Genomic DNA, 144,179 nt, shown 5'->3' with positions numbered 1-144,179 from the left:
AGTCTAATTTACGAAGAACGTATCAGGATGACATTTTATCCTCTCTGGCCTGGATGCCTGCTCTTATTTGGTTGGGAAGAGACAACGTGGCCCTCAACTTTTGCGACTGGTTCTTGATATGCTGGACACTGGCGCTGGTTAGAGTCGACGTCCGAGCTGGACTCACACATGTTCTATCGCAGACATGCATGCACATCTTACTGGCCATGTGAATACCTCAACATCACACATACAGTTCATAGAGACACGTGTCCTGTGTGGACGAGCACTTACCTGTTTAAAAATGGCTCACGATACTGTCGCCTGAGAGGTAATACATGAGAACCGATGATGTGGGTGACGTAACGTTGTGCCTTCAGAATTCTATCAATCACCGCAAGCTCTGATCTCAAGTTATGGCCCCTGGCTCCCTGCACAATGACGTCAGGAGTAACACCGCTACATGTCTCCAAAAGGTTAGAAAAATTGACCTCTCCCCAGGTCGCCGCCAAATTCGCCGACGATGGCCTTCCAAGGTAGTGCTGGACTGCGATTCATCGCTGAACACAATGCGACACAATTTATCGGCAGTTCATGCTTCCCAGTGTGTCACCATCTCAGCCACAGCCGTCTATGTTGTGTTAATGGAATCCTGCTCGTGGGACAGTAATTTATCTTCTGCTACTGCTAGTCTCCGACCAATATTTAGGGGTGACGCAGACTGTTGGAGGGCGTTATCACCTGTTCTGGTACGGCAGGTGTAGATGTGAAGGGTTACGATGTGGTTGGTACACAGTGCGACGATTCTTCTGTGGAGGTGAGACGGCCGAACCACAAGTTTGACCACGCATATGCCTGTCCCCAGATTCCAATGTCGTCCAACATCGGACCATTGTCATGTATGAATGACCCATACATCTGGACACTGCACAATTTGACCTGCCGGCCTAATGAAGTCCCCCAGTTAGGCTTCCTACATTGTCAGCTGATGATAACACTGTGATTATTGACCTATTAACAGCACAAAATAAGAGCAACACTAATGACCTCCGACGGCTGTTCTACTTGTCACAGATAATCACAACTCCAATCATTTACCTATTCCTCCCCCCCACCCCCCCACCCGCCCACCACTCACGATGGAGCAGCGTACGTCTACGAGATTACACGGTATCCTATAATGTATGTTGGGTGCTCACCTTTTTTTATCAGGCACTGTAATTTGTAACTGACAATATAATAAATTATGTGCAAGCCTGACACAGTTATTAAATACGACTATTCTGTTGTTTCATAGACGCATCCCATCTACCAAGGATAGTAAACAATGGGTTCTAGAAACTATTCAAACTACAACGGATATATGAACGAGCAATAAAAAGGGCATAGAACACTATTCAGGTTTTATATACATTGTGTTTCATATAAGATGGATTAGACTATAGCCTACAAAATAATAAGTGAAAGGAATATTTATTTAGATGTAAACGTAAATGCTGTGTGGCCAGGGCCTCTCGTCGGGTAGACCGTTCGCCTGGAGCTAGTCTTTCGATTTGATGCCGCTTTGGGAACTTGCGAGTCGATGGGGATGAAATGATGATGATAAAGACAACACAACACCTAGCCCCTGAGCGGAGAAAATCTCCGACCCTGCCGGGGATCGAATCCGGGCCGTCAGGTATGACATTCCGTCGCGCTGACCACTTTTTTTTAACATATACAAATGATTGTTAGTTAAACAAAAATATTAGAATAACATTAAATACAACAAAGTATAAAATATTCTGTCTTCCTCTTTTTTATTTTTTTGTGCAATAACGTTTATTGAATAAACTAACAGTATATATATAATGTAACAGTTCTTCAAGGTGCCATTTAAACATATACAAATGATTGTTAGTTAAACAAAAATATTAGAATGCCGGCCGGTGTGGCCGTGCGGTTATGGCGCTTCAGTCTGGAACCGCGTGACCACTACAGTCGCAGGTTCGAATCCTGCCTCGGGCATGGATGTGTGTGATGTCCTTAGGTTAGTTAGGTTTAAGTAGTTCTAAGTTCTAGGGGACTGATCACCACAGATGTTAAGTCCCATAGTGCTCAGAGCCATTTGAACCATTTTTTTGAATATTAGAATAACATGAAATGCAACAAAATATAACATATTCTGTCTTTTTTGTTGAGGTCGATGTATGAGAACGAGGATAAGGGTGTTGCATCATGTGATGGGTAGGCGTGGCACACCCAAACTTTGAGGGGGGTCAAGGAAGACGCTGCGGAGATAACCGGCAAAAGTTTGTCGGTAAGATGGTTTTCGGGTGAGGGTGCTATGCGCGGTCACAACTTTGTACCAGAAGTCAAGGACTGTATGCGGACCACTCTGAAAGAGGTATTCTAAAGCCTGTCCTCGAAACCAGATTAGTTATGGTGCTTAGAAAGGGGGTAGTGAAATGTCTGGGAAACAACAAGAAATCTGGGGTTACCGTCGTAGGTGGGGCACGGAGGTAAAAGCCCACGATTCGTTGGATGAGGAGCCATACGTTTCGTTTGAGGGGGCACGTAAGACGGTGCTAGTCGATGTCTTCGAGCTGACAGTTGGGCAGAGTGAGGAGGTGGCCAGTCCTATGCGATAAACTCGACTATTAGTCGGGAACTTACCATAGACTAAAATATACCAGAGTGCACACACCCCCAAACCGCTCGCCAGTTAATGTCAGGGTGCTGCAGCACTATGGGGTCGCAAGGGTTAGACAGCATAGACAAACGATAATCTTTTGTACAGGGAGGATGGGTGAATGGAAGATCGGCCCGAACGTAGCTGAGTTCTATGAAACAATTGCCGATGTGGTACAACAACGGCGAAATAGGTGCCACATTGATCGGTGGATCGAGAGAAGGTGGTCGGAGGATATCTAAGAGACTGCGTGTTAAGGACGGGACCGGCCCCCGCCAGTGCCGCTACATAGTATGGACAAAGAGTGCAAAAGATCGTGCACGCACGTTGACGAGTCCGAGGCCACCTTTTGCAGGAGGAAATGTTAGAGTGTTGTAGCAGACTTTGAAAAGTGCCCCTGTTGACACGAAATATCCAAAGGCTGGTTGGATGCGGTGGCCAAGGAGTGACGGCATTGGGAGGATCTGGGCGACGTGTACCAGTTTAGGGGTGACATACATGTTGACATAGGACACACGTTGGAGTTGGTTGAAGTTACGGTGCACTTGACCGCGGACGTGGTGCCGAATCGACTGCAAAAGCCGCCGGTAAACGAGGGCCACTGTACGGTGTGTGGAGCTCGTAAATTCGATACCCAAGTAACGAAGGGCGGTACTGACTGGGAGTGGGGTCGGCACCATAGGCGGGAGGCTGCGCCCAATGTGCATCATAGCCGATTTACGGACATTAAGAACGCTACCAGAAAGACGTCCATACTGGTGGATCCATTGGATGTCGTCATTGAGTTCCGTGGAGGAGCAGGTGAGAAAGAGCGGGTGGTCCGCATAAGCTCTACAGTGAAAGGTGCAGTGACGTAAAGTGAGACCCTGCAGTCTAGAGGCAAGACCAGTGTCAAGGGGCTCAAGTGCAATGGCATATAGTAAAGCAGACATAGGGCATCCTTGAGGCACAGAGCGGCGCATAGGAATCGGTCCTACAAGCCTCCCATTGCCTTGTATCATCGAGACCGCATGAAGTAGTAACCGGCGAATGGCATTGACAAAGAGTAATGGGAACCCCATACGTGTCGCCATCATGAGGAGGAATGGGTGTCGAACGCGATCAAAGGCACTCGATAAATCGATGGATACCAGTGCTGCCCGAGGGCGACAAACTGCCGCTAGCGCGTTGAGGTCACGGCATTCTCCTAGGGCTGTTTATAAGGTGGCCCCACAACCACGTGCAGTCTGCTCAGGTGAAAGGACCGTAGGTAAGACGGTGCGTATGCGCGCTGCTAAGAGGCGTGCATAGATTTTATGGTCTGCATTCAGCAATGTAAGGGGGCGATATGCAGAGACGTGAGACCCTCCCTTCGGCTTAGGCACAGGTAGAAGAATGCCAGTGACGAATTTAGGTGGAATTTGGAAGGACGGAGTAAAGAGTTCCTGAATCTTTTCCGTTCAACGAGGAAGCATTAACGTGGTGAACGCCCGATGAAACTCCACGGGGAGACCATCTGGTCCTGGTGATTTGTTCTTGGCCCCTTTGTTGATCGCATCTACCACCTCTTCTGCAGTGATTGCGGACATCATGGACGTTGACTTCGCTACGGTGACGGTCCGATCAGGGGAAGGATGGAGATAATCAGTAATTGGCGTTGCCATCGGTTCATCGTCATAAAATTGGCGATAATGTTCAGCGATGGCAGACACCACTGCCGCCTGTGTTGTGTGGTGAACACTGTCGGAGGTCGTGATGTTGGTGTGGTGTCACTGCCAGACACCACACTTGCTAGGTGGTAGCTTAAATCGGCCGCGGTCCATTAGTACATGTCGGACCCGCGTGTCGCCACTGTGTGATCGCAAACCGAGCGCCACCACACGGCAGGTCTCGAGAGACGTACGAGAACTCGCCCCAGTTGTACGGCGACGTTGCTAGCGACTATACTGACGAAGCCTTTGCTCTCATTTGCCGAGAGACAGTTAGAATAGCCTTCAGCTAAGTTAATGGCTACGACTTAGCAAGGCGCCAATTGTCACAGTGCATGTATCTTACGAGTCTCATTTGTATAGTCAAGAGAGATGTATCACAAGGATTGATTAAAAGTTAAGTATATTCCAAAGATACGTATTTTCTTTATAGTATTCAATACGTATCCTGTTCCAGACTTGACGCCAGTCGGCGTGTGTGTACGCGTGCCTTTCGGCTTCCTCCTCAGTGTGGCGTGACTAGCTTGTTACGCCACAACAGTTGGGGACGAAAAGTTGACGTCGACGACGATGGTCGGATGCGGCATGGATTGTGGATGGTGTTTCGTCGTGGAGGAGGTCCTGTCGTCGGGAACGCACCGCGACACCGTACAGTCGTACACATTGGAGAGATAGGAGTTTTAATACGCTGTCGTTCCCTATGGGTTTCAGGTGATGGAGGGAGTGCATTGAGCTCACGGAGGACGGCGTAGTAAAAATTTGTGGTGTCTCGATGCCATGCTGCTGCCTCCTTGACACATTGCATGAAAACCTTTCTGAGAGCAGGTTTGGCACATTTGAGCCACCAATGGAACGTGGATGTGTACTGTGGGAGGTGTCTTTCGCAAGACGCCCATTTAGTGGCAATACATAGTCGGTAGTGTGGATCATTAAGAAGGGAGGTATTAAGCTTCCAGTAACCTCTGCTGCGCTATACTGACTGAGGTGGCAAAGCCAGGGAGCAAATGACGGCGCAATGGTCCGAAAATGCAAGGGCCATCGTTCAGCTTCGGCGACTTCGTTGCCAAGGTGGGCAGAGACATAAAACCGGTCCAGTCTGCTCGCAGAATGTGCTGTAAAATGGGTAAAACCGGGAGTATTGCCATGAATTTTCTCCCAAACGTCCACTAGATGAAAATCTTCGATTAAGGTGAGCAACACAGGGCACGTCGAATAACCAGGCATTTGGTCCTGCGGATGGAGGACGCAGTTGAAATCGCCTCCCATGATAAGGCGATCATAGCGCCCAGCAAACAGGGGCGCCACGTCATGTCCGAAGAAAGTGGACCGCTGCCGACAGTTCGTTGAGCCAGACGGAGCGTAGATATTGATGACGCGCATGCCGAAGATGGTGACAGCCATGCCCCTTCCAGAGGGAAGGATTGTCGTGTCCTTGAGTGGGATTGCTTTGCGTATGTAGAAAGCCACTCCACGCTCTGATTGATCACATGTGGACGTGTATGAGTCATAGCCGTAGACCGATGGTAGTGAGGCAACGCGTACTTCCTGAAGAAGGACGACGTCGACGTCAGAGGCCCGAAGCATGTCACATAGGAGCTGCAACTTGGGTGCGGTGCCGATCATGTTGATATTCAGTGTGGCGAACCGGTACGTTTGTTTCAGTGGTGGTGGACGCGCATCTACCATCACCAAGGGAAGTATGAGGATGGCACCGACAGGTAGTCCCGTCCCATCTGCTGCAGTGCCTCACTTTTGATGTTAACAGGCAGCCTCGTCGTGCAGGGACATTTCATCCGGAGGAAGGGGTGTACCTTCCTCAACGTCGTCGACCCATGCTCCTGTGCCGTGGGTCTGTCCAATGTCCATGGGAATTGCGTCGTGGTGAGAGAGATCTGGAGCTGTCGGCGGGGAGACAGGCGTCTCAACCTGCGCACCGATCGTGACATTCTGCGTGGCGACCTCCATGGTGGTCCCGTCCTGCGAAACGTCTTCTTCATCGTGAAAGCTGTCCACCGACCTCTGCGTGGAAATGTCGGTTGGTTGAGTGTCGTCTTCGTCGTCGTGGGTGGCGACGCTTTGAGAGCCCGTGGGTGAACGGCGGCGGCGTTTGCGCCTACGTGGTGAGCGTTGTTTGCGCACGTGTTCCTCAGTGTCGGGCGACGGCAAGGAGGAGCGTCGACCTGGTTCGAAGGCGTCGGTGGGTACAATGAAATTGTTAAACAGGTACGGGATCCTGTTCGGTGGCAAGGTTGTCAGGTGAGACGTCTGCACCGTCCGTAGGTGACTGGGATGGTGGGACGTGCCGATCGGAAGGACCGGGCGACGGACTGGACGAAACTGTAGACGTGGCAAGAGCCGCCGCGTAAGTAGGGCGGTCATCGTGGGTGTGACGGACGCTTCCGACAATGGGAGCTGTCTGACTCGTCGTTGAATGCATTCAGGCCGTAGATGACTTTCTTTCCCGCAACCGGAACGGGCCCGAAGTTGGCCGTCGTACATTATAATGGCACGGCAGCCTCCGATACGTAGATAGGAAGGCACGTGTTTCTGCAACTCGCTGCGGACCTGTCTAATACCGTTTAAAACGGGATAAGTTTGAAATTGTACCCATCGTTCGGCAACATGTTCCAGAACGTTGCCATAGGGACGGAGCGCCTCGATGACGACGTCTGCAGTTCGGCAGTTCGAAGATCCTTATCGTCCGTGTGCCGAGACCTGCGTGATCGAGGCAACGGGTCCGACGTTGCCGTCGGAATGACAGAAGCGCAGTCAACGTTTTGCCTCTTGAAGTACCTTGTCGCACGCCGCATCGTTGATCATTTTGACGTAGACGGTACTACTAACTATGGACAAGTGGATACCAATTAGCTCCGTTGGTGGTATTTTAACTTCATCGTGAATTAATCGTTCTACCTCCAGGGTCTTGGGTCGGGCGAAGTCGGAACAAAAGTTGAAACGTAATGTCTTCTTTCGATAGTTGTGCGCCATGGTGGTCTAGAAGGAAAACGGCACTTACAGCGCCAGAAGTAAACACAAACACACGCTGCGCGCCTCGCCCGCAGCGCTCTAACACGTGACCGCCTCGCAGCACTGCCGGCGGCAGACTAAACCATCAGCTACCAGGGACGGACATTTATTTGGATACGTAAACGTAAGAAACGGCGTTCTTTCTGTAGAACTATAAACATAGTTGTGTGCAGCTATCTTCTAGAGGATTTCAGGGACAAGTTAAATTTTTAATAAAGAACATTAATTTTTCTACCATGCAGCTGAAGTATTTAGACCAATTGTGTACAAATCACTTTAAATCAAATATTTATCAGTGTTTGTTAGGTAGATAGAAAAGTTCAGTGTTTGATGGGTGGATACAAGATTATATACATAAAGTTCCTGATATCTCGGAGCGACAAGTTTCCCCATGCGCTTTTTCAACTCATCTGAGATTGTGTAAACACTTTTTTTTATTTTTTTCTATATACCCACAGAAAGAAATCTACTGGTATTAAATCATGCACCCGTGAGGACCAATCCTGTAGACCACGGCGTCATATCCACCTTCCAGGAAATCTGTTGTTCGTTTGCTGCAGAACCTCAGGTGCATAATGCTGCCTCTGATGTCTAGTCAGACATTTTCAAGGAGAGCATCTTATTCGTCGACTATAAAAACTCGATGCATCTCACCTGTGGGAATACAAACGAAGTAGTATGGCTCCATGATTTCATTCCAACAATTTTACATCATATATTAATGGACCAACTCCTTTGACGATCGACATGACATACCCACCCACGATTTTCTCTGGTCCAGTAAAACATGTTGTTATGGTTCACTCCACAATAAAAATTAACATAGGTTCTTTAGAGAACGTAACACTTGGTAAGGATTTCGGAGTCAAATTATTCACGACTCATTCGCAGAAAGTAACTCCGTGACTGTTATCGTTCCAATGCAGCTTCTGTGTCAGTGACAGGTGCTACATGTGAAACTTGTGACTATGCAGTATTCACTGCACAGCTATAAGACTGACACCAGTGACTGCATGAACTCAGTGTAAGGTGCACTGGAATCGCGGTGTATTGGAGCTAACACGAATACTTTCATATCGCTCTTCCTGCTGGTCTTCATCTCTTACCGCCACGCCTTCTTGAACTACCTGGTGTTTATAATTAAAGTTCAGCTACTCACGGCTGTAATTATCGTACACAGCGAAACTCGGTAGGTATGGTAATGACTTAATGCAGAACGGATTTACGCAGGGAAATATTAGTTCAAATTTTGGCCACAAGATGCCAATGTTACTTTTTACATCTCTTCGAGGTCTCCGGTGCTCCTATTCAACAGATTCTGTAAACGGTGAAACGTGTAGGTTTGAAATATGATTGAAATTACGTAACCGACAGTAGTCTGAAACACAACTGTTGGGAATTGCATGTGAACGTGTGTTCTATCTCGTCGCTTACGCGCATTACTCTGTACTGAACTTTTCTGACTGCGAGAATGTAAATTTAACTTAGTTACGAGAATTAAACTATCAAATACTTTAAACCAAACCAAACCTGCATGAATTTACGTAACACAAAAACTGAACCTGATGCCACATTATTGATTTGTAATTGGCCCTGATAATAAAACAAAACTTGATCAATTTGAAAAGAATGGTCCGTGTGCTTAATGAATGCTATCCCTGAAATAATGAAATTTCTTACCTTTATCTGCGCAAATGTAACGCTCTTCGCATTGCTCTCTTTTAGTATTTTAAATTGTATTGCTAGCAAACAGACAATGTGCAAGGCTGTTGCTTAGCATATATTTTAATTAAATCCACTATGAGACAATAAATTCTTGAGAAAAAAGTTAATCAAAAATAACATGTATCTGGGGACTGGTATTGACTTGGGGTAAGTAACAATGTGGCACTAACTTTAAAACATGTATTTTAACTCTTTGAAAATTAATAATGCTCACAATTATCACATTCAATAAACTGATTATACATTAACAATTAGCTTTACAAAATCATTGGACGTGAGTGCTATACATTGTCTCGATCATCACTTATTAATACGCGCATTGCATTAGTTTAAAAATAATTATTTCCAACGTCTGTGGAGGTTCCTTTTACAGGTAGCAAACATCATAGTATCTTGCAAATAAAAAAACCATTACCGCCTGTAGCGAGTAAGTATATATCCAGCACACATCAAATATAACACGTCTTTTCACTTGAGAGTCTTGGGTACACCTCACGATTTAAAGTTACTCTAAAACATTAGCCTTAACACCTTGAATCAGCGATCACTATTGAGCAGAGACACTACAACACAATCGATAGTACATTTGATCATATCTGGTTCAAAATAATATTTTCTTACAAAACTTGAATTAATTTACACTTTGTGTATATCTTTCAACGACGGTTAATAATAAAATCAACATTATACCTTTCTCAGATGCTTGACTTTGTCTGCCCAAGTCTCGTTCCTAATCCATTACTTATGGAAACGTTTCTACATGCGTTTCTTGCATTCATAGTGCCAGAATGCACCTAGTGACCAAAACTGGAATTAATTTTGTCAGCGTAGATCGGTTCCGTATTAATACATTAGACTATCTACCAAGTTTCGCTACCACACGATAATTACAGTCCACAGTGGACTTCTGTGAGTAGCTGCACTTTAATTGCAACCACCATGTACTTTTTTTCTCGAAGTCGTTGTTCAGCTCGTAAGTACGTAATGGCTACTGGAGCTCTTCGACCGCGATATCTCACGGCATTAACCATGGCTGCTTCATTTGGATGTGTGTGCCATGTTCATTCCACATCAGTTTCTTTGGCCGGTCGAATCTCGTTGGTTAGTGCTTCCTGGCCTGCCTTGTATACGTCAGTGCAAGGATACTTTCTACAATCTAACCAAACATGACTTTCAACAGCGTAACGAGGAAGCTTGTCGCTCTGTGACATCAACTTTATATACAGGGATAATGCATACATATCTAAATCTTCGAACGTTTGTAGAGCCCAAAATTGATAGAATTTAGATTTACATTGATCTGTACACAGTTGATTCAAATTCAAAGCTACACGTCAGAAAAAATAATGTTCTGCTTAAAAATTTTAACTCTTTTTCTGTAGATTTATGTAAAGTAACTAAATACTTTATGTTCGTAACTGCGCAGAAACAGTAATATTTCGTACATTTACATATCCAAAAGACTATTCCTTTCACTTATTATTTTGTATGTTATAGGCAGAAAAGACCATATGTGTATAGAATCTTGCACACTGCAAATAAGATCTGTGTATACATGCGAATGTCTGCGCAACAAATCTGACGACTACATTTATAAGCCTACAGAATTTTGCATCGGTACACGTGTTTAGTTTTCGAACGTAGTCCTAAAAAGTATTGAAATAAGATGAAGAAGCTGTTCTAATCAAACAACAAATTCTGTCGTTACATTGTACGTTTACAGCATCTGCTACATATTTACCAATCATTATCCAGTACTTTGGACTTAGCATTGTATTGGTTAGCATGCATTTTGGTTTAAATAAGATGAAGTTCCACATTTTACCTGTTTATGATCACTCATAGGATATTCCAAAATGTCTGTGAAACAGAGCGCAATTTTTGTGCTAAGTTACTCCAGATGTGAGTGCTCAATTTCAAACCAAAACCTCAGTTTAACGTACGCTAGGCCGTTCCAGGCCACAAGGGAAGAATATTTCTATCTTCTACCGCTCATTTACGGGAAGCTCTCCGATCTAACGCAACGAAGCCCCTTCTAGGCTCTTTTGCATTAGGGCCGCGCGGAGAATTTCAAATGTTAATTTACGCCAGATTCTTTATTGGTGTCTGGTACCAGTTTTCGTGTGTGTGAGAATTCCTAAGGGACCAAAGTGCTGAGATCATCGGTCCCTAGACTTACACACTACTTAAACTAACTTACGCTAAGAACAACACACACACTATGCCCGAGGGAGTACTCGAACCTCCGGCGGGAGGGTCCGCGCAATCCAATTTCCGCTTTCTCACAGTGTGAAACTAGTTTACACATATAAATAAATATACGCGTAAGTGGGACTAGTTGCATATAAATTTCAATAACGTTCATGTATCAGTGTAACTACGAGCGAAAGACTGTGAACGGAGGATACATTGTGGTGACAAAAGTCATAGGTTACGTCCTAATATGGTGTCGGACCTTCTTTTGCCCTGTGTGGGCATCTAGACGTGACATGGGCTCAACAAGTCGTCGGACGTCCCGTGCAGAAATATTGAGCCATGCTGCTTCTGTATATGTCCATAGTTTCGAAAGTGTTGCCGGTGAGGGTTTTATGCGTAAACTGATCTCTCCACTATGTCTCGTAAATGTTAGATGAGATGCATTTCTGACGATCAGGATGATCAAATCATTCGCTCGAATTATCCAGAAAGTTCTTCAATCCAATCGCGAACGATTGTGGCCCGGTGATACGGCGTGCTGTCATCTACAAGAATTCCAACGTTGATTGGGAACATGACGTCTATGAATAACCATTGCAGTCAATGATTCTTTCACTAGGGCCGGAGGACCCAGTCCACTCCATGTAAATACAACCACCAGCCACCAGTTTCCACAGTGCCCTGTTGACAACGTGCTGCACCGATTTATAGAGTCTAAGTCACACGCGAACCTTACCATCAGGTCTTGCCAAATGAAATTGGGACCCATCTGACCAGACCACTGTTTCACAGTTTCGGGGCCATCGGATATGGTCATGAACCCAGGAGACGCGCTACAGGCGATGTTGCGCAGTTAGCAAAGGCACTCGCGTCAATCGTCTCCTACCATAGTCTATTAACGCCAAATTTCGCGTCACTGTTCTAAAGGATACGGTCGTCTTGTGTCCAAGATTGATTTATGTGGTTATTTGACTCAGTGTTGCTTGTCTGTTAAAACTGACTACACTATGCAAACGCCGTTGCTCTCTATCGTAAAGTGAAGAACAATGGGCACTGCGTTGTCCGTGGTGAGAGCTAATCCCAGAAATCTGGTACTGTCGGTCCACTTTTGACACTGTAGATCTAGGAATATTGAATTTACTAAAGATTTCCGGAATGGAATTCTCCATGCGTATTACTCTAACTACCATTCCGCGTTGAGCTTGTTAATGCCTGTCTTGCAATCATAATTACGTCCGAAACCTTTCTACACAAATCAGCTGAGTATAAACAGCTTCGCCAATGCACTGCCCTTTTATGCATTGTGCACGTGGTACTACTACTATCTGTATACGCGTATGTCGCTATTTCATGACACTGGTGCAAGACACTCGACGTTATAACCGCGAGAATTATAGCTGTCACTAACAGTGTATACTATGTATGGCTTACATTCGCGCCCGAACTGCGTCCTTCGTAACTGTCGGCGTCATAAGGATCTGTTACCGGGTGACCATACTGATGACCAGGTCACTCAACAAAGGATCAGGTGAATTTAATTACAGGTGTCATGCAATGGACAACTTAATGAACTGAATTAAGCAAACAAGCGTGGCTCAAACATATATGAAACACGGGCCCTGTAACTCACAAAGATCATGAAAGTAGAGAGATCATCAGACTACTGAATGAAACAAGAAGTCAGTATACGACCCTAATTATTACAAGTCCCTTTGAACTTTAACTTAAACATCAAGGGCACAAATGGCAGAGAGCGAGTACGCTAATGAAATATCAACATTTTACCAGCTATTTTAGTATTTGTTCTTCTTGTTTCCAGTTTCTTAATTTAGAAAGTTTCTGAATCGCACACTGATGTCCTGAAGAAACACTAATCTATGTGAGTTTAGAAGTAATGATGTTCTGAAATTGTTTAAAGGTATATTCTGAATAAAATGAAGTTTTAAAAATTACAATAACTACATTACAACTGAATTAAAGAACCAGCGTCTTGGTTTAAAATGGTTCAAATGGCTCTGAGCACTATGGGACTTAACATCTATGGTCATCAGTCCCCTAGAACTTAGAACTACTTAAACCTAACTAACCTAAGGACAGCACACAACACCCAGCCATCACGAGGCAGAGAAAATCCCTGACCCCGCCGGGAATCGAACCCGGGAACCCGGGTGTGGGAAGCGAGAACGCTACCGCACGACCACGAGATGCGGACCCCAGCGTCTTGGCAAAGGCCGAATAATGGGTCTGAAATGAGAAGTTAGAACCAGCGGAACATGTGGGGAAACAAGTTGGCAGAAGCTTCAAACTGATTGCCCCTTTTTAATCAAGAATGAAGGAAAAAACAAGAAGAAGAATCAATCGTGCACCTGCATGTTGAACCTGTTATAGCTAATAATCGTACTTCAAATTTAAAAGTGAAAGTCCTAAAACGATCTAAAGTCTCAGCATGCCTCCTACAACTCAGTCTGCAAACGCTGATGTTGCTCACCATGTACAGAGTTGCAGGCTGCAGCGAGTAGTTGCTGTGACTGCTGAAAAATCCTGCATCGAAGGCTGGTGTCCCTCGGAGCTGCCCTGGGGTCAAGATGTTCACTACTGAAGCCACCAGCAAGAACTGTTCTTTCGCTCTTTCTTTGTGAAATTGTGTCGTGTGCATGATTTTGATTGCCAATGACAGTAGTTCTTCCGAGTGCAGACCAATCATATACATTCTAATAAGCAGCAGTCTCCCTTCGGCACTCAGTATTAACATAGATAATGGACAGTGGGGAACTTGAGTACTGGGATTCAGAAAGAAGCAGTGTCTAACTAAGAATATCTGTAGAATTTAGTGCTCTATCCAATCGGGCCTCCTCCATGTACGCACAGGAGAGCTCCGTTCTCCCACTCCAGAATGTATTTATACACTGATGGGAAAAAAATCGCAGCAGCAAGGAGAAGTTGTGCGACATAAACGAATGTGGACAGGCGATTTTCTACATCTGTAAGATGATGTATATTCAGATTTCGCGCCAGTCGCATAAGAGTGGTGTTAGTCCTACCACTATGAAGATGAAAATCAGGGTCGCTTCGAATGCGCACTGTGACGCTGGTGAGCGTTAGTTACCTCTGAGATTGGACGTGGTAAGCAGATGTTACTCAAGAATGACGTAGACAATTATCGACACATCACTGAGTTTGAACGAGGTCGTGTAATAGGGCCACGAGAACCCGGATGTTACTTCCGCGATGTTACCCAGAGAATAGGCAGAAATGTAGCCACTGTACGTGACTGCTGGCAGCGGCTGTCACGAGAATGTACGGTCGCAAGAAGACCGGGCTCCAGATGGCTACGTGACACTTCCGAGAGGGAAGACCATGGTTTGCGGCGTGTGGCTTTGGCCCATAGTACTGCGTTTGCAGCTGCAGTTCGAGAAGCAGTTCGCACCACAGTGACACAACGAACTGTTACAAATCGGTTACAGCTTCGAACCAGACACCCTGTGGCGTGTATTCCACTGACCCCAAACCACCATCGTTTACGACTTCAGTGGTGTCGAGGGAGAGCTCACTGGAGGACAGGGAGGAGGTCTGTTGTGTTTTATGATGAAAGCTTTCTGCCTCGTTGCCAGTGATGGCCGTGTGTTGGTTAGGAGGGGGTCAGTTGAGGGCCTGGAACCACCTGTTCGCGTGCTTGACACACTGGACCTACACCTGAAGTTATTTTCTAAGATGCGATTTCGTATGATAGGAGCACTCTCGTTGCTATCCCACGCACCCCGACTGAATATTTGTAAGTCAGTCTGGTGATTCGAACTGTTGTTTTCCAACAAGACAACGCTTGCCTGCATACCGCTGTTGCAACCCAACATGTTCCACAAAGCGTCGACATGTTGCTTTGGCTTGCTCGGAGATCGAACACATATGGCACATCATAGGACGACAACTCCAATGTAATCCACAAACAGCAGTAATCATCCGTGTACTGATCGATCAAGTACAGCAGGCGTGGAACTAACCTGACAAACTGACGTCTGGCACCTGTACAATACAATGCGTTCACGTTTGCATGCTTGTATGCAATATTCCGGCGGTTACACCGGTTGTTGATGTACCAACATTTCACATCTGCAATGACTTACCTCGAAATTACATTACCCTGTGCTCTTGTGATGTTAATCACTTAAATATGGCACCTAGACAAATGCATTCCCAAAATTTCAATACTCTAACTTAATTATTTTTTGGTGTTGCAATTTTTTCCATCATTGTATTTGCCAGAGGTAGCATGAGTCAGTAACCTCAGTTTCAGGATGACCCCTACTTGTTCCACCTCCTGGATCTTATCTCTGAGCTGCCCCTTTACTATTATTTTCCAGAATACAGGACTACCGCTGTTAGCTTGCGGAGAAAAGTCGCACTGCACAGCTGGTGCCGGTAGGTATGCCATATTAAAAACAATGTTTTAATACTCAGTGGGCTTCCGTCGCTCGGGACTCAAACGCTCTTGCCGTCCGAGAAAACATGGACGACAACTGTCCCTGTCTGGCGGGCCCTACTCACACGGAGTACGCTGGGCTTGGCAGTTTCCTACCTGCCCTCTCGCAGCCCTCAGCGGTGGCAGCATATGCGCTTTGAGAAAGACCCGCGGCCTCTCGGAAGCAATGGAGCTGGTCTGGTCCTCCTATCACTGGTCCTTTAGGCTTCGTTCAACATCGATACAATAAGACACCAACTAATTATTAAGCATTTGACCAGCAGAAGAAATTGACATGGCTCTGAACACTATGGGACTTAACTTATGAGGTCATCAGTCCCCTAGAACTTAGAACTACTTAAACCTAACTAACCTAAGGACATCACACACATTCATGCCCGAGGCAGGATTCGAAACTGCGACCGTAACAGCAGCGCGATTCCGGACTGAAACACCTAGAACCACTCGGCCACAGCGGCCGGCCAAGAAATTAACAAGAAATTGAGGTACTTAGATACTAAATAACTTGCGTTAATTTCGTGAATACTCGTGCTTTCATTTCTCGACCGAAATCGGTTTAGATTAGATGAGTTCGTCAATTTAACGGAGTATGATTGTGATGCGAGACAGTTTTGATAAAAATGGTCATGTATCAATGCAAAGTTAGATGAGTTAGTGTTTCACATAAGCGAAAGATATAAAATAGTGTGATCTTAAAGGTAACAGGTTTATCGTTTTCGCAGAAGATATCAAACATACCCTCATTATCAGAGCTTCGCATATACTGGGTGAACTGAGACTTCAAAAAAACTTTGCAGATACAGTACTGGCCAAAAAAATTGCTACACCACGAAGATAACGTGCTACAGACGCGAAATTTAGCCGACAGGAAGAAGATGCTGTGATATGCAAATGATTATCTTTTCAGAGCATTCACACAAGGTAGACGCCGGTGGCGACCCCTACAACGTAATCACTTGAGGAAACTTTCCAACCGATTTCTCATACACAAACAGCAGTTGATCGGCGTTGACTGGTGAAACGTTGTTGTGATGTCTCGTGTAAGGAGGAGAATGTGGTGTCACCACAAGACACCACACTTGCTAGGTGGTAGCCTTTAAATCGGCCGCGGTCCGTTAGTATACGTCGGACCCGCGTGTCGCCACTATCAGTGATTGCAGACCGAGCGCCGCCACACGGCAGGTCTAGAGAGTCTTCCTAGCACTCGCCCCAGTTGTACAACCGACTTTGCTAGCGATGGTTCACTGACAAAATACGCTCTCATTTGCCGAGACGATAGTTAGCATAGCCTTCAGCTACGTCATTTGCTACGACCTAGCAAGGCGCCATTATCAGTTGCTATTGATCTTGTAATCATGTACCGTCAGACCGATGTTCACCTTTAATGGATTAAAGTTAAATATTCCACCAGCTACGTCCGTTTTTCTATAGTCTAATTTCCCTTTCCTGTTTCAGACCTCACGCCAGCCTGCGTGAGCTGAGACGCGTGCCTTTCGGCTTCCTCTAAACTTCCTGGGTTGGCTCTCCTGCCAATCCACAACATTTGGCGACGAGGCCCCCGCGTTCTTATTGATATTGCCCTGATTTCATTGCGTAATGGCTTCGCCACAATCTCCAGATGTACTGTCCGAATTTTATCGCTTACAGAATCAGCAGACGCAGGCCTTACTGGATGCCCTTGGACAGCTTGTCCAGGGCCAACGTGCAATGAAAAACGATGCAGCGGCCGCCGCTCCACCGCTAACGCAGCCACAACACGCTGTTGCACCACCTTTTCGACCTATTGATGCTGCACTGGAAAGCTGGACGGAGTGGTCACGCCAATTTGGATTCCATTTCGCCGCCTACAGAATTCAAGGTAACGTGCGGCAGCCTTTTTTATTGTCCTCCGTTGGGGTGACCATGTACCATGTGATAGTCAAATTATTTCCCTGATGCGACGTAGCAACTCTGTCCTACGACGAAATTTTGTCTGCATTAGATGCATATTTCAAAGAATCAGTCAATGTAGTTGCAAAAAGGTATACCTTCTTTCGTACAAAACGTACGGCAGCTCAGACTAATCAGGAGTGGGTTGCAACTTTGCAAGGCCTTACTAGGGAAACCGAGCGAGGTGGCGCAGTGGTTAGACACTGGACTCGCATTCGGGAGGACGACGGTTCACTCCCGCGTCCGGCCATCCTGATTTAGGTTTTCCGTGATTTCCCTAAATCGCTTCAGGCAAATGCCGGGATGGTTCCTTTCAAAGGGCACGGCCAACTTCCTTCCCTGTCCTTCCCTAATCCGATGTGACCGATGACCTCGCTGTCTGGTCTCCTTCCCCAAAACAACCAACCAAGCAACCTTACTAGGGATTGTGCTTTTGAGTGTCAATGTGGACTCCCTTATTCAGATACTATGGTACGTGATGCAATTGCACAGAACGTTTCTGATGTTCGTATAAGGGAACAGATTTTCAAACTAGTCAATCCCTCCCTTCAACAAGTGATGGATATATTGGATCGGCAGGACACACTTGACTTTGCTCAGGAATCATTTGAAACTTCGCCACCCGTGTGTCAGGTTAACTGGCCCGCCGGGCGAGCTGCACGGAACAGTAAACAGTCCTCGCGCCCGGCCGTGCAACTGCCGCCAGGCTCTCAGCCATGTGTGCCGCGCTGGCAAGCAAATGCAGTGCTACAATCATGCCCGCAGTGTGCTACTAGACATTTGCGTGAGAATTGCCCGTCACGCCAAGCTATTTGCTTTTTCTGCAACAAAAAAAGCCATGTTCAGAGTGTTTGCCAGAAAAAGCTCAGATCGGACACTCACAACCATTGTAGGCCCTTTGCTTCACGCCGAATTCGAACCAATGATACTCAGGCTCGTGAAGCTTCGCCCATGGAATTTCATGTCGTTCATTTCACTCCGCTCAGTGCCACTCTCTCTAACAGTGACTGTGTTCGTCCCACCACTAGTGTGCGTCGACACCGCCGGAAATCCTGTCAAGTCGCAAGTGATAATGTACCAGTGTCAGTTCACGTTGCACGAGACAGTCGCTCTTGTCGTCAGCAGGACAATAAACTTTTTGTAGATTTGGACATTAACGGCAAAGTAATACCGTTCCAGCTCGATAGCGGAGCTGCAGTTTCACTGATCAATCATGACACGTACGAACAGCTGGGCACACCTCCGCTGCGTGCCGCAAATGTTAAGTTAAGTCATTATTCAGGACAAGCGATCCCTGTGTTAGGACAGTGCAGCCTTCTTGCAACATACAAAGAACAAACAAAACTTGTGTCAGTTTACGTCCTTCATTCTTCTTCTGCAGTGAATTTGTTTGGTTTCGATTTATTTCAGTTGTTTAACTTGTCTATAGTCAATCAGGTCCTATCAGACAGTGTTTCTCGTCTATATGAAGAATTTGCAGACATTTTTGCACCGGCACTTGGTTGCGCTACGAACTATAAAGTCAACGCGCAACCGAAATTTTTCATAGCGCGCAATGTTCCCCACGCATTGCGTGATGAGGTCGCAAAAACATTACACGATTTGGAATCACAAGGTGTAATTGAACGTGTGCAGGCTTCTCTCTGGGCATCACCCTTAGTAATTTTGCCAAAACCTTCGGGAAAATTGAGACTTTGTGTGGACTTCAAGGCAACAGTGAATCCGCAACTAGTGATTGCAACTTTTCCTGTACCCCGCCGGAAGATCTTTTTGACAAACTACGCCCGGGTAAATATTTTTTGAAGTTGGGCCTAGCAGATGCGTACTTGCAACTACCGGTCGACGAAGAATCCCAGGGCGTTCTGGTGGTTAACACGCATCTTGGTTTGTATCGATTCAAACGACTGCCATTTGGGTGTGCATCCGCCCCTGCATTGTTTCAGCAGTAGCTACAAACTGTTTGTGCGTCGGTCCCTACTGCAGCAAACTATCTGGACGATATTGTGATCTCCGGAAAGACGGAAGAAGAACATTTGGCCAATCTCAGAACATTATTTCAGGTCTTGCGACAAAATGATCTTCGTTTGCGGAAGGACAAATGTGTGTTTTTTGCTCGGGACTTGCCCTACCTGGGACATGTACTCAATGCCCAAGGCATACATCCCAGTCCCGAGCATCTCCGTGCCATACAAGACTTGCCTTCGCCGCAGAATTTGAAGCAGCTACAGAGTGTGCTGGGAAAAATCAACTATTACCATAAATATGTGCGCCACGCCTCTTCCATTTCAGCTCCGCTTCATCGCTTATGCCGTAAAGGTGTTCCGTTCGTCTGGACGACGGAATGCGAACGCGCATTTCGCCAGTTGAAATCGGCGTTCCTTTCCAATACTTGCCTTACGCCGCCTTTGCGTCCAAATTGCTCTCGTCTGCGCAAAGAAATTATTCACAGATCGAGAAAGAAGCATTGGCTCTCGTATTTGGTGTTACAAAGTTTCATGATTTCTTGTATGGTCGTCACTTTACCATCATCACCGACCACAAACCTTTGACATCGCTTTTTCATCCGAACAAGCCTGTACCTCCACGCACTGCGCAGAAATTCATTCGCTGGTCTATTTTCCTCTCGCAGTACCGCTACGATATCTTGTATCGGTCCACTGCTAAGCACGAAAACGCCGATCCGTTGTCCCATTTGCCGGTTGCTGAGGATAGGGCATTCGATTCCTCCGAACTTGCTTGCATGTTCATTGATGCGGAAACCGATGACGTGGTCGAATAGTTTGCGATTGATTTTCGTCGTGTAGCTACAGCCACAGCTGCCGACCCCGTCCTTGCTACCGTTCTGCGTTTTGTTGCTACGCAATGGCCCTTGTCAAAGTCAGGGTTCGGGGACCCGTTGGTTCGCCAATTTTTTGCACACAAGGAGAGACTTTTTGTTCGACGTGGTGTTTTGCTGTTGTGTTCTGATAATGATCAGTCCAGGGTCGTGGTCCCACGTTCGTTACAGTCCTCTGTCTTACAGCTTCTCCAAGAAGGACAATGGGGTATAGTCAGAACGAAACAACCTGTTCGTGTGCACTGTACTTGGTTCGGAATCGATGCCGCGATTACGATTATGTGCTCTTCTTGCATGGTGTTTGCCGAACAACAATCAGCACCGCCGCGGAAATTCTTTGCATGGCCAAAAGCCACTTCCCCTTGGCAACGCTTACACATCGATTTTGTTGATCCATTCTGGAATGCTCGATGGTTGGTTGTGGTAGATTCATTCAGTAATTTTCCTTTTGTTGTCCGGATGTCTTCCACGACGTCATCTGCCACCATCCAAGCGTTATCTGCTATTTTTTGCATTGAAGGTCCTCCACAGACTATTGTTTCCGACAATGGTCCACAATTCATGTCCGCAGAATTTCAGTCATTCTGCAAGGCCAATGGTATTTAACATCTGACGTCCGCGCCGTTTTCACCACAGTCAAACGGTGCCACTGAACGATTGGTCAGGACTTTCAAGTCACAGATGTTGAAGTTAAAAGAGTCGCATTCTCAGGAGGACGCGTTATTGCTCTTTTTGTCCTCGTATCGCTCTCAGCACCGAGATGGTCGTTCGCCGGCTGAGTTGCTCCACGGTCGTCATCATTGAACCTTTATGTCTTTGCTACATCCGCCGCATCAGGTTCCTGTGCAGCGGCGAACACCTGCTTTTGCTCCAGGCGACGTTGTCTACTATCGCCACTATCGAGGTTCACGGCGTTGGCTCGCAGGGCGCATTCTTCGCTGCCTCGGACGCGCTATGTATCTGGTTTTGGGGGCCTCTGGTGAGGTGCGCCGGCATCTCAACCAGCTGCGCCTCTGTCGTCGCGTGGGATCTGCCGCTCGCCGTCTGCTTTCAGCGACGGTGCCGTCCAGTCAGCGCCCTGGGGACCCATCTAGTGGCTCGCCTCAGCCCCAGGTGTTACCGACGCTGCCTTCCATTTTGCCCCATGGCGACACGCCGCCACCGCCGCCGCCGCCTGTTCTCCCGCTGGCGACGCCCGCAGTGGACGCGTCGCTGCAACTGCCGGGCGCCTCCCTGGGTCAAGCGCCGACGATCGCTTTCCGTGACCAGTTGTCCTCCGACATGGAACTCTTGCCCGATCCGGACCCTATGTCGTCTTCGCCCGTCGGGTGCCCCGGCCCGATGGAGGTCGACCCTTCGGCCCCTCCTGTCTCTCTGCGGGCGCATACACCACATGTTGGCGTGCACCCTGGAACAGGTTTTCGGGCGTTTCCTAGCTCTCCTCGGACCGAATGGCAGGGTGCGGGTGGCACAGCCTCGCCTGTTGTTAGGCTCCCCACCTCGTCGCATATGCCAACATGGGGTCCTCCCCACGGCGGGCTTACGCCTTATAGCACAACCGTACGCCGATTTGCGGGGGAGGAGTGTGGTGTCACCGCCAGACACCACACTTGCTAGGTGGTAGCCTTTAAATCGGCCGCGGTCCGTTAGTATACGTCGGACCCGCGTGTCGCCACTATCAGTGATTGCAGACCGAGCGCCAGCACACGGCAGGTCTAGAGAGACTTCCTAGCACTCGTCCCAGTTGTACAACCGACTTTGCTAGCGATGGTTCACTGACAAAATACGCTCTCATTTGCCGAGACGATAGTTAGCATAGCCTTCAGCTACGTCATTTGCTACGACCTAGCAAGGCGCCATTATCAGTTGCCATTGATCTTGTAATCATGTACCGTCAGACCGACGTTCACCTTTAACGGATTAAAGTTAAGTATTCCACCAGCTACGTCCGTTTTTCTATAGTCTAATTTCCATTTCCTGTTCCAGATCTCACGCCAGCCTGCGTGAACTAAGACGCGTGCCTTTTCGGCTTCCTCTAAACTTCCTGGGTTGGCTCTCCTGCCAATCCACAACAGAGAAATGGGTACCATCACGTTTCCGACTTTGATAAAGGTGGGATTGTAGCCTATCGCGATTGCGGTTTATCGTATCGCGACATTCCTGCTCGCGTTGGTCGAGATCCAATGACTGTTAGCAGAATACGGAGTCAGTGGGTTCTGGAGGGTAATACGCAACGCCGTGCTCGATGCCAACGACCTCATATCACTAGCTGTCGAGATGACAGGCATGTTATCCGCATGGATGTAACGGATCGTGGAGCCACGTCCCGATCCCTGAGTCAACAGATGGGGACATTTGCAAGACAACAACCATCTGCACGGACGACGTTTGCAGCAGCATGGACTATCAGCTCTGAGATCATGGCTGCGGTTACCCTTGACGCTGCATCACAGACAGGAGCGCCTGCGATGGTGTACTCAACGACGAACCTGGGTACACGAATGGCAAAACGCCATATTTTAGGATTAATCCAGGTTCTGTTTACAGCGTCATGATGGTCGCATCCGTGTTTGGCGACATCGCGGTGAACACACATTGGAAGCGTGTATTCGTCATCGTCATACTGGCGTATCACCCGGCGTGATGGTATGGGGTGCCATTGGTTACACGTCTCGGTCACCTCTTGTTCGCATTGACGGCAGTTTGAACAGTGGACGTTACATTTCAGATGTGTGACGACCCGCGGCTCTGCCTTTCATTCGATCCCTGTGAAACCCTACATTTGAGCAAGATAATGCAGGACCGCATGTTGCAGATCCTGCACGGGCCTTTCTGGATACAGAAAACGTCCGACTGCTGCCCTGGCCAGTTCATTCTCCAGATCTCTCACCAATTGAAGACGTCTGGTAAATGGTGGCAGAGCAACTGGCTCTTCACAATACGCCAGTCACTACTCTTGATGAACTGTGGTATGGTGTTGAAGCTGCATGGACAGTTGTACCTGTACACGCCATCCAAGCTCTGTTTGACTCAATGCCCAGGCGTATCTAGGCCGTTATTACGGCCAGAGGTGGTTGTTCTGGGCACTGATTTCTCAGGATCTATGCACCCAAATTGCGTGAAAATGTAATCACATGTCAGTTCTAGTATAATATATTTGTCCAATAATACCCGTTTATCAAATGCATTTCTTCTTGATGTAGCAATTTTAATGGCCAGTAGTGTAGTTCATGGATGTTTTCCTAGTATTTTGGTACACGGGACCCTAGTTCTTCTGCATGCCATTACAGAAATAAAGTAATTATGGTCTACTTGGTTTTTTACCACAGTTGCCGTTATTATTATATAAATATTTCTACAACATTGCAAAAGCCTGTAACGTGCTATCACTAAAGCGCACACGACAAAAGGCAGAGTAATGCACAGTCCTTAGACGATGCAAAACTTCTGTGATGTGGCTACTGCCGCAGTGGAAGCCGCTCTGCATAACGTAGCTAAGTCACTCTTGCAGTGAATTCAGTGAAGTCATATCAGACCAAGTTTCACACCGAATATCTCTTCAGCAGTAAAAATTTCAATATTACTGTTTATCAGTGTTAATGTACAACTAATATTGCCGCATTAACAAATGCGAGGCGGAATCGATCAGCACAGAATGGAAGCTTGAGAGTGAAGAGTAAAGTCAACCTACAGCAAATACTGTGAGTAAATGGAACAAATTTGTTTCCCAATAAGGTGCATAGCACATACGGCCGAAATTTACACTCCTGTAGAGATATTTTCTCTGTAATAGATGTACAAAGATGAAAAGTGAATGAAGTTATATGAAGTGTAATTACGTGTCAATGAGCCGTTGGTGACCACAGGTTCCTTCCACGTAAACACCCAGAAAACATCCCTAAAAATCTCCGAAATGTTGGCACTGCATTTCGAGTTCACCCAGTATTCTGAATTTCGAACTTTACCAACTATGCCACGATATGTAGAAATTAAAATAGGACTCCCAACTGAGCTATGTCATTGATACTGAGTCTTTGAGTAATTAAATTTCACTGTGTTAACTGTGAATGAGATAATGATTTCCACCAAAACATTATTTGCTTGATGCATGTATCGTAATTATGGTTCTATCATTCGCTAATAACAGTGGTCCATGTATGGAACCCTGAGGAACACTATAAATTACAGAGGCCCAGTCAGATGAATTCAATTTCTCATAGATATGACTTTCTCCCTTTAGCAGGGGAGCAGCCGCTGTGGCGCTCTGCTGGTGGACAGGTGGTCTGGTGGCAGGAAACGGCCTTCGGGGCGTCTGCTGATGCTGACGCGTGGTGGACAACTGCTGGAGGCTCGCGGACCCATTGAGACGTCCTGGGCACCTGTGGCGGCGCTGTCGCCGGTGGGCCACCTGTCGCCGCTGCCCAGACCTCCGGACGATCTGCAGGCTGTGTCCATAGTTGCCGTCACTAAGACGGTGCGTTCAGCTAGCATAGAACGTTACCAGCATAATGAGTACCGCTCTGATGTCACACCAGCCACTCATGAAAGTAAGAACAGAAATGCCTCGGCTATGACGCTGTGATACAAAAAATGGTGAACCAAACGTGCGCCGAAATGACTTTCAATGGTTGATACCGGATGATATTTTCTGAACAAATACCACGTTCAGGGAAATTCTGAATCTGCTGAAGTTCTATAAGCTATAGAATGAGAGGGTAAACTTAATAATATATTTAGCTCATGGTGCACGTATAACACTACTGTGTTCCAACAATTTAGTGATGCCTTTTCTATCAGAAAAAGATTCCTTCGAATTTAAGCTTTCCCCGCAAATCAGCGCCATTTATACATCACCTCTTGCACTTTATCATTAAATTAAAACGTCTTCACATCTAGGGCTTTCACAAAGTGACGAAATGCACAGTTATAACTTAGTACAGAACGTAATAGACGTTGAATGTGGATACTTCATTGCAGTGCGTGTGCCCTAGCATTATCATATTGTAACATCATTACGATTCTCAAAAAATCACGAAATTTTCATATCACAACAGGACTAAAACAATTTATGAGCAATTCATAATATGGCTAGGTCTTTTGTAGATCTTCTTCACATAAATACCTTTAAAACCACAAAACGGTTTAAGTATTAGTCCTTTCGACAGGGTGATGTACTGATTACGCTCCTACCTAAAAGAAATGTTCCTCGCACGACGTCCAGAAACATTAGTAATGCTCAATTCTACAACGATTTTATCGAGTGTTACCTGCCGATTTTTCCATTTCGCTTGATCTGTTGAAACAACTATGTCAGTTGTACTTCCACACACAGTGTGGCAACTCTGATTTTCAACTTCCTGTGCGATCTGTGCGCGTGCAACAGCGATACATACTCGTTCATCCTCCTATGAATTTCTCGTGATTTCTCATTCTCACAACAAAAATCCTTTCCTAGCACGTGGCCAAAGTTCCAAATATCCCTAGTAGGAGGCCAAAGTAATTATCAAATCGTAACACACAATTTTTGTACTATGCAACGATAATTGTCCTCAGTAAAGATTTTTCTGTTTGCTGTATATTTGACATTCCTGTGGTCTTTATTTTTTTCTGTTCAACGAATCGTCATGTACTTTGACACCATCACAAGTTTGATTGTTTCATCTCTTTCTCGTTTTTAGTTAATGAAGGAAATAGGTAGGTTTATTTGTACCGTAGTTCCTGTAAATTTTAAACATCAGTTTTTCCTCCCAGTATGTTTTTAAGTCAGTTCAGAACGTCATAGGTTCAAAACTCAAATCATCATAAAATTACATACTGTTTCTTCATCACGTTAGTACATGGTTCGGGAACTCCGAACTTAAGGAACTGGAAATAGGAAGAAGAAAGTAAGTGAAAATAATTGGTGACGTTTTCTGTTGTTAGTAATCACCACGATAACGAAAATACCTGCACACAATGATAGACAGTTGTGGCATGCCAGTAGTAAATCGCACAGTATATAAATCTGTAGGTAATGTTTCACTGAATAATAACTAGAAGTCAGTGAGGATCAGTGATCTCGGTTATAAACTGTAGAGTAATAATAGCGTAGCGAAACAGAAACGGTGAAATACGACTACAATTATGCTTATCTCTCGCGAAGCCAGAGGCACACCCTAACTAATGGGAACGCTGCCTGCGAGCCATATTTTATTAGGGCAGCTCCTGTCACTGGCAGTCTGATAAACAGACTACCAGTTTTGTCTGCGGTGCCATGTCAGTTTTCAGTGGTGTCACCAAAACTGTGGGTCACATAGCACCTTCCATTATCTCACGCATGTATGAGCTACATTTCTGAGAGTGATTTGAAAAATCAGATAAATTCATGCCAAATAGCAGTATGACGGCGGCTAAGCGTGATTGTTGTAACTGATTTATTCAACCTCCAAACGCACGCTAAGCGAGGTTGTTTGTTGATAGCTATCTCAAACGCACGCTAAGCGAGGTTGTTGATAGCTATCTCAAGTGATCAGTGTAACATGCTTAGCTAAAACGGAGATAACACGAGTTTCAAAAAGTGCTAAAACACTTTTACTGAATAATATGGGCTATGGCTAAGGTATATGCTGACTAAGAGAACACGTCAAGTGCCATAACCAGATTTCTCAGCCACTTCACTCAGCGGAAGAGAAGTCAATAAGCGAACACGTGTTTCGACTTATCTGTAGACACTCGATCGTTTCAGAGAAAACAAAGGTTAATATTTTCAAATTATTTCATATGCCTTTTAACGAGTAAACAGCTCCACCGAAGTAGTGGCACAGTGTGGTTTCACAGTTGTACCCGTTGAGTTCGACAACTGATTATTATTTTTAGTTTTGTTTTTCCTTTATCTTCCCATGTCCATAGAAGAGGCTCTGAGCACAATGGGACTCAACTTTTGAGGTCATTAGTCCCCTAGAACTTAGAACTAGTTAAACCTAACCAACCTAAGGACATCACACACATCCATGCCCGAGGCAGGATTCGAACATGCGACCGTAGCGGTCTCGCGGTTCCAGACTGCAGCGCCTAGAACCGCACGGCCACTTCGGCCGGCTCCATAGAAGACTATTACACGAATGTATTCCAATTAATACTGACATAACGTTGTCCTTATTAGTCTACTACTTGTATGCCTGGTGAATGAACTAAAAAAAAAAGCAATAAATGAATGATAAAATTATTTGAAATTGTTTTCGGTAAAATTCCTTTAGTGTATCTTGATTCACTGTTCATTGAAAGCGCCAGGTACTGCATCAAATCGTAGTGATGAGTAATGAATAATGAATATATGAACTGATGTACGAATGAAATATAAGACTGTGAGAATATAAAAAGACTGTAACCTCTGAAAATACAATGCACACATGTAGCATATGAGAAATGTATGATACTGTGAAACACATTTGTAATTTTACAATTACTATAACGCTCTTGTATCAGGTATGTTGATAAGGAACATTCGTTTAGTAACCTTCTACGGAATGAGTAGTTAAATCAAAAGATAAAAAGTAACATAAATAAAAACGGTAATGGGTTTAGAACACGGGGTGCAATAGTGAGGGGCTGCGACGCTAGCCACTGTGCCATCATTTTGGTTGACATAATCTCCCATTAAAAGGCACCTAATGTACGTCGAAAACTTTGACCATCGGTTTCTCAGAAACGGCCGAGTATCTACGGGTAAGCCCAGACACGTGATCGCTTATTTCGACTCCTCTTCCATCGAGCGAAGTTTCTATGAAATCGTGTTACAGCGTGTGGCTTGTTCTCTTCGTGAGTAGAAAAAAGGGACTCCTGAGTAACAGTGAATATCATTTAGTACTGACAATTTGTGTGTCATAGTCTGATAGTTTAGGAACAAAAAAAATGTAATTCTTGTATACAGCCATTTATTTGCTTACAGCTCTAATCTGACAGAAATGGGGCAGGTAGTCGGCGGTGACCTTAAATCCGGAATCACTCCAGCATTTGCCTGAAATAATGTTGGGGAAACCACGGGCAACTTAAATCAAGATAGCCAGATTGATAACGGAGTCACCATCACTTCAAATACAATTCCAGTCTGTTTAAAAGAGACAGACCTCATTCGACTTATCCTTAATGTAGATTACTGTTTTGTAGATAAGATATTTAAACATGTAAAAAGCTAATGCTGTACTGTTAAGCTCTTCTCAACATGAACCGCTGCACACACTACAGTCTGTGTACTCACAGTATTTCAAGTCACTGCACACAGTAGCAGCATACATGAGGACCAAGGTGATGGCGTCTGGCTTTCATTTTGTGAACCGCAACGTTCTACTTGGTTGCCTGAAAATCTGAGTCAGCATCTTTCCATAAGACTCTGTAAGGCTTTACAGAGATGAAGGGATAATCATTATTAGTGTTCGGATCGATATGAGCTTAAAACCCACAAAATATGAGCCAAAACTCCTCGAAATATGCAGTTAAAGTATGCACTTTCTGCCAGTATATGGCTTTAAATAAGCAGCTAAAATTCTTTAATTATTCACTTCTCTTAGATAAATTCTTTAAGATATGCATCTTACTTGCGAAAATTAATGAATGCCATCAAATATTTTCAATAATGGCTATAATTCAATGAATAAAATGAAGTATAACATAGGTACTTACAAGATAAGTTTGGTAAATTAGAAAAATTAGAGTTTGTTTGAACTACCAACATTTTTTCCATATTGTCTACATGAAAATTTTTCCTGTGGTCAGATAATAACATTCTCAATGTTGAAAATGATCGTTCAACATCACATGACACTACAGGAGAAAATTTAAGAGCAGCGACATCAGAGTACATGAACTCATCTAGGTTCTCGGAGCGTTTCTATGAAGAATTGCATCCAGTGTTCTCCTAAGTCTCTCACTGATCGGACCTGGCCAAATCTTGCTCTGTGTCCTGAGTCCTTCGACGAGAGCCACTGTCTTCGTAGCTTCCATGTTACGAGTCTCAAGTTTCTCAATTAGGTCTGGAAGGTCAACCAAGTGCGCTCGGATGAGTGTAACACGCTGGAATTCTTCAAGGCTTCCTTGGCTTTTGGTATGGATAAATTTTCGCTATCTTCAAAGCACTTTAGGACCTGGAACATGAAAGCAGTAATCTAGTGAATGTCGGTTTCAAGCTGAAAACTGCTGTACAGAGAAATAAGCTTAATACTGGAATTCTATGTTGTGTTCGTTTTCTTTGCTTAGTCAGTTTATCCAGAACTACATACGCATCCATACCTCTTCAACTTCTCTGTGGTTGCCTGCATAATAGTTTGCAGCTGAAATCCACGCTCTGCACCTCTTCAAGACTTGTTCAGGTGGCAGAGGATAGTGAGGGTCAGCAACCCTGAAAGCTGGTTCTGCAAGGTTCGCAGGAGAGCTTCTGTAAAGTTTGGAAGGTAGGAGACGAGATACTGGCAGAAGTAAAGCTGTGAGGACCGGGCGTGAGTCGTGCTTCGGTAGCTCAGATGGTAGAGCACTTGCCCGCGAAAGGCAAAAGGTCCCGAGTTCGAGTCTCGGTGGGGCACACAGTTTTAATCTGCCAGGAAGTTTCAACCTTGAAAGCTTTCACTCGACTTGGTGCCTTGACGAAAACCTTCTTTGCCGAAGATATAAGGCTGTAGACCTCTGACAATGTGGCTCTGACCTCTCCAGCGACTCCATGGATGCCATGAGTCAGACAAGTGAGGTGAATAATTTTAGGGTAAAACACCCGGAGACACTCTGCGGGCTCCAGCGTATATGCGGCACTATCTGTCACAATGGCCAAAATCTTGTTCTCCCCACGTTTCTCATCTTCACTCTTCACTTCTCCATAGCATGCCTGAAAGAAAATCAAAGGATTTTACAAATTTTACAACTTTCGTTTTATTATTCTCTCGGAACCTGATGTGAAAAACTAATTATTGGCTCGGGATATGATGTAAAACACTGTACTCTTATATAAACTATAATTTATTTTACACTATTCAATATTGGCGAAACTGCACTGCTTCCTGCACTGTGCATGCAATCGTGGCGTGTGTCGTTCGTTCCACTTCCTTACACAGTATGAGGTATCCTCGAAATGGCTCTGAGCACTATGGGACTTAACTTCTGAGGTCATCAGTCCACTAGAACTTAGAACTACTTAAACCTAACTAACTTAAGGACATCACACACATCCATGCCCGGGGCAGGATTCGAACCTGCGACCGTAGCGGTCGCGCGGTTCTAGACTGTAGCGCCTAGAATCGCTCGGCCACTCCGGCCGGCTGAGGTGTCCTCGTCCAGCCTCGCCAGCAGAGAGTTTTCCAACTATGACGAGCACCATATACCGACCACAAGAATCAGTGGTTTCCTCAACGGATAGCCAGACTGGAGAATCGCCAATGTCTTTCCTAATATTCTCCGAACCCTGTAATAGAGAAACTAAATTAAAAAGTACACATAAACATGTGGACACTACGTAGGAGACATACACACGAAAACAAACTATATCCGTTTTAGTACCTACTTATATTTTGAATATTTTCTTATGTATATACATAGTCCTTTAATTCGCACAAAAAATATATTCTTTTAAAATAAATTTATTTTCTCTTTTGCAGTGAATGTTTCGAGACAGACCGTCTCCTTCTCAAGTCCTTTCTCCATTTGTCTTTTCCTTTCTTGAAAAACTTCACTCACTTTAAATTTAGTTTTTTTTACGTTCAAGTAACAAATTTCATTTTACAAAAATAAACGTTTAAATATAATTTAAATTTATTTTTCGAGCTTTTTCTTCAAATTAGACGACCATTATTTTGGCCCATGTGTATACCAAATTATAACCATTGACTTTCACATACCTACGTTCATAAAAATTACGGAAAAACCTTACCTTTTCATACAATGGGTCCACATAGCACCTTCTGAGCATTGACTCGTGATGAAAACCTTTTCCTTTGTATTTTTCAAGAAGGTCCTTAATCCTTCATTCTCCTGTTTATTCAGGGGGATGTTTGCTTTTATCAAAGCTTCGCAAAGTTCTTCATTGAACTCATTTTTTTCTTCCATATGCTTCGAAAATAAGGAGATCAATGGTTGCTGTGATGTTTTTAGCCGTGTCTTGGTTACAATGTTCTGGTGCTGAGATGTCATTTTATGCTGATCCAATTGAAATTTCTTCCCAAATCTGACCTAAAACGTTGCAGATAAATATCAATAAGTACGTACGATTGTACAAAAATGTATGAGAACAGTGTGTACCCGTGAGATGGTCACTCAAAAAAGAGAATTAAGACTACAAATAAGTTTCTAAAAATTGGAATTTCGATCCCCTCACAACATTTAACACTTCTTTTTTAATTTGCAAGAACGCAGAAGGTAATCCCTAAAGTTTTTTTTGTTCCTTCCCATTCGTACACAGGAAACGCCCGCAAATGTACAAATGAACTTAATAATTATTTTAATTTCTTGAAAATAATTGAAGAAAAAGTAAAAAACAAAATCAAACTTACCCCTTTTTTTACATAGTTGGCGGAATATTATTTCTTCCAGACAATCGCTCCCGATCCATTTCCGTAGATTATTGGTTTTTGGCCAGGAAGAAGGTAGCAAAGTCGTGAACAGCACGGATACACACGCACGAATGTTTCATATTCCAATGTGCTAACAATAACTAGTAGGAGATTGTTGGCGCCCTGCAGAGATCAGGTGAACTGCCTGAACACGCATTAACTGCGGGCAACAAATCCATCTTGCAACAAAGAGCCATTACAAGTCTTTAGCACCCTTATCTGAGGGACTACCTAAGTGGAAAAACAAGACTGTGTCCCTCCATAACCTACCCACGTTTACCTGAATGGCTTTTATTCCGATGGCTCGTCCCGTATCATCTCATTTTGGAAATTTATTGGCCTAATATTCTGGGAGGTTCTTGGGTTTTCAGGGAACAAAATGAACCTCAATATGACCTCTTAATGTCAAAAATGAGCATCTTTACGGCAGTTTATTCTAAATATGACAATAATATGCTCAAACACCAAAACTATGCAAAGATATGCATTTTAAATTTGAATTTAAAGTAGCCTAGTACCTCCAAAACATCATAATTCGCAAAGATACAATACGAGGCACCGTAAAAAAGTGATATGCAAAATATGCAAAATCCGGACTCTAATTGCTATAGTGCAGAAGTCTGGTGTGAAACGTCACAGATATTTTATTTTTGTTGTTGCTGGTTAGCTGAGACAGAATTATTTACCAGACTTATACCTGTGTTATGGAAGTAATATTCTTTCACTATATAGAATGTATTGGTTCACAGGTAATTTTAAAGGCATTTTTAAATAATCTCGTAATCTGTTTAACCTCGTCAGGCAGCTTGTTACAAAACATTATTCCTTATAAAACATAATTTCTTTGTTATTTCTTGGTCAACGAAAGTTCAAATTATCTCTTATTCCATGGCCATGGAGAGAGCTGTGTTGCACAATAATTATCTAGGGTATTTTTACGTGCATAATTGATTTCTAAATGATGAGCCCGATTGATAATTACAGTTACCATTCCTGTAGCTCTTTTATTTAGTTTAAAAACTGTGTTCATACTTTGTGCATTTGTTCCACAGAAAAAAATTCTGTATCTAGGAACTAAATGAACTGTGCTCGTATGATTACACGATTGCAGAACGTTACAGGTTCATTTAATGGGCACAAAAGCGTCATGGAGATGTTCATCCAACTCCAGCGGCATACGCTGCAAGAGAGGCGTTCTGCATCACAGTGTGGTTTATCGTTTCCGAGAGCGTAAGTTCCTCTAAGAGTTAACAAATTCAGTAAATTGCTTCCTGCCACGTACATGTCGCGAAAAGACAATGACTATAAAATTATGGAGAACCCAGCTCACGCGGAGACTTATCGGCAATCGTTCTTCCCGCGAACCAATTGCCACTGGAACAGGAAAGGCCGGGAGAGCCAGTGGTATAAAAAGTATGCTCTGCTACACAGCCGGCCGCGGTGGTCTAGCGGTTCTGGCGCTGCAGTCCGGAACCGCGGGACTGCTACGGTCGCAGGTTCGAATCCTGCCTCGGGCATGGGTGTGTGTGATGTCCTTAGGTTAGTTAGGTTTAAGTAGTTCTAAGTTCTAGGGGACTTATGACCTAAGATGTTGAGTCCCATAGTGCTCAGAGCCATTTGACCCATCTGCTACACATCGCAAGGTGGCTTGGGTAGTCTAGATGTAAATGTAGATGTAAATATGAATAGTATGTAACGAAAAGATACTGACGGTTACACACTGATGACAGGACACTAAGAAGGTAACATGATGATGATATATTGTTTGCAAGTTCCTTCATGCGTTCATATCACTTCAAACAGGAATCATTAATTCCTAGACATTTCGTGTTTGCTACTCAGTCTATGGAGGTAACACATTCATTTAATTTTCCCCCCTTTAACTTAATTTCATGAGATTTGTTTTCTGTATGTCCAAAATAAATTTATTGCATATTTACTAATTTTAATCTTCCTTGAGGAACTCTTATGTTAATGTAATTTAGTACTTTGTGATTGGCATGAAGAATTTTATAATGGTTTTGAGACAACAGTGCCTGTAGAGAAAGGGGTTTACGTGATTCATCAAAGATTATGCTATCCTAGAAACGTATTTCATTCTGAAGCGTAAAACTCATACTTAATTTATCTTCTGAATCTTTCCACAAGCTGTAAAAATGAAGTTTTGTTCTGAAGACATACACCGTTAACTACATTGATTTTAAATATGACAAAACTGTCTCTCTAAGAAGAACTTGTTCTTCTATATCTACTGATGATAGTTAAAAACCTTGAAAGGTAATTTTGATCAAAATACACATTCTTTACTTAAGGAACGCTTTAAATTACATCATGCTTTTTTACTGTCATTTATTAAAAATTCAATTTAATGAAATTGTCATGTCGCTAAAGTATCTCACTAAGGACCTTTCAAACTGATGTTTTGAGGTTACATAATAGCATGTGCGTACTGAATTATTTTTTCGTTTCAGCATGAACCTTTCACATTGCGGGATGTCGAAGATCAGAAGATACACTATTCTGGATTCCTTTTCGAAGTTATCGGTATATTACAAAACAAAATGAATTTCACGTAAGTAAAAAAGGAAAATTAGGGTTTAATGACATGTTTACTGTGACGTTATTACCGACAAAGCATAAGCTCAGATTGAACAGCGAGGGAGAAGGTAATCTGTCATGTCGTACACAAAGAAATCAACCCGTTATTCGTCTCAACCTCGGAAAACCCAATTCTTGGTGGCCGAATAGGGCTTCGAATCATGGCCGTCCCGAGTTCTAGTCTGTTATCTTAACAAATGTTATATTTATCAAAGTAGCGCAGTAATACAAGTGATTTAGTAATTGTAGAATATTGACCTGACAATCAAATATTATGTGTTTTATTAAACTTAAAGTCAGTACAGTTATCAGTATGAATTGCAGTGTGGGTTGACGTGTAATAGTCGTTATACATATTAGGGAATGTCCTGGTCCTAACGTCGTGATTTGTGATGAGAGAAAGAATGCAGAAAGATTAGGAATTACTGGCATGTCCATACCGAGGCCGTTAAAGACGGATAGCCTGAAGCGATTAATGAAAACCATGGATAAAGAAATTTGGCTTGATTCGTTGAGGATTTGGAGATTTTAAATCCCCGACTCTCTACACTTGGCATCACGCTTGAGGCGGTTCTTGAAACACAGAGAGAATATTGGAGTGGTTTGTTCAAGGAGATCACAGGCAACCATTTTTTCCAAGTTTTCCAACCAACTGGTCGCTCTGTTAGACGTAGGTGCATCTCTAAACATATGCTGTGAAATCTAAAACATTCCTGGCGTGTAGATGGTTCTTTGAAATTTCTGGCGAACTGCTGCAATTAAATAATTCACTGTCACATTATTTCCGCGCCAAGTTTTCAGGCCCTCTTCAGGTGTGTACTGGCGATAACATATATTTATATACCACAAGCGTTGTTGGTCTGACGAGACTGGTCTCTGGTTTTTGCTTGATTAGGTTCGCTTTATGACGCACTTTTCAGGTACGGCGTTTGGAACTTTGAGCCCCTTACCAGAATTCGAGGAGGATAATTTAGTCCCTGGTTGACTACTAGTTTTTCCGCCGGAGTAAACATGTAGAGTGCCATCACTATTTCTTAATTCTGTTTGTCTTCAGAGCCTTCCAGTTCGATTAGTGCTACGGAGATCCTGTGACAGCCATGGTATCTAACCCTTGTGATGTTTTGTAGTCTGTTTATGGTGTCTCGCATAAGTCAGTTTTCGGACACTGTCCTGAGCTTTTCTCTTGACTGTGGTATATTGTAGCGGCGGGTTGAGTTCTTTGTTTTTTCAGTGTTTGCTGCTGTCGAGATCGTGAAGTTAAAAGTTTTTGCTGTGTTTTCCGTTATGCTGAAATCCTGAAGTTCAGCGGTTCGGTCGATGATGAAGCCAAACCATTTTGCTCGGGTAGCTCCCTCTGCCGCTAGTGACACCGTGATTTTTCTAAGTAAAACAAACTCTAGTACCTTGGACACGGTGCTCAGCAGACTAACAGGACGGCGGTTTCTGGAATTTGTGGTATCTTTCGAAGTATTGGATATGGTTATCATGTTAGCTTTTTTCATTGTGGTGGGAGGAAGCAGTTTTAGTAGGCATTGATTTAAAATTCTGGTGGATAAAACAAGTGGATGTGAGGAAGAAGTGCTAGGTTACCGTTTGAAATACCATCCAAGCCCTGAGCTGATTATCATTTTATTCCACTGTTTGTTTTTATTATTTTGAGCTTTTTGTCATTACAGAGGCTCAACATAATAATTTACTCGGAAATTACAATACAAAGAATAAACGTTCTTAAACTATATTTTCAAAATATTCCTCCAGGTGTTTCGATCTTGTGTGTCCTCTTCCTCTGCGCCCATTCTCTTCATTGTGCGCTGTACATTTTGGATCCAGGTGGTCATAGGTCGGCCTCATCTTCTTCTCCCCTCAAGTTCCCACTCCAATACCAATTTTGGTATTCTGGTTTTCTCCATTCGTCGTACATGCCTGTACGACTGTAATTTCTTCCTATCCATTACGTCGAAATAATTATTCCATTGTATAAGATGTAAAATGTCAGTGACAGTGTTTAGTTGAGGCTACTAAGATGGGTAACCCGTTTCTGAAATTTTCAGGTGCCATGGTATTTCATCCTGTAGTTAGTGTGGTGTGAGATACAGTATGAAGAGTGCGTTTTGACTTCAGAAGTGTCATCCAACGCTTCATCTGTCTTAGGGATTGGTAAGTCTTGTTATAGTTATGTTCTTCTTTTTATTGTCTATTTTTTGTTTTGTTTTGGAACGTGTATACAATGCTTCATTGCTATTTACTTGGGGTAAAAAGTTTTCCATTTTGTCGCCCCGTTGTTTCATTTTCCATTTTGTGAGACGTCGTTGCTATTCTCGTTGTAGGTTGCGCATTTTTCGTTTGTTCAGGATGATACAGGGTGAGGCAAATAAAGTGACCCGGACGAGTGAATACGATTCGACGTCAATTTGCGGCGACGGTAAAGGAAAAGGAAAAGGCCTACAGTTACTTCCAACAGGATGGAGCAACTGACCATACAGCCGGCCGTACCTAGATACACATAATACACAGTCTTCACGCCTGACAGAGCTATTAGCAGAGGGCAGTCTGGTCGTGGCCCTAACTGGCCACCCAGGTCACTTGATTTGCGAGTGAGAGATTTCTCCTTGTGGGGAGCCCTCATATCTAAGATGTTCCGCAAAAACCTTCATAATCTTCAAGAACTGCAGCAGAACATTTCGGATGAGACTGCAGCAGATCAGCTTCGAACCGCCTTCAGCAACTTTCTAACCAGGGCCCAAAATTGCCATGAGATGAATGGTGGTCACTTGCAACACCTTCTATAGTCAGGTTAGTGCTGTATTTCCTTTCCCCTGCCGTGTTTGTTTAAGCCATGTACTCTGTTCTACGGGCCACTTTTATTTGTCCCACCGCGTGTAACTGCCATTTTTTGCGACTGTGAATCTGTTGATGTTTAAGGTCTCGTGACATCTGTGAAGGTTTATCTAGCGCTGGAAAATATTGTTCTATTCTGGTGTTGGTGTTCCTTGCTGCTGATTGTATTTTGTGTGCACCATAGACTATTTCAAAAAAATGGTTCAAATGGCTCTGAGCACTGTGGGACTTAAAATCTGAGGTCATCAGTCACCTAGAACTTAGAACTACTTAAACCTAACTAACCTAAGGACATCACACAAATCCATGACCGCGGGAGGATCCGAACCTGCGACCCTAGCAGCAGCGCGGTTCCCGGACTGAAGCGCCTAGAACCACTCGGCCACCGCGGCCGGCAGACTACTTCACTGATGAGTATCTCTGGTGTGGTGAGGTCAAGGTTGGGCCTTGCCGTATTATCTAAAGCTCTTTCATATTCGTCGCATTCAATGTGGTACGACATGTAGCTGTTTTGTCCGGAGGTGCTCCGTCGTTTAATTTCAGGAGGACTGCGTTGTGGTCAGAAGAAAAGTTACGTAGGGTTAATAGTAATGTTTCTACTGCAATGTTTATGAAAATGGCTATATGTAGCCGATCTGAGTTGTGCCGTTTACGGCTCGATGATTTAGGATGACACTAGCCGATCTAGCATGTCCAGGCTGCCCTGACCATATAGGTGAAACTCCTCTGAGGAGGAACAGCGGTGGGTTTGAGGAGAGAAGACAGACACGCGAAGACCGGAGGTCTTACACTCCTGGAAATGGAAAAAAGAACACATTGACACCGGTGTGTCAGACCCACCATACTTGCTCCGGACACTGCGAGAGGGCTGTACAAGCAATGATCACACGCACGGCACAGCGGACACACCAGGAACCGCGGTGTTGGCTGTCGAATGGCGCTAGCTGCGCAGCATTTGTGCACCGCCGCCGTCAGTGTCAGCCAGTTTGCCGTGGCATACGGAGCTCCATCGCAGTCTTTAACACTGGTAGCATGCCGCGACAGCGTGGACGTGAACCGTATGTGCAGTTGACGGACTTTGAGCGAGGGCGTATAGTGGGCATGCGGGAGGCCGGGTGGACGTACCGCCGAATTGCTCAACACGTGGGGCGTGAGGTCTCCACAGTACATCGATGTTGTCGCCAGTGGTCGGCGGAAGGTGCACGTGCCCGTCGACCTGGGACCGGACCGCAGCGACGCACGGATGCACGCCAAGACCGTAGGATCCTACGCAGTGCCGTAGGGGACCGCACCGCCACTTCCCAGCAAATTAGGGACACTGTTGCTCCTGGGGTATCGGCGAGGACCATTCGCAACCGTCTCCATGAAGCTGGGCTACGGTCCCGCACACCGTTAGGCCGTCTTCCGCTCACGCCCCAACATCGTGCAGCCCGCCTCCAGTGGTGTCGCGACAGGCGTGAATGGAGGGACGAATGGAGACGTGTCGTCTTCAGCGCTGAGAGTCGCTTCTGCCTTGGTGCCAATGATGGTCGTATGCGTGTTTGGCGCCGTGCAGGTGAGCGCCACAATCAGGACTGCATACGACCGAGGCACACAGGGCCAACACCCGGCATCATGGTGTGGGGAGCGATCTCCTACACTGGCCGTACACCACTGGTGATCGTCGAGGGGACACTGAATAGTGCACGGTACATCCAAACCGTCATCGAACCCATCGTTCTACCATTCCTAGACCGGCAAGGGAACTTGCTGTTCCAACAGGACAATGCACGTCCGCATGTATCCCGTGCCACCCAACGTGCTCTAGAAGGTGTAAGTCAACTACCCTGGCCAGCAAGATCTTCGGATCTGTCCCCCATTGAGCATGTTTGGGATTGGATGAAGCGTCGTCTCACGCGGTCTGCACGTCCAGCACGAACGCTGGTCCAACTGAGGCGCCAGGTGGAAATGGCATGGCAAGCCGTTCCACAGGACTACATCCAGCATCTCTACGATCGTCTCCATGGGAGAATAGCAGCCTGCATTGCTGCGAAAGGTGGATATACACTGTACTAGTGCCGACATTGTGCATGCTCTGTTGCCTGTGTCTATGTGCCTGTGGTTCTGTCAGTGTGATCATGTGATGTATCTGACCCCAGGAATGTGTCAATAAAGTTTCCCCTTCCTGGGCCAATGAATTCACGGTGTTCTTATTTCAATTTCCAGGAGTGTATTTGTGTGGAAAGTGCTACGCCAGGCGAGTGCGCCGGTGTTCGCTCGATGGAAGCTACGCTGGCAAGGGCAGCTGACTTCGTGTACGGAGGAAGTAAGAGGCACGGTGACTCAGAGCATACTGCGGTACATGTAACGCGTTTCAAATGGTCAGATACGTTGAGTGTTATTGCAGACGCTGTGTTAATAGAGAGGTCGCTAAAGATACTCTCGTTCTTCAATACCATAAGGTCGTCATCTTGGTCGAGCATTAACGTATGGTGGTCGGTACCACATTGCTCATCTTTGTGCCAAAAGCCTAGTTTTCTGTGGATTACGCAGCCTTCGACTTATTGGCGAAATGGCTGCTTGATTGTTTAGTGCACAAGACATTCATGAAGTGGGGTTTGTCACTAAAATTACGGAATTAGTTGTTTGCGCCTGGTTGTTTATTAATCACGTTGGTAAAGGCCGCTCACTGGAACTGTGGTCTCAAGTGGCTACAGTCGAAGCTATTTGCCGTATAAAACATTATTGTTATTTCTGATGCTAAACTGCTTCGGTTGTCAAAGGTGATATTGTCTTGTATTTATGTGGACTTAGGTAGACGGGTGGAGCATATAGTTGAAGAAGGTGTGCAACGGAGCAGCGCTTGTGACTCAACCAGACGTAACGAAAAGGGAAGCAATATCCCATATCTAATTATATCAAAACCAATGTTACCGAATATTAAGATCATTAGGTTACCATTGAGTCTTCTTCAGATCCTAAACAAAATTTATATTTATGGAAGTGTGTTCCGTCTATGCAACGTAATGAAAGGCAGTTTGTTTTTTGCCTCAGGCGTTTCGCTTGTTTTATTTGTGAGGCATCTTCAGTGGCCTGTAATACATGCTTCTTTTTATACATATAATAAATGTATTATATAGTAGTTACAATATGTTAATATGTTACATTTTGTCATGTTCTTGTCTTGCTTTTCAGATTAGACACCTCTTTTGTAATACAAATATCGTGTTGTTAAATTATCATTTGGTGTTATTTACGATTTCCAGTATTGTTAGCCAACATTAGTCCACATATGTGGTCCTAGAAATTTGTTCATTCGGTCCATATGCTCCAGCTGCCGATTCCGGCGTTTTCTCACACACATTTATTACAACATATCACTTCTACTTTTCGTTTTGTGATCTGTATATGTGTTTTTATACAGTGTAGTGTTGCCAACTGTCGCCGTGTGTGTTCTTTTATTTGTGTTGTGTGTGTGGTTTGATATTTTTTGTTTTTGATCTGTGTGTGTGTAGTTTGTTATGTGTCGTTCCTCGTAGGAGCTTTTTTTATATGGATATAAGTGGATATTTATGTGTGTGTGTGTGTGTGTGTGTGTGTGTGTGTGTATGTGTGTGTGCTCATACTGATTCGGTCATTAATTACTTTCTTTTTCATTGCAAGGGCTCTTTGTAAGTGAAAGTTTCTTGTAATGGCAGGAGCTTTTCGCTGTGATTCTTAGCTCTAATATTTTTCATCTCTTGTTCAAAGTTGGATGGTTCATGTCCATATTTATCAGGTGTTTAGCAAAGGTAAAATGTTTTTTTTTCATAATTCCAGCTTCTTATATTTTTTTAAGGAACGACAGAATATAAAAAATGAGGAAAATTTATATTTTCACTTGTATATTCTCGTAAGTTCAAATATTTGGTAGTTGATTTGGTTATCCTTATTTTGCCTTGTTAGTAAGTGTGGAAAGGATACAATTGTTTATTGGTTAGAGTAAGGTGACTGTAATTTCTGAGGAAAAACAATAATTCAGAGACTTTCATAAAAGGTCCAGCTGTAAGATGTTAAATTCTCGATTGTACGATTAGTATCTGTATGGTTGTAGTACATTTTTTAAATACTGATTTTTAAAAGGAAGTAATTTCAGTATAAGTATATACGCTGTATTGGATGTATTGAATATCGCTGTCGTCTTATCAGTGAGCAAGGCTGGTATGACTTTGTAATTTTAAAATAAAGGTTTAAAGTGTTAAGGTGGCCCCTACTGAATAAATCGCCCTGCCCTTTTCCATTGTTGCCAAGCTACCTGAAATGGGTGGAAATATGGCTTTTCTCGTATGTTCTTAGATATTTGAGGTTCATGAATTGACAAGACTAATGTATCTTCCAGGTCGAATAATTTTGTGTCTTTAGGTATTTGTTAGTCGAGACTCCCAAAGCTGTATTTTGTGCATTTTAGTCGTCTTCGGCAGTAATTTCTCCGAATGATTGCAGTGAGGTAGCGTGTTGACTGTAACAGATGTCGATAGGATGTGTTCGGTTGGTTGGATTCCTTCCTGACTGTGGTTAAATGATTTCTGAATGAAGACAGTTGCCGGCCGCTGTGGCCGCCCGGTTCTAGGAGCTTCCATCTGGGACCACGTGACCGCTACGGTCGCAGGTTCGAATCCTGCCTCGGGAATGGATGTGTGTGATGTCCTTAGATTAGTTAGGTTTAAGTAGTTCTAAGTTCTAGGGGACTGATGACCACAGATGTTAAGTTCCATAGTGCTCAGGGCCATCTGAACCATTTTTGAAGACAGCTCTGCTCCCATCTTTTCCTTGTTGTATGTCGGTCCATAATCCAAATGTAGGTTGACGAAATACATTACGAATTGAGCACCTGTTACAATATTATTGAACACATCATGATATAAACTAATTTATAATCTTGAGTCCTAGCAATTCCAACTGTTCTGGTATGTCTTTCGCCCTCAGTGGGGATGCGATAGTTTGCTTCCGTCTAACAGTAAGCAAATTTTACGCTCAGTGACTGATGACTAACAAATATTTTGGTACTCACGTACTCGTCTATTATCGCTATGGGACTCAAATGCGGACCATAGGCGAAAGTAAACTGAATTCTCCCATTTGTGACCCCGCTGGCGGCGCATGTGTTGCTTCGCCGCATGAGCTTCCACTATGATCGAACTCGGTCGTGAAAACTGGCCTCAGCGACATAAGATAGTTGATGTTCGCGGGTTAAAATCACAGACCGACGCCATCTATGTAGAGCATAATAGTTCTAATTTGCTTATTCGACTACCTAAATAACGCTGAGATACCACTGAAGTACGCCTGAATGCTGTTCTTTCACTAATACAGGTATGAAGAAATGATGATGGATTCCCAACTGTCACTGTCAATGACCAACACCTGCAATACTACCTACCCACTCGCCACTGTTTCCTCATAGTAAATCAGAACTTTCTAAATTGAAATAGTACGTGGTTATTTTGGACTACTATACGGCCAAGTCTCACGTCTATACTTACAAATAAACGGTTAACTTAATTCCACACACACTCAACCACTTGTACACCTATACATCTAAGATTAGTCGGCATTTACACATATTAGATGTTTGAGACTTGCAAAGGTCTCTGGAGCTATAAAGATTCGTGTGATTGCAGTACGTATGTCTGAGTTTCAGGCAGGATCCCCCGCTTCAGTCTATGCTGAGGTGCTATTCCAATACCATTGGAATGCCTCTGCAATGCTGTTTGAGTGTAGGGAGAATACCAAGTGGGCTAGGCGTTTGGAGTGAGGAAGGAGACGTGCCAGAGTAGTCTGTCCTGTGAACCAAACCCACTGTGCCTGCGTGTCGCAGTTATTAGCGCATCTGCCTAGGGAGCAGGAGACCTGGATTCGAATCCCGGCACTGCTACAAATTTTCATTCGCCGCTTCAGACTATGTATATACACTACTGGCCATTAAAATTGCTACACTAAGAAGAAATGCAGATGATAAACGGGTATTGATTGGACAAATATATTATACTAGAAATGAGATGTAATTACAGTTTCACGCAATTTGGGTGCATAGATCCTGAGAAATCACTAACCAGAACAACCACCTCTGGCCGTAATAACGGCCTAGATACGCCTGGGCATTGAGTCAAACAGAGCTTGGATGGCGTGTACAGGTACAGCTGCCCATGCAGCTTCAACACGATACCACAGTTCATCAAGAGTAGTGACTGGCGTATTGTGACGAGCCAGTTGCTGGGCCACCATTGACCAGACGTTTTCAGTTGGGGAGAGATCTGGAGAATGTGCTGGCCAGGGCAGCAGTAAAACATTTTCTGTATCCAGAAAGGCCCGTACAGGACCTGCGACATGCGGTCGTGCATTATCCTACTGAAATGTAGGGATTCGCAGGGATCGAATGAAGGGTAGAAGCCGGCCGGAGTGGCCGAGCGGTTCTAGGCGCTTCAGTCTGGAACCGCGCAACCGCTTCGGTCGCAGGTTCGAATCCTTTCTCGGGCATGGATGTGTGTGATGTCCTTAGGTTAGTTATGTTTTAGTAGTTCTAAGTTCTAGGGGACTTATGACCTCGGCAGTTGAGTCCCATATTGCTCAGAGCCATTTGAACCATTTTTGAAGGGTAGAGCCACGGGTCGTAACACATCTGAAATGTAGCGTCCACTGTTCAAAGTGCTGTCAATGCAGTGACCGAGACGTGTAACCAATGGCACCCCATACCAACACGGCGGGTGATACACCAGTATGGCGATGACGAATACACGCTTCCAATGTGCGTTCACCGCGATGTCGCCAAACACGGATGCGACCATCATGACGCTGTAAACAGAACCTGGATTAATCCTAAAATATGACGTTTTGCCATTCGTGTACCCAGGTTCGTCGTTGAGTACACCATCGCAGGCGCTCCTGTCTGTGATGCAGCGTCAAGGGTAACTGCAGCCATGGTCTCCTAACTGATAGTCCATGCTGCTGCACACGTCGTCGAACTGTTCGTGCAGATGGTAGTTGTCTTGCAAACGACCCCATCTGTTGACTCAGGGATCGAGACGTGGCTGCACGATCCGTTACAGCCAAGCGGATAAGATGCCTGTCATCTCGACTGCTAGTATTACGAGGCCGTTGGGATCCAGCACGGCGTTCCGTATTACCCTCCTGAACCCACCGATTCCATATTCCGCTAACAGTCATTGGATCTCGACCAACGCGAGCAGCAATATCGCGTTACGATAAACCGAATCGCGATAGGCTACAATCCGACCTTTATCAAATTCGGAAACGTGATGGTACGCATTTCTCCTCCTTACAAGAGGCATCACAACAATGTTTCACCAGGCAACGCCGGTCAACTGCTGTTTGTGTATGAGAAATCGGTTGGAAACTTTCCTCATGTCAGCACGTCGTAGGTGTCGCAACCGGCGCCAACCTTGTGTGAGTGCTCTGAAAAGCTAATCATTTGCATATCACAGCATCTTCTTCCTGTCGGATAAATTTCGCGTCTGTTGCACGTCATCTTCGTGGTGTAGCAATTTTAATTGCCAGTAGTGTATATATGATAGATGTCTGACACTTGGAAAGGTCTGTACAACAATATAATTTCATTTGAATATTACAACTGTGTAGGTAGGCAAGATACATCTCGGTTTAGTCGGAGTTGCTGTGTATTAATGTTGCTGATGAGAATGTTCTTATCTAAAATTGTGAATGCTTAAACTGTCATGAGTTTACTGAACCTACTGAACAATCTACAGATAAACAGCAATAACTGGACAAAAACTGTAATATGAAATTGCTGTTGCAAGATTATTACTGTTCTGTTGTAGTTCATATCTGTAAAGTTTTACACTGAGATGACAAAAGTCTTGGGATACCTCGTAATATATTTTTAGACCTGCTTTTGCCGGGTGTAGTGCAGCAGCTCGACGTGGCATGGATTCAACAAGTCTTCGGGAGTCCCCTGCAGACATATTAAGCCATACTGCCGTCCACAATTTCCAAAGTGTTGCCGTTGCGAGATTTTGTGCTCGATTATGACTCATAAATGGTCGATGGGCTAGATGTCGGGTGATCTGGGTGGCCAAACCATTCTTCAACCCAATCGCGGACTACTGTGGCATGCTGACATGGCGTATCCGTCCATAAAAATTCCATCCTTGAATTGCTGAAAGTGGTTGTCAAGCAGCTGAACATAACCATTTCCAGTCAGCGATCGGTTTAGTTGGATCAGGGAACCCAGTCCTTTCCATGCAATCACTTTATGCAGCCACCACCAGCTCGCACAGTCCTTGTTGACAACGTGGGTCCATGACTTTGTGGACTCTTCGCTACCCTGAACCCTACCATCAGCTCTTACCAACTGTAAATGGTGCTGATCTGAGCAAGCCATGGTTTTCCAATCGTCTAGGGTGAAACAGATGTGGTCACAAGCGCAGCAGAGGCACTGCAGGCGATGTCGTTGAGACACTCGCGTTGGTCTACTGCTACCATAGCCCGTTAATGCCAAATTCTGCCGCACTGTGCTAACGGATACATTCGTCGTAGGTTCCACATTCATTTCTGCTGTTGTTTCCCGTTTGTCTGTTACCACTCCCAACTTTATGCAAACACCGCTACTCTTTGTCGTTGAGTGGAGGCTGTTGGCCACTGCGTTATCCTTGGTGAGAAGTAACGCCTGAAATCTAGTATTGTTGGCACTCTTGACATTGTGGATGCCACGTGCGTCTCTCTCCTAGTATCATTCCGCGTTCAAAACCTCTGAATTCCCGTCATGTGGCCATAATCAGCATGAAACCTTGTAACACGAATCACCTGGGTACAAATGACAGCTTCAGCAATGTGCTGCCCTTTTATACCTTGTGTACGTCATACTACCGTCGTCTGTATATGTGCATGTCGCTATTCCATGACTTTTATTATCTCAGTATATTTTGCGTATATTTACAAAACGTCGTGATTGCATTAATCAGCAAAATAAAGATGAATTACAAAGTCACTATAGACACATATACTGACCCAGTAGCATTTCATTTGCAGCTTTCTTTCAAGTAACCAGGGTCATTCTATTCGGGCGAAACGTTAATGGAAAATTTCTGAGCGCGACAGTCTTTGTATCACTGTGAGATAGAGTATATTTGGTTTTATTGTTGTTTTAGGAATAACTGTCTATCCAAAAGTTATTTGTTGTTCTGTGTTTAAATGCAGTCTGTACGGTATTGTTCAACGTCAGTGTAAACACTAGTTGGTGCAATATGAAAATGGGTGCCGAAAATAGTATGAACGCTTTTGTCACCTGAGATATCACTGTGGTAGATGACAGGCGCTCCATCTGTAACGTGGCAAATGTCCCGCCGTTGACAGGAAGCTGCTAACATGGAAAACATTGAAAGTGGTAAGAAAATTATTTTCCTTTCAGGTAGCTGTTCCAAAAATGAATATGAGGGCATAAAAGCGTAGAACGCTTGAGATCAGACATGGAGACGGGATTTCTCTTCGTTATATTGCAAACACACTATTTTTTGATTCAACAACGGTCACAAACTTAAGCATTTATTAGAGCGATGTAGTATAACTTTAAACAAACTTTCACTTTTGAATAATGCGTACTTTGGTCGTCACAACAAATGATTTAACAATAGATGCTTCATTTACAGCACATTTTCTCAAACACGAAAAATTGATAAACAGTTACATTTGTAACAGATCCCAGAACTGAGTTGTACTTCAGTCTTTCTCTTTTCTTAGTCAAAAAGCACCTTCATCTTCTTGTACACAGGCTCTGTTAATGCACCATATACGGTACTCTCGTTTTGTGGTTGAAGCCCGCAATTCTCCTCTTTGCGACATCTTGTAATCTTCGATCTCCTGTTGTCTTCTGCATAGATCGTCTGGTTAAAATCTTCGGTTCTTGCAACATCTTTCTCACTATTTCTTTCTCTAGATTCTCTTCTCCCTCGAGAATCTTAAATCTCGCACTGTGTTCATAAAATCTGGCAATTCAAGGAACAATGCCGTCATTGTTATCTTCTGGCAACTTCTTAATTCTAGTCGTCTCTGTACCCCAAAAAACTCATTTCACTTTTTCAGTACTTCAGCTCTGCTTTCCATATTACACTATCCAACAATCATCACAAAGAAAATGTACCTCTCTTTCCTCCACTAATGATCTTCCGTGTCTTCCCAGTCCGTTTCTGCATCTCAGCCATCTGGCTTCATCAGTTCACAGATCGATATTTCGATTCTTCTCTCCAAATTTCACTGTCCGTCCCCTACTACCAAGAAGACACCATCTTTTCGCAACATACAACTTATTTTTCTGCTACTAAACCGACATGTCTCTTCCGTCCACCACTATTAAACGGACATGTCCCTTCCATCCATATTTACACTTCAGCATCCAATCTCAACTAGCTGTCTTCGACTGTCCCTTGCATCTTACTAAAACGTACAAAGGTTAAGTTTCACTTGTCGGACCAAAGCACTTACAATTAAGTAGGAATTACTCAGAAATCAGGTAAAATATTACAAATATACATCTGAATTCCATTTTCTTTGCATATGTGTCGACTATACGTAAATACACTTCTGGAAATTGAAATAAGAACACCGTGAATTCATTGTCCCAGGAAGGGGAAACTTTATTGACACATTCCTGGGGTCAGATACATCACATGATCACACTGACAGAACCACAGGCACATAGACACAGGCAACAGAGCATGCACAATGTCGGCACTAGTACAGTGTATATCCACCTTTCGCAGCAATGCAGGCTGCTATTCTCCCATGGAGACGATCGTAGAGATGCTGGATGTAGTCCTGTGGAACGGCTTGCCATGCCATTTCCACCTGGCGCCTCAGTTGGACCAGCGTTCGTGCTGGACGTGCAGACCGCGTGAGACGACGCTTCATCCAGTCCCAAACATGCTCAATGGGGGACAGATCCGGAGATCTTGCTGGCCAGGGTAGTTGACTTACACCTTCTAGAGCACGTTGGGTGGCACGGGATACATGCGGACGTGCATTGTCCTGTTGGAACAGCAAGTTCCCTTGCCGGTCTAGGAATGGTAGAACGATGGGTTCGATGACGGTTTGGATGTACCGTGCACTATTCAGTGTCCCCTCGACGATCACCAGTGGTGTACGGCCAGTGTAGGAGATCGCTCCCCACACCATGATGCCGGGTGTTGGCCCTGTGTGCCTCGGTCGTATGCAGTCCTGATTGTGGCGCTCACCTGCACGGCGCCAAACACGCATACGACCATCATTGGCACCAAGGCAGAAGAGACTCTCATCGCTGAAGACGACACGTCTCCATTCGTCCCTCCATTCACGCCTGTCGCGACACCACTGGAGGCGGGCTGCACGATGTTGGGGCGTGAGCGGAAGACGGCCTAACGGTGTGCGGGACCGTAGCCCAGCTTCATGGAGACGGTTGCGAATGGTCCTCGCCGATACCCCAGGAGCAACAGTGTCCCTAATTTGCTGGGAAGTAGCGGTGCGGTCCCCTACGGCACTGCGTAGGATCCTACGGTCTTGGCGTGCATCCGTGCGTCGCTGCGGTCCGGTCCCAGGTCGACGGGCACGTGCACCTTCCGCCGACCACTGGCGACAACATCGATGTACTGTGGAGACCTCACGCCCCACGTGTTGAGCAATTCGGCGGTACGTCCACCCGGCCTCCCGCATGCCCACTATACGCCCTCGCTCAAAGTCCGTCAACTGCACATACGGTTCACGTCCACGCTGTCGCGGCATGCTACCAGTGTTAAAGACTGCGATGGAGCTCCGTATGCCACGGCAAAGTGGCTGACACTGACGGCGGCGGTGCACAAATGCTGCGCAGCTAGCGCCATTCGACGGCCAACACCGCGGTTCCTGGTGTGTCCGCTGTGCCGTACGTGTGATCATTGCTTGTACAGCCCTCTCGCAGTGTCCGGAGCAAGTATGGTGGGTCTGACACACCGGTGTCAATGTGTTCTTTTTTCCATTTCCAGGAGTGTATATACAAAAATTAATGAGATACAGATAACATGAAATCAACGTTACATACATCGCCTATCACTAAAAATACGCTGTGCTCGTTAACATTGGAGAAAATCTTTACCACGTCTGCCTCCAGAATATCTAGGACCGTACAATCATTCTTGTTTGAATTTTCAACAGTTACATGAATTTATTAAAATCAGATTTACATGTGTGGAAGAATTAACAAACTGAATCAAGTCGCATTCACACACACGGTTATACTCCCCCACACTCATATTGTTGTGTGGAGCTCTAAGTAATCATTGTCTTGCCGCTTTACGTTAACCTTGAAATCCTGGTACTAGCTCTAATGTCACTAGATTGATCTCGCTTCCACCATGTAACCATTGCTACACCGTATCATTCCAGAATAAGTAGAGCAAACTAAGAACACAACATGTCTTGCCTGTGAATATTTTATACTGCTTGTATTCGTCCTAACTCTTTCAGACTGATTCAGCAAAGAATTCTGGTGCTTGCCAATGATACTCTTTTCTTTATAATATTGAAGCTCAGTTTTCAAACAACAATTTGTCCAGGGTGCTGCAGTTCTTGACTCTTGCAATGTAATTACTTGTTGATCGACTATAACATCTTTTGCTTCACACTGCCTCCTCCCTCCCCCTACGCCTACTGCATTTATACACTAATCGCTTGACTATTGTTTCTCCTGCTTCACTCTGCCCCCGCTGTTCCATCTCGTCTTTGTTTGTTGTCTTCTCTTCATCATCCTTGTGTCTTCTTCAGTAAATATTTGTCTCCACCTTTGGATGCTGTATTTTACGCCAACTCCAATTTTTGTGATGGCTTTTTCTAACTCTTTAGGACCGGTATCTATTATGACTTCTCTTTCGTTCTCTCCTGCATCCATGGTACCTGGTGGTGTATTGTAACCTATTGTTTGTTCATACGTTAGCTTACTGTAGCTTGTCCTTGTTTCATTTGATAACCACATCTGCTCTTAAATTTGTTATTATCCCTTTCGCCAGTTTCTGAAAGTATTATTGCTACTCACCCCTTCTGTTATTCTTGTTTCTTTACAGAGAGTACTCTGGGCCATTAGCCCACTACTCAACCTGCATTTCTCGCGAATCTCTCGCCCAGCGAAGAGTCCCAAGCACTGGAGAAAAAACCGCAGGTGATGCCAGTGTATAAGTCAGGTAAAAGAACTGATCCCCATAATTTCCAACCAACAGCCTTACTAACGGTTTGCTTCAGAATTCGTGAATACATTCTGAGTTCGGATATGAAAAATTTTTTTGAGACAAAAAAACTTTCGTCCACAAATCACCACGAATTTGGAAAGCATCGCTCGTGCAAAACTCAGCTTGCACTTTTCTCACAAGGTATCCTACAAACCATGGATAGGGAACAACGCTCAGATTCCAAATTGCTGGATTTCCGGAAAGCTTTTGACACGGTGCCCCACTGCAGACTGTTGACAAAGATCCTTGCATACGGTTTAGGTTTCCTGATATTTGAGTAACTTGAAGACTTTTTAAGTAACAAACCCCTGTACGTGGTCCTCGACGGCGAGTGTTCTTCAGAGAATTGTGATAGGACGGATTTTATTCTCTATACACAGCTTAGTGACCGCATTATTGTGGCCAAGATAGATACGAAGCCTACACCTACTACAGTAGTACAAGTTTATATGCCAACTAGCTCTGCAGATGACGAAGAAATTGAAGAAATGTATGATGAAATAAAAGAAATTATTCAGATAGTGAAGGGAGATGAAAATTTAATAGTCGTGGGTGACTGGAATTCGAGTGTAGGAAAAGGGAGAGAAGGAAACGTAGTAGGTGAATATGGATTGGGGCTAAGAAATGAAAGAGGAAGCCGCCTGGTAGAATTTTGCACAGAGCACAACTTAATCATAGCTAACACTTGGTTTAAGAATCATGATAGAAGGTTGTATACATGGAAGAACCCTGGAGATACTAAAAGGTATCAGATAGATTATATAATGGTAAGACAGAGATTTAGGAACCAGGTTTTAAATTGTAAGACATTTCCAGGGGCAGATGTGGACTCTGACCACAATCTATTGGTTATGACCTGTAGATTAAAACTGAAGAAACTGCAAAAAGGTGGGAATTTAAGGAGATGGGACCTGGATAAACTGAAAGAACCAGAGGTTGTACAGAGTTTCAGGGAGAGCATAAGGGAGCAATTGACAGGAATGGGGGAAAGAACTACAGTAGAAGAAGAAAGGGTAAATTTGAGGGATGAAGTAGTGAAGGCAGCAGAGGATCAAGTAGGTAAAAAGACGAGGGCTAGTAGAAATCCTTGGGTAACAGAAGAAATATTGAATTTAATTGATGAAAGGAGAAAATATAAAAATGCAGTAAATGAAGCAGGCAAAAAGGAATACAAACGTCTCAAAAATGAGATCGACAGGAAGTGCAAAATGGCTAAGCACGGATGGCTAGAGGACAAATGTAAGGATGTAGAGGTTTATCTCACTAGGGGTAAGATAGATACTGCCTACAGGAAAATTAAAGAGCCCTTTGGAGATAAGAGAACGACTTGTATGAATATCAAGAGCTCAGATGGAAACCCAGTTCTAAGCAAAGAAGGGAAGGCAGAAAGGTGGAAGGAGTATATAGAGGGTCTATACAAGGGCGATGTACTTGAGGACAATATTATGGAAATGGAAGAGGATGTAGATGAAGATGAAGTGGTAGATACGATACTGCGTGAAGTGTTTGAAAGACCTGAATCGAAACAAGGCCCCCGGAGTAGACAACATTCCATTAGAACTACTGACGGCCTTGGGAGAGCCACTCCTGACAAAACTCTACCATCTGGTGAGCAAGATGTATGAGACAGGAGAAATACCCACAGACTTCAAGAAGAATATAATAATTACAATCCCAAAGACAGCATTTTACAGCTCTTTGCTGACGACACTGTGGTGCACGGGAAGAAGTCGTAGCTGAGTAACTGTAGGAGTATGCAAGATAACTTATACGAAATTTCTAGTTGGTGTGATGAATGTCAGCTTGCTCTGCATGTAGAAAAATGTAAGTTAATGCAGTTAAATAGGAGAAACAATCATGTAACCTTCGAATACAGCATTAGTGGAGTACAGCTTGACACAGTCGCATCCATTAATTATCTAGGATTGAAATGTCAAAGCGATATGAAATAGAATGAACATTTCAGGTTGTTAGTAGGGAAGGATAATGCTCGATTTCGTTTTATTGGGAGGATTATGGGATGGTGTAACCCATCCACAAAGGAGCCGGCGTATAGAAGGGTAGTGCGACCCATTCTTGAGTACTGCTCAAATGTTTGCGATCCCAACCAAGTCGGAGTGAAGGGAAATATAGAACAAAATCAGGGCGTACCGCTAGTTTTGAAACCGGTAGGTTCGATCAGCACGCATGTATTACGGAGATACTTCGTGAACTCAAATGGGAATCCGTGGATGGAAGACGACGCTCTTTTCGCAAGACACTGTGTGGAAATTTAGAGAACCGGCATTTGAGGCCAACTGCGGAACGATTCTGCTGCCGCCAGCTTACATAAGGACATAAGTGCTATGAAGATAAGATGCGAGAAATTAGTGCTCACACGGAGGCTTTGGGACAGTTGTTCTCCCACTCTGTATTTGCTAGGAAATGACTAGAAGTAGTGCAAGGTACCTTCCGCGACGCACTTTACTGTGGTTTAGTGAATGTGTATGTAGATGTAAGACATAGCTCTTCCTCTTCATTTATTAATCTGCTTCCATCTTTCTTATAGAAATTTTACTGTTCCTTCTTCTCTTCTTGACCCTTGTCATTTTCTGTTGCGACGTCGTTTCCAGAACGTTCATTCTTAGTCTCTGAGTCCGCTTCTCTCTTCGTCTCTACAGGTTCGATTCTCTCTAAATTGCTGACATTTAGTGTTTCCTCACCCAGTGGGCTTATAATGATATTGCCCCAGTGATCGAACTCCCTGCGATTATCTTCCCGTGTCCTGTTTTCTCGAGTGACGTCATGTATGTTCGCACCATAGCTGAACACGGCTCTGTGTGCTTCAGCTGTCTCGTGGCTGCACGTTACGGCACTCCGTCGACGCAATCGTTGCTCTTCGTGCTCACGGCTCCATGCTACACCGTGATGTTTGTGGCTTCATTCCGATTTTCATCACCGATGCTCTCCTTTCGATCCGCGCAGTTTTCCACCTTCTTGTGTGTGATCGTATCTCTGCGATAGCTACTTTATTCGATGTTTGTTCTGCGTACCACCTTTTGACACGTGCCTCCCTGATGCCTTTCATTGTGTACTCTGAGCTGAAATTTGTTGTGGATAATGTCACTTAGTCTGGTGTTCTCTCTACTCATTTCTTAGAACTTGCCAAACATTCTTCACTGTTGGCTTCATTCGGATGTTGTTTTCTTGTTGGTTCATGGTGACTGTGTACTCATCTTACAAGGGAACCTCCCCATCGCACCCCCCTCAGATTTAGTTATAAGTTGGCAAAGTGGATAGGCCTTGAAAAACTGAACACAGATCAATCGAGAAAACAGGAAGAAGTTGTGTGGAACTATGAAAAAAATAAGCAAAATATACAAACTGAGTGGACCATGCGCAAGATACGGAACACCAAGGACAGTATAAGCCCATGAGCGCCGTGGTCTCGTGGTTAGCGTGAGCAGCTGCGGAACGAGAGGTCCTTGGTTGAAGTTTTCCCTCGAGTCAAAAGTTTAATTTTTTATTTTCAGACACTTATTATCTGTCCGTCCGTCCGTCCGATGCGAGGTAACTGCGCCGTAGTATGGGGACGGTACACCTAAACGGAAAAATTTGAAAACGTTAAAAACATATGTTTTGACAGAGCACAGGGAAAACTGTGCGACTGTGAAACTGTTGCATTCATTTGTTGCAGTTTATGTGACAAACTCTTATTTTCATCACTTTTGTGGGAGTGATTATCATATCCACAAGAAAACCTAAATCGGGCAAGGTAGAAGAATCTTTTTACCCATTCGCGAAGTGTACTAGTTAGGTGGGTCGACAACATATTCCTGTCATGTGACGCACATGCCGTCATCAGTGTCGTATAGAATATATCAGACGTGTTTTCTTGTGGAGGAATCGTTTGACCTATGACCTTGCGATCAAATGTTTTCGGTTCCCATTGGAGAGGCACGTCCTTTCGTCTACTAATCGCACGGTTTTGCAGTGCGGTCGTAAAACACAGACACTAAACTTCTTACAGTGAACAGAGACGTCATTGAACGAACGGACAGATCATAACTTTGCGAAAATAAAAAATTAAAATTTTCACTCGAGGGTAGACTTGAACCAAGGACCTATCATTCCGCAGCTGCACACGCGAACCATGAGACCACGGCACTCATGAGCTCAGGGTATCCTTGATGTTGCATATGTTATACATGGACTACTCAGTTTGTATATTTTGCTTATTTTTTCCATAGTTCCACACAACTTCTTCCTGCTTTCTCGATTGATCTATGTTCAGTTTTTCAAGGCCTATCCACTGTGCCAACTTATAACTAAATCAGAGGGGAGTGCGATGGGGAGGTTCCCTTGTTAGTACATTTATTGTCCCTGAGAGATTGTCATGTCGTGTAGATGTAGGCCTCCACACACGCTCGCTTCCGTTTTCCGCATTGTTTTATTGATGATATCTTATCCTGTTACCTTCCTGTTCTGTTGCTTTCTGCACAGTTACACTTTCCTCGTTCGCTCCTGCCGCGACGTCCATTTCTGCCGTTACTGTTGTTTGGTGTTGTATCCTACATATAATTTTTCTGTGATTTCACCTATTGCTAGTGAAGCATGATTCAGGTCACTCTACTCCCCTCAGAAAACCATCTTCATACCACTATGGTTCACCACCAACCGCTTCTTGTATCGCTCGTGGCAATCCTCCCTTTAATTCGTCATTAGTCGAAATGTCTGTGGGGCACAACTTATTAAGCATTCGATTACAGTAGACTGAAACACTTCTATTGCTATATGCTGGACTCCACATAAACTGTCTCACAACATTTGCTGCATCTCAGGCGACCAAAATTCCTGAATAAATTTCTGATAAAACTCTTGGAATGTTTAGCACTGGTTCAGTGTGTCATATGCCCAAACATTCCCTGATCAGTCTTCCAATAGCTTTACCTAATAGTAATTTTGCACGATCTGTCCATCTCATATCGCTTCTCAGTTCTTGTTACAAGGCTCTTGAGGTACACAACAAATACCATGAGAGGTGGCCACCTGCCCTGGTTCTTCTAATTTCCCAGCAGCAGCCTCCAGGTAGCGCTCACAGATTCGGACCGCTTTCTTCTTCTGCACCACGTCCTTCTGCGTGTCGTACTCACCTGCTGATAGTGTTTCCAGCTGCCAAAATGAGTGCTGCCAACAGCAGAGTACATTTCTTCCATTTTGTACTAGAGGAGATAGAACACCTTTCGCCAACAAGCACAAAACATGGCCCGCTGCTGATACACACAGAGTTCCGATCCTGGCAGTCATATGGTACAGTTCAGTGCCTCCAATTACGTTACGGTACACACTTCTAAGAGCATCGTTTAGAAGAGTACAGTCCGTCTGAGCAGTCGTTATTTTTATATCTACACCTACATCTACACTCTATAAACCACAGTGAAGTGCATGACAGAGGGTACGTCCCACTGTAACTGTTATTAGAGCTTTTTACCTTTCCATTCACGTATGAAACGGGGGAAAAATGATTAATTTAAATACTTCTGTGCGTGTTGTGATTATTCTAATGTTATCCTCACGTTCCCTATAGAATCATCATTTAATGCCGGTTCTTGAAACTTTGTTAGTACAGTTTTTCGGAATAATTTCCATCTATCTTCATGAGCCTGCCAGTCTAGTTCTTTCAACATCTCAGTGACATTCGCCAGTGGATCAAACAAATCTGTGACTATTCGTGCTGCCCATCTCTGTAAATGTTCAATAGCTTCTGCCAGTCCTGTATGGCAAGGGATCTACACATTTGAGTAATATTCTAGGATGGGTCACACAAGTGATTAGTAACCAATCCCCTTTGTAAACTGATAGCATTTTCCTAGTATTCTACCAAAAACCGAAGTGTGCTACCTTCTTTACTTACATATGATCGTTCCTCTTCACATCCCTGTTGCGTCCAAATATTTGTATGAGTTTACAGATTCCATCTGTGAATAACTGATGTTATTGAGCCATGTGCGGCTCACGTTGATGCTGTTCATCATACCTTGGCATCTTGCAACAGCGATAGTGGCGTATCATTTTTTAGCGTGTTCACTGGTGCCAATACGTTTGCTCACCTTGTCTGTCCGTGAGTGGCAGCAGCAGCGCTTATCGATAGCACGTACTGTGGTGCCATCTTTGGAGCGGCCTCTAGTATTTACGGCTCGTTGTGTGTCGTGGGTGTTGGGTTGGGACGGAGCAGCAGTGAGGTCCGGACAGCCAGTACTCGCCCGGACGCTGGCGACACACATGCGTTGTCCGACAGATGTATGTGGTCGCGAGAGTGCACGACCACGTCAAGGACCGGATTTAGAGAGTTTTAGTTGAATGGACCGTGATATTCGAGTAGTGCAAGTATCACCTGTGTGTATGTGTGTTGTGTGTGTGTGTGTGTGTGTGTGTGTGTGTGTCCGCCTGTCAAGTGCCCTCATCGCAATAAGCTGTCAGTCAAAGATTCATACTGGGATCTTTTCCGTACTGACTTGAGTGGGGAGTTGGTCATTCGGTCGGTAGTCACATCGGACGACGTCCACTTGGTTTTCCAACCGCTCATGGCTCCTCTGTGTTTGTGCCGACTGAAAATTCGTCCGTGTTGTTCACAGTGACTGGTTTCAGTATTGTCTGAGACATTGTGGAATTGTCTTCGGGGATCCATGTGTATCTTGTGTGATTTTTAATGTCCAGTCATTTAAACGCAGCCTCCGTTCTGGTCTCGATAGTCGGCTTCGGACGTAGCAGCGAGGAGGTCCGCAGTGCGTCGGCAGGCCGGGACCGCTGGCGACGTGCACTTGTCATATCGAGGGGTTGTAGCCGCCGACCGAAACAAGGGCGTTGGAAGTTGAGTGATCCTTATCCAGTTGTGAAACCTTCACTGTTTGAGATCTCGCTGTTGTTTGCGTCTTGCTGCTCCCAGAGTCGGTGAGACTAACCGCAACAAGTGGAGTTGTCACGTTGGCGGAAGCTATTAGCCGCCTTCTACTCCTTGATGTTAGTTTTGATTTAGTATTATTCTTATTAGTGAAGTGCAACCAGCGGTATTTTCTGCCTTGGAGGTTAGCATACCTTTCCTGCAGCGTACCTTTCCTCGTCGGGTTGGTGCTATCCGACACGGCGTGTAGTTCGGCAGCGTCCGCAGCTCGTGGTCGTGCGGTAGCGTTCTCGCTTCCCACGCCCGGGTTCGATTCCCAGCGGGGTCAGGGATTTTCTCTGCCTCGTGGTGACTGGGTGTTGTGTGCTGTCCTTATGTTAGTTAGGTTTAAGTAGTTCTAAGTTCTAGGGGACTGATGACCATAGATGTTAAGTCCCATAGTGCTCAGAGCCATTTGAACCATTTGTAGTTCGGCAGCCTCTTGAATTGTACCGTACGTATGTTTTTGGGAGGTCTACCTTGGTTCTAGTGTTTCCTTCCCCCGTGGGTGTCCGTTTATTCGCCCGTGCCTAAAAATATTCCATTGTTGTACCTGTGATCGGACGTCAGGCGGATTGGTTAGTCGGTCGGTCGGCGCTTTAGCTACCCCTAGTGTGAGTTGCCATCCTGTTACGTGAGTACAGCTCTTGGCTGCCTGTCTCACCGCTTACACAGTTGTAGTCACCTTCCTCAGGTCGATCCAGGGAGCACTGTCTGTGGATCACTCCGTCTTTTTCGGACAAGATGTCGTAATTGTTTAAAATTTACCCTAATTCTTTAACATGTTATTGCCTTCCCCACTTGTACTTCCGGCTTTCAGCCGTTAATTTTCAAATTCAGACCTTCAGCCGTTGAGTATTCTGAAAACTGCTTGTGGCCGTCAGCCCTCAATAATTTTGAATCCTTTCTTAATCAGGCCTTCAGCTGTTAATTGTTTCTAACATTGCTTGTGGCCTTCAGCCGACAAATAATTTTCAATCATGCTTTAGTGAGGTCTTCAGCCGTCACTATAGCTTGTTACAAGTTATTAAGAATATTAGAAAGGGTTTTAGTATTTTTAAAGTGTAATTGTCCATCTTATTTGTAATTCAGGTCATCAGCCTTTGTGTATTCTGAAATTGCTTGTGGCCTTCAGCCCACGAATAATTTTCAACCTTCTTAATCAGGCCTTCAGCCGTTGATTTTGTGTAACATAGTTTGTGGCCTTCAGCCGACCAATAATTAGCAATTTTTTCTTAATACGGCCTTCAGCCGTTACTATAGCTTGTTACCGTTTCCATGGTTTAGAAGAAAATATCTTAGTATTTGTTAATGTGTAACTGTCTTCGTCACTTGTAATTCAGATCTTCAGCCGTTGTGTATTCTGAAATTGCTGCTGGCCTTCAGCCACTAATTGTTTGTAACATTGCAGTTCTGTCTTGTTAAGGCTTTCAGCCGTCACTATAATTTGTTACAACTATTAAGATTGTTAAAAGGGTTTTTGTTATTTTTAATGTGTAATTGTCCACCTTATTGGTAATTCAGGCCTTCAGCCGTTGTGTACTTTTGAAATTGCTTCTGGCCTTCAGCCAACGAATAATTTTGAACCTTCTTATTCGGGCCTTCAGCCGACAATAACTTGCACTTCTTCTAATAAGGCTTTTAGCCACCAGTGTAGTAAAATCTTTTAAAAATGATTGTTGAGAATTTTGTTTTTAATATATAAAGTGTATGTGTTTTCTGCGCAATCAACGGTAACTGATTAGGCCCGGTCCACACCTTTCCTGCTTTCCCTAAGTCCCACGGCTCAGTTATATTCCTGGGGCATAATGTTTTTGCTTTTAGTTTTGTGAAATGCACAGTTTTCTGTTTATGAACATTTAAAGCAACTTGCCAATCATTGCACCATTCTGAAATCATATCAAGGTCTGACTAAATATTGTTACAGATTCGTTCAGGCTGTTTTTCGCTGTAGATAACAGCAACACCTGCGAAAAGTCTGAGGTTACTATTTAATCATCGGTATGATAGTTAATACACAACATGAACAGTGTGGAACCCAACACGTCTCCCTCAGGTACAACCGAAGTTATTTATACATCTTTACATGAGTCTCTATCATAGATAACATTCTGCATCCTACCTATCATGAAACCCTCGATCCAGTCATATATTTCGTTTCATACTCTATATGATCGTACTCTTGATGGTAAGCGTAGATGTGGTGCTGAGTCAAATGTTTTCGGAAACAGAAAAACCCTGCATCTACTTGCCTGTCTTGACCCACGGCTTTCAACATGTCATGTGAGAAAAGTGCGAATTGTGTTTCACATGATCTGTTTTTCGACCTCCAGGCAGACTGACATGGAGGAGTTCGTTCTGTTACAGATACCTCATTACGTTTAAGCTCTGAATATGAACTAACATTCTACGACAAGTGGATGTCAAGAATACTGGACGGCAGTTCTGTGGATCACTTCTACTGCCCTTCCTGTACACAGGTGTGAGCTGTACTTTCTTTCAACTGTTGGGAACAGTTTTTTTCCTCGAGTGATATACGACAGATTATAGTTAACAGAGGGGCTAACTCAACTGAGGATTGGGTATACAATCTGATAGGGGTTCCACTGGGCTCTGGGGTTCGTCCATTTTTATCGGTTTCAGCTGTTTCTCAAGACCACTGACACACGTATCTATTTTAATCCTCTTATTAGTGGTGCGAGAGTTAAGTTGGTGAAATATAACTGGGTTTTCCTTTGTAAAGGAACATTTGAAAACAGAGTTAAGCATTTCTGCTGTTGCTTTGTCACTCTAAACTCCAGTTCCAGTCCCATTCGCGAGTGACTGGACACTAACTTTTGTGCTACTAACAGTCGTTTCTGAAAGTATTTGTATGGAGTGTAGCCATGTATGGAAGTGAAACATGGACGATAAATAGTTTGGACAAGAAGAGAATAGAGGCTTTCGAAATGTGGTGCTACAGAAGAATGCTGAAGATAAGGTGGGTAGATCACGTAACTAATGAGGAGGTATTGAATAGGTTTGGGGAGAAGAGAAGTTTGTGGCACAACTTGACTAGAAGAAGGGATCGGTTGGTAGGACATGTTTTGAGGCATCAAGGGATCACAAATTTAGCATTGGAGGGCAGCGTGGAGGGTAAAAATCATAGAGGGAGACCAAGAGATCAATACACTAAGCAGATTCAGAATGATGTAGGTTGCAGTAGGTACTGGGAGATGAAGAAGCTAGCACAGGATAGAGTAGCATGGAGAGCTGCATCAAACCAGTCTCAGGACTGATGACCACAACAACAACAACAACAACAACAGCCTTTACATATGACCAGAATTTCTTTGGGTTTTATGAAAGACCATCTGACAATATACTGCTACAGTAATCACTGGACGCTCCACGCACTGCTCTATTAACTGTCAAATGCGTTTCATTGAGCTTCGCTCTGTCTATAGACTTGTGCTTTGTTTTATACTTATTATGCTGCAGTCTCTGTTTCTTTAGAAGTTCCTTTACAGTGACTATATACCATGGAGGATGTCTCTCATTATGAACGGTCCTACTGGTATATATCTATCAAGTGCTTGATCAACTGTTCTTTTTAAACTTGAGCTATATTTCTTCTACATGATCCTGTCCTGAGATAAAAGTTTCAAACTCCTCATTTAAGTATGACTCTATTGTTCCTCTGTGTAGGTTGCTGCAGATATAAATCTTTCTGATTATTTCCCTTGACCATTGTGTTATGGTATTCATCCTCATGATCACTGATATTAGTTTCGATGTGACTTCCTGAAAGAGGTTAAATCTGTTTGCTGTCAGTAGAGCAAATACATAACCTTCATGGATGGGATTCTGAAATATCTGTTCTAGGTAGTTTTCAGAGGAGGCATTTACTAACATTTTACAGGATGTCTTATCACTTCCACCACTGCCAAAACTGCAGTTATCCCATTGGATTGTTGGATGAATAAAGTCTTCTGCAGTGATTACACTATCATTAGAGAAGATATGTACAAGCGAACTAAGGTTTTCTCTGAAGTTTACAGTTACATCATGAAATAGATGGACCTTATTATAATTTTTTGTCCACCGTTGGTACTGAATGTTGCCCAACCAATCTCACATGCAGTTTCAACTTCTGTTCCGGTGGACTGAGTACCAGGGCAGTTAATAGGGAGTATCTGCATAATTGCATTCAGTGATAATGACAATGTCGCGAACTGCCAAGAGGCAGCAAAGTTATTTAGAATTCAGTGTATTAGGTGTAGGACATGAATCAACGAACTGCACCAAAGTTAAGTACTGTAGTGTATCATCGCTTTTAATAAATGTTATTGGTTTCTTCTTATTGTGTTGCAACATTCCTGTTCTAGTGGTTTCATGCCAAGTGGGTTGGCAGTGGTAGCGTGCCATCTCTACCTTTAAAGAACTATGGTTACTGCGAATGTTTGGGTTGAATTAACACTGGCATAGTTACAACATAGCCAACATTAACGTTATTGTAAAATATTTATACGATGTGAGGTGCTCAATATTTTCAACAATAATTTTGGAATCAGGAAGTATGCCTATCTTTCTCTTTTTTGGAGGCTTTACCCTACACTTACACACAAAGACGCCAAGTAATGACGTACTATACTTATCTTTCTCTTTGTTACAGGCCTTACCTTAGGCTTTACCTTACGCTTATATGTAGAAATACCAAGCAGTTAGATGCCATACTTTTCGTTCTCTTTGTTGTAGACCTTACCTTACACAGAGACAACAAGCGGATATTTTGTCGAAGTATTTCTGCATTTACCTACAATTGTCCAGTAATGATATACTCCTGTACACAAGAGCACTGTCACTGAACAATCAGATGGTACTGCTGATACTATTTCATAAATCATTTATGCACACTTAAACATTAGAGGTCCCATTCCGCTTCCTTGTAGCACATCCGATGTTACTTTCGTTTCTGTAGAATGTTCGCTGTCCGCCTTAACATACTAAGTTTTATTTGTCACATATTACAATCACCTATTTGAGAAGGTAGTCTGTAAGGCCCTATCTTGTTGGTAGTCAGTGAAGTGACCCGATGTTGCACGCCTTTCTTAAATCTGAAAGGACATAATCTCACTGTTTACTTAGATTTACCATTTGCCATATGTCAAGTATCAGGAGTATCAGTAGAGCAAACTGTGTTCCAAACGACTGGTTGCTGTCTGTGTTGCTGATTCGTTGAGAAAAGGACGTTTTCCTCCATGTTAGAGCTTCGACAACGACCTATGATCATGGAATAGACGGGTCTCAGCAACACTGGTCTGCAATTATGTGCATCCGATCTTTTACTCTTTCTACAAATAGGAGTGACGTGTTCTATTTTCCGTCGCAAAGGACGGTCCACTGTGCGAGAGATTCTTGAAAAACGTCAGCAAGGATGGGGGCCGATTCCTCAGATTATTCAGTGTGAAATCCAACAGGAACTCTTGTCAGAGTCTAGTAATCTGTTCTCTTTAGGTAGCGTGCATTAATGTTACGTAATTTTCTCTAATGCAATTCTTCTTGATTGTGAATAATATCTTCAAATAGCATTTAGTGTTACTTTCATTGTTGCGGCTTACAGCAACAAATAAACCTACCAGCTATGTCTAGTACACATAGTTGATCAAGAGCAGTTGGTGAACATTCCAGATAGGTTGGAAACTGTAGACTGTTTATCAGTTGCAGTATTCGCTAAGCATAATTAAACTGTCATTTTTGCTAGTGAATGTCTGTCCTTTAATCTTCGGATGTTCTTCTGTCTTACTTTGTCTTCTGTAACGTGATGTTTTTAGCAGATACAAACAGATATGAACCTTCGAACAAAATGATATATCTCTAATGTAGGTATTATCTGAAATGTTTTTCTTCTGTGGTTTAATAGTACAATGATAATACGTTTACAAATCATTCGAAATGAATTTACTCTTATGTATCACATAGCTCTGTAATGCTGCCATTATTTTATTTTATATATATGTATCTTTTATGTATCCGCTCTTAGCAAAAATTTTTACGATAATAAACTGCCGGGATGTCCCCTGATTAGATTCTGCATCCCATTTCTTATTCCGAAAATTGTCTCTTTTGTCGTTTGTGAGAGCCTGTGAAAGTTGATAGGAACAGAGGACAAAGTTAATACGCGACTTTCAGACGTAGCCTTCCAGATTGTGCAATTGTTTATTGAATCAGTTTTCGCCGAGAAAATAAGTTTTTTATCTCGTTACTCTGCGGTGCGACAGCGAAAGGCCTAATTAGCATTAGGTATTTTCTTGTCTTTGCCGTTCCTTATTTCTGCACATCCAATTTTTCCGCAGTCATTTGGCGCTTGGTTTCCAAAAGTAAGAAATACAATGCACCGTTGACGTGGGGGTCGCTACGGTGTGGCCACTCCATCATTCAGATGACGTTATTTTGGAGAAGTAAAGAAATATAAATCACCGTGTTCGGAAGCTAATTGGGATCATTTTCATCCCGAATACTACCGGACGTCCTCATCACACAACCATATCTAAGAAAAGTCATTTCCACAAGTACAGGGTTTTGTCATTTTGTCCATTTCCGTCTCATTTTAGTTCAGAAATGTCAATCTCTACAATAGTTGTAAACCGCTATTATCATCTTCATTGCTCACTTCACATTCTCTTCTAATTACTGCCACTCTCTAGAGTTTTTCATGTAATATGGTGTTCTGCTATGTGAGTGTTCGCCGGCCGGAGTGGCCGTGCGGTTCTAGGCGCTGCAGTCTGGAGCCGAGCGACCGCTACGGTCGCAGGTTCGAATCCTGCCTCGGGCATGGCTGTGTGTGATGTCCTTAGGTTAGTTAGGTTAAATTAGTTCTACGTTCTAGTTGACTCATGACCTCAGAAGTTAAGTCGCATAGTGCTCAGAGCCATTTTTTTTATGTGGGTGTTCTTCCTATGTATTCTCTAATCTCATATATTTGTAGAGGTCAGCTCCAGTCACAATTTACAATTCAAAAGATGTCTTGAGGAATTTTCTTCTATGTTGGAGACCATATTCAGAGATAAACAGACCAGCTAAAATTTTATTTGGCAGTTTCTAAATAGAACACCTGTTATTTTGATACGGAATCACTGCTTACAACCACTTGATTGAACTGGTTTTGCTATAAAGGTCTCATTTAAAAGTAACAGAACTACTTCTCCCTGAAATTTAACGTTGTAAAAATATTATGTTGAAGCGTCTCCTACGCTTTCATTGTGACTGATTGTAGACTGAAATTTTATTATGATGAATTTTCAAGAAATTACTAACGATCAACTCATTTTTGATTTAAATATTGCATTTTACTTACATCCTATTGATTTTACCAAGGTAGTTTGGTACTCTGTATTGTCTGCAACTCAGAATCCGTTGTGGTAAATAATAATTAATTTTGGATGAGTCATTGCACTAGGGAAATATGAGACAGCTGTAAGAAGAATACTAGAGACACTTTAGTGACTTCATGCGTGGAGCTTATTCTGCTCTGAAATTATTTAGGCCTTATTTAGTACTAAAACGATTTCTGTTTTTCGTACGTGTGCACGTCTGAGCTATGTGGTTATCATGTTCAGGCTTGACGTACATGAGGTGGAGGACGGGGAATGGGGGAAGCAGAATCCTTCGGGCAAGTGGAGCGGCGTGGTAGGGGAACTGGCGGACGGAAAGGTTCAGCTGGCGGTCTGCTCCCTCATCATCACCACAGACCGGCTGGACGTCATTGATTTCAGCACGCCTGTCTATGAGACCAGGTAAGTCTGCTTCCTCACTGTCACCACATCTGTACTTGCATACTTGCTTGCTGTATCCACTTCAGAGTACTCACCTGTGAGACCAGGACTGTTTTCTACCTTCTCGTCACTACAGATTGTCTGGACGTCATCCATTTCAGCATGGCCGTCTATGAAGCCAGATCAGTCTTATTCTTTATCATCGCCACAGAGAGGATGCATGTCATACACTTCAGCATGCCCATCCATGAGACCAAGTCAGTCCACTTATTTATCAGCACTGCAGACAGACTGGTTGTCATCCCCTTCAGCATGCCTACCTATGAGACGAAATAATTCCTCTTCTTTATCTTCAGCACAGGCATACTGGTTGTCGTCCACTTCAGTATGCCGATTTATAAGATCAGCTCACTCTGCTCTATCGTCATTACATCTGGACATCATCTACTTCAGTATGTGCTTCTATGAGACCAAGTCAGTCTTCTCTCTCACTATCAACACAGATAAGCTGGACGTTATACACTTCAGCATGCACTTCAATGAGATCGTGTAATTCTGCTTCCTCATCTCGACTGCAGACAGAGTGGACGACATCAAATTTAGCACATCCATCCATGACACTAGGTCAGTTTGTTCCCTCATTATCACCACAGCTAGACTGGACATCATTCACCTCCACATGCTAGTATATGACGCCAGGTCCATTTGCTTCATTATCATCACCACAGAATGGTTGGACGTCATCCACTTCAGGACGTAGATTTAAACTAGGTCACTCTGTTTCCGCATCATCACCACAAACGTACTGGATGTCATTCAATGAGGCATGCTCTCATCCAGCGCTGTTACCCACAGTCAGTTTTTCATGGTAACTGACTGGCACACACCACAAAAGAGAGGTCATTGTTGCTCGTTCAGCATGTTACTTACTAATAACTGACAAAGTGAAGTGTCTGTTAGCGACAACAACAACATACTGCGGCTAAGTGAGAAAGCACCAGGACGAGACAGTTCATTGTGAGAATGTAAGTATGTGTATAAGTTACCGTTTCAGCGTTCGGAAGAAGTTGTTGTTTCCTCCAAATTTGTATCAACACTTCACAAAACAGAATAAGAAGAGTAACGAATGGTATACTTGAAAAAAGAGACAGCATTGGTCGTATATTTTTTACTATTGCAAAATCGATTTTCTGTCACATAGACTATGTGATTGCCGTAAGCTTAGTGACAACAGTGCATCCCAATTTAAGTTATACAATATAGCACTGAAGATGGTCACTCAGTGACAGAAAATCGATTTTGCAATAGTAAAAAATATACGACCAATGCTGTCTCTTTTTTCAAGTATACCTGTTATCTGGTCGTAGTGCACAAGACAACATGGAGTCGCCAATCAATAACGAATGGTACTTGTATTTCTTCATTTGCACTGAGCACTGAGTAACAAAACATCTCTCACTCTTTCATAAATTGCCATAGTTCAAGGCAGGCCTGTATTGGTCACGTTACACTTATCTCTGGTATCACATCGTTGGTTCTCTCTGTACGCAGCGTCATGCTGTGCATCCGATGTTGTAGAAGAGCGGGTATAATGGATGAACGTCTCTTTGTGTTCATGTCGTAGTGAATTCGAGGAGAAGTTAACGTAAGTTTCGATGTGGCAGAGAAGTTATTGTATTCCATGTGGGCAGGAGCTATATGTGGCCAGGTCATCTGTTACGAACAAAATAATAAAACACAAGGCACAGCCATCGCCATGGCGAGCCACAGGACTGAAAATTCTGAAGCGTACTGTCCAATACACTAATGATCCATCCTTGAGAGCTTTTGCGATACACTTCTGCTTTTCAATAGCGGCACAGTCATTAAAAAATTGATTATAAGGATGAACGCACAAGTTCACGTAATCCGTGCAGAACGTAACGCCATTGCTACGTTAAGGAAAGTGATAATATTTTAAGTAATAATAATAACCACAGTAATGAACCTTCATCGATGCAGTGTCAGTGTCCAGGTTGATTCTCAAGATTAAACCAATCGCAGTTCCTGTACAAGTTCCTGAATGTGGTATTTCGTAGTAATACAGACTAATGATTATAAACCGATTAATTAAGATAATTACCTGATCCAACTAACAGATAAAAATGTCACTTTTACAAAATTTCTTTCTAATGAACTGTGTGTAATGCGCTTTTGCTGAACTGAAGGGATATAAACCTCATGTTGATAATATCGGCTATCCTGTCCCATAAACAATTTATACTATTTATCAGATATTTCAGAATGACACTTGCGTCACTAGTGAACAACAAATGAATAATCTGCCACATTTAGTTGTATATCATTAATACTTTAAGAAAAATGGAGCAAAAACAGAATCCTGTGAGACCCTTCATTTTAAACTTTAAATTTGTTTCCCGTTTGTTGAGACCGAAAAGCAATGTTATGCAACCTGTTTTAAAGATATAGAAAGAACCATTGACAAACTTTTAAAGGAAACATTGGCAACCGCCTTCTCTCACTCCACTGCCTGCCTGTGAAAGAGGATGATGTTCAACATAATAAATTTCTGCGTTAATTCAATATAACTCTCACTGTTTTCGACGTGCATATTAACCGTCATCGAACAGGAGGAAGAAGACGAAATATTCCAGGAAATTTCCAGCAGAAGAATACTTGATACAAAAAACTGGTGCTTAGTCAGGTGTGTTACTGCCGTGTTATAACTCGGTTCTGTCTGGGTCCTTTGCACACACCTTTATAACACTGCCAGTAAGCATCTAGAACTTTAGTTATCTTTATTACTTTCCTCTCCCTTTGTATAAACTTGTGTTATTCATGTGAGTATTTTAATCTGTATGCAAACTGGCAGCACCTTAAAGACAGACTGGCCAGGTCAATGAGTACTGAAAAATGTTAATTACTTCACTGCAATTCGCAGCTGTAACGTTATATATTTTTTAGAGACGATCAATTCTGATCTAGGAACAGACCGTCATCTGCTCCTAGACCGAAATCGAACGTCTGTTATAAAACATGACGTTAAAGTTATGTACTGTATAATGAAATTCTTAATATTCATTGAAGATGTACAACACGACCTCCATAAAATATTGCTACAGAAAACATATTTGGTGCAGTGATATTCTGAATCCTTTTTCAGTAAAATCACGACAGTTTACTCTCTTCAATTTTTAATAACTCTTTTGATTTTCATCCTGTTAATCTGGTGTAGAAGAGGACGTAGATAAAGATTAAATGGGAGGTATGATACTGAGTGAAGAATTTGACATTGCACTGAAAGATCTAAGTCGAAACAAGGCGCCAGGAGTAGACAACATTCCATTAGTACTAGTGATAGCCTTTGGAGAGCCAGCCATGACAAAACTCTACCACGTGGTGAGCAAGACGTATGAGACAGGCGAAATACCCTCAGATTTCAAGATGTTCCATTACCAAAGAAAGCAGGTTTGACAGGTATGAAAAATACCGAGCTATCAGTTTCACAAGTCATGGCTGCAAAATACTAACACGAATTCTTTACAGAAGAATCGAAAAAGTGGTAGAAGCCGACCTCGGGAAAGATCAGTTTGAATTAAGTAGAAATACTGGAACACACGAGGCAATACTGACCCCAAGACTTATCTTAGAAGATAGATTAAGGAAAGGCAAACCTACGTTTCTAGCATTTGTAGACTTAGAGAAAGTTTTTGGAAATATTGACTGGAATACTCTCTTTCAAATTCTGAAGGTGACAGGGGTAAATAGAGGGAGCGAAAGGCTATTTACAATGAATAGATATCAGAGGGCAGTTATAAGAGTCGAGGGGCATGAAGGGGAGAAGTGGTTGGAAAGGGAGTGAAATGATGTTGTAGCCTATCCCCGATGTTATTCAGGCTGTATGCTGAGCAAGCAATAAAGGAAATAAAAGAAAAAATTGTAGTAGGAATTAAAATCCACGGAGAAGAAATGAAAGCTTTGAAGTTCGCCGACGACATCGTAATTTTGTCAGAGACAGCAAAGGACTTGGAAGAGCAGTTGAATGGAATGGACAGTGACTTGAAAGGAGGATATAAGATGAACATCAACAAAAGAGAAGCGAGGATAATGGAATTTAGTTGAATTAAATCAAGCTATGCTGAAGGAATTATGTAGGGAAGTGAGACACTTAGAGTAATAGATGAGATTTGCTATTTGGGGAGCAAAGTAACTGATGATGGCTGAAGTAGAGAGGATATAAAATGTTGAATGGCTACGGCAAGGGAAGCGTTTCTGAAGAAGAGAAATCTGTTAACATCGAGTATAGATTTAAGTGTCAGGAAGTCTTTTCTGGAAGTATTTATATGGAATGTAACTATGTGTGGAAGTGAAACATGGACGATAAATAATTTAGACAAGAAGAGAATAAAAGCTTTCGAAACGTGGGGCTACAGAAGAATGCTAAAGATTAAATGGGTAGATTACGTAACTAATGAGGAGGTTCTCAAAAGAACTGGGGAGAAGAGGAATTTGTGGCACAACTTTACTAGAAGAAGGGATCAGTTGGTAGGACACATTCCGAGGCATCAAGGCATCACAAGCTTAGTATTGGAGGAAAGTGTGGAGGGTAACAATTGTAGAGGGAGAACAAGAGATGAATGCATTAAGCAGATTCAGAAGGATGTAGGTTGCAGTAGTTACTCGGAGATGAAGAAGCTTGCACAGAACAGACTAGCATGGAGAGCTGCATCAAACCAGTCTCTGGACTGCTGACCACAACAACAACAACACCAATAATTTGATGCATAAATCATAAATTTCTTGAGAGTATTAAGTTGAACTGCTCAGAATTTTTCCATACAAAATAAGTTTTTATTTAGCATAGAAACATGGGTTACTGAATTGTTTTAACACCTATGGCAAGTTAATAAGTTATGTTTCACTAGAGAATGGATATTATAATTTTAACATGTAATATAACATGGATACTTCTTGAAAGTAGACTGTATATAACTTTCTCTCAGAACTTCCTTTGATTTTGTATAATGCGTTATTTCAGCCTGTTTGATGGCGTCCCACAGTACTTTACAGAATTGCTTATAATAAAATTGTGTAATTGGACTGTGATTGTTTTTCATATTGTGAGCATCTCCCTTCTCCTCTTACATTTTAATACTACTACTTGTTAATTTGTGGGCTGTAGAATTTTTGCAGTGTGTGCCTTTTAAGTGTGTCTATAAACGTCTGCATACCTCGCAGTCTTTTGTTTGCCATCTTGATATATGGCTCTATCTTGTTTTATTTGTGAATGATGTCCGACAGACCATAGATTAATTTTATCACAGTGTGATAATGAGATACAGAACAAGGCATAAAAGTATTATCTCTAATAGTCATACTGTTCCTCTGTACTGATGGAAAGTGCACTAACTGAATCAGATTGTGGAATGTAATTCCATCAGCATACCTTTATTGGAGAACCTAGCAAAAAGTTAATATTACACATTTTAAGTATTCCTACGGAATGATGTCAGCACAGTGTCATCTCAGGACAGGATAATCGTGTTGTCTAAAATGTTAGGTTACTACACAACAAAAATTAGATTTTGTTTTACTTTAAAACAAAGTCTTTGTACACAATCAGTAGTCAGACGGTTGTTACACTCAGTATTTTGATGTATTAAAATTCTTCATTGGGACATTCAATTTTGCTTAAATGGCCGTTCTTCTAATTTACAAATAATTCCTCGCGTGGAAACCAGGCAAGATGTAACCATGCGAAGGGCGAAAAAGAGAAACTATACCATAGTCAAGCACAATTAGCATTTAAACTGCTTCACTCATAATCCTATTAATATTTGGATGAAACAAGTTTTTTTGATGCTTCTCAACTACGGTCTCTATTTACTGAACAAATCTCCACCGTCAAGGGAAACCTACTTAAGCAGCGTATCACTTCTCTAACTTCAGCAGGGAAATGGGAGAGCGGTGCTACGTAAAATCATTATATGTCAGCCTTTGGTGCTATTTGGTGCGTTATAGAGGAGACGTGGTAAAGTAATTTCATGTAGAAACCTTGCGGTCTCATGGGGCTCGAAAAGTCTTCAAATTGGTAATTTCCTTGTCACTTGTTAGGTATTTGTTAGTGCAGTACATAGATTGAAAGCAGATTTGGACGAGGTTCTTGGAGAACGACTACGTATCTAATTGGAACAAAGATGGGGAATGAACGCACTAAGGAGCATTACTTGCGAAAACTTATTGTTCAATGTTGATCCAAAAGTGTACCACAACGGCTACCAGATGCTGATGAGATGAAGTTCGGTACCTTGCGCACAGGGAAAGTACTTCACCCGTTTGTTAGTTTTCCTTTCTCGATCGCATTCTGTGATGTGTCCTTGAGAGCTGTAATTATTGAGTTAATTTAACATTATCTGTGACACATGATACGGATTATTTTTATGGCATCATTCTTTGCAATCGTGCATATTTTTTGTTATGACTGGTGAAAGCTACGTATGTAGACAAATAAATGAGAGAAGTGGATAGAGGAAGGCTAAAGACGAAGTCTACGAAATATGCTAAATTAAGAGCGTGCCGGCTACGAGACAGGAGCTTCCAACCTCAACAAAATGGTTATGAAACTTCTCTCGGTAAAGAAACGCTTGTAAGAGTGTATAATTGCTTTGTAACTTTAAAATACCGTAATAGCTTGCCGGAGAAAACGTACGACTGGAATAATAACCGCGATGCCAGAATTGAGAACTAGATGATTCTCTGTAGTGGCAGATGGATTGTCTGCAAAGACAGAGTTACAATGTCTAGCTTGTAGACATAGCTTTGTTGTTTGTGAATCTGATTTTGTCACAACAGAAAGAAGGAAGGAAGCCAGTCAGGGAGACATTTGTAGAACGACAGTCGAATGCAGGATTGCTAAATTGTTTAAATTCCTTCATACGGATGGTCAAGATATTTACGACCACATTTCTATAAAAGATCTGAACACTGTTGGAACAACTAGGATCACTTATGTTTCATCGGATCTGGTGAGTGTAAAGATCAGACAACCATAAAGTGGGCTTTACCTGCCGTAGGACAAAGGACATCAAGTGATGGAACCATCAGATCTACTACAGTGACAGTTTGCTCCTCATTGGAGTCACTTGCGAATGAAAATAATAGAGATCCTTTTGTTGGCGTAGAAACAACCAGTCATTCAAGAAACATAATTATAAAATCGGAGCACTAAATGATAGCAAAATGAATGTTCTGAAATATATTAACAATTCACTGGATACGGCCATTACACGATGTGATGCATGGAGACAATCTGGTGGTAAGTAAATCGTTGTAAATAGAATTAACGTAATCATTCCCAAGGATGTCGAAAAACAAAGTACAGAAAAACGTAGTTAGTTGTAAATGGCGGAACGAAAACCCCAGTCAGTGGCATCGAGCATTGCTGTCAAAGTAGACTGCATGGCGTTCACTGTGCGGCCCCTCTTTAGATCACATTGCTTACTTTTATTTTTAAAGGTTTCTCCAGTCTTGAGCAGTTGCCCTGTATTCCCATTCGCCATGATTCACCATCACTGCAGTCTTTCACTTACAGGCCGCTCTTCCTCATCATTCCAATTACTCCTGCTCTCCATGTTAATCTCGGAGAGCCACGCTTCCTCCTTTCCGATGGCTACCATTCAAGAACCGCTTTTGCCGATCGTCCTTGCTCCACTCGCCGTATGTGGCCATAGGAATGAGGGACCCTTTTCTCAGTTACTTGCACGACTGGATGTTCCATATTCATTATCTCCGTAATTTCCACATTTCTTCTCGTCTCTGTTCTGAATATCCTAGCTGAACTCGTTATTCCATCCATCTCGGCTACCTGTACTCTACTTCTCTTCAGATCCCCTAGGGTCCATCCTTCTGCACCATATGTTTGTATACTTCTAACTACTATTTACGGAATCCTTTGTTTCTTTTAATATTGCGCTACTCCATTTAGCATCGTCATTGTTCCGTTTTCCTGTTGGATCCTGCGTTCCACATCTGCATCGCCGCTTCCTGGGATGTCGGTAATCGATCTTAAGTATTTAAATTGCATTACTACTCTGATGGTTCCTTTCTGTGCCCTGCGCGTGCAACATCCTTGGTAATCAGCAACAGAGTGTACCTATCCTGTGTGCGTCTCTGTCCCGTTGCTGGATTACTAGACGTTACCGGCCCGCTAGAGAGAGTGTAAGAAACTGCGGACGGCTATATGGGGACGTGATTAGCAGGTAGAAAGGGAATGACTTGCTACCAGCGCTGTGAACAGTTGGAGGCCTGGTTTTATCTAGAACGTGCGAGCACTGTGTTGGGCCGAACATTGCTGGAGAGCGATGGCCAAGCCTGAGTGTTATGGGCGTCATAACGCTGGTTGGAGTTTAACTGTCAGCTACTCGACCGTTGGAGGAAGTGAGCGTGCTCGGGGAACCGTTGAGTGCCCGTATAGTGGACTGTAGAGTGAGGCTTAATGTGCTAGGAAATAACTTTGTTCGGAACTGAGCTGTAACACTGTGCATCCTGGTTCCTTTAGGGCCCAGCCGACATTTGTGGTCGTTCCTCACATTTGCTGTTTTGAGCCAAAGGCGCTCGTTTACATTTTTCAACCAGGCTGTGTTTATCCTATTTTCTTGACTAGCGTTCGGGATTTGTGTCGAATTATGTTCTTATTCTTGTGGACTCGCCATGTTACTGAGTAGCCGGGCTGCCTTGTTTGTGTACGCAAGCCCGCTCTTCCTGCCAAATCTTTCTGTAAGTTACCTGCCTGGTGCATAATTTATTCAGCATTCTTTAATTCGCTGGTCTCCAGCATTTTATGAGAATTATTTTTAACAATCTCCGTGTTTGCAAAACTGGTTTAATTCATTGGCGTTTTATGTTTTATTAGAATACTGTATAACGCTTTCAGTGCTTATCAAACTTGTTTTGTTCATTGGTGTCTTGTATTTTATTTCAGTAGTCTTTAATTCAACTTATATACAGGGTGATTCCAAAAGAATACCACAACTTTAGGAATTTAAAACTCTGCAACGACAAAAGGCAGAGCTAAGCACTATCTGTCGGCGAATTAAGGGAGCTATAAAGTTTCATTTAGTTGTACATTTGTTCGCTTGAGGCGCTGTTGACTAGGCGTCAGCGTCAGTTGATGCTAAGATGGCGACCGCTCAACAGAAAGCTTTTTGTGTTATTGAGTACGGCAGAAGTGAATCGACGACAGTTGTTCAGCGTGCATTTCGAACGAAGTATGGTGTTAAACCTCCTGATAGGTGGTGTATTAAACGTTGGTATAAACAGTTTACAGAGGATGGGTGTTTGTGCAAAGGGAAAAGTTCTGGACGGCCGAGAACGAGTGATGAAAATGTAGCACGCATCCAGCAAGCATTTGTTCGCAGCCCAGGAAAATCGACTCGCAGAGCTAGCAGAGAGCTGCAAATTTCACAATCAACTGTATGGAGAGTCCTACGAAAAAGGTTAGTTATGAAACCTGAACGTCAACTACCCGAGGCGATGGATCGGCCGCCAGGCAGCCCGTGACAGAGCACTTCATCACTGGCCTCCAAGAAACCCTGATCTTACCCCCTGCGATTTTTTATTATGGGGGTATGTTGAGGATATGGTGTTTCGGCCACCTCTCCCAGCCACCATTGATGATTTGAAACGAGAAATAACAGCAGCTATCCAAACTGTTACGCCTGATATGCTACAGAGACTGTGGAACGCGTTGGAGTATCGGGTTGATATTGCTCGAGTGTCTGGAGGGGGCCATATTGAACATCTCTGAACTTGTTTTTGAGTGAAAAAAAACCTTTTTAAATACTCTTTGTAATGATGTATAACAGGTTATATTATGTTTCTTTCATTAAATACACATTTTTAAAGTTGTGGTATTCTTTTTGAATCACCCTGTATTGTGTTACAGGACAGAGTAACGATTATGTAATGCCTTAACCGATGAAACCATGAGTAAACCAGGAACTGTGCCTTACTGTATGATTTGGTTGATTTGCGGCATTTGCCAAATTACTTTGTAATGTAAACTCCTCCCACATCTGTGGGTATCTATTTGGCAAGGTATTCTAGTAAATCCACATTACTTGTCGTTAAGTGTTTTCCGAGCTATCTGCATATGTAGTAACTATCTTGTGATTTGTTTATTTGCCATTTCTATCTGCCGAGCTTCGCTGTTGCCTTTATTTCTTACCTGTGACGCCCTCTCGCCCCTGCGCCCTCCCCTTTCCCCAGAGATTAAGCATTTGCCTTACAGTGGAGCTCTATTGTTCAGTTGTATATAGTAATGCTAAGTGAATCTTAACATTTATAATTAACTTCTTCTGTTATTTAATACACAAGCAAAGAAGTAAATCTAAGCAATGCCGTCAAGAGACGGCCTCTAGAAAAAGTTCAAGCTCGTGTTTTGCAATCGTTTGCACCGTACGGCTTACCGTGTTTGTTAGCCGGATAACCTGCCTGCCCGTGGAGCGTGTTTAGAAGTAAGTTTAAGGTCTCTCAAAACATTTGCTAATAGACCGCTTGTATTTTAACCAGATTTCATTTATGTATCTTCAACAAAAAGCTTGTTTATTTGGCCGCCTGCCGTTAATTCGTTTATTCTGTTTTTGTCTTAAATTCTATTTAAGTTCCGTGAAATGAACTCATGTTCACTTAAGGCTAGCCAGTTTGACGTAATGTGGTCGTTATGGCCGAGGCATTGTGTTCCTTAATAAAATTTGTATGCAGAACCTATGTACCTTGAAATATTTTGGCTTCGCCGTGGTGGTCGTTTATTATCGAGCTCTAAGCTGTTTGTCCAGTTCCGAAGTGTAATTACTTACTCGATCACCTGATGTTCCCGATCTATAATTGTCTGTTAACGAGCAAGGCTGTGAGGAAATTACTAATGTTACTGCAACTGGTTAATAATTAACTTAGTCTGATAATTTGATATTGGCGCGCCAGACAGCAGTAATTTTTTGTAATCATCATCTTGCTCCCATGCATTTCAAGTGCTGTGTTTACTGATGTGGTGACACTACACTGTAACTGCTTTACTCACTAATCATAAATACTCCCACTGCTAAATTGTGTATTTTCTCATTGTAAAGAGTTTAATTGTCTTTAATAATAAACTGCTGTTAAAGTGTACTTTATTTGTGGTCCCAATAACTTACGACTCCGCAACCAGCTTCCTATCGCACCACGTGCGACAGTATTATCCCCTACACCTCCTCCTCGTACAACTAGGTATTCTGCTTTGCTCACAATTATTCTTAGTCCGCATAGTTCAGACCCTGCCTGCTTTGCGCTATCAATACTTGATCATCAAAAAATAGTACCGAGGAGGTAGTTCCACGCTGAAAACGAAATCCCATATCTCCGCTTTGATTCAATTGTTGTTATATACAATGCATATGTATTTTGAATAGGGTGAGCGACCTACAGCAGCCCTGTCCAAATCCTTTCGATGTTGGGAATGTTTCACTCAGTTTCCTCCCAAAGTTAATTACTGCGCACAGTTGCTGGTACACTCTCGGAATAAGAGATATTTGCTGTGTTTGTATCGGTCCGTGCACGACAGTACACGGTACCACTATGTTCCAAAAGGCCGCGCACGAAAATGTGATTTTTCAGGCGGTCATATCTCGGTTTCTTTTGATCACAGAGATAATGGGTCAAGTATTTTCGTTAGCCCTTGGCCTAGCGACCATTCATCTACTTATCAGAACAGACACATTGCAGCTATCCTACAGTACCGGGTCAAAATTTAACCATTACACCAGAAAAATTCGGAAAATCCATTGGTTCTTTTGTAATAGATATGGTCTACGATGGACTTCAGGCCGCAAATAAAAGCACTGTTTTTGCCTGGGTAGTTCTTGAGAAAGCCCCGAAAAACCACGTTTTTTGTGTACCACAAGTAGCAATTGTGGGGATGGACACTTCTATATACATGGCAAATAGTCAAAATTTTTACCGTACGTCCTTAAGGCGATGGTCTTGGGGAAATGCGAATGTTTTTCCAAAATAATCATTCGTACCGAGATCCCAGAGGTAAAATATGCACGTAATGTCCGATTTTAGACGTAAATGTAGTTTTAAGTGACGTAGTGAACACATAGGGTTATCACAAGCGTTGTGAGGTCGCCGAAGTACGTTTTCGTCTGCATTTTTCACCAGTAAAACTTAACGACGCGCTGTCTCTGTGTAATGCACACAATCCGCCTATACATACTGTCTGGACCTGGAAATTATTCGATGGTGCCACCTGGCGACACAAGCAACTTACAAAAGATTATTTTGTCGTACGAAGTTTTTTGTACTTGCAAACCGATCACGGCAGTTTTTGGTATACTGTAGGTGTAGCCTGAAAATGTTGTGCACTTTTATGTAAAGCAGTGTAAAGCGAACTTGCATTGGTTGGTAGACGATTTTGTGTTAACCTTACGTTAAACGTAGTTATTTGTTGTTCATACGTGTCGGAGTATGTAAATGAGTCGAATTATGTAAGAGGACTGTAAAAACTTTATTGACCTACGGAATGATTGTAATTAAAGTGCAACTACCCATAGAGGTCGAGTGTAACTTGTACTCATAGTATAGCACCAAATACAGTAGAAATGTGTTAATGCGTAGCCGTTTTACACAGCAATAAATTTAACTCGTATTTTGGTCACCAGGAGCAAATCTAGCTGTGTGAATGCAACAAAAACGCACAAAAATATTTCCGTATGTTATGGATTAGGAACACGACGTGGGCAGAAAAGGTGAAACAAGAGACTCTATTGAAACTTCCTGGCAGATTAAAACTGTGTGCCGGACAGAGACTCAAACTCGGGACCTTTGCCTTTCGCGGGCAAGTGCTCTATCGACTGAGCTACCCAAGCACGACTCACGCCCCGTCCTCACAGCTTTAATTCCGCCAGTACCACGTCTCCTACCTTCCAAACTTCACAGAGGCTCTCCTGCGAACCTTGCAGAACTTGGACTCCTGGAAGAAAGGATGTTGCGGAGACATGGCTTAGCCACAGCCTGGGGGTTGTTTCCAGAATGAAATTTTCACTCTACAGCGGAGTGTGCGCTGATACGAAACTTCCTGGCAGATTAAAACTGTGTGCCGGACCGAGATTCGAACTCGGGACCTTTGCCTTTCGCGGGCAAGTGCTCTACCGACTGAGCTACCCAAGCACGACTCACGCCCCGTCCTCACAGCTTTAATTCCGCCAGTACCTCGTCTCCTACCTTCCAAACTTCACAGAAGCTCTCCTGCGAACCTTGCAGAACTAGCACTCCTGGAAGAAAGGATATTGCGGAGAAATGGCTTAGCCACAGCCTGGGGGTTGTTTCTAGAATGAAATTTTTACTCTACAGCAGAGTGTGCACTGATACGAAACTTCCTGGCGTATTAAAACTCTGTGTCGGACCGAGATTCGAACTCGGGACCTTTGCCTTTTGCGGGCAAGTGCTCTACCGACTGAGCTACCCAAGCACGACTCACGCCCCGTCCTCACAGCTTTAGACGAGGTACTGGCGGAATTAAAGCTGTGAGGACAGGACGTGAGTCGTGCTTGGGTAGCTCAGTCGGTAGAGCACTTGCCCGCGAACGCCAAAGGTCCCGAGTTCGAGTCTCGGTCCGGCACACAGTTTTAAGCTGCCAGGAAGTTTCATATCAGTGAACACTCTATTATTAACCGCCGCTTAAATAATTTGTTCAATATGAGCACCGGAGACCTCGACGAGATTCTGCATCCTACGGATGCAGCAGTTCTGGTGGAATCTGAGCAACGTGTTCCTGTATACTGGCCTTCACATCAGGTATGGACAAAGAGTGTCCCTGGTAAAGGTGTTCTATTTAGATATTGATTGAGGTATAAATCACGTAGATTCAGATCCGTTGATGTTGCAGGCCATGCATCTGGAAGAACTCTGGAGATAACACGTTCGACGTTCGTAAAAGGTTGCATTAATCAGATCTTTCACTGGGAGATTGACATGAGATGATGCCAGATCTTGCAAGAAAACGGTGGTTTCCTTGCAGTTTCGCTCTTCCGAAGCAGGACTCATGTGATATACAAGGAGGTGTTCATAACGTGCAGACGTCACGGTACACCTGACAGGCCCTCTGGGTGTATTTTATTCGAAGAACCGACGGAGAGAAAAGGTACTTGTGAATCTACACCACACAGTCACAGACGGCAGTGACTGTCCTTACACGACACTCAGTTTAACATTACACCAGATTCGGCAGTTCTGTTTATTCACGGTACCCTGTAGTGAAAAACGTGAAAAATGTGCCTCATCACGCCACACAATATTGCCTGACTACAAGTAATCAGTTTCGAGCCAGAAATTAAAGAGCAAATTCAGAATGTTGCTGCGGGTCCTGAGGTTTCAGTTGCAGCACCGTTTGGATCCCGTAATGCTACCAGCGTAAAACTGACTGCAAAACTTTCCATACTGTTGATCACGGGATGAATAATCCTCACGATGTTGCAGGATACCAGGTATATGTTCTGTATGATCAATAATGTCGCTGGGTAGGACGTCTTCCCTTTCCACGTGCCACACCAAGCTCACCCCTGTTTTCGAATTTCATTAGCATCTTATTTAAACCAGTGAATGAAAAAGCTCAAATATGTGTGAATTCCTGAGACCAAACTGCTGAAGTCATCGGTCCCTAGAATTATACACCACTTAAACTAACTTATGCTTAGAACAACACAAGCACCTATGCCCGAGGGAGGACTCGAACCTCCGGCGGGAGGTGCCACGCAGTTCGTGAGATGGCTCCTCTAACCGAGAGGCCACTCCGCGCGGCCCATTTAGTGACTTCGGTCCTTTCCTCCGACATTTAAGTCGGCGATATTTTCTTAATGCAACACTTTAACTGGTGCCGTTCACATAAAACAGTTTCACTAACAATGCACGATCTCTCTTCTCGATAGCCATACTGTTTACTCACGTTTGTGGCTTCTCAAATGACAGCGTGGACGTCATACCGCCGTACAGTGTACATCGCCAGGTTTGCACCTGGTGGCCACAGTTGGAACTAATTTCTTTTCCAGCGTAAATTGGTTCTTCTTTAACGCATTTGCATATCTACCATGTTTCGCTGGCATACGATAATTACAGCCCACAATAGACTTCTGTAAAAAGCTACACTTTAATTAGAACTATACCTAGTATGAGTAGCAGACCCCAATCTAACAGGGAAACGAAGGGAACCGTTGAAAAATATTTCTGTCGGGGCACAAAGAAGGCAAATATCCTCCTCTTTAAAAGACTCTGAGAAAAGTGGGTAACCAGCTACCTTAATCCTCATTCAGCCTAGTTCACCTAAAATTATGGTATGCGAGTATATTCGCGCTTTTTGGTGCAGCAGAGGGCGAGGAGTCAGTAAAAGGGGGAGCGAGAGAGGGGGCAGTGAAGATGGGAGAGACAAAGTGGCAGTGAAAGAGAAAGAGAGATGCATAAGATAATGGCAGTGTGAGCCAAACAGTGAGGAGACAGTGATGGTCAGTGAGAGACACTTACAGTAAAAGAGAAAGAGAGATGGAGCAGTGGAAGCAAAAGAGAGAGGAGACAATGGAAATGAAACAGAGAGATGATTAGAAATCATACATAGGCTTGGGGCAGGGAGCGGTCTGGATACCCCCGTCCGCTTAAAGTCGGCCAACTTTAACACGAAAAAATTTGTCCACTCTCCCCCTTCTCCTATACCCACTTCTTAAAGTTTCTCGATGTAGGTGTCAAAAGCTCAGACAAACCATCCCCAAGGGCGTATGTGGAGAGGAGACAGTGTTCATTGAAGAGAGAAACAACAGGTTGTAAGCGAGAAGGAAACAGAATGGCAACCAGCAGATAAAAAGAATGGGGCAAAGACAATGGCAGTGGAAGAGAGAGAAACAGTGAAAGTAGCAAAGAAGGAGAAGTGGTAAGAAAATGCGAGAGAAAGGGATGAAGTCAGTGACAGTGGGAAACACAGACAAGAGAATGTACCGACCAGAGGAAAAGGAGACAGTCGGATAGGTACAGAGACAGTGGCAGTGACATGGAAATGCTAAGTATGATGGGTTCACTTCAAAGAGATACTGGGTAGAAATATTTAGAATATTCTGTGTTAAAAGAGTTCAAATATGTTCGCATGCCAAGATTTTTAATGAGGAAGCTGGAATGAGGATTAACGCAGCTGGTTCCCCACTTTTCTGTCAGTCTTTTAAAGGGGACTGTATTGAATTTTTTATGAGCCGACAGGAGTATTTTGTAGATGTTACCTATACACTCCAACATGTCCCATAGTTCAATGAAGAGTATAGAATCATACACTTCTTATGAATCCTCGTGTATTACGTGTATTTGCAGATCCTTAGAATACGTCTTCCCACTTATTTGTTTAAAGGCTTATATGATCCATATAAGATCGTGAAACTATTAACCTGCCCAGTACATGCTACAACCAAATTTTCAGTATTTATCACTGAAATTCGCCAACAGCCGACTTCCTGTCATTATCATCATTTAATCTTTTGCAATTCGTCCAATTTAGTTCTTCCATTATTAACAATTCACGCTCATCTGGACATTCGTCAACCATTTCTTGTGGTAATTGAAGAAGTCCCTCATTTTCTCCTCAATGGGATCTTCATTAGGGCCATACGCTGCAATTAATTTCAACTTTATTCCATGAATTTTTGTTGTTAGGCTGGTTGTTCTTCGATTATCTTCCTCCCAGTTAATTATTCATTGTTTCCATTTTATTATTAGAAGAACTACTATCTATGATTTATTCTTTCGGTTTCTTCCACTCCACTACTAAACAAAATATCATCTCCAAACACTTCTTGCTACATCCTCTCTTTTTTGTTTCTGTTGCTACCAGGATATGAACTATCAGTATCTCGTTTCTGTTATTATATACTCAATTCTTCCTGCCAACCCCTATAATTCCGTGTTCCAGAAATCAGTCATTCTTCTTACTCAGAGTCAATGTCTTTTGGTCCACTCGGCTTTTTTATTTTCTGTGGGAAACAGAGTAAAGCCTGCTTTTGTGAGGGTGGAATTTCAACACCCTGCCGAAGCCTGAAGATGGAGAACAGTCAATTTTCCTCATGGCTTACTCCCCTAAAGGCTGCCTTCACTATAGCTGAGAGTCGCCACTGCCCTGTGTTCCCATCTCAATAAAACAAAGCTCAGGACGTTGTGAGACATCCTTTTTCTGGATCCTCTGCAAGAGGCCTATAACTACGCTACCGCTATGTAGCCCTCTGCTTCACTTACACACGCGAACGCTCTCGTCAGCATAGACAGTGCTAATTGTAGGGTCGTGTCGCCTCGAGAGGCGTAAGACCGCGTCATCAGGAGAAAACGAAGATAAGATATTTAGAGATGAAGAATTGGGAAGAACATGGGTCTTGTCGTTTCAAGCGTGACTAACCCAGTATTTGCGTTAAATGAGTTAGGAAAACCACAAAAATCCTAAAACTGCACTGCTGGAAATACATTTAACCCACCGTCCTTTAATGCAAGACCAGAGTCTTACCACTGTGCCAACTTCTCCGGTTAGACTGTCAGGAGAGGCAAAGGCAACGTGAGATGCCAGGGATGATGCATTGTATATTGACATGAGTGATAACACAACGCCGCCTTTAGCTGGGCTTTCTTGATAGGTTGTACATTTCGTTCGATAGATTCACAGTGAGGAAAACGTCAACGATGTAGAACATGTCATTAAAAAATAAAGCATATATATATATTTGCAAAAAGAATAGGTTTTTGTCAATGCCCTTTCCACAGATCCTAAGTGAAATTGTCCATATGATTGTGGAATAACCCAACAAACCTAAAACACAGTTTCATTTAAAAAGCAACAACAGATTTGATGCAAAACATGGATTGTGGAATATATTGAGGTACATATTATAATTTTTAGGCAATTTTAGTAACCCTCATCAAAGACAAGATCATTTGACAATACTCATTTGTATTAATAACATTACTGCACTGATGATGTACAGATGTCCGATTTCACATAATACTCACGCCATTTATTATTATTAATAAAATATACAAATCAGACGGTTCTTCCAAGATATTCGTCAATGAAATACAAGGAGTTGTCCATCAATAAATCCTCTGCGGTTCCTCGTAAACTAAAACCGAACTTTTTATAGCTGCTGCCTAGTTATTACACTGGACCCGCATTCGGGAGGACGACGGTTCAATCCCCCGTCCGGCCATCCTGATTTAGGTTTTCCGTGATTTCCCTAAATCACTCCAGGCTAATGCCGGGATGGTTCCTTTGAAAGGGCACGGCCGACTTCCTTCCCCGTCCTTCCGTAATCCAATGAGACCGATGATCTCGCTGTCTGGTCTCCTTCCCCAAACAACCCAACCCCCATAGTTATAAAAAATATGTGTTCCTGAATAAAGGACCCTTTGTGGGTCAAAGTAAAAGACTTTAAAACTTTATGAAGACAATCTTACTTCTAGTGATGATTTCATTAACTGAGCTGTTGGTTTCAAGAAGAAATTGATTGTTTATGGCAAGTTTCAAAAAGGTATAAATGAGTTGGGAAGCTGTTGTTAATATCCCCAGTCCCTTTGACAGGCGTCTGCAGGATGGTCTTGAGTGTACACCACAAATAAGTTGTATTATATGCTTTAGGCGTCAGAAAACTTGATAATTTACTCCAAAAAACCGTCTCTTACGATTTTTTTTTAAATTTTATGTCTACTATATCTGGCAACATTCACGTTGCAAATGAAGAATTATTTAGGCACTTCAGTAATCTTTTGGTCTGCTACTATCAATTGAATTTATTATCGGGTTGTAATTCAAAGACAATAACACTATCCATTTGTTCTACCTGGTTGTCACGATACTGTGGACATATATCGGAATAAAAGCTCTTACAAGTTCTGAACTGCATGTTTTCTACACTGGCATACAGAAGGCAGACAGTGACTTGCACCATAAAAAGAACTGAGACCTGTAAGCGCTGTGATTGCGATCCGTGGTCCAGTCACGTGGACCGAAATTTACCGCTAAGGGTTTCTGATCATGTCTAAATCAATTTTACGTCGTAGAGGTAATACGGCGAATATCTGGACAACAATAATTACGCTTTTTTTCTTAACATATCAGGATTAATGAATAAGCTTTGTATTGGAGTTCAGCTGTTTCTGAGCCTACCGTACATCAGTGATATTATTTCTTGTGCTTTAATTTCGTTCAGCTCATCCTCATCCATTCCACCAATTTCATGACACTGGATACAATTCAATTGGTGTATACTCTCTTTTCTGTCGGCAAATGTTTTAATGGGCGAGGAGGGCAGCGACGCCAGTTGTTTCTCCCTTATAAATGATGCCATCACGAAGTTAGCTAAGGTTTCTGCTTTTTTCCGTACGAGATGTCTTTTCGCATCCGTTTGGCTGTTTGAATGCAACGTCACTCATAGTGGTTCAAATGGCTCTGAGCACTATGGGACTCAACTGCCGTGGTTATCAGTCCCCTAGAACTTAGAACTACTTAAACCTAACTAACCTAAGGACATCACACACATCCATGCCCGAGGCAGGATTCGAACCTGCGACCGTAGCAGTCGCACGGTTCCGGACTGCGTGCCTAGAACCGCGAGACCACCGCGGCCGGCTCACTCATAGTGAGTCCATTCCACATATGTATTATTTTGGCCGATATTAAAGTAATAGTAAAAACCTGAGCAGGTCAGAATAGGACTAGCGAACGGAGGCTTCGTAAAAACGTAATTTTATATGCAGACAATCCATCTGTTCTGGGAATGAGAATCTCAACGAATTTCGCCTGTTTGTATTGGTAAGATATTGTTCTCGTTGATTCCAAGGCTTTCGAGAACGTCTTAATTTCTAGTTTGAAATTGGATAACAAACAACAAAAGAAGGAGAATTTCGTGTATTATCTACATCTGAATCTACATCTACATGGATACTCTGCACATAACATTTAAGTGCCTGGCAGAAGGTTCATCGAGCCACCTTCGCAATTCTCCATTATTCCAATCTCGTATAGCGCGCGGAAAGAATGAACACCTATATCTTTCCGTACGAGCTCTGATTTCCCTTATTTTATCGTGGAGATCGTTCTTCCCTATGTAGGTCGTTGTCAACAATATACACTCCTGGAAATGGAAAAAAGAACACATTGACACCGGTGTGTCAGACCCACCATACTTGCTCCGGACACTGCGAGAGGGCTGTACAAGCAATGATCACACGCACGGCACAGCGGACACACCAGGACCCGCGGTGTTGGCCGTCGAATGGCGCTAGCTGCGCAGCATTTGTGCACCGCCGCCGTCAGTGTCAGCCAGTTTGCCGTGGCATACGGAGCTCCATCGCAGTCTTTAACACTGGTAGCATGCCGCGACAGCGTGGACGTGAACCGTATGTGCAGTTGACGGACTTTGAGCGAGGGCGTATAGTGGGCATGCGGGAGGCCGGGTGGACGTACCGCCGAATTGCTCAACACGTGAGGCGTGAGGTCTCCATAGTACATCGATGTTGTCGCCAGCGGTCGGCGGAAGGTGCACGTGCCCGTCGACCTGGGACCGGACCGCAGCGACGCACGGATGCACGCCAAGACCGTAGGATCCTACGCAGTGCCGTAGGGGACCGCACCGCCACTTCCCAGCAAATTAGGGACACTGTTGCTCCTGGGGTATCGGCGAGGACCATTCGCAACCGTCTCCATGAAGCTGGGCTACGGTCCCGCACACCGTTAGGCCGTCTTCCGCTCACGCCCCAACATCGTGCAGCCCGCCTCCAGTGGTGTCGCGACAGGCGTGAATGGAGGGACGAATGGAGACGTGTCGTCTTCAGCGATGAGAGTCGCTTCTGCCTTGGTGCCAATGATGGTCGTATGCGTGTTTGGCGCAGTGCAGGTGAGCGCCACAGTCAGGACTGCATACGACCGAGGCACACAGGGCCAACACCCGGCATCATGGTATGGGGAGCGATCTCCTACACTGGCCGTACACCACTGGTGATCGTCGAGGGGACACTGAATAGTGCACGGTACATCCAAACCGTCATCGAACCCATCGTTCTACCATTTCTAGACCGGCAAGGGAACTTGCTGTTCCAACAGGACAATGCACGTCCGCATGTATCCCGTGCCACCCAACGTGCTCTAGAAGGTGTAAGTCAACTACCCTGGCCAGCCAGATCTCCGGATCTGTCCCCCATTGAGCATGTTTGGGACTGGATGAAGCGTCGTCTCACGCGGTCTGCACGTCCAGCACGAACGCAGGTCCAACTGAGGCGCCAGGTGGAAATGGCATGGCAAGCCGTTCCACAGGACTACATCCAGCATCTCTACGATCGTCTCCATGGGAGAATAGCAGCCTGCATTGCTGCGAAAGGTGGATATACACTGTACTAGTGCCGACATTGTGCATGCTCTGTTGCCTGTGACTATGTGCCTGTGGTTCTGTCAGTGTGATCATGTGATGTATCTGACCCCAGGAATGTGTCAATAAAGTTTCCCCTTCCTGGGACAATGAAGTCACGGTGTTCTTATTTCAATTTCCAGGAGTGTATTTTCGCATTCAGAGGGGAGAGTTGGAGATTGGAATTTCTGAGAAGATTCCGTCGCAACGAAAAACGCCTTTTTTTTTTTTTAAATGATTTCCAGCCCAAATCCTGTATCATGTCTGTGACACTCTCTCCCCCATTTCGCGATAAAACAAAACGTGCTGCCTTTCTTTGAACTTTTTCGATGTACTCCGTCAGTCCTATCTGGTAAGGATCCCACACCACACAGCAGTATTCTAAAAGAGGACGGACAAGCGTAGTGTAGGCAGTCTCCGTAGTAGGTCTGTTACATTTTCTAAGTGTCCTGCCAATAAAACGCAGCCTTTGGTTAGCCTTCCCCACAACATTTTCTGTGTTCTTTACAATTTAAGTTGTTCGTAATTGTAATACCTAGGTATTTAGTTGAATTTACGGCTCTTAGATTAGACTGATTTATCGTGTAACCGAAGTTTAACGAGTTCCTTTAGCACTCATGTGGATGACCTTACACTTTTTGCTATTTAAGGTCAACTGAAGCTTTTCGCACCATTGAAATATTTTTTCTAAATCGTTTTGCACTTTGTTTCGATCTTATGATGACTTTGTTAGTCGATAAACGACAGCGTCATCCGCAAACAACCGAAGACGGCTGCTCAGATTGTCTCCCAAATCGTTTATATAGATAAGGAACAGCAAAGGGCCTATAACACTACCTTGGACAACGCATGAAATCACTGCTATTTTACTCGGTCCGCAGCCCGTGGTATTGCGGAAGCGTTTCCTGCACACGGAGTCCCGTGTTCGATTCCCGGCGGGGTCAGGGATTTTCTCTGCCTCGTGATGACTGGATGTTGTGTTCTTCATCATTATTGACTGGCAAGTCGCCGAAGTGGCGTCAACTAAAAAGGACTTGCAATACGGCGGCCGAACTTGCCCGCATGGGGCCTCCCGGCCAACAATACCATACGCTCATTTCATTTTTGTTTTACTCGATGACTTTCCGTCAATTACAACGAACTGTGACCTCTCTGACAGGAAATCGCAAATCGAGTCACATAACTGAGACGATATTCCATAAGCACGTAATTTCTCTACGAGTCGCTTGTGTGGTACAGTGTCAAAAGCTTTCCGGAAATCCAGGAATACGGAATCGATCTGAAATCCCTTGTCAATAGCTCTCAGCACTTTATGTGAATAAAGAGTTAGTTGTGTTTCACAGGAACGATGTTTCCTAAACCCACGTTGACTGTGTGTCAATAGACAGTTTTCTTCGAGGTAATTGATAATGTTCGAACACAATATATGTTCCAAAATCCTGCTGCAAATCGATGTTAACGATATGGGCCTGTAATTTAATGGATTACTCCTACTACCTTTCTTGAATATTGGTGTGACCTGTGCAACTTTCCAGCCTTTGGGTACATCGAGCGAACGGTCGTATATGATTCTTAAGTATGGAGCTAATGCATCAGCATACTCCGAAGTAACCTAATTGGTATACAGTCTGGACCAAAAGACTTGCTTTTATTAAGTGATTTCAGTTGTTCAGTACTCCAAGGATGTTTACTTCTACGTTACTCATATGGGCAACTGTGGTCTATTCGAATTCTGGAATATTATCTTCGTCTTCTTTTGAGAAGGCGTTTCGGAAGGCTGTGTTTAGTAACTCTGCCTTGGCAGCACTGTCTTCGATGGTATCTCCATTGTTATCGCGCAGAGAAGGCATTGATTGTTTTTTTGTCGCTAACATACATCACATACGACCAGAATCTCTTTGGATTTTCTGCCAGGTTTCGAAACAAAGTTTCGTTGTGGAAGCTGTTATAGGCGTCTCGCATTGCACTCCGCGATAAGTTTCGAGCTTCTGTAAAGGATCGTCAATCTTGGGTATTTTGCGTCTGTTTAAATTTGGCATGTTTGTTTAGTTATTTCTGCAACAGTGTTCTAACCCGTTTTGTGTACCAAGGAGGATCAGCTCTGTCGTTTGTTATTTTATTTGGTATAAATCTATCAATTGCTGCCGATACTATTTCTTTGAATTGAAGCCACATCTGGTCTATACTTGTATTATTTATTTTGGAATGAGCGGAGATTGTCTCTCAGGAAGGCGTCAAGTGAATTTTATCTGCTTTTTTGAATAGGTATATTTTTCGATCATTTGGGGTTACAATATTCAATCGTGCTACTACAACCCTGTGTTCACTAATCCCAGAATCGGTTTTGATGCTCGTTGTTAACTCAGGATTATTTGTTGCTAAGAGGTCAAGTGTGTTTTCACAACCGTTCACTATTCGCGTGGGCTCATGAACTAACTGCTCGAAATAATTTTCAGAGAATGCTTTTAGCATAATTTCGGATATTATTTTATGCGTACCTCCGGAATAAAACATATATTTTCGCCAACATATCAAGGGTAAATTGCCGGCCGAAGTGGCCGTGCGGTTCTAGGCGCTACGGTCTGGAGCCGAGCGACCGCTACGGTCGCAGGTTCGAATCCTGCCTCGGGCATGGATATGTGTGATGTCCTTAGGTTAGTTAGGTTTAATTAGTTCTAAGTCCTAGGCGACTGATGACCTCAGACGTTAAGTCACATAGTGCTCAGAGCCATTTGAACCATTTTGAGTGTAAATTAAAGTCACCACCAACTGTTATCGTATGAGTCGGGTACGTCTTTGAAATCAAATTCAAGTTTTCTTTGAACATTTCTGCAACTGTATCATCTGAAATGGGAGACCGGTAAAAGGATCGAATTATTATTTTATTCCGGTTGTCAACAATGACCTCTGCCCATACTAACTCACAGGAAGTACCTACTTCAATTTTACGACAAGTTAAACTACGTCTGACAGCAACAAACACGCCTCCGCCAACCGTGTTTAGCCCATCCTTTCGGAACACTGTTAGGTACTTCGCAAAAATTTCAGCTGAGCTTATATCCGGCTTTAGACAGCTTTCAGTACCTATAATGATTTGAGCACCAGTGCTTTATATTAGCGCTTGGAGCTCTGGTACTTTCCCAACACAGCTACGACAATTTACAACTGTTATACCAGGGGTTCCTGTATCTACGTTCTTCCTGTGTTCAGCCTGCATTCTTTGTGACTGAAGCCCTTCCTGTGTTTTCCTGAGGCCCTCTAACCTAAAAAACTGCCCAGTACGTGCCACACAGCCCCTGCTACCGGTGTAGCCGCTTCCTGCGTATAGTGGACACCTGACCTATTCAGCGGAACCCGAAACCCAACTACCCTTTGGCGCAAGTCGAGGAATCTGCAGCCTACACTGTCGCAGAACCGTCTGAACCTCTGATTCAGATCCACCACTCGGCTCTCTACCAGAGGTCCGCAATCGGTGCTGTCAACTATACTGCAAATGGTCAGCTCTGCTTTCATCCTGCAAGCAAGACTGGTAGCCTTTACCACTTTTGTTAGCCGCTCGAAACCAGAAAGAATCTCTTCTGATCCAAAGAGACACACATCTTTGGTACCGACCTGAGTAACCACCTGCAGTTGGCTGAACCCTATGCTCTTCATGGCATCCGGAAGGATCCTTTCCACATCTGGAATGACTCCACCCAGTATGCACACAGAGTGCACATTGGTTTTCTAACCCTCCTTGCTAGCCAAGTCCCTAAGGGGAGCCCATAACGCGCCTAACGTTGGAGCTCCCAACTACTAATAATCCCACCCTCTGCGATTGACCGGATCGATCTTGCAGGCTGAGTGGTTTCCTCTGAAACAGGAAAGGCGACAGTATCTGGCTCAGCGACAGTGTCAGCCACAGATAGCACCTGGAACCTGTTTGTGAGACAAACCGTGGAGGCCATACGTGCGGCCGCCTGGGAAGTCTTTCGCCGGCAGCTTCGCCCCGGGGCGACCTCCCACTCGACCACAGGTGAGGGGGTCGGCCTCAGTGCGAGCAGTAACTGGGTTCGTCACCGGTGAGGACCGATCGGAGGACTCTGACGTGCTGGACGTCCGTTGGATCCCCACGGCCGGCCCACAACAGTGGCGCCCATACACTGCAGTCTCAAGCTGTGTAACCGGAGCCATCACAGCATGAAGCTGAGGGCGAAGTGTCACCAACTTGGCTCGCATCCGCACACAACAGTCGCAGTCCCTGTAGATACTAAAGACGGTGGAAAACTACTATCGACACGTGCTGCGCAACTCTAGTGTAGACCCTGACGGAAACGCACAAACTGTAATACGCAGATATTCAAAAACCTAACTACCGACGCACTCAGGTGAAACTAAATAATTTTCCCCTGTGGCTATTAGATATTAAATTTACTCGCAGAAACTCAAGAAACTAAACTATTAAAGCACACAGATGATCTAACAAAATTCGCTCCTGGTTAGGAATTCGTAAATGACACAAAAGCGTTTACTTCCCTGTTGCTGCGTCTGTCTCGATCGGCTACAATTTAACGATTTTAGGATATTTTTCTTTGCTTGTACTCTGAAATACTTCTTCGTGCCGAATTTTATGATTCCATATCAAGAGGAAGTACCCATAAGTTATTAGTGAGTGAGTTTACGAGTATCACAATATATGACATAAATTTTGGTTGGATTGACTTAGAAGCTTCGCTTTCTTACATCGCCAAAGGATCGTAGGCCTCAACATGCGACATAAATTTCCACCTGATAGTTTACCCGTTCCTGAGAAAAAGGATTTTGAAAAGTCAGGCAGAGAGACAGACAGACCGACAACAAAGTGACCCTATAAGCGCTACGTTTTTACCGACTAAGGTTCGCAACCATAAAAACACGTGGTATGTTTACCTTTCCTAGACGTGTAAGTAAGCTGTTTAGGCTTTTATATTGGTAACGACATGTAGCGCTCTATATGAAAATCACTGACTGTGCTGTGTGCAGTCTGAGGCTGGTCGGCATTGTTGCAATACTCGCCAGTTGGCTGTTAACAGCGCGTAGCGTTGCGCTTTTGGAGGTGAGCCGCCAGCAGTGGTGGATGTGGAGAGAGAGATGTCGGAATTTTGAGAGCGGATTATTTGGACGTGTCCATCAGAAACAGTACATTTGTAAGAATAGATGTCATGAACTGCTATATATATTATGACTTTTGAACACTATTAAGGTAAATACATTGTTTGTTCTCTATCAAAATCTTTCATTTGCTAACTGTGCGTATCAGTAGTTAGTGCCTTCAGTAGTTTGAATCTTTTATTTAGCTGGCAGTAGTGGCGCTCGCTGTATTGCAGTAGTTCGAGTAACGAAGTTTTTTGTGAGGTAAGTGATTCATGAAAGGTATAGGTTATCATTAGTCAGGGCCATTTTTTTGTAGGGATTTTTGAAAGTGAGATTGCGTTGCGCTAAAAATATTGTGTGTCAGTTTAAGCACAGTCATGTATAGTTTTTCTAAGGGGACGTTTCATATGTCGACCCCTAGCCGAGGATACCTCACTGGAATGTTCTGATTTTTTCTTGTAGTTTGTGTAATTAGTGTTGCTATTGTTTATTGCTCGCGCGTAATTGTAGAGAGAATCTTCTTTGTAGCTGTAGTTTTTCATTTTTGTACAGTAAAACAGTTGTGGCATGCATGCAGATTTGCACCAAGTATTTCGCAGCTGCGCTTGCAATTAACTAGATATTATATCCAGTGCTATGCTAATGCTTTTCTTATTTTGCTCTTCAAATTGTGCTTATTTGTGTTATCGTGTGAAACATTGTGAGAAAAATGGCGTGTGAAAAACGTAATACTAGGGTCCAAAGTAAACTAAGAAATGACAGTGAAGACGAAAGCAGTGTGTTAGCGCCACCGTGTTATGAATTAACTAATGTTCAAAGTAGTAATTTGGTTATTGTGCATAGGGAAATGGAGCGGGCTGCAAATAATGGTGTAGACAGTGAAACAATTAATGAACAGGGAAGCATTATCGATCGATCGATCGGCAAAAAGCTCGCTTCGGGAATCCGAAATGACAGGACACGATCTTGCAATCTGTAGATTCAGGTTTTTCGTCCTCACCGTTTTCTCAAATAAGTCAAGACACATTTTCTGCTTTTCAAAATGCGAATATTGCCGGTTCAAATGCACTGCCGAATAGCACTGAGGAACATGTTTCAGACACCAGTGCATTGTTATTACAGTTAATGCAACAAATGGGATAAAGGCTACAAAAGTTCGACACAACGCTTGAACAAAATCAGAAACAAATGGGACAAAATCTTCAAAAGTTAGACACGATGGAACAAAATCAGAGACAAAAACAGGAACAGCTTCAAAAGTTAGACTCATTGGAACAAACGCTTGAACAAACACGTGAAGGTTTAACTACTGAGTTACTTAAAATCGAATCGAAATGTCAAAAAGTCTGTAATGACGTAAAAACACAGAATCTCGAAGCAGCCATAAAAGAACTGCAAAGTACTGTTCATGAAAATCTCGACATCTTGCAAGCTAAAATTGACTCAGTTGCATCTACCGATTCGAATACGCAACTTGCAAAAACTCAGAAAAACTTAAAGGACACAGTAGATACGATTTCAACACAAATGGACACTCTGAAACTTGGTTCAGAAAAACACACTCAGGAAATCTGCTCACTATCGGAGAAAGTAGCCGAACTTTCGGATCAGTTCACTAACTTATCTACAAAGGTAGATGATGATCTGAATGACACAAGACCCGTAGCCTTCACTGACACAGAAGAGTATGAACAAATTAGAAAATTCATACAAAATCAAAATCAAATCAATACACAGTACAAAAGAAAAATCCGGGAAGTACAAGATCAGTTGACGCAGGTAATACAAGAATTACATATTTCAGAGGACACTTGCGCTCCAGTACGGGAAGAGGGACATAGAAATACGGAACAGCCACAAAATAATAACAGGAGGCACTTCGGAAATTATGAAAGAAATTGGCAAGGTACACCGAATTTTGAGATGGAACCGCCGAAACGAAGTAACAATGACCGATATGCGACTTGCCGACATGATGATTTTGACTATAAGCTGTTTATTACTACACGTAAATTCAAAACATTTGAGAATTCTGGCAACGACATTCATCCACAAACGTGGCTTCATCAATTCTCTCATTGTTTTCCTCCCAACTGGTCATTAGAGCACAGATTAGAGTTTATGAGTGGCTGTTTAGAGAATGAACCAGCTGTAAGAATGCGATCGGTCATTCACGATTGTCACAGTGAAGGAGAATTTTATCGTGCCTTCCTCTCAGCATATTGGTATCAAGCTACACAAGACCGAGTAAAACATAGCATCATAATGATGAAACATTTCGAACAATCTGAATTTTCCAGTCTTGTGAAATACTTTGAAGACATGTTGCACAAGAATCAGCACTTGTCAAACCCATACAGCCCCTCAGAACTCATCCGCATTTGCTTAATCAAATTGCCTGAACATTTACGACATATTATTTTGGCAGGACGTTGCAAAGACGACGTTGAAGCGTTTCAGGGACTGTTACAAGAACTGGAAATTGACACTGACGATCGCGGAACGCGAAAACGGGAGCACAACAGTTACAGATCACATCCGTCACAATTCCGTGACGACAGAAACAATAACTGGACACGACAGTGCTCTTTTTACAACGCAAATCGTGACCAAAACAGACACCACCCTATGACAACCATTGGCAGAATAATAGCTATAGAGAAAGATCGCAGCCGGCCGCGGTGGTCTCGCGGTTCTAGGCGCGCGTCCGGAACCGTGCGACTGCTACGGTCGCAGGTTCGAATCCTGCCTCGAGCATGGATGTATGTGATGTCCTTAGGTTAGTTAGGTTTAAGTAGTTCTAAGTTCTAGGGGACTGATGACCACAGCAGTTGAGTCCCATAGTGCTCAGAGCCATTTGAACCATTTTTTAGAAAGTTCGCATTTCCGTAATAATGAATATGATAGAGATTACCATAGAAACAGACAATATGGGAACCAAAACAGTTATTATCAAGGGAGATAGAATAACTTCAGACGCAACAGTTCAGCGCGCAGTTACGATTCAGGGAGAAATTCTCCACCACGTGACCGACAAGAAAGAAACTGTGGAATCTACCGACATAACGACAGACGTTATAACCATAACGACAGACCTGAATTTCAACAGAACTGGCGGGATTCAATCAAGGCAGGGCCCTCTCGACAAGGTGAATTTGTAGAAGTTAGGTCTCCTAATCCTAATAACGACGCGCGCCAACAAAGAGACAGACAATGACTCGCACAGCAGGCAGCCACGTACGCTGGCTGGGCTTGAGAAAGATAACATAAGCTAACCTTGAGAAAAATTCCAGTATTCTTTACCGACCTATACCGCATGATAATTGCGTTCAAGTTGAAACTCTGAGTTCTAGGAAGAGTAAAGGTTTGCACTACATTTCACATGTAAAACCATTTATTGAGAGATAATCTGCTTTTTAACTTAGTCTTTGCCATAAAATCTTTTACTTCACGTTACTAGTACAATTTGTCAGACTTAGAATCTGCTAACATGCAACAATGTTTGAAGTTAAATATCCAGTCTAAAACCTAGAGAACATATTTAGACAGCAATTACGAATGCATTGTTATAGTGAACAGACGACACAGTGTTGTTATTTGTACATTCTTGCTTGTTAGTTGCACGATCACGTAACGACTATAAGGCTCACATACTTAGAACATATTCCGGCACTGGTAATGACATTTTCATGCAGCATTTTGGTTTACTTGAAAAGACATTCTTTATTTGAAGTACTTTCTGTGAGATTAAAGATGACTTAGTATTAGGTTTCTTTGACAGCTACACGATTATATCACGACGCTACTAATATGTGACACAATTTACATTGTTGCTTTTGCGGTGTATCTGTTTTATATCTGCACAGTTTTTCTGAATTCTTCTGGAAAGTAAAACATTTTTTAGTAGTAACTTTTGTGGTATAGCTACAATGAGACAGCCTTTTCCATAGCACAACAATACGTTACAGCACAGTACTTTCTTCATCACGGCAATAAGCGTAATAACTAAGATATCTATAGGCAAAGCATTTCACTTTTGTTTATTACGAGGTAAGTACATTGACTTCAGCAGAACTTTGCTTACAGTGGACGATAACTACGACACTTCCACAGATTATCTTACAACAAGACGCACAGTTTAGCGCTGCAGTACACGTATTTGAGTGATTAATTTTGTACTTAAAACATTTATTTTTAAAGACCATAAAACACGTGGTATGTTTACCTTTCCTAGACATGTAAGTAGGCTGTTTAGGTTTTTATATTGGTATATGAAAATCACTGACTGTGCTGTGTGCAGTCTGAGGCTGGTCGGCATTGTTGCAATATTCGCCATTGTAGTGTTTGGCAGTTGGCTGTTAGCAGCACGTAGCGTTGCGCAGTTGGAGGTGAGCCGCCAGCAGTGGTAGATGTGGGGAGAGAAATGTCGGAATTTTGAGAGCGGATGATTTGGACGTGTGTCCACCAGAAACAGTACGTTTGTAAGAATAGATGTCATGAACTGCTATATATATATATATTATGACTTCTGAACACTATTAAGGTAAATACATTGTTTGTTCTCTATCAAAATCTTTCATTTGCTAACTATGCGTATCAGTAGTTAGTGCCTTCAGTAGTTTGAATCTTTTATTTAGCTGGCTGTAGTGGCTCTCGCTGTATTGCAGTAGTTCGAGTAACCAAGATTTTTGTGAGGTAAGTGATTTGTGAAAGGTATAGGTTATTGTTAGTCCAGGCCATTCTTTTGTAGGGATTATTGAAAGTCAGATTGCGTTGCGCTAAAAAATATTGTGTGTCAGTTTGAGCAGTCATGTATAATTTTTCTAAGGGGACGTTTCAGACGGACCTGTAATTCTCTTAAATTCTTAAATCTGAATAAGATTTGGCATCTGTGTCAGCTGGTTTTCATTGAGTGGGTGCTACACCTTGTGTGCCCTAAACATGCAATATTCTCTTGAAAAAAGTTATTAAAGATAAATGTTAAACGTCCTACGTAAAGACTTCTGGATACATTTAATGATTTTTAATATGATTCTGCTAGTATATGTCCGTTACGATAATGACACTTTTATAACTAGAACATTTTTTATATCCTGAATCAGGATTTCAAGGAAACACTAAGGATCCGAGGCAGCGATGGCAACCCATGAGGGGAAACTCTCATTGTTTATACTAATCAAAAGACGTATGCACTCCGGAGGCACTGGCAAGCCTCATCCAATGGCTGCTGTAGATATGTGTCCATCAAACCTGACGTAAAGAAGTGATTCTATGCATTTTATAGTTTTTGGTTTTCACCAAAGATTATAATTCTCCTGTATCAAAGACTGTCCTGACAGTATTCTTGCAATCTCCATATACGTGTAATTATCCTCTTTATTAATGACTGATCCAGGCGTAATCTAATCACTAAGGGACATGGTTCCAAAAACTCCTTAGCCTAGTATATTCAGTTTCTTTTTCATATCGTTCCTCACTACAAACGATATTGAGCGTATTGAAAAATTTTTAGAGGGTGGTTTGGAATTTCTGTAGATTGAGCTTTAAATTAAGGAGGAAGGCGGGATCCAGTGAAATAATGAATCAAACTCCTGACACAGTTCTTCGGTAAAGGTTACTGCGAAGGAAACCACGTCGATTGTGTCCTGCACCTGAAACCTGAAAGCTGCGGAAGCATCGAAACAAAATACACTGGCGAAAGAAAATCGCAAATACTAAAAAGGAGTTGTATGACACGAACATGTACTAACCGACGGAATGTCATTGCGTAAAACATGATTTCTGGCGTTCCCCAAGGTAGTGTTACAGGCCGTGTGCTGGTCCTTATCTATATAAACTATGTGGGAGACAATCTGAGGATCCGTTTTAGATTGCTTCCAGAGGATGCTGTCATTTATCGTCTAGTAAACTCATCATAAGATCAAAGCAAGTATTATAATTACGAACAACTAAAACTGGAAGAAAGACCCAGAAAATGTTGAGGGGAAGGCAAAACAAAGCCTTCGTTTTATACGCAGAACAGAAAGTGTAACAGATCTACTACAGAGCCTGCCTGCACTATGCTTTTCCTTCATCTTTAGGAGTACTTTGCAAAAACAGATATAATGTCTTATGGGATAACAGCAATCAGTGATTTTATAATGTTACTTAAAATCCGTCTTGATTGCAAATTTTTTATTCATATGACCGGTTTCGGTTCATTCAGAACCATCTCCATATCTGAATGAACCGAAACCGGTCATATGAATAAAAAATTTGCAATCAAGACGGATTTTAAGTAACATTATATTTAGGAGTACTGGTGCGCGGTGTGGAATCCTTACTAGATAGGGTTAACTGAGTACATCACGGAAGTTCAAACAAAAACAGCACGTTCTGTATTATGGCGAAACAGGGGAGAGAGTGTCGCTGAGATGACACAGTATTTCGTGTGGACATCATTAAAACAAAGGCGTTTTTCGTTGCGGTGGAATGTCCTCACGAAGTTTCAATCAACATGTTTCTCCTACGAAAATGTTGGTATCTGTGGATTTCTGCTCAGTTGATGTGGTCGGTATAGCAAGCAGAAAACTTCACACACCAGTATTTGAATGCTGGCCGCTATTTTGACCAGAAATGAGGTGTAATCTTCCTACATGTCGGCCAGGGGCCTGAAGATGGCGTAGTAAATCGCCGAAACTGGTAGTCAAAGAAAATAAGTTTGCAAATCAGACTGCTGAAAGGTGTTTGAGTTGACATCCTGAAACGAACCCTTAGTTGTCTGTAGCTAGTAAGAAAAATGCTACACGGTACCCACGTCCCTGCATTGCCCCTATCGTCATGATATCCTGCCTGTCACTTGAACACCTAAATACGTCACTATTGTTTGGCGATACAATGACGAAGACCTGATTGAGACAGCTTGAGGCAGCCAAGACTATCAGCTAGTTCCGTATGAAGCATGTTCCGTCAGGAAAGTCCCCGCCCCCCTCCCATTTGTCTTACCATTCCCCCTTCCCTCACTCCAAGACGCTGCATGGGCGAGGTCGCGAAAACAGCCGCTATGGAGCGTTAGGTAGGGAAGGTGGCGGGATCTTACAAATGTGCACAAGATGGCGTCGCATGGCACAGATACCTCTGATGTCACCACTGACTCCATACTGACTGAAAGCAGATTTCGTGCCCTAAAATTTCTATAGCGATAAACAGTCTTCGTGGTACCTAAGAGCCAGGGAAATACCGAATGGAAACTGAATCCGCTTGCACTTGAAAAACTTTCTGAATCCTGAAAATTTATTATATTTGCGCGTTGGAAGACGTGTTGCGTGGCCTGTTTTATGGTGGTAGTCACAGAAACTTCAGCTGTATAACACACTGGCTGCTGAATCAGAACGAAACACTCTGAGTAAAAGAGAGATTCAAAATGAGATAACGTGTTAGAGTTTTAGGACATCTACGTATGATCTCATGCTGACGGTTGTTGGCATATTTTGCAAGCTTTTTCTTAAATTTATCTTGAGTTTATTGAATAATAATACTAACAACTAGGTGCTAATATAAAGAAAGCGATGTGCATTTTAATAAGGACCAGAACGAGAAGCTATTTGATATTTCTTACGTCTATGAAATTTACAAAACGTCATTTGAATGTAACCTTTTAAATTAAGAAAAAATAAAAGGATTAGGTGTGCTATTTGTCATCATCATCACCATCATCATCATCATAATCATTTAAGACTGATTATGCCTTTCAGTGTTCAGTCTGGAGCGTAGTCCCCCTTATAAAATTCCTCCATGATCCCCTATTCAGTGCTAACATTGGTGCCTCTTCTAATGTTAAGCCTATGACTTCAAAATCATTCTTAACCGAATCCAGGTACCTTCTCCTTGGTCTACCCCGACTCCTCCTACCCTCTACTGCTGAACCCATGAGTCTCTTGGGTAACCTTACTTCTCCCATGCATGTAACATGACGCCACCATCTAAGCCTGTTCGCCATGACTGCTACATCTATAGCGTTCATTCCCAGTTTTTCTTTGATTTCCTCATTGTGGACACCCTCCTTCCATTGTTCCCATCTACTAGTACCTGCAATCATCCTAGCTACTTTCATATGCGTAACCTCAGCCTTATTGATAAGGTAACCTGAATCCACCCAGCTTTCGCTCCCATACAACAAAGTTGGTCGAAAGATTGAACGGTGAACAGGTAACTTAGTCTTGGTACTGACTTCCTTCTAGCAGAAGAGAGTAGATTGTAGCTGAGCACTCACTGCATTAGCTTTGCTATTTGTAGCAATGTAAATAAAGTGCACTAATGTTGTGTCTGCAGCTGTAGGAGGTGGACTTGAGGTAGACATTTTATACTGCAACACGAAGGCATACAATTGCGTGGGCAAAAATGACACACTTTTGTTAACTGTGTTACATGTAGTCAAGCTGGTGAAAGCTATAATACAAAGTACTTATCTTCTTCTGATGGCATGACAGTAGTTAATCTAACTGACCTTGGTGCACTGATTCGTAGCTTCTTCTATAATGATGACTGTGGTTCTGGTATGGACTCGCTATCTTGACTGGGTTCCGACAGTAGTCTTCAATGTTAGGCGTTTTTGCTCCCCCGTTTCTTATTTTTCTTTATTGTTGTTTTAACTCCCTCGCCCCATATGAGACACGTGGGCTGTCTGCGGTATAATATTCCGCTCTTCAGCCAAGCGAGTTAAAAGAAATATAACGAAAATGAGAAAACAAATTGTGGCTGTTTTTCTATTTTAAATTAAAAATCGAAGATAGACAGCTAAAAAGTGAAAGCATGTACGTTTTAGAATCACACCGTACAATGATTAAATTCTTCTAAGAAAAAAAAAACTCATTGAAGCACTGCACTTTCATTTAAGAACTAGACGACCAGCCTTGGTGAGAAGTATTTCAGGAGGAGAGAATGTGTTCCATGGGGTTGTGGATGTGGGTAGAAAAAACAGGAGACTGTTCAGGAGGAAAAGTATGGATGTGAAGGTAGGTGTTGGGAACACAGAAGATGTTGGGGATACAGAAGGTGGGAAAAACAGCTAGTGAGGTAGAGTTTGGTGCGAGAGTAGGGTACTGGTAACAAGGATGGGGATGCATGTAGAGGGAAAAGGAAAGAGATGCACTGATGTGAAGTGGGATAAGTGGAGAGAATTGAAATTGGTAGGAAGGATAAATATTGGCGTGGATCACATTGTCTGGGAGAGAGATGTGTTTGAAGTTTCTTAGGGATGGGATGTGCAGTGTGAGAAGGTATAGGAACGCTGTGATGTGTTTGCAGAAGCGTACCAAATATGGTGATAAGAGAGAAGACAATGGCGTTATTGAACTCTAGTTTGCGGATCGTATGGGAGATGCAGAGGTGTTCGGTGTGGCAGAGAAGGGGTGGGAAATTGATGAGGCGGTAAACGATTCATGTTGGGGAAAGATAAACAGATGCAGAAAGCGAGATCGAGTGCACAGCATTCGAGGATTTGGAGGTACTTACACAATTTTGGTATGGCAGATATTCATGGGACATTTACATAGCTGATGATGAGGTGGGTCAGGGTTTTGTAGTTGTGAAGAGTATTGGAGGGGTGTAATCCTCAATCCCCCATTTCTCCACGTACTCGGACTAATAGGCATGCATGGATGAATACAGTTAGCTTCGTTGAGAGCATGGCCATTAGCAGCAACATCCGTCTTCACATGTAACGCCTCACGGTGATCTGCGGTGAGTGATGGAGATGCCAGAGCGAACTAAAGGCCCACTGGTGGTCAGCCTGTAATTATTAAACTTGGCTGATTGCAGAGCGGTCCATGGCGGAGTCTTGTGCAGTGGGTATAAACACTGCCGATTGCGCAATTACAGTTGTTTTGTCTCTGCAAAATGTATGTGTATTGGACAACAGCTAGTGTGATTCCAGTTACCCTATGTTATATATATATATATATATATATATATATATATATATATATATATATATATATATATATATATATATATATATATAAGACGAAAGTGGGTCAGCATATAAAGCCATTCTTAAGTGGAGGAATAGGGGGGGGGGTGTACAAGGTGAGGCCTATAGCCTTGTGGGCAGGTGGACACATGAACTAAAATAAGATAACAAAAAAATAAAAAATTAAACAGCTGACCATGCAGTTCCAGTCGCACACATTCAGGTCGCTTGCCTCGACATGTTCGTATGCCGCACCATTTCGGAAACGATAGTACACATGTTAAGAATATAGGAGCTTGGGTAGTTCGCAATCACAAATGGGGTTGCTGATCACGCTGTGCAAATATCTGGCAAATGTCCAACGATATGTGGGTGAACGTTCGAGCATAATGTGTGCTTCTGGAACAGGCGTCAAAAATCAAGTGCGGAGTGGGGAATTACAGAAAATGCATGGAAATACCTAACCTCAGAACCACGTGACAGTGTGGTGTTAAGCCATGGGAAACTGAGAAGTGTGTGGAAAGAGTGGGAGACAGAGATGGATTATTAATCACAGGGTATGGAGGCCAATATAAATTGTATTTGGAAACAGACCTCACGTTTCGTTGTGCGTGTAAGGAGGTGATCGTTGGTGTCGTCGCATAAGCAACTTGTGCAAAGTGGCAACGCTACCAGATCGATATTGTGTTCTCAATGGTTGCTGGGAAACTCGCCGTTGACCATGGGGTACTGAAATGCCCTTACGACAGACAGAAGTGTAGGCATATGGACAGTCTTGCATAACATCTACCATTGGATGTCCAGGCATTGTGCCTCCATTGTGTTGCAAGGGGTTTGTATTAACAACAGTTTATAAAAATCTTTCGCCGACAGTGGGCGCATCGTTGGGAGAGCATTGCGTATGTAACTAAGTTTGAGAAAATAGGTGGAAATGTGAGACAGGGCCAGAGCAATGTGTGTCACATTGATCACTGTAGCATCTGAATGAAGCATTAGGGTTTTCAAGATGCATTGCATAAAGGATGTTGAAGGCTCCCACCAACATCTCAGCATTGTATCTCCAATGAACATGGAAAAGACCAATGTCATCTTTTGTAAGAGGGAAGTGAGGGACTGAAATCAGATTTTGAAGATGGTGCCATTCAAAACGAAGTACTTCATGGCATGTAGGAGTTAACATCCAGGGATCGATGGTAGAGGGAGTACTTGGGCAGCATAGACCAATGTAGACCTCATTTATTTGTTGATGTATGTCACTCTCTGTAGTGGGTTCAGGCTGCACAGGAGACTATGGATAACGTGGCAACGGAAGGGCTGAGGCATCTGCCAGTACGTTTTCGCCATGGTACACTGGGTGGAGCAGGAAAAGTCGAAACCCAGAAAATGGAGCAGATACAGACAGATATATACACAGCAATAAGAGACGAAGAAGAATGAGCACAATTAAACGCACTGACAAACAGTATTTCAAAAACAACACATGAAGAGTATATGCGGTCACGACATCACAGACATGCCTCTGTGCAGCGTAACAGAAATCTCCAGGGGATGGACAGGTAGTGGTCCCTCATCTTAGAGCCTGCATCCAGTGTTCGCGATCACCGATTTGGTAGCGTTGAGTTGACTACCAGATGATTTTCTGTAATGTTGGACCTTGCGTCGTAATTTCTGAGAACACGCGTGCGAGAAGCACGACATCATCTGCGTAGGTCCGATAGTGGAACGTCTGGCCATGCATTGTAAGTCCTGTAAGATCTGGTAGGAGGCCTTTGATGAGAGCCTCGAAGGCAATCATGTACAAAACAGTGGGCAAAGGGCATTTTTTTTATTTATTGCCCAATTATAGACCTCTTACCTGATTTTTAAAACAGGTCGTACATCTTAAGATTTTCGTTTTTCATCTTTTTACAGTTTTCTTTCCTTTTGTTTTATCTACAACATTTACAAACAAGGATACTTTTAAAAATAACAATAATTTAAGGTTGAAATATAAATAAAATTTTGTTGTTTTTTTTTGAGAAGAATATAAAAAGAAGGTAGGATAGATGAGAGATTTGTTAGTACCATCACCGAGTGTGACTGACGGTGAATACCTCGGAATGGTTTCTTCGAGCCGTTGACCGCCAGTCACACACACACACACACACACACACACACACACACACACACACACACAAATGGTTATTAGTAGAGAAATAATGTTGCCTATCCTATTTATTACTAATCCTATGTATTAACTACTTTAGGTGCCCATCCATGTACAACATTTGGTGTTTTCTTGGCTAGATTGCCAGCAATTTGCTTATTTACTGTTATATCTCAGCTTCCTCCTCCTGTTCCTCCTCATTGTCACTATTTTCGTTGTCACTGTGGGTATCGCTGTCCATCCTCTGGAGATTTCTGTTACGCTGCACAGAGGCATGTCTGTGATGTCGTGACCGCATATACTCTTCATGTGTTGTTTTTGAAATACTGTTTGTCAGTGCGTTTAATTGTGCTCATTCTTCTTCGTCTGTTATTGCTGTGTATATATCTATGTCTGTATCTGTGTAATCTAAGTGTAGTGTATGTCTATTGTTCGCGTATTGCCCGCAGAAAAAGACAGTGTGTTCTGGGGAACCTTCTTCTCCACATGTGCATGTAGGTGTCTGCCTCATACTCACGCGGTTTAAGTGCGTGGGATAAGGTCCGTGTCCGGTTAATAAATGTACCATACCGCGGCTGTGATCGATGTGTCTCATTCTCAACCGCTCCCTTATGTCAGGGAGGAAGCCGTGCAGTCTACGTCCCTTACCACTTACTTCCCACTCACTTTGCCATGTATCCAAACGTCAACTTTTAAGGTGACGTATCGTCTCTATGGGCACACCGGTTATTGTGTGTACCTTATCTAGTCTCCCCACCTTTAACCAGTACCTTGCAGCTCTGTATTTGATCGTGATATCTATGGGGCATATTCCGATCACCACACACAGTGCATCCGCTGAGGTGGTACCGAAGGCTCCAGATACCCTAAGTAGGACACTTCTCTGCCCTCGTCTGACGGATGCTTTGTTGGTGTCCACGTTCAATCTATGTGCCCACGTGCTAGCTGCAAAGCTGAGTACTGATTCGAAGAGCGCACAGTGGTATGTACGTGTGACTGTTAGAGGTAGTCTGTACTGTTTTGAATTTAGCCTCACCAGTTTCTGATTTTTTCTGCTTTGTATGTTGTTAGCCTTATGTGTTCGTGGAAATTCAATTTTCAATTCTGGCATCCCTGCCGGACCAAACGATGGGCTCGGATCAGTCAAGTAAAGCATACATTCACCTGGACCATAGACACGTCACTGAGAATAAGCAGCGCATGGCGTCTATGAATGATGAGGGAAACACCATGCCTTGATGTTGGACTTAGTCGAAGGCACCGGTGCCACACAGAAGCAGCAAGATGCAGCCAGAGGAATAATGTACAGACATTCACGTGTAGCCATCTGGGGTTTGGCCCATAGCTTCGTGATGTTTGTTCTGGAGGAAGTACTGCAGGGAAAGCCGCACGCATGCACACTTCCAAAGGACGTGCTGAGATTTTATAATCCGTGTTAAGTAATTTGAGAGGGTGAAAGTTGGTTTGTCAAAGGTATGAGAGGCCGTTGACAAAGTCTAGTGGTAGAGGGAATGAGGGATTGAATAACTTCTGGGACATCTCGGTTCAACGTGACCATGTTGTCAAGGAGCTGCAGCTTCGCTGTGTTGCTGACATGGTATTTAGTGTTGCGAACTTGTATGTGTGGTATTATGGTGCTGGGAGTGGGTCTACCATCGTCAGAGATCGTGGAGGGTAGCGTCGATGGACGTCACCACCCATCACACTGTGAATGGAAGCTCTGTTGGGTATCGGTGCAGGATAGTGGCGGCAACTCTGGGTGAAGTAAAAGTTCTTCCTTGACGTCGTCTTTCCACCCCCCACTCCCCCCACCCCCCATTCTGGAGAGGGGGGGGGGAGGGACTGCATTGTTTCTATGTGGTCTTCTCTGAAGAGGGAAGGGTCATGGGACGACTGCAGGGTGATTGTAGTCTCAACCCACACATCCAATGGGAAACATCCTTAGTAATCGACAGCGCCAACGCAAACCGTCGCACAACGCAGTTAGTCGCTGTGGCCATCGCCTGACATGGCTGGAAAAAAGCGCAGGTGACACCTGTATATAAGAAAGGTAGAAGGACGGATCCTCAAAATTACAGACCAATATCCTTAACATCAGTTTGTTGCATGATTCTCGAACACAGTCTCAGTTCGAATATAACGAATTTCCTTGAGACAGAGAAGTTGCTGTCCATGCATCAGCACGGCTTTAGAAAGCATCGCTCCTGCGAAACGCAACTCGCCCTTTTTTCACATGATATCTTGCGAACCATGGATGAAGGGTATCAGACGGATGCTATATTCCTTGACTTCCGGAAAGCGTTTGACCCGGTGCCCCACTGCAGACTCCTAACTAAGTTACGAGCACATGGGATTGGTTCCCAAATATGTGAGTGGCTCGAAGATTTCTTAAGTAATAGAACCCAGTACGTTGTGCTCGATGGTGAGTGTTCATCGGAGGTGAGGGTATCATCTGGAGCGCCCCAGGGAAGTGTGGTAGGTTCGCTGTTGTTTTCTATCTACATAAATGATCTTTTGGATAGGGTGGATAGCAATGTGCAGCTGTTTGCTGATGATTCTGTGGTGTACGGGACGGTGTCGTTGTTGAGTGGCTGTAGGAGGATACAAGATGACTTGGACAGGATTTATTGGTGTAAAGAATGGCAGCTAACTCTAAATATAGATAAATGTAAACTAATGCAGATGAATAGGAAAAAGAATCCCGTAATGTTTGAATACTCCATTAGTGGTGTAGCGCTTGGTACGTCGATTAAATATTTGGGCGTAACACTGCAGAGCGATTTGAAGTGGGACAAGCATGTAATGGCAGTTGGGGGGGGGGGGGAGGCTGATAGTCGTCTTCGGTTCATTGGTAGATGTGGTTCATCTGTAAAGGAGACCGACTATAAAACACTAATACGACCTATTCTTGAGTACTGCTCGAGCGTTTGGGATCCCTATCAGGTCGGATTGAGGGAGGACATAGAAGTAATTCAGAAGCGGGCTGTGTTACGGAAAAGCTAAATCGAGTGAGAGTCTCTGGAGGAAAGGAGTCATTCTTTTCGTGAATCGCTACTGAGGAAATTTAGAGAACCAGCATTTGAGGCTGACTACAGTACAATTTTACTGCCGTCAACTTATATTTCGCGGAAAGACCACAAAGATAAGATAAGAGACGTTAGGGCTCGTACAGAGGCATATAGGCAGTCATTTTTCCCTCGTTCTGTTTGGAACAGGGAGAGAACATGCTAGTTGTGGTACGAGGTACCCTCCGCCACGCACCGTATGGTGGATTGTGGAGTATGTATATAGATGTAGATGTAGATGAGTGTCTTCTAGTTGGGTAACGTCAGTGTCATTGCGGGGCATAACCTTGCCGGGCGCTATGGGTAATCAATGGCGACGTTTGCGTCGGCATCATGATCGTTGTTGACGACCATGTTCCTGTGTAACAGACGATAGGAACGATGTGTGACGTCCCGGATCGAAAGCCACTGCAGGCATTATGAACTCATTGAGTGGCCTCGGGTTAGAGCGACTCCGTCCGTTGTGGGCCGGAGCAGAAGGCTGTGAGACACCTTGCTCGTTGTTAGTGACATCAACGACATTCGAGTGATGGTGCGGAGGCGCATGCTGCTGGTCAAGGTACACATGTGATGGACTGGGAGTTGTCGTCGCGCGAGCGTCCCCAAACGCGTCACTGGCAGGACAGTCGTTGTGGTCAGGGGTGGCAAGTCCGCACAGGAATCGTTCGAAATCGAGCACCTTGGGACGGGCGAAATAGGACAAAAGATGAATTGCAATGTCGCTTCACGATAGTTATTCAATGTGATGGCTGCGCGGAGTGGCCGCGCGGTTGGAGGTGCTATGTGACGGATTGCGCAGACCTTCCCGCCGGAGGTTCGAGTCGAGGTTCGAGTCGAGGTTCGAGTCCTCCCTCAGGTATGGGTGTGTGTGTTGTTCTTAGCATAAGTTAGTTTAAGTTAATTTAAGTAGTATGTTAGTCTAGGGATCGATGACCTCAGCAGTTTGGTCCTTGGAAATTCACACAGGTTTACACATTTCACTACGATGTATCGTTAAGAACGACAGCACGCACTTATGTCCATGGTAAACACAAACATCGCACTGCGGAAAACCGTAACGCGTCCGCACTGTAGTACTGCCGAAGGCAGACTTAGCTACAATCGTGGACTCATCTACATAGAATTTCTAAATAAACTCGATATACTCGTATCACTTAATACAGCTGGTTCAAGTGGCTCTGAGCACTATGGGACTTAACATCTGTGGTCATCAGTCCCCTAGAACTTAGAACTACTTAAACCTAACTAACCTAAGGACATCACACACATCCATGGCTGAGGCAGGATTCGAACCTGCGACCGTAGTGGTCACGCGGTTCCAGACTGAAGCGCCTAGAGCCGCACGGCCACACCGGCACCTAATACAGCTAAGAGAGAATATAAAAAAAGAAGTCAGTTTGAATATCTTTATGAAACAGTACGCAGCATGCTGTAAAGGCCTGCCGTACTTCCATCAAGCTATCATCAGAATTTTCACGATCAGTCACAAATTATCTCAGAACACGTATTAAGGGTCTACCAGAGGGACCAGTTTTCTCAAAAAATAAAAATAACCGTTTGTGGAGTCATCGGAAATAAGGCTCTTCTTTGTAAAAGTAGATTAAAATATTATTCCAGCAGCTGTTAACAGTTCCGCTGCTATTCATTCTTCACCTCTGGTTGTTACAGGTTAGAGACAATTTGAAGTTATTGATACACTCGGATTAATAATCATAGCTGATTTTTTTTGTTCTGTTGCAAGAACATAAGTGAATAAGAGCACTCACACATCGACGAACGTCACTGTCAAGAACATTAAACGCCATGGGTGCAACGTTTGTGATTTCAGCTGCTGCTGTAACAATTCCAAACGCTCTCATTGCATTTTAATTACTCATGCTTTCATTAGTGGTGTGACACTACTTCTGGTAGTCTTTTTTACGACCACGAAAACAGCCATTTATTGGACAAGCATACTAACAAAAAGGACAAAAAGCAAAATGTATTTTCTGGACTTATAGAGGGTGTTTGGAAAATCCCGTTGCAAACTTATAGGACTTGTAGAGGGAAGTAAGTACATAACATTTTGAATAGGAATCCACGTCCGCATTGTTTCCGTGATACAGACGTTTGATAACATGTTTGCTATCTAGGTATGCAGTAGGATGGTCTTGGTTGGGGTTGGTTCGATCGGATCGGCTGTTATCACTTGACGTCTGTCCTACCTCTCTGACCTGGTCCGAGCCTCATTCATGTGACCATGAGTCTTAGAGCAACATGGTTGAGTACACGTTTGCAGAGTACACTGACATGATCCTTCTGAATGTCGAAGTTCACAGTAATGGAAGAGCAGTTCATCGCCTTTGTTAAGATCCTTCTCCCCAAAGTCCGACCCTATCGCATACCTTTTTCCTTTTTGTCACGATTACGGAACGGCTTCGAGAAAGGGTACCTTCTCGTCAGTAGGCGTGTTTGTGGTGCTCCAAGGAGACGCCGCACACTAGAATTGGAAGAGGCCGTACTGTATCGCGTTGAAGAGAACTCCTCAGCGAGTAAACGAGCAACTTCTTTTGCTATTAATACGTGGAATTGTGAAACAAGAGATGTACTGGGTAACGCCTGATCAGTTACTTGCGAAAGTGGTATCGTTAGCAATATGTTTTCAAATGGTTGTTAGCATGGAGACGGTACTTTTCCGAACACGGACATGGGTTTCAGTCCAAAATATTGTCTATTCACTCCACTCTATGACTCCTAGAAGTTGGCACCGGGAATTTCGGAACATACTGTATACACAGTTCATGAAACGTTGCTACGAACTCATGTTACTCAGTTAGACTATCTGCGGTATAGCTGATCGTCATAACTAACTAACAAAATTGGTCACAACGATGTCCAGAAGCGCATATAATTCATCGTACAGTGAACAATCCGAAAAGCGAGAGGCACATAGCCTTCAGCTATTCCACCGTTTGACTGGGCTCTGCTAAAGCCACGCGGTCACGAGAGGTCGAGTCCACGTACAAATTTCTGTCTCCATATGTTCAGTGTCCGTATGCTTTCAGAGATGTAGCACATTTTACGGTCATAATTCTCCCACAATGATTCTGTTAGAGAGTGATGTTCATCCGCAACTGTATGCAGTATTAATGAAAAGCTGCTTCAATTGCTTATCGACAACTGGAGCGGCATCTCATTAACAATAATTTTGTCACAGAGCTATGTAGATGCAACTATGAACAACAGTTATATGAGACTTTGCATATTCGATAAATTTTAAAGTTTATTTCACTTTCAGTAGTTAAATGTCACCGTTATCAAACTACGAAAAGGGCGTCACCAGAGAGTGTGAAGTTATTTTGATCTGATTATCTGTTGCATGTCTCATTTGCACACTGACAACGTGATCCCTGTTAGGGTTCTTTATAATGGGTGCTTGAAATTCTAATGTGCAGTGTACCAGATATTATATACTCTAATCACCTGCTACACCTGTTGTTGCTTCATGCCATCAAGACAAATATACCAAAAAGAAAAAACAGAAGAAAAGAAAAACCAGGTACTACGAAGGAATTATCCAAGGGAAGGAGTTTCACATACTGAACAAGTCAATAACGCGTTGGTCCATCTCTGACCCTTATGCAAGCTGTTATTCCTCTTGACACTGAGTGGCAGAGTTTATGGACGTCCTCCTGAGCGTTATCGTGCCAAATTTTGTCCAATCGGCTCGTTAGATAATCAAAATACCGAGATGCTGCTCATAATGCTCCAAAGGTCCTCAGTTCTGGAGAGATTCAATGACCCTGGTGGCCGAGGTAAGGTTTCGCAAACACAAAGACAAGCAGCAGAAACTCTCGCCGTATGTAGACGGGCATTATTTTGCTGATGTGTATGCCCAGGGAGCCCAGTTCAAAGCGGGACTCATCATCGGAGACAATTCCACTGCACTCACATTCCAGACCGAAGACGTGTCTAGAGACGTACCAACCCTACTGTCGCCCGCCATATGGCCTGACAGCCTGCATTGATGGTCTGAAATGCTATTTATTTCCATAGCTCGACCCTTTTCGTTCTCATCCACGGCACCCTTACAGCACAGTGTCACGTCGACGATTTTCTACGCCTCGTTTTATTGCTATTCACGGCAAGCCATACTGGGCTTGCATTTCAGCAAGATGATGCCGACCCGTACACGGTGAGAGTTTCTGTTGCTTGCCTTCGACTTGGCCAAACCTACCTTGGCCAGCAAAGGCGCGGATCTCTCCTCGATTGAAAACATTTGGAGCGTTATGGGCAGAGGCTTCCAACCCAACCAACTCAGTATACTGACGAACTAATGAGCCAGTGGGGAAAATTTGGCACGATATCTCTTAGGATGCTATCCAAAGGTTCTATCAATCAATTCAAAGTAGAATAACGTCTTGTATAAGGGTCAGAGGTGGACCACGCGTTGACTAAAGCTTTATTGACTTTTTCAACCTGTGAAGCTCTCTCTCTTGAATAAATTACCCATTTTTTCTGAAATTGTAATCATTAGTTTGTCTGTAGATGTACATCATATCTATCGACGTTTGTACCATTGGGATAATTCCTTCGTTGTACGCCATTTTTTTGTCTCAGAATGTACACTACTGGCCATTAAAATTGCTACACCACGAAGATGACGTGCTACAGACGTGAAATTTTACCGACAGGAAGAAGATGCTGTGATATGCAAATGATTAGCTTTTCAGAGCATTCACACAACGTTGGCCTCGGTGGCGACACCAACAACGTGCTGACATGAGGAAAGTTTCAAACCGATTTCTCCTACACAAACAGCTGTTGACCGGCTTTACCTGGTGAAACGTTGTTGTGATGCCTCGTGTAAGGGGGAGAAATGCGTACCATTACGTTTCCGACTTTGATAAAGGTCGGATTGTAGCCTATCGCGATTGCGGTTTATCGTATCGCGACATTGCTGCTCGCGTTTGTCGAGACCCAATGACTGTTAGCAGAATATGGAATCGGTGGGTTCAGGAGATACTACGGAGCTCCGTGCTGGATCCCAACGGCCTCGTATCACTAGCAGTCGAGATAACAGGCATCTTATCCGCATGGCTGTAACGGATCGTGCAGACACGTCTCGATCCCTGGGTCAACAGATGAGGACGTTTGCAAGACTACAACCATCTGCACGAACACTTCGACGACGTTTGCAGCAGCATGGACTATCAGTTCGGAGACCATGGCTACGGTTACCCTTGACGCTGCATCACAGACAGGAGCGCCTGCGATGGTGTACTCAACGACGAACCTGGGTACACGAATGGCAAAACGTTATTTTTTCGGATGAATCCAGGTCCTGTTTACAGCATTCTGATGGTGGCATCCGTGTTTGGCGACATCGTGGTGGACGCACATTGGAAGCGTGTATTCATCATCGCCATACTGGCGTATCACCCGGCGTGATGGTATGGGGTGCCATTGGTTACACGTCTCGGTCACCTCTTGTTCGCTTTGACGGCACTTTGAACAGTGGACGTTACATTTCAGACGTGTTACGACCCGTGGCTCTACCTTTCATTCGATCCCTGCGAAACCCTACATTTCAGCAGGATAATCCACGACCGCATGTTGCAGGTCCTGTACGGGCCTTTCTGGATACAGAAAATGTTCCAGTGCATCCCTGGCCAGCACATTGTCCAGATCTCTCACCAATTGAAAATGTCTGGTCAATGGTGGCTGAGCAACTGGCTCGTCACAATACGCCAGTCACTACTCTTGATGAACTGTTGTTGAAGCTGCATGGGCAGCTGTACCTGTATAGGCCATCCAAGCTCTGTTTGACTCAATGCCCAGGCGTATCAAGGCCGTTATTATCGCCACAGGTGATTGTTCTGGGTACTGATTTCTCAGGATCTATGCACCAAAATTGCGTGAAAATTTAATCACATGTCAGTTGTAGTATAAGATATTTGTCCAATGAATACCCGTTTATCATCTGCATTTCCTCTTGGTGTAGCAATTTTAATGGCCAGTCGTGTATTACTGTCATTAGCAGCAGTTACATTGTGCGCTGTGTATGCATAGATACAGTACAGTTATCACGTCAGCACTGCAGTCTGTCTCCATGTTCACCCACTACACTGGAGTCGTTAGGATCTGAAGTAGGGTGCACCAACTCTAGCAGCACCATTCATGCCTGATTTTTAGACTTCGGATAACAATGTCGGTATCAACAAAATGACAATGTTGTGAAACTACGCGCTTAGGGTGGTTGTCTCTGACGCCCTTGTCTTCATGGGTTGGTAGAGAGTCCGTCTTCGTGCGGTGGCCAGACCCGGAAGGTGACAGCCTGCAAGCATCGGTGACGAGGCTGGGCACGGTGTTCCAGGCGGAGGCGTGGGCGGCCGTGGGGGCGGCGCTGGCCGCCTCCTCAATCTGCCTCTGCCTGCTGGGCCGGCCGAAGGACGCCGTACTCAGGGCTGTGGCAGCCCTCTGCAGCCAAGGTACTGTTACAGGAGACTGGAGGCCCTAGTGGCCGCTGTCATTAATGATGAAATCTATTGACTCGTTAGGCTGCGTCGTACTCCTCTTCAAACTTCTGCAGTGATCCAAGTGTCGATCCCTCCACCCGGACTTTCTTCAGGACTCCACTTCTGTAACTGGTCAGCTAAACACTGTCGAAAGGCAGTGTCGCTTTCTCTTGTGAAAGACTTGTTTGCCCCCGCTTTTTCGGAAAAGTGGAGTTACTGAGTAAAATGGCTCTGAGCACTATGCGACTTAACTTCTGAGGTCATCAGTCGCCTAGAACTTAGAACTAATTAAACATAACTAACCTAAGGACATCACACACATCCATTCCCGAGGCAGGATTCGAACCTGCTCCCGTAGCGGTCGCGCGGTTCCAGACTGTAGCGCCTAGAACCGCTTGGCCACTTCGGCCGGCACTGAGTAAAAGACGAAATGTAAATTCAACGATAGAGGAGAACCAAGAAGAACTTGACCAGGTTATAGATTTTAAGAACAGTCGTATGCTAGCAAGGGAAAGTAACGTTTAGAAAAGTAAAGTCCGTGGAGCAGTATGAATATCGAACAATGACTAAAATTTCTAGAGAGATGACGGCTACTGGCGGATATTCGTGTTTTGTCGGCTATTACAGAAGCAAACACCGAACTGCGGCAAGTGAGGAACAAATGCCACTACTCGGAAACAATCGAGACTGCACAAGAACAATAATGTTTTGGATTACCACTGTCTTTCAGTATTAGTCACAAATGGTTCAAATGGCTCTGAGCACTATGGGACTTAACTTCTGAGGTCATCAGTTCCCTAGACTTAGCTAGCTAGCCTAAGGACATCACACACATCAATGCACGAGGCAGGATTCGAACCTGCGACCGTAGCGTTTGCACGGTCCCAGAATGTAGCGCCTAGAACCGATCGGCCACCCTGGCCGGCCAGTATTAGTCGACCAATATTATTGCAGCTGGGAGCGAGGGGAAATTGTCGATGTGCCCCTGTTAGTATATGCACAAGTGACCTGAAAGCATTGACAGTGCGAAGCGTTTTCCTTAATCACCCCTGTACTTTTTTCCTTAACATCACTGAGCGTTTTCGTTATTGGCCACGGTAGGCCAAGTGAAATAATGTCGTAGTTGGGTGGTAATAGCTTTCACTGTTTACCCAGTTACAACTGCCTGCCAATAGCATCCTGAACTTTTTCTGTCTAGTAACTCCACTTGTCCGAGAAGTGAACACGGCGCTGCCTTTCAAAAATGTTCAAATGTGTGTGAAATCTTATGGGACTTAACTGCTAAGGCCATCAGTCCATAAGCTTACACACTACATAACCTAAATTATCCTAAGGACAATCACACACACCCATGCTCGAGGGAGGACTCTGAACCTCCGCCGGGACCAGCCGCACTGTCCATGACTGCAGTGCCTCAGACCGCTCGGCTAAATCCGCGCGGCCGCTGCCTTTCGACAGAGTTCAGTTGTCCAGTGGTAGCAGTGGATTCCCGGAAAGGATGGCAGCAGAGGGTTCGAAACGTCTATCACTGAAAAAGTCTGAAGGGGAATACAGTCAGTTCCACAAGAAAGTGTACGCCATAATTTCAAATGTAACGTCCGCACCGAAGTCTCTAGTGGTGGTCTCGAGTAGATGTTTAATGTGCTTTTGCACAGCGTCGATATACAATGTGAGAGTTGAAGGTTTTATTTTGTCGGTTGCAGCTTTGGCTATTTGCACCTATTTAGAGCCAGCCTGAACGCTGACAAAATGTGAAACGTGGATAAAAATTGCCTTCTGAGGTCTACAACTAGACTCGTCATATCACGGGAGAACAATGGCCTTACCTCAACCCTGGACAGATTGTGGAACAGATTAATGTGTACTAAGCCTACAACACGAAATCCATCATGTGAAAGTCCAATAATACCAATTCATTACGACTGGACCCATCTTGCGATCGATAACTGCCAGTTTACTACGTGCGGATCGCATCTGTAGGCGGACGTCGTCTGTTCTGTTTATAATGTGATTATATGTTCATGTATAGCCGGCCGCAGTGGTCGTGCGGTTCTAGGCGCTGTAGTGCGGAACCGCGGGACCGCTACGGTCGCCGGTTCGAATCCTGCCTCGGGCATGGATGTGTGTGATGTCCTTAGGTTAGTTAGGTTTAAGTAGTTCTAAGTTCTAGGGGACTGATGGCCTAAGATGCTAAGTCCCATAGTGCTCAGAGCCATTTGAACCATTTGTTCATGTGTAAGAGGAAGTGGAAAAACTATATGAGCAGATTGAGGAAGACTACGGAAAAAATGGGAAAGGGCAAGTAAGAACTATAACGATGGGAGACTGAAATAGTACAATGGGGGAGGGAAGTGGAAACAACGTATCTGAAGACTATGGGCTTGGAAAGACGAACGAAGGGGGAGAAGAACTGATACTCTTCTGTGATCGATTTGATCTCTGGAATGCCAATACTTGATTTAACACATCAACAAAGATTATATACGAGGAAAACTCCAGATGAAATTTCTAGATAGCCAACAGACTTTGCCATAATCAACCAGAGAAGCATAACCAGTATTAATATCGTACAAACCTTTCCAGGAGCAGACGCCGATATAGACCATAATTTACTCGTAACAAATGTTAGGACGAGATTAAAGCACAGTAAGGGATGTTGGGAAATGTGAAGATTGAAAATTTTAAGAAAAAGTACAGTCACGTTGTCAAAAATAATTTTGAAGAATGTCATTAGATATGCGACGTCGGAAGGATTAGGGATAGAATTTCGGAAAGTGGAAAGAACAAGGAATAAGAAACACTGGATATCAGGAAAGAAGAGGGAACAATAGGAAGTATGTTGGGCAAAATGAATGAAAGGAGGAAACAGAAAAACTGCAATTCGGAGGAAGGCTGAAGACAGTATAGGAAAATGAAGAATGTGGAAAGTATAGTAACTAAGCAGAACAGATTAGATGAGGAAACAATGTGAGGATTAGAATAATTAGAAAAGAAAGGGAAACTGGAGGAAATGAACAGAATATGGAAAAATTAAGAAAAAGAGAAGTAAGGAAAATGATCGTTCGAGGAATATTAAATAAACAGCGGAGGAAGAGAGTAAGTATAGTATAACAAAATAACGGTTAGGTGGATCATGTGGAAGAGTTATACAGTGCACAGGCGGATACCACCACGACTGTTTTTGGAAGATGAAGGGGAATAGTATGAAGACGATCGAGGTCCTAAACTATTGAAACTGGAATTGGAGAAAGCAAGTCAGGAGCTCCGAGAAATGAAAGCACTGGGCTGTTACAAAATACTATCGAAGACATTGAAATTTTTGGCCGAATGTTAATAGATAGATTGATTGATATAATAAACAGCATTTGTGACACAGGAATAGGCGCAGAGCTCTACTTGACACCACTTTAACACCATCATCTAAAATGTAAAACGCAAAAGAACGCAAAGACTATAGAACAATTCGCTTTATCAGTCATGTTACAAAGGCTGTGACAAGAGTCTTACTGAGGATAATTTAAAAGAATATTGAGGAAAATAGTGGAGCAGACGATTCGGCTTCAGAACGGATAAACAAGATGCTATAGGTTGTTTGAGAATGGTTGGCGGAAGGATGTGATAGAAATGAACAACGAGGCATATACTTGTTTCATCGACCGGCAGAGGGCATTCGATGGAGTCGACTGGAGTATAGTGCTGAGAGTCTTAGAAGATGTTGGTATAGACTGAAAACATAGAAGTTTACTAAAGGAGATGCATAAAAGGCAGAAAATGACACTATTAGTAGGGAATGAGGAGACCGAAGAGATGAGAATTAGAAATAATGTAAGACAAGAATGCTCATTTTCACCGAAACTGTCCAACGTGTGTGGAGAAGAACTGTCAGGTAAGACCTCACAGAGCGCAAGAAGCGTTTTAATTGGTGGACAAAGGATAAAGACCATAAAATATGCGGATGGTGAAGCAAGAGGCGTTGTAATTGGAGGACAAAGGATAAAGACCGTAAAATATACGGATTGTGAAGCAACAGGCGTTGTAGTTGTGGGAGAAAGGAAAAAGATCATAAAATACACGAATAGTGAATTAGAGCTGACGGACTAGAAAAGAGGAGGTACGGCAGATGTTGAGGAGTAAAGCAAGAAGTGGTAAGGAGTATGGAATGAAGATAAATACACGAAATACAAAAGTGATAAGAATGAACAAGAAGGAAGCGCTAGTTCAAAAATGTTCAAATGTGTGTCAAATCTTATGGGACTTAACTGTTAAGGTCATCAGTCCCTAAGCTTACACACTTCTTAACCTAAATTATCCTAAGGACAAACACACACACCCATGCCCGAGGGAGGACTCGAACCTCCGCCAGGACCAGCCGCAAAGCGCTAGTTGACACACTTGTATTCTTAGATGGAAACAAGTGAGAACAAATAAAATTCTTTGTGTACCTGTGAAATTTAATGACGTGGAATGGAAGCTGTGCAGAAGAAACAAGGAGAAACAAATCTATGGGAAGACACCATTTGAAAAAGTGAAATATTTACTAACAGCTAGAAGAGTTCCAATGGAGCTATGGAAACAAGTGTCTGAATGTTATGTATGGAGTGTACTATTATACATAAATGAATCACGGGCAGTTAAAAAGAAAGTAGAAAGAAATCAAGATATTTTTGAAATATTGCAATGGAGAACAATGGTTAAGATGAAGTTGACTTACAGACGTTATAATGAAGAAGTGATGAAGAAAGTGAGGGAAGAGGGAAAGTTATGGGAAGTGACAAGAGAAAGGAAAAAATCTTGGCTGGTGTGGTGTCACCGCCAGACACCACACTTGCTAGGTGGTAGCCTTTAAATCGGCCGCGGTCCTTTAGTATACGTCGGACCCGCGTGTCGCCACTGTCAGTGATTGCAGACCGAGCGCCGCCACACGGCAGGTCTAGAGAGACTTCCTAGCACTCGCCCAGTTGTACAGCCGACTTTGCTAGCGATGGTTCACTCACAAATTACGCTCTCATTTGCCGAGACGATAGTTAGCATAGCCTTCAGTTACGTCATTTGCTACGACCTAGCAAGGCGCCATTACCAGTTACTATTGATGCTGTAAAACATGTATCGTCAAGAGCGATGTTCACCAATTATGGATTAAAGTTAAGTATTCCAGTAGCTACGTACGTTATTGGCTATTATAATTACCTTGTCCTGTTCCAGACCTCACGCCAGCCGGCGTGAGCTTAAACGCGTGACTTTCGGCTTCCTCATAGTGGCTTGGCTGTCTTGCCAAGCCACAACAGCTGGGACATGTACTGCATAGGAATATTGCGCAACAGAGTGGAAGTGGAAAGTGGAAGGAATGAGATGACAAGGTAGTAAGACAACTGAAATCGGGGACGTAATTAGAAACAGGATGTGAGCCACCAATTGAAATGTACCATGAGGCGGATACACTAAAGAAGAACAATATGAATACTTCCTAATATGTAAAATACCCAAATTCTGCGCGGTTCGGAATGCACGTTGAACTCCCATAACTCACTTGGTAAGTCAGTTGAAAGGTCGGTGGAAAGCTTGGAGATACCGTTTCCATTACGATATTGCCTACAAAAGCACAGGGGCGTTAAAAACAATCTTTGGGTTGTGATTCTTGAGTTTCTCCCGGCGTATTTGATAATCAAAATATCCACGGGTGTACTGCCGGTCTACTGCCGGATCTCCGTGCCGGCACGTTCACAGGAGCTCAGTCCGTCAGTTCACCTGATGATGGCGACATGTATGATCGCCGAAATATTGTGCCCGTTGGACATTGTAGACCGGCAGTACACCTGTGGATATTTTGATAATCTTTGGGTTGATGACAGCTATGCCTTACTTGCAACTTTATTCTATAACTCGTAAGGCTCTCATTGTAAAATTTTTGTTGCTACGAATAGCTTAGGTTTTTTTTAAAGTTAGGAAATAAATAAATCTTCCAACGGATCCCTGTATCGTTCGGGCAGGAACGCCGATGGTGAGCGTATAAGGGTTCTCACATAGACACTTCCCGTACCAAACTACCACTACTGGACCAGGCTAAACACTTCTGACAAGATGAATCCATGGGCCTTTAGATTTTTCGAACTAAAAGTGCCCTCCTTCTTGTAACGTTTACGTTGCGTCTAAGTTAAATCGCAAATTTTTTTACTTTTTTCCCAAACTTGAAATTCCGAAACGGAATATTAGAAATTCAATTGCTAAGGTACCCTGTCTCGTAAGCCAACTAAACGTAGTAATTTTCACGCAGAAAATTGTTTAACAAAAGCTACTATCTAGCCAATCAAAAAGAGTGGAAAAGAACGCACCTTACAAATTTAACATTGAAAAAATGAAAGAACCGACCTGTATTCGATCTTGAACAAATCACTGGGTTCCGGAAAAACATAATAAATCTTTTCTAGAGCGTAGGGCGTTATAGAAATGAAACCCATTTAAACGCCTTCGCTCTAGAAGGCCTTTTACTCTGCTCTCGCTATTCGAAACGTCTTAAGTCATAACAGTATCACTCGTATCAGTAACCACCAGCGGAAATAGAGTAACATAGACTAGCGGCGAACATGCGTGTTTGTACTGGTACGTGTAGAGAATGCCTCTGATATATTCTACAGTAACACGCACCGCAAAGTGTCATAATGAACTTAGTTTCTAACTTTCGTAGTTAAAATAAAAATGAAAGACATACTGCCATTCACAATGATTAGTTGAACAATACATTGGACTGTCAAGGAGAAGTAATGCACTTGACATCGATTTTATGTAACACCGACATATTTAATAACTAAATCACAACTTTTAACACAGCGAGTTAGCAACTTTTTGTTGAGGATACATGCTAAGAGTATGGACATTCACTGACTATAAAATCCTAAAGGTGCCATAATATGTGGAGGGCCATGACGCCTCATTTAGCTACTGATTGACGAAATTTCAATTTCCTAACGTTCTGCATTGCTGCACTAAGATTCAGAGAAATTCATTTTAGTTTTTAGACGTATTCATGTTAAGCTAAACCCTCCAATCTTTTCTTATCTCCTTGCCAGTATCTCCATTTTTGGTTCGAATGTACGCTGTGGATGATTGTTCAGTAACGTTCATATCCGGATCTAAACGGATTGTATTTTACACAAGCAACATTGCTACAGCTGTGATTCATAGCCGTGTCGTATATATATGACGCAGCTATATACAGGGTGTCCCAGCTATCTTTTCCACCCAAAATATCTCTGGAACAATAACAGCTATTGGAAAACCACTTTCACCGGTATCAATGTAGGGCTGGGGCCCATGAATGTACATATTTGGAAACATTCTAAAACGAAAGCATATGTGTTTTTAACACAAACTTATGTTTTTTTAAATGGACCTCCTATATTTTTTCTTCAGCAATCCATAGCATGACAAAGCACATATACAATGGCGTTGATTGCATCGCAATACTCCCATTACATCCCGAGATATTGAGACGCGAAGTTGACGCTTGAAACACCCGACATGCGCTTCAATCGCACGTCCTGAGGCTCAGACGTGAACCCCATGCTGCCCGTAATCGCGATGTGATTGACATGTGTGATCACACCTCCATACTTATCAAGAGGTCCGAAACGAATAATTCGGTCTGCTGCCATCAACTCTCATAAGCACATAATGGTTTCCCTCTTGCACGTTTTACGTATCTACGTATACAATATGAACCAGTACCGATCGGTGTACACCCGTCAGGTTGTCTTATTTATCCTGCACACCCAAAATGGGGTTTATCTAATGCGTTATATGACCCATTGTGCCTGTCGCGCAGGGCCTGGCTCTACCTAGTCAAGCGTCCAACGTAGTTCCCACTACTGCCACAGTCACCACTTCGCCTTGTTAATGATTTGCGACCCATGCAAACTCCTGTACTCCACCACCCTCCGAGCATCCCATTTGTTGTTGCTTTGGCGTGCAGTACACCGCTTGCCAGTGTAGTCGTGCATCAGAGTAATCTAGTGACAGCACGGAGGTAGTACACATTGTGAATAAACGTTGCGTTGTGGAACTTATACTGTACAGTATAATGTACACACATGAAGATATCGTAGAAATGCTGCTAATCTATGGTGAATGTAAGTTGACGGGAAATACGTTATGAGATTGCTTGTTTGTTGATAGTACTGTTAGCGAACATTATGATTATTAAGTTAATATGTCTCTTTTCTACCCTACTCTATATACCTGTACTGTACCCTGTTGTAGGTGGACGAAGTGCTGTTCAGGCAGAACGACTGTACAGAAGACAATTCCCTGAAAAGCCATCGCCTTCGCGCCGGATGTTTGGTCGTCTCACATCTCGTCTACGTGAAACGGAAAGCTTAAATCCAAGACCTCGACATCGTCCTAGAACACGCACAGATGAACGTGCTGATGTTGCTGTGCTCGCTACCATAGCTGTGAATCCTCAAATCAGCACACGTCAAATTGAACGTGAAGTTGGTGTGTCGAAATCAAGTGCACAGCGTATTCTTAAACGTCATAAATTTCATCCTTACCATGTTCATTTACACCAGGATCTTACACCGCAATAGAGTAACATTTTGTCGGTGGGCTCAGCAAAAACTTCTGACTAATCAAATTTTTTTTTGCAGATGTTCTCTTTACTGACGAGGCATCATTCTCCAACAAAGGAATTGTCAATATGAGGAATATGCATTATTGGTCCGCAGACAATCCAAAATGGCTCCGTCAGGTAGAGCATCAACGTCCGTGGAAAGTTAATGTTTGGTGTGGGATTATTGGAGATACCATTATTGGACCTTTCTTTATAAATGGCATCCAAAATGGCAGACAATACTCCAGATTTATACGACACAATCTTCCTGTTCTCTTGGACACCGTACCTCTGAACCGAAGAATGGTCATGTGGTTCAAATGGTTCAAATGGCTCTGAGCACTATGGGACTTAACGTCTGAGGTCATCAGTCCCCTAGAACTTAGAACTACTTAAACCTAACTAACCTAAGGACACCACACACATCCATGCCCGATGCAGGACTCGAACCTGCGACCGTAGCGGCCGCGCGGTTCCAGACTGTAGCGCCTAGAAACGCTCGGCCACCGCGGCCGGCAAAGGTCATGTGGTATCAGCATGACGGATGCCCTGCACATAACGCCTTACGAGCACGACGACTTCTGAACCGTAAGTTCCCTGGTAGGTGGATTGGACGAGGTGGCCCAGTTAGGTGGCCTGCCCGATCTCCGGACCTTACACCACTGGATTATTTTCTATGGGGAGCAGTGAAGGATGCTGTTTACCAACATGAACCAACAACACCAGAGGACATGAAGCAACGCATTATTGATGCTTGTACAGCCATCAAAGAGGAAACAGTAGCACGACGTAGGGCATCCTTCATCCCCAGAGTGACCCTATGTATGGAAGCCAATGGGTATCACTTTGAGCATGAGATGTGAACGCTATGTTTAGTATGTAGTGCTGGTATCACAGTGGAAGTTTCTGCAAAGGGCCATTTTAGCCAGTGATGTTAAGAAACATTTGTTTGCAACAATTTGTCATTTAACGCATTAGATAAACATAACATTGATAATTATGTGATAATAAAACTAATTGGTTAAACATGTTTACATTCATCTTCTATGTCCTACCTGAACTTCCCAAATCAAAACATTTTTATCTAAACAACGGTAAAACTTTTAGTCCACTTGCTCGTTCCACTAAAACCATCAACATGAGTTTTACTCTTACGAGTGAATGATTAACTGTCACTTGCGCTAGATCTACAGTAAAGTAAAGTTTTAATGTTGAACGGCATTACCTTTTTAGTAACGGATTAACGATAAGCGAAGTTAACTTTGTGACTAACGTTGCGGTACACAGATATGTTACAGAACCGCATCACCCCTAGCCTATGGGATAAATACCTGCTGGAATGTGCGACGTTAATGCAGGATGGCAGCAGACCGTATTATTCCTTTCGGACCTCTTGATAAGTATGGAAGTGTGATTATGCATGTCAATCACATCGCGATTACGGGCAGCATGGGGTTCACGCCTGAGCCTCAGGACGTGCGCTAGCAGCGCATGTCGGGTGTTTCAAGCGTCAACTTCGCGTCTCAATATCTCGGGATGTAATGGGAGTATTGCGATGCAATCAACGCCATTGTATATGTGCTTTGTCATGCTATGGATTGCTGAAGAAAAAATATAGGAGGTCCATTTAAAAAAACATAAGTTTGTGTTAAAAAACACATATGCTTTCGTTTTAGAATGTTTCCAAATATGTACATTCATGGGCCCCAGCCCTACATTGATGCCGGTGAAAGTCGTTTTCCAATAGCTGTTATTGTTCCAGAGATATTTTGGGTGGACAAGACAGCTGGGACACCCTGTATATGACACTGCAATGGAACTGCTCGCTTATAAGTCTTCTGGCTGACAACATTAACATATTAACATGTGTATTGGAACTCCAGCATCAAATAAGTTACCACAGGATACAAATGATATTTATGTGAAGGGTACATATTTAACTACAATGCAAAAACTGATTGTTTTGTAACATAGGTTATCCAGAAAAATTGACAGAGTCGTTATATGTTCATGTTCATGCAGGGAGGAGTGAATCTTATTTATGTGATTCAGATACCCTTATTTGGAGTAGCTGCTCATAATTAGAATGACACAATCTCCTCTTCTTACATATTATTAATGTTTGTGCAATGAAACAAATGATTACACTGCGTGTTTGTTAGTGCAATTATAACTTATTCACTGTTATTTCCATTTCTGATTTCGTAATTTTATAAGTCTACGTTTTATTGCAATAATCATATTACGTAAAATCTGTGGTCGTTGGCACAGAGAATGACTGGACATTCTGGCTGCCAGCATTTCTGCTACTGTTTGGTACTGACACTATATTTACCCACATATTTCAACGAAAGTTCGGCAACTGCTCTCTGCAAGATACACATTTCTTCTTCCCTGGCCTGTCCCTTCACTTGTTATGTCCTCTGATAGGCAGCACACATACTGTCCTATACAAAATGCATGGAATACAATATGCGCCGCAAATTGAGATATTCTCTAAGCGACTCTGACAAAGGGCAGATTGTTACGGGCGAGCATATCGGAAACGGTGGAGCTTGTCGGCTATTAGGGTGTTACTGTCGTGAACAACTGTGGAAAACGGTAGGCGGACGGTTAAGCCACGAGTGGAAGAACACAGCGCGCTGGACGTCCACGCCTTATCACATGGAAGATAGAAGCTTTAGCGCTGTGTAAAGTAGGACATGCGGCGGCTTCTGGCACATCTGACGACCGAGTGCATTGCTGGTGCAGAAAATTGGAGCACACCATCAGCGCAGATCTATGATTATGGGACTTGACTCCAGATGATCTGCACTTCCTTCCACGTTCACCCACCTACAATCACCGTTGCGGTGTGGATGAGATCGTCGAGAATGGACTAGTGATCAATGGAAACGTATCGCTTATTGGGAGGAATCCAGGTATCTTCTTACACTAGCGTAACGATCGTGTCCAAATACGATGTCATCCAGGGGAAGGGGGGTAATCGATTGGGCTTCCAACGGATCTGTGGTAGTAATCAAAGGCAGTAAGACAGCTGTGGACTACTCAACATTATTGCGGAAGACCCGTATCTCTTCATGCATTTCAGGCTTGATGTCTTCCCCACTGGAGGAGGTATCTTCCAGTTGAATAACTGTCCAAGTCACAATAGCAGAATCGTACTACAGCTGTTTGAGGAGCACGACTATGAACTCACATCGATGTTTTGGTCACCAAGTTCAACTGACCTGAATCCTATGCAAAACATCTGAGTCGCTACCTGGCAGCAGCTACACACCCTCAAATCGCCGGCCTCCTGATTTACGGGAACTGCGTGACCTGTGAAGTCTGGTGCCACATAAACCCGGAAACCCACCAAGAACTTACGGAATCCATGCCATGTAGAATTACGGCAGTACTGCATTCCAAATGTAGATCAATACGCTATTAAAGCTGATGTCCCAAACGTTTTGGACATCAGTTCACCACCTTGTCTCCATTCACAGCCTCTGAGATGTATGCCTAGAAAAAAACTATAAATCCAACAGCCGTGTAGTGCTCGGACGAGTCACTTAGAGCATTGCTTGTTAGTTAGGGTCCCGAGTTCGGGTCTTTGTCTGGCACAGAATTTCAGTTTCCCAGAATTTTTCGACCAGTTGTTCAGTTTATGAAAGTGCTTTGTTCAAGTTGGAATACCTTTTTAAACGCAGGATAGTAGTATGAGAAGCCAAAGATGAAACATTTGAAAATTGTTTCCTTATTTCTAGCAAACTGTGAAATGAAACGAGTTTTGCTAAGAGCTGTGCATTGATTCGTTTCGTTCATCAGACGTTATTGTTGTTTCGGTCACCACTCCTAGGGCTGGTTTGATGCAGCTCTCCACGCGACTCTGACCTCTGCAAGCCACTTCATCTCCGAATAACTACTGAAAACCACATCCTTTTGAATATGCTTACTGTATTAATCTCTTGGTCTCCCTCTACAATTTTTACCACGTGTACCTCCCTTCAATACTACATCAGTGATACCTTGATGTCTCAGAACGTGTCCTACCAGCCAGTCTCTTCTTTTACTCAAGTTATGCTACAAATATCTTTTCTCCCAAGTGCTATTCAGTACCTCCATATTAGCTAGAAGATCTACCCATCTAATGTTCAAAATGCTTCTGCAACACATTTCAAGAGTTTCTATTCTCTTCTTGTCTGAACTGTTTATCGTCCAAGTTCACTTCAGTATAAGGCTACATACCATTCAAATCTATATTAGATGTTAACGAATTTATCCTTTTCAGAAACTCTTTTCTTGACATTGCCAGTCTACATTTTATATCGTCCCTACTTCGACCATCATCAATTTTACTTTACAAATAGCAAAACTCATCTACTACTTTAAATGTCTCGTTGCCTAATGGATTTGTCTTAGCATCACCTGATTCAATTTCATTGTCCTCTTTTTTCTTCTGTTAACGATCATCTTATATCCGTCTTTGAAGACACTGTCCATCCATTTAACTACTCTTCCAAGTCCTTTGTTGTTTCTGACAGAATTACGAGGTCATCAGCAAACTTAAATCTTTTCATTTCTTTTTCTAGACTTTATTTCCATCTCTATATTTTTGTTTGGTTTCGTTTCTCTCCTGCTCGGTATACTGATTGAATAATATCAGTGATCAGTCCTGCCTCACTGTCTTATAACTCTTACAATTGTCGTCTGATTTCTGTACGACAGAGGTGATCAGATTGTAAGGGCATTACAGGGTATGTTGTGCTGAGAAATAATGATTAAGAAAAAATTCGATGCGTTGCGCTGTGTTAATTAGCACTGAATTTAACCAGTCTCCCCTTTGTGCACGCAAATTTGGAGCCTGCCATAGACAGTGTTGCCAGACGTAATTCTTCGTTTGATTTCCTCAAACCGAACACACAGCTTAAATGAATCACTTCCGAAACAGTCGCATTTTAACTGGTACTGAGCATTTCAACAAGTGGTAACCCATGGACTTAAAGGTGACTGTGCATTATAGCATTTTATCGCGTGCAGGTGATTCAGTTTGCGCACGCAACGACCTGATTGGCTGACTTCAATGGTAATTAAATCGGAAACGGTGCAAGGTATCGATTTTTTAAACAATTATTTCTGAGCACAACCTATCCCGTAACACCCTCAAAATCTTTACACGCTGTTTTTGACCACCCTGCATAACCTGTCGTTTCCTGTGTTTTACCCCTGCTACCTTCAGAATTTCAAATTTTATATTATAGTCAACATTGTCGAAAGCTTTATTCAAATCTACAAAATCTATAGAAGTAGGTTATCTTTGTAGATGTTTAAGGTAAAGGTAACTCGTAGGAGCAGTATTGCCTCGTATATCCCTACGTTCCTCCAGAATCCGAATTTTCACCGAGGTCGGTTTCTACCAGCTTCTCCATTCTTATCTAAATAATTGGTGTTAGTATCTTGTAACCATGGCTTTTTAAATTGACTGTTCGGTAATATTCACACCTGACACTAGCTGGTTTCTTCAGGATTGTATTTCACCTCTTTCATACCTCTTAATATAAAACCTTAAGAACTTGTGTTGAATTTACCACTTTTGTTCACATTGCGGCCTAGTAATTGTTAGATTGTGCAACTAAACCAGAACTTTTAGAGATTTCTTAACGGTTGTTTCTACAATCTCTTACTGACGTCGTGGATTCAAGCTTTGAGGCCTCAGAGATACTTATGTATGACACCTCAGAGAGGACGCTGGTGGTCCTTTGTCGTCAAGTATTACCTCATAACTGGAATTAGTCGTTGCCTGTGCAATTTTTAAAAGGTTAAAATTTCCTAGTTGTATAGTGTACAATCAAAATTTAATGTTTGTGATTCTCAGTACAAAGATGTCGGAATTGAATTTCTTGCTAACCTAACTGTGACGGTGTTTCCTGTACTAGTTTTGTCCCTCAGCGTGAATCTTGCATCCATTTAAACACTACAGAAACTGGGAACCATTCCATTAAGAACATTTCTTTTCCTCTTCCATGACGATACATGGAACAAATGAGTTCCTCGTGGTTCCTCATTCGGGACATGAATGTCCGCAAGTTTGTCTTCTCGGGCGCTGAAATTTTTTCATGCTTGGGTATAAAGAGGACGATGTCGATGAGGAGCATGTTGATGGTAAAGATGCTGATACGGAGGATGCTGGTGCTCTGCTTTCTCAAACGTGAATGCTTTTACTTGCAGGACTTACGTTATAGCTGCATTTGCTACTTCTTTCGAATAACTGAAACTTCAGAATCAATTTCTAGGTGAAACGACATGTATAGACGTTTCTCTCATTCTCAGTGATTGTATTTAGAGTAACATTGTACTTATGGTGGCAAGTTTCTGGGATATATAGCAAAAGTGACACTAAACTTAGAGAGTTGCATTAGCTTGTAATTTCTGCAGTTGCAATTTCAGGAGAGTTCATGTAGAGCTGAGTTTTGGTTCTTAACATTCATATTGATGTTACTAAAATTGAATTCCTTACGCTTCAGAAGAGTATATGCTGTACTGGTTGTTTCTTGGAAAATTGAAAGTTGCATAAAAATGACCATAGAAATGCTGGATATTATCTGGAGAGGCAGTTTTTCTATGCATCCCCCTCTCCCCTCCCTCTCTCTGTTGATACATTTGATCAAGGACCAAACGCTATGACAGCTATGAAGTACTGGCCAGATGAAGTGAGACCATCAGGGAAAGTGAGATGGAAAACGATAGAGGCATATGCATGATTATGGTACATTAGGATAGCACGTCTGCCTGAGGTTGAGATTCTATTATACCCCAATCATACGACAGCACTGTACGATCATTGTAGGTTTCCCACACGAGAAGCCTAAACCCGCTTCCGTACAAAGCTGCCCGATGTTATTTTAGCAGTAATGTATAGTAAAAAAGACTGAGACAGCTGAAGCAATCGTTAAGACTTGCTTTGAGTAGAACGACGGTCCAATTTCTCATTCATTTATGCAGACTGCCATATTCCGTTGGTTCCCTATATCCCTCATAGCTAATGTCTATGTGGTTTTCTTTCGTATCCATACTCAATATAAGCTTACGATCCATCTGTAATAACTTCGTCTTTGACTGGATCTTAAACTCTTGTTCCTACCTTCTTTTTGCACGCAGATGAGATGTGAGAAGAAGCATCGCAGGTCACTCATTTGTACCAGCCTAGTTTTGAATTAATAGTTCTTCATGACACTAATACTGTTTCTGGGTACATAATTCATCATAGTCCATGGCGTGACTCTTGGTGTGATGCACCAGTCCTACATTCAACCCCGAAACCTGGGAAGTAATATTGACCTTCTACACTTTCTCCATACTTTGAGCTCTACAATGAAATAACTCTTCCGATAGACTGTCAAAACTCCTGTAGACTCACAGTAGGATTGTAATGAAAATCAGATGATTGCTCGCTGATAATATCATGGCATGGCTAGGCTGTTTCAAACCCACAGCGGTACACGAAGAAGCAGATCATCGGCAAATCAAAGCCGACTGTAAAGGACTCATTGAGTTCTCGTTCAATGCTGCCCCATCTCTTCCTCCTCTACATGGTACTTTGTTACTACAATTATTGTTTTCAGTCAGCACTCCGATCCAAGTGAAGTGAATCCAAAGAAAAGATTTCAAAGAAATATCGATTCAAAAGAATCGATACTTCTTCATTTTCCGTTACTGGATAACAATATTGTAAGTCTGACAGAAGAGGCTTGTGCAGGTACACTTACTGTAATAAAAGAGTTTCTCTAATAGGGATGCTTGTTGACGCTGCAGGAGGCGACGTGGGTGGCGGTGCGCGGCGGAGGGTGGTGGTGGCGGTGCTGGCGATGCATTTGTGCGGCAGCTGCCTGCTGGCCGCCTACTCTGGCCGGCTTACGGCGCTGCAGGCGGTGCGGCGGGTCAGACCACCCTTCAGGGGTCTGCAGGGGCTGCTGGACAGCCCGCAGTACACGCTGGGACTCATCCGCGGATCACGCCTAGACGCGCTTTTCTCGGTAGGCCCTAATGAACGGAAAATGTACGCAAGTGCAGATACATCTATGTGTTTTTGATCACAAATAGTCATTAGTCACCTGGAGCAATTTCAAACAATCATATGCCATCCAAACGATTGATTTTCTTCATACTTACAGATTTTGAAATTCAGTGCCAGGACATTAGTTTCTTATAGCAGTAATACATAATTTTCGAAAAAAAAATTAAAATCTCAAAAAGTACCTTTGAAAAGTAGAATATTTCCGATCGCTCTGGGGTACAAAAGATTTTTAAATTACCTGCCTCGTGAGTGCAGCCTAAGAGGCTTGCAAACATAGAGTCGTTGGTTCTAAACTCTTCAGAGGCCACTATTATTTTTTTCCTGTTTTTAGTTCTGTGCTTCTTATCAGATGGAAATGTAGAATGAGAAAGGCTGCATTTATTTTTAATGAAAATAACATCTTTTTATTTTTAACTACTCGTTGTATGATAATGAATTAAAATTTGATACAGATGTCTGAAATATCTTATTGTTAGATTAGAAAGAGTGTGCGGTAACTTTTCTCCTCTTTGCTGTGCTGGCCTGTGCTGCTTGCCTGCTTTCTTGTTTGGTGCTCATAGACTACTGTGACGCAGTATTTTTATCTCCCCTACTGAATGCTGTCGTTGCATGTGTGTGATAATATTTCGTGTAAGTACAACGCTGATTTTCAATTATTGATAAAACTCTACTGCACACAACTGTTAACAAGACGCACACAAAACCAACGCGCTCAGTAACGGGTAGGTAACCGCTATTATTTTTGCAGGTCTACGCCCATATTCCTACTGGGTTATCAAGAGCGGGAAATGCTAGTTGATTTGGCATTACTAACTGAGGTAACAAGGAGTTTCCTATTCTTATAATTATGAATTAGAGCTTTGGGAGACGAGTGTAACTGTCTGAAAATGTGAAATCTGTTTTTTGTTAGGTGACTGAAATCTTACCACAAATGTAGATGCATTACTTGAACATAACCTGGAATCACTGATTCATACGGTTATCGGTGCTGACAAGTATTGAAATAGATAGTTGGTCTCGTATTATCAATCTATCAGTGGTCACCCTACAGGGAGACCGAAGTGAATTCATTATCATACACCAGATAACAACCCATTTTTCCATGCGTCGCCACGCTGAGGTACACCGCGAAGCACTACGTGAAATAACGCTACTACGTAAACTAATGCAAAAGCCCGACCGCACAGAGGTGGGAAGCTGTCCGCAGAGATGCCTGAGCACATAATTTTCAAGTGCGCCCGTGAGACGAGCCAAAGAGGGAAAGTGCACAAACTGTGATATACTGCATTTCACGTTTTACCACCTTCCAGACGGAGCGTCTCCACCCTGTGTCCTCTACTCAGCACGTCCTGGCTAGCGTCCCCCCCCCCCGCCCCCCCAACGCTGCCCACCGGCCACCCCGGCCGTTCGTCGGTGGCACATCATATACAATTACTTTCAGTTGCTCTTACAATGTACATGATACCATACGACAATGATCAGCATTTGCCTCGGGTTCGGTTCTTACTGATGTCCCATGTCCAATGTCCAATGTTTGTATCGCTCTCTTGTTCGATTTTAGGAAAAAAACCAAGGACGCGTTTGGCGACACAGTCTCAGGTAGGCCGTTTGAATCTGCACGCACAATGGCCTGATTGGCTAACTTCAGTGCTAACTTGAAAGTCTCTTCGGGTTTGCTGCCGGATCCTAAAATCAACTTGACTCGATATTTCGGCGATCCAACTGTTCGCCATGTTTTCCTGAAGATGACGAACATTTGGATCGCCGAAATATCGAGTCAAGTTGATTTTAGGATCCGGCAGCAAACCCGAAGAGACTTTCAAGACTTATTACGCCGGGAAAGCCTACGTAATCACTACAGTGCTAACTCATTCCGAAACGGCAGAGCTTGTCGAATTTTTTTCTTAACAGTTATTTCTCAGTACAACCTACCCTGGAACGCCCTTACAAGCATTTCAGACTGTTTCTGAGCACCTTGTATGCATCAGTCACACTGTTCACTCTCTAGAAACAAAAATTATTTCAGTTTCTACTCATCTTTCATAGTTCTGCATGAAATTTCAATTCGTTAGAAATACTGTTTCTTTAAGAGATTGGTAATTGAAAATATTACGATTTTTATTAATTTTTTTTGGTTCAGCATTTCTCAGGTAACATTTTCCTTTGTTATTAAATAAGAAATTTTACACAGAAGTAAAAAAAAAGTTTCCATTGTTAAGTTTCATACCAGTAACTGTGTAACTACAAAGCTCATACATTACACACTCACCTACTGGCGTCGATATTAGTAAATTAATTTTTTTTTCTTAACAGCGCTCCAAAAAGAACTATAATATCCAAAAGTAATTTTTTCGAGATTTTTTGGGACTGTTGTAGTACTGCTTTAAGAAACTGGTGTCTCGGCACTGACTTTCAAATCGGAGAAAAACGGAGAGTATCAGTCTCTATGTTTCCCTTGTTGATACCACGTGTCAACTAACGTGGGAGGTGAGGGGGAGGAAGACAGCTGTGGCACATCTGATTTTAGGTTGGGTGTGAGATAATGGTGGCACATAACCATTGTTCTGCTGTGTATGGAGAAACTCAAACCAGATTTGGTATATGTGTAACTTATTACTTTAAAAATTATACTCTCATGTTAAGGCAGCCTTACCACCCTTACACGCGGGTTGGAAGTGTGAGTGGGATGACTAAAAAAACGCTGAAACTAATTATATTAGTGTCTAATCAATAGTTAGCTTTACTGGGCTGCTGATGACAGTAATGAATGGGTTGAAGCAGTTTTTTCAAGCGTTTTTTATTTCCAAGAATCAGTTATATTTAATTTAACAGAACATCAATGTTTACGCTCTGAAACATCAAGAACTTCATTACAACAGCTTTTTTACAGTAATATTCTACCAGTGTTACTGTCTTTCCCATCACTGCTATGGCACAGCACTGGATTTTTAGGAAGGTTAGAATATGCAACACTGAAGTTCCCCGCATTCACACATGGGATTAAGATGTTCCGTACTACCATTAGGTATATTCTCTTTGCATATGTTCAATTCAGTTCTCAGTTAATTGCAGTCTCTACATTTGTCACACATGCTCTTCGTAAGAAACTGACAAATTCACAAAGTAGATATTTTTTCGTGTGACCATGGTGTTTCAAGTTTTCAGAGGGAATCTTGAACGTGAAGCGCTTTCAGTGATGATGCGTAGGTACGTTAGTAACTGTGTTTTCCTTAGTGATAATGGACTTAGGATGTTACCTGAGCTCCCAGTCAGATTCTTTATTCTGCAGACGGAATGCAGTCTCTTGTGTTTCAAGGATCGAGAGGCAGCTGTCCGGCCGGTGTGGCCGAGCGGTTCTAACCGCTGCAGTCTGGAACCGAGCGACCGCTACGGTCGCAGGTTCGAATCCTGCCTCGGGCATGGATGTGTGATGTCCTTAGGTTAGTTAGGTTTAAGTAGTTCTAAGTTCTATGGGACTGATGACCTCAGATTTTAAGTCCCATAGTGCTCAGAGCCATTTGAACCATTTGAATTTCGTTGTTGTTCTGCTACTATCTCCAGTTCGCTCTAGACCTTCAAATTTGTCGAAAAGTGCCACCAGAGCAAAACCATCAGGGCAGAGAAGGAATTTCTCTTTTGCGGATGAGTTTGTTCGTTAAATAATATTGGATGGAGTATGCTTGCTTGAGGTAAACTTTGCACTGATCCCTTCGATGTCTGTGCCAGTCCTGGAAGCTGTAAGCGTGCAATTTCTACCGAAGATAAAGTTTTTTAGTACGTGGACGTTCGTTGGTGACTGTTGGGTTGACAACGCCACGTTTACAGTTTGAGTGCGCATGCGTTTGGCATTAGAGTGTGAGTCGAATGAGCCAGTGAACAGATCGTGATTGGAGGTACGAACATCTGAAGTAGAACAGAGTTTTGCTGAATATTAATAGATAAGAGCTGAAAATAATATGTCGGAAAGGATATTACCGACGAATTCAGAGGATAAGATAGTAGTTATTACCCACCAAAGAACTTGCATCTGGGCTTAAGTGGCTCAAGTGTTGAGGGTTAAAACTAGCGTGTTCATGATGAGAAATACTAACAGTTACACACGAGGTTTCATTTGATAGTTAATAATTTCCATGGGAAAATTTTCAAGGATGGCACTAACCAGACTAATAGTACTTTAAGGCAATGACGAGTGTGAGTGCGAATGGAAGCTTATTAGGGTTGAAATTTCTGTCTAATAAACAGTGCCTATTATTACAAGTGCTCCCTATTAAATACTGAATACAAACGAGATACATCCTATTATTGATTAACATGAAGAAGGGTTGAAATTTATGTCTAATAAACAATGCCTGTTATTACAAGTGTTTCCTATTAAATATTGAATACAAACGAAGACATCCTATTATTGATTACCATGATGAATACAGAAAACTGTCATAATAGATCGAAACATGGACATAACCACAGCTCTTAATCCTTCCTCGTACATCTACGTCTGAGTTTTCCCCTCCCCCCGCACTTCTTAACTAAATGGTTTCATATTGCTTTTAATCACATTTGCTACCTCTTTAATAACTCAAAGTACTCTGAGGAAGGGGGGGGGGGAACTGGGATATTAGAAAGTCAACACACTATGCTCTATTACCTAGTGAGACGGATATTGTTTTAGTAGGAGTACCATTCCTTGTTAATATTAAAAGTATGGTGAGTGGGATTCAATGTTATGTTGTGCCATGTGCTGCTGTGGCTTATCCCAAATATATTGCATAAGGTCAAGCATTTTTCCCGCGGGCGATTTACCTCTCCTGAAACTGGCTTCTTTGACCCTTTGACTGCTGAAGGCACGCCACCTACTTGGCGCACTGAGGCGCCGCGGACTGCTGCGTAATCCGTCTACTTGCGCTGTGTGCCTGTCTCTGAGAGCCGCCACCGGGACCGGATCAGGCCGCGCTGCTCAACCCGCCCTGTGGTGAATATTTCTCGGTTGAATACGACTCGTGCAGATCCAGCGTGAATTTTTGTCGGCTTTAAGCTGTAATATCTCGGGCAATAGCTTTTGTAAAGAAATACAATTTAGCCATCTTGTACAAATTTATGCGTTCTCTTCAGAATATTAATTAAAAAACTTTTACGAGCCATATTGAGCCAGAAAATTGTAGGTAAATCGGCCAAAAAAATAGGCACTGAAAAAAATTTCGAAGTTTGGCTTCTTGCATCTCTTGAACAAATGCTACGACGAACGTGAAAATTGGCATGTAGTAACCTAACAATACAAGGTTATTAAATATATGATGTTTCATTTCCATAGCACTTTTCGGTAGTGAATGAATTAAGCACAAAATTGAAGATTTTGTAAAAACGTCAACAACGCGGTATTTTCGTTTCGATTTTGATAAAAAATATGCTCCATAAAACATACCAAGCTGTACAACTGGAATGAAAGTTGGGAGCGACAATCAGGCCCGAAAACAATGTAAACTTTGGTTCAGCATATCCAGTAGTGTGAACGCAGGATGTAAACGAAATTTAGAGTGCAATAGTATGATTGCACAACGATAAGGAATAAAAAATTTTATTCCTCTACTATTTTCTAATAATCTACAAATTAGTCGAAAAGATGTTGATTTTTATGAAAAGGTGAAAGCAGGGTGAATTCGACACTTCTTTTCCAAATACCGTTTTCTATTAATGCTTCAACGCCAGTCTCATTTGAACAATAAATTTGAAGCCCCACACCCTCCCCAGAACAATGAGTTCAATTTTCAATATTGGCTAATAACAGAGGCAAAGTAGCAAGAAAAATCGCACTGAGAAAAGAGTTTTAACTTTGGCATGTTGTTTCTCGTTGCTCCAAAGCGTTTACATCAGGTATGGAATACATGTTTTGTACAAGTAGACCGAGTGTGATCCACATTTGTACTACTAAGGATAAAAGAATATAACTGTCCATGTTAGGTATTAATAATTTAAATGTATCGTACGCTGATTAATGTATGAGTTTTGTTATAGTGGCGCAATGTACTCGGCGTAATCACAGTACAGGTATTGCGCCATCTCATTCATCAAGTCCGTTCATTTGCCAGTAAACCGCTACAAATGAAGTAGTCAGTCTTCGTTTGAATAATTTTACACCTGTTGCATCTATTTCCCAGCCTTCTTTTCGATCCGGGCTTCGGACCAGCACTGGCGAAGTTAAAAATAAATTTATAACTTTTTACATTTTCCCCTTATCTTAGTAATTCATTCAGAAGCGTCAATAAATTTTCACAGATTTAGTTCCCAATGACTAGTAATGCTTCTTTGTATGATAAGTCTCAAAGCAGGGTGCAACAGATAATGAAAAGTTGCAAGTTTGGCATTGGTATCTAATTTCCCGGCGCACTTTCTGTTTCATGCAAACCACGCACCTGCGCATTAGCGTACTTTTCTGCCAATGTTCACTCACGATAACAGCCGGAAGATGTCTCCCCGTGAATCGCAGAGGATTCTCGTCATCGTAGCGCCTTCTCCTACCAGCTTTTCTCCGTTATGTAGCATATTTTTCTGTAATCTCCCTTACGAGAGAAAGGTGAAACTCTGCGAGTACCATTTTTCACTCTGTCACTGACCGGTGGAGAGCATGAGCATTTAGAATGCACACATCCAGAATGTGAAAAGAATATTTCTTATACCATTTCAAAGTCTTACGCACTGATCCCACTGAGTTTAGTAACATGTCACAACGGTCAACTGCACTCATATTCGAATTAAAATCTACAATACATTGCGGTTTCTTTATTTTTTCGACAGTATTTCTGTCAGTCTTCTCTGTTTCAACCATCTGTGTTGTGTGACTTATGGTCAACATGTACACCTCTCTCTTATCGCACCACCTGGTAGCAAGGACCTTGTCAGTGGACCTAAACTCAGTTTCTCCTCGTTTTAATTTCTTCTGCAGTTTTGGCACGTTGCGCCTCTTCTACATCTACATCTACGTGATTACTCTGCTATTCACAATAAATTGCCTGGCAGAGGGTTCAATGAACGACCTTCATGCTGTCTCTCTACCGTTCTACTCTCGAACGGCATGCGGGAAAAACGAGCACTTAAATTTTTCCGTGCGAGCCCTGGTATCTCTTATTTTATCGTGATGAGCATTTTTTCCTATGTAGGTGGGTGCCAACAGAATGTTTTCGCAATCGGAGGAGAAAACTGGTGATTGGAATTTCATGAGAAGATCCCGTCGCAACGAAAAACGCCTTTGTTTTAATGATTACCACTCCATTTCACGTTGAAACGTCCCCTTAGAAAACTTAATAAATTACTATGCAGATAAACCTCTTACATTATTAGATTTTCAAACACCTGAGCAGAGCTGAACGTACTCAGACATTTCGCTCTTTACCTACTCTGATCAACACTAAAATGACACACAATATTTTTAGCGCAACGCAATCTGACTTTCAATAATCCCTACAAAAAAATGGCCCTGACTAACAATAACCTATACCTTTCATGAATCACTTACCCCACCAAAAATCTTCGTTACTCGAACTACTGCAATACAGCGAGCGCCAATACTGCCAGCTAAATAAAAGATTCTAACTACTGAAAGCAGAACTACTGATAGGTATAGTTAGCAAATGAAAGATTTTGGTAGAGAATGAACAATGTATTTACCTTCAAAGTATTCAAAAGTCATAATATATATTTCAGTTCATGACATCCAGTCTTACAAATTTACTGCCTCTCTGATGGACATACGTTCAGATCATCCGCTCTCAAAACTCCGCCATTTATCTCCCCACATCCACCACTGCGGGCGGCTCACCTCCAACTGCCGAACGCTACGCGCTGTTAACAGCCAACTGCCCAACACTACAATGGTGAATATTACTCCAACAATGTAAACCAACCACAGCCTTCACACAGCACAGTCAGTGATTTTCATATGGAGCGCTACATGGCGTTACCAACATAAAAACCTTAACAGCCTACTTACAACGTATCATGTCTGTGTCACTATCTCTCCTATTTCGCGATAATACAAAACGAGCTGCCCTTCTTTGTACTTTTTCGATGTCATCCGTCAGTCCCACCTGATGCGGATCCCACACCACACAGCAGTACTCCAGAATAGGGCGGACAAGCGTAGTGTAAGCAGTCTCTTTAGTAGACTTGTTGCATCTTCTAAGTGTTCTGCCAATGAATCGCAGTCTTTGGTCTGCTCTACCCACAATATTATCTATGTGATCATTCCAATTTATTTGTAATTGTAATCCCTAAGTATTTAGTTGAATTTACGGCCCTCCGATTTGTGTGGCTTATCGCGTAATAGAAATTTAGCTGATTTCTTTCTCACGAACAGTGGCACATGCAGCTGTGCCATGGTTTTGAAGCCTGAGGAACAGGTCTGGGTTGGAGTACCAATTATCGACATATAGAATATGACCCTGTTCCAAATAGTGCCCCATAAGAGTTGCCACTACGTCGCCACATTTTCCCAAATTGATGAACCCAATTTCTGTTGTTGCGCCTATGTATAAAATAAAATCTAAAATATACCCACTCTGACAGTCACACAGTACAAATGTCTTTATTCCAAATCTACTTCGCTTGGTTGGAATAAATTGCTTAAAAGATAATCGTCCTCTGAACAGCAAGAGTCTTTCATGTATACAAAGCTTGTGATGTGGGTGAAATGAATTACGAAACGTCTTACGAACTTTGTCAACAATCGTCCTAATTTTAAGTAGACTGTCGCCTCCAGTACTCGCAGAGTTATCACTGAAGAGTAACATTTTCAGAAGTAGAGATAACCGGTCTAGGGACATAATTTCGCAGAAAACTGGTGTGTTCAAAAGTGTGTTTCTGGACCAAAAATCACTTAATTTTAACTTCTTAACTTGTGCCATCAGAAGGCAAACACCAACAAAGCAATACATTTCCTCAAATCCATTGTCTTTACACTTTGACAGTCGAGAATTCACAGGTCCTTTAGTATTTCCTTTGGTGTAAACGTAAAAACGATTTGCTTCGTCTGCAATAAATTGCAACAGTTCTTGAGACATGAAAGAATGCTTGGGTCACTATCTAATTGAAATTTCTGTCCTGAACTCTAGTCATCGAAGTAATTGGTTAACGGCTGGAAATCGGTTTCTTTTCAGTCAAATGTGTCACTTAAGCGCGATCTTTTCTGAACTGTTTAACTGTCACTTTCTGATTCCTCGGATTCAGAGGAACTGCTGATTGTAATTCTTGCTCTCCCCTCTGATGCAAAGGGCTGAGGTCTACAGCTTCGAGATTCTGTTGAAGGCCGGCCGTTGTGGCCGTGCGGTTCTAGGCGCTTCAGTCCGGAACCGCGCTGCTGCTACGGTCGCAGGTTCGAATCCAGCCTCGGGCATGGATGTGTGTGATGCCCTTAGGTTAGTTATGTTTAAGTAGTTCTAAGTCTAGGGGACTGATGACCTAAGATGTTAAATCCCATAGTGCTTAGAGCCATTTGAGCCATTTCTGTTGAAGACTCATCACAGTTATCAGCGTCAGATAATTTACACTCACTGTCGCTCTTAGTGAGCATATCCAGGATTTCTTTATCTGTGCAACCACGGCGACGTTACATTTCTCACGTAGAAAACAAAAAAACTTACGAAAATAGAGGAATCTAAGTCGAATTCTGCAAAGAGTGAACATAGCAACAAAGATACACTCCTGGAAATTGAAATAAGAACACCGTGAATTCATTGTCCCAGGAAGGGGAAACTTTATTGACACATTCCTGGGGTCAGATACATCACATGATCACACTGACAGAACCACAGGCACATAGACACAGGCAACAGAGCAAGCACAATGTCGGCACTAGTACAGTATATATCCACCTTTCGCAGCAATGCAGGCTGCTATTCTCCCATGGAGACGATCGTAGAGATGCTGGATGTAGTCCTGTGGAACGGCTTGCCATGCCATTTCCACCTGGCGCCTCAGTTGGACCAGCGTTCGTGCTGGACGTGCAGACCGCATGAGACGACGCTTCATCCAGTCCCAAACATGCTCAATGGGGAACAGATCCGGAGATCTTGCTGGCCAGGGTAGTTGACTTACACGTTCTAGAGCACGTTGGGTGGCACGGGATACGTGCGGACGTGCATTGTCCTGTTGGAACAGCAAGTTCCCTTGCCGGTCTAGGAATGGTAGAACGATGGGTTCGATGACGGTTTGGATGTACCGTGCACTATTCAGTGTCCCCTCGACGATCACCAGTGGTGTACGGCCAGTGTAGGAGATCGCTGCCCACACCATGATGCCGGGTGTTGGCCCTGTGTGCCTCGGTCGTATGCAGTCCTGATTGTGGCGCTCACCTGCACGGCGCCAAACACGCATACGACCATCATTGGCACCAAGGCAGAAGCGACTCTCATCGCTGAAGACGACACGTCTCCATTCGTCCCTCCATTCACGCCTGTCGCGACACCACTGGAGGCGGGCTGCACGATGTTGGGGCGTGAGCGGAAGACGGCCTAACGGTGTGCGGGACCGTAGCCCAGCTTCATGGAGACGGTTGCGAATGGTCCTCGCCGATACCCCAGGAGCAACAGTGTCCCTAATTTGCTGGGAAGTGGCGGTGCGGTCCCCTACGGCACTGCGTAGGATCCTACGGTCTTGGCGTGCATCCGTGCGTCGCTGCGGTCCGGTCCCAGGTCGACGGGCACGTGCACCTTCCGCCGACCACTGGCGACAACATCGATGTACTGTGGAGACCTCACGCCCCACGTGTTGAGCAATTCGGCGGTACATCCACCCGGCCTCCCGCATGCCCACTATACGCCCTCGCTCAAAGTCCGTCAACTGCACATACGATTCACGTCCACGCTGTCGCGGCATGCTACCAGTGTTAAAGACTGCGATGGAGCTCCGTATGCCACGGCAAACTGGCTGACACTGACGGCGGCGGTGCACAAATGCTGCGCAGCTAGCGCCATTCGACGGCCAACACCGCGGTTCCTGGTGTGTCCGCTGTGCCGTGCGTGTGATCATTGCTTGTACAGCCCTCTCGCAGTGTCCGGAGCAAGTATGGTGGGTCTGACACACCGGTGTCAATGTGTTCTTTTTTCCATTTCCAGGAGTGTATATGCACTCTCGAACTACACAGTCAGACCGCTGAACAGCTACTAGAAGAGCAGGGCGGAAAGACAGCTCTGTTTATACACAGGTCCGTAGCACTCAGGTAACTCTGACTCAGCGCGCCTTAACTCGTCCCTAGCGGTTGGAAGGCCGGTAGCGCGGGACTCGTAAACACGTTCTTAGCGCTGTAGGGAAGACCCGAGGCCGCGTGTATACACGTCAGGCGCGCCAGGGAAACTGTGAGGCACGACGAGTTAACACGTCCGCAGTAGTCAAAGGGTTAAGTTCCAGTTCTCTCACTACTTGTAGATAAATCGAGACTATGTGATCAGAGGTATTTTGTGGGTGACGTAAGTGGCATTGACATACAATTCTAGAGACACTTAACGTCCTTTTCTGGTTTTAATAAACTGACAAAAGTAAAGTCGCCTGACATGGTGGGATAGGGTAACCCAAGAGGAAGGTTTATAATAACTACCTTCTGAAATTTAAATATTTCGAGACAATATGTGATGGGGAATGAGGGAGGCATACAAGTTAACGTGACTTGTTGATAACGTGCAGTAGTCTATAATATTGGAGCCTGTTGAATCGGTCGTACCCATGATAGTCTTACCTAACTGTATCGTACTGACAGTTTCATAGACATTTGCGATGATTTTGTAAGATTTTGCACTACTTTGCCAGTGGCATCCGGACCTCTAACTATTAACACCCATTCAGTTGAGGCTTCAGTGCCTTATTAGCACTACTGTCGCGTGGGAGTGTAATCGACGAATTGGTGTCCGTATTGCTAATTTATTTCGCCATGCTCGTTGTACCTCCAGGTGTAATTCCACTAACACTTTCACAGAACACCTAATAATTCAAAGGGAAATCTCAATTTTCTCGTTATTATTACATTGTCCTCTATTTGCAGCTGCTGTTCGCCGTCTGTTATTTAAGAAATGCGCTACACTATAGTATACTACGCTTCTGAAACTCCAGAAGCACGCCAAGAGCGATTAGCGGCAACTGCTAATCCTGCACAGAACTGCCGAGAGCTTTTTCCGATAAACTTGATCAGGAAGTGGGGGCTCCACTAACGGTACTTCGGAACTCGAAGGCACTCAGATTGCGTATGGGCGGTTTAGGCAACCAGGAGCAGTTTACCTGGCTTACTGCCAATTTGAAACACTGTACCAACAGATGTGCTATTTGTAAAGAGTTTTAAATTGCTCCGTTAACCTAATATATACAGCAAAATAATGATAGAAACAGGAGAAACTGCTAGCAAACGAAAAATTTTGCTCTTCAACGAGTTATTCAGACACTGTCTTATAAGGGTGCAAAACAAAACTAATTACTGCTATCGGGAAAGAATAGTATCACAGTACGACTATATTTTCTTTCATTTTAACGTAAGTCGCACGACATGGGTCCTTTAGAAAACGCTATAAACGTAACTATCTTGCAAATCAAGATACCATTTAACTAACATTAATTGCGAGGCTTGAGCCTATGTAACGAAAACTAAAATTAATTGATATATAAGTGTAATCCAGGAAGAAGCAAACCATTGCCCATTTGCAGTTCACTGATTGTTTTCCTCAGTGTCTAGTTGCGTGAGTGTCAGTTGAAACAAATTACAATTCCACATTCCCTGAAAGTCTGAAGTGAAATCTGCAATGAAAGTTCCCGTCAGCAGTGCGGCTGCTCCACAAATTGTCTCAAATCTGTCAAATTTTATTTGCAATTTTCAAAAAAATAGCCCAACTCCTAGTGAGCAGAGAACTGTTTCCAATAATTGTCAAAACGCAGGAGTCGTATACAGTTACAGAAATCTAAGGATAATTGATCCAAAAAACTGTCAGTCTACAAAAGGTATCTCTGTCTGTTTCCTATATATTTTGAGTTAGAACACAATGAAGTATTGGAGCAAGATCATGTTTATACACTCCTGGAAATTGAAATAAGAACACCGTGAATTCATTGTCCCAGGAAGGGGAAACTTTATTGACACATTCCTGGGGTCAGATACATCACATGATCACACTGATAGAACCACAGGCACATAGACACAGGCAACAGAGCATGCACAATGTCGGCACTAGTACAGTGTATATCCACCTTTCGCAGCAATGCAGGCTGCTATTCTCCCATGGAGACGATCGTAGAGATGCTGGATGTAGTCCTGTGGAACGGCTTGCCATGCCATTTCCACCTGGCGCCTCAGTTGGACCAGCGTTCGTGCTGGACGTGCAGACCGCGTGAGACGACGCTTCATTAAGTCCCAAACATGCTCAATGGGGGACAGATCCGGAGATCTTGCTGGCCAGGGTAGTTGACTTACACCTTCTAGAGCACGTTGGGTGGCACGGGATACATGCGGACGTGCATTGTCCTGTTGGAACAGCAAGTTCCCTTGCCGGTCTAGGAATGGTAGAACGATGGGTTCGATGACGGTTTGGATGTACCATGCACTATTCAGTGTCCCCTCGACGATCACCAGTGGTGTACGGCCAGTGTAGGAGATCGCTCCCCACACCATGATGCCGGGTGTTGGCCATGTGTGCCTCGGTCGTATGCAGTCCTGATTGTGGCGCTCACCTGCACTGCGCCAAACACGCATACGACCATCATTGGCACCAAGGCAGAAGCGACTCTCATCGCTGAAGACGACACGTCTCCATTCGTCCTTCCATTCACGCCTGTCGCGACACCACTGGAGGCGGGCTGCACGATGTTGGGGTGTGAGCGGAAGACGGCCTAACGGTGTGCGGGACCGTAGCCCAGC

General features: G+C 43.3%; 1 protein-coding gene and 1 non-coding gene across 2 annotated transcripts; one reads left to right on the top strand and one right to left on the bottom strand.

Annotated features, from left to right (window-relative positions):
- The first annotated feature begins 24,846 nt into the window (after nucleotides 1-24,846).
- LOC126199481 (probable glutamate receptor) lies at nucleotides 24,847-131,099 on the top strand. Its single transcript, XM_049936402.1, has 5 exons — nucleotides 24,847-25,040; nucleotides 65,269-65,445; nucleotides 113,416-113,612; nucleotides 130,018-130,259; nucleotides 131,049-131,099. Exons 1-5 carry the CDS (start codon nucleotides 24,847-24,849, stop codon nucleotides 131,097-131,099), a joined length of 861 nt encoding a protein of 286 aa, XP_049792359.1.
- Nucleotides 78,857-78,931, bottom strand: Trnal-caa (transfer RNA leucine (anticodon CAA)). Its single transcript has one exon. It is a non-coding gene; the product is annotated as a tRNA-Leu (tRNA).
- Nucleotides 131,100-144,179: the final 13,080 nt, after the last annotated feature.

This window comes from Schistocerca nitens, chromosome 8 (assembly GCF_023898315.1).
Source record: "Schistocerca nitens isolate TAMUIC-IGC-003100 chromosome 8, iqSchNite1.1, whole genome shotgun sequence".
Classification (NCBI taxonomy): Eukaryota; Metazoa; Arthropoda; class Insecta; order Orthoptera; family Acrididae; genus Schistocerca; species Schistocerca nitens.
Note: the sequence above shows the minus strand (reverse complement) of the source record. Positions and strands in the feature narration are given on the sequence as shown.

Bases quoted from the DNA above. Each gene is read 5' to 3' on its own strand.
- LOC126199481 (XM_049936402.1), top strand. From the start codon at position 24,847: ATGCTGACGCGTGGTGGACAACTGCTGGAGGCTCGCGGACCCATTGAG. The intron at 113,613-130,017 runs GTACTGTTACAG...TTTCTCTAATAG, and splicing joins GGCAGCCCTCTGCAGCCAAG to GGATGCTTGTTGACGCTGCA. The intron at 130,260-131,048 runs GTAGGCCCTAAT...TTATTTTTGCAG, and splicing joins GCCTAGACGCGCTTTTCTCG to GTCTACGCCCATATTCCTAC.